The sequence below is a fragment of the Solanum stenotomum genome, chromosome 7 (genome assembly GCF_019186545.1).
Source record: "Solanum stenotomum isolate F172 chromosome 7, ASM1918654v1, whole genome shotgun sequence".
NCBI classification, from domain to species: Eukaryota; Viridiplantae; Streptophyta; class Magnoliopsida; order Solanales; family Solanaceae; genus Solanum; species Solanum stenotomum.
The window spans coordinates 54,101,584-54,238,144 of NC_064288.1; the positions used below are offsets into that span (position 1 = coordinate 54,101,584).

Here is a 136,561-nt window from a genome sequence, read left to right on the forward strand (position 1 = left end):
TGTCTCTCTATACAACTTTACGAACATAATTTTTGTATATATATATATATATATATATATATATATATATTTCTATAGGTGGAGTAGAGAGAGGAGGGTAAGGTGGGGTGGTTAGTAATGGAAAAGGTAAAAGTGAAAGTTATGTCCATTATCCCCACACTGGAGCGGACGTAGTCTTCAAATTTAATATTATTATTATTATTATTATTATTATTTGTTTAATAATTTAATAGTTTTGATTCAAATTATATACGTTTTATTATTTGTTAAAAAAGTTATTTAGCATGCATAAAAATTAAATTTGGAATTCAATTACTGACTAAAGCATATGAGATGATGATGAAATGGTTAAAATCTTTCCAATTTTTATTGAGCGCCTTATTTGATTAGTTGGGAGTGGAATTTTTTCATAAGATAATTTTATCTCACTCGATAGAGTGGTTGTGATCCTTCTGCTCTTAGTCAAAACTGAAAAACTTCGAATTGCTTGAAAGTAGAGCAACTCTTGTTAGAAAATGTTTTTATTAATGAATATTACATTGTGAATTTATCGGTTTTGAATATCACACAATTAAATTAGAAACCTACTAAATAACTTTAATCAAAATAAATTCAAATTAATCGAGAGTAAATTTTGAACAATAAATAATTTTAAAAGGAAATTGTGGACCAATTACAGTGGAGCTGGCAAGGGATGAGGGGGTGCACTTGTGGACCAATTACACTTTTGCGCGTATTTTTTCTCACTTTCCTTTCATAAACTACAAATAATTCTTGTGATTTTATGATTATAGGGCTCGTTTAGTTTGGGAATAAGGTATTTCAAGACTAATTATTTTAAGATTAGTTACTTTAGAATGTTATTCCATCTTTAATGTGAGATAAAAATAACATGTCAATTCCAGGATAAATTCTTTCGCGACTTTATTCCAACCTAACATGAAATAAACTCATTCTGAAGTTAATTTTTCGAACCAAACAAGCCTATAGTGTTTGAGTACGATTACACATACCTCGATTAATTTCATATAGATATCAAATAATTTTATCCGTCTAGATTTGGATATTAAAAAAGAAATTACCTAGTATATTTTACCTTGATTAAAAATTAAATTTAGAGTTTATGCTCCATATTCTTGGACTTAATTTTTTACGATTTTAAAATTAAAAAAAGTTACACAAAAGCTAAACAAATGTGACATATGGACAGGCCTACAAATTCTTTGGTGCGCCGGTCTTATGCCGGTCTCTTAGATTGGGCTCCTCAATTAACATAGTGTTTTATTTCGTGGAACGTGTAAATAAAGGCTCACATTAATCATCGAACTGAAAAAGAAGTTTCGTGTGATATGTACAGATACTCGTTTTCGAAAAATTCATGCGACCCTAACTCGAAGCAGCCATTATTGATACATATTACATTAACTGACTTTAATAAGAGGTGATTGTGATTTTTGACCCTCGTTTGTTCCATGAGCAAACTTTTAAGATCAAAAGTCAAAACTTGTTAGATTTTAAGTTGTCTATTGAAAAAGTGAAGACAAAAGTTAAGAACCATCTTTCAAAGTCATTCTTGTAGATCAACCAAAATCATAACCATATTAAATTTTATTCTTTTAAAGGTGGAAACAAATTCTAAGGTATTACTCAATAATCTAAATAAAAATATTCACACACACGTCTTTGCTAAAACAGATGGAGGAATCAACGTTGGATCACATATCAAAGGAGGTTAATATAGTAGAGGACCTACTTGCAATATACAGAAGGAAATCTAAGGATCTGAATATCTATAATGTACAACTTTATGTTTTTGATGCATCTCCTTCATTTGTATCTTCCGTACTTGAAAGAGATGCTATGGGAACTACATCATTTAGATTAGTTCCTCTTTTGTATGGATAAACTTATTATTATCATTAAATAAAATCCTTCCATTATTGTGCAAAAAAAATCATAATTTACTTCAAACCAACATATGAACTTATTTTTGTTTCTTTTCTATTGATTGTAACACTATTTTCTATGCATGGTGTGGTAACACGGTTGAGAGACTTTATATTCAAATTTCAAGACTTAAAAGTTAAATGAATGAATTGACACTCATGACAAAGAGTGCTTTCATGTTTCAAAGGATGTGAACCCTAATTAGTTGAATTAGTGAATTTCTAACATCAAATGGTTTAAACAAAAAAATAACACAATTTTCTATATAAGAGTACGTGTGGTGAATAGTTGAAAATCACTTATCCTGATTAAAAATCTCAACTTCAATATAAACTCATGGTATAAAGTGATTTCACCTTTAAAAGTTTTAAACAATACAAATCTGAATCAGTCGAATCAGTAAATTTTAAACGTGAAATAATCAAAACCAAAACATAACACTATCCATCCTTCATTTCACTAGAGGCATCTAGTTCCATTGCTTAGTCATTCATTATAAAATTGTGTACCAAAAAAGATGTGAACAAAACAATTTTGTCAGTGAACCATAATATATGGCTATTATGATTGCACAAATCACTTATTATACCAATTTAACTAGGCTTATAATTATGATTATGATATATACCTGCATTTTCACAGCTTGTTAATGTAGATGTTACATGATGATTAGCAATTATTTGAGTTGGCAATGAAGGTACAAGAAAATTTGAATACAAATCACAAATATCCATTTTTGAATTTTTGTAATTGAAGAATAGTTACTATTATGAAGGTTCGAATTTCTTAAGGAGAGCATTATTTTTATAGGTATGGCTAAAATTTACAAATAACCACTTTTTAGTCCTTGTAATGAAAAAAAATAGTTGCGGCCTCAAATTTTATATCTAAACCTCTAGGATATTGTTATGGAGTTTCACTTGTGAGATTTAAATTCCATGACAATGATTATTTTTCAAAGATAGTCTCAAAGTGATTGTAACGACTCAACCCGCTAGTAATCTGCTCTGGGCCTATGCCCGCACGGCTTTAAAATATGTCACTAGTTGATAAGGACTGCTTACTTATATACCTAACATATATCCTGTGTTTTGTCAATGTGAAACTTCTAATCTTAAGATGGGGTATAAAAATGATATATAACCAAATAGGTAAGATACGTTTACCTCTAATAAGAAAACACATTTTAATTTCAACACCAATAATATACCTAGAGATAATTCCACAAATGAGTCTGAAAGGGTGTGATAGGTAAACAGTCTTATCTCTACCTTGTAAAGATAAAAATGTTATTTTTGATGAACCTAGAAATAACGAAACTCCTAATATATATAAAAAGTGTTTTTCCATTTAATAAGTTTTACCTAACTAGCGGATCTTGATTAATCGAACCTATCAATACATTTTGAATAGATAAATATAAAAGAAAAAGTAGCATAACCATTAGTTTAGCTACTCATGTGTTGTACAAAAAGGAGCTCAATTACCATTATAAACAAGTTGTTAACCTCAAGTTGTGATTATAGGTGTACTATATCTCAATGATTGAAGTGGTTAGTTGTTCAATTAATTTCATAAAATCTCATATGATTAATTCATTAAATGTAACCGTTTTGGCAGCTCACAAGTTCTCATGAGGCTCAGGGGTAAATTTATCGATAAAGCTATCGATTCAGTTGAATTTAGTAAGTTTGACTCATATTTTATTTTTTTAATTAAGAAATTAAGTGTAAATAATCTATTTAAAATTACAATAGCAAAAAAGAAAGAAGAAGAGAAGAAGTTAATGTCTAATATTCATAAATTTAAAATTCAGAATTTGAAATAAATATAATTTGCAGTCGTTAAATCGACAAAGTTTTAGAATAGTTTTTTAAATTAATATCATATGATTTAAAATTTGATAAAAAAATTTTCCAAATTTCTTTAAATTTCATAGTATTCAGAGGGACAATTGATTTTTTTTCTGCAAAAATAGCTTTAGTACTATATATTCTATGATTTGGTAGGAAAAAAAATACGCACAAAAAGTTTATTATTTTATTTTCATTCTTTTATGAATAATTTATTGAAACATTAGGGAAATGAAATCTTCTTGATTTGATTTGGAAAAAAGAGGAAGATACCTGTCCCACCATTCCTATGTACAAAATTTGAAATTCAAGTTTTTTTTTCCTTTGTAAATTTGAAAATGTTTACTTTATTTTTTAAAAAACTATAATAATCATACTCATAACAAAAATAATTTATTTTTAAAAAATACTAACATTGTCATATAAACAAGACAAAGGAAGTGGAGTATTTGGTAAATGTTAATAACCCCACTAATTTGAAAATCAACATTACTTTTAATTAAATATCTTTTAGACATGCAAATATTTCCCTTTTTAAAATCTTAGAAAAATTGACAATCACTATTTTTTTTTTTTATATAAGTTGCGTAAATTTACTTATGTGTAGTAACTTGTAAACCACATAAGAAATGTAAATTACACTGAATAAATACAATGCATCGAGATTGATTGAGAAGAGTTGACATGAAAAATTAATGACGGATCTTTTTTATGAAATATTATTTATTTCACCAACTCAAACATCTTTACACATGTTAACTTGTAAATACTATTAACTATTAATTCAAACAATTTGACTTTTTTCGTTATTCTTTCAAATCTTTTAAATTTGGGAATGTTTGTGAAAAGAAAAAAGGACAGCCTACTTTCTACATATTTTGAATTGACACATTGCTTTTTATATTCTAAAGGGGTAGATATATGAAATGGGAACCTAAATAAGCCACAAAAATATAAAAGTGACCAAAATAAGCCACTACTTTAGGAAGTAACTAAAATAGGCTTAGTGGAAGAAAAAATTCCACTTTATCTAATATTCTAAACGTTTTCCGTTAGTCTCATAACGTGTATATTTTAATATATAACGAAATTATTTTCTACACTTTATAAAGTAGAACTTTTTCTTACACTTTATAAAGTGGAACTTTTTCTTACACTTTATAAAGTGGAACTTTTTATTACACTTTTTATAAAGTGGATGGACATTGACCGATAAAGGAGAACGTTGTTGACTAGTCTTAGGCTTCTTCCTAACATAGATTTCAAGTATTGTTAACTTGATTTGATCTATGTAGTCATTTGGAACCCTCAAAAAGTCGGTCAACGATTCATCATTATAGATAATTCACTCTCCAAAATTTACTTGTCCTTGTGATAAAAATGAAGTAGGATATTTTACGACTATAATCAAATTATAAACAGTACTGTTTATACCCTTTCTTTTATAANTATTCTTTCAAATCTTTTAAATTTGGGAATGTTTGTGAAAAGAAAAAAGGACAGTCTACTCTCTACATATTTTGAATTGACACATTGCTTTTTATATTCTAAAGGGATAGATATATTTCAAGAATGAAAAAAAAAAGTACTAATTAATTTGCAGATATAAAAAAAATCTAAGAATATTCTTTCTATTTTTTCACTAAGGTGGAAATATTTTATCTTTTAGTCCCTGTATTTTAGTGGCATGCTTATATATTTTCTGGATTTCAGCTTACATCTTTGTCAGATTTAAGCTTTAACTTTTACAAGATATAGTCAATAATAATAATAATAATTTATATTTATGTTTACAGGTACAACAAAATCTAATAATTTAATTTGAATATTGTATTGTATTAAGAAAATTTTCTGTATATGTATAAATCATTTATATTGTACCAACTTGTTGTTCTGTCTGAAAATTCAGAATTTATTAAGTATGTAAATTTAGAAAAAATCGTCTTTTTCCTTCTTTAACTTTTATGTTTTCATTTTAAAAAATTAGACCTATTTATATGTTGTTATTTAATCCATGAAATTAGGATTAGAAATATCCACTATTTTTAATTTATTTATTTATTGAAAAATTGTCTGTATCACATATTAATTTATCTATTTTAAAAAATAAATTGTACATTTAGAGTCTATATAAGAAAGTTGGAAAATAATAAATAAAATTTAACAATTGGCTCTCAACAAATAAATTCCTTGATAACCTAAATTATAACTAGTCAAATAAACGTAGAAGCGGAGTTATAAAATATTGATCATGCTTTATCAGAAAAATATATTGTGTAAATAATTTTATATGTGTTATATATTTTTATTTTACTTTTTGGCTTCGTCATCAAATAATATGCATATAGCGCACGATATCCTAAAATAAGCTAATTTTTTTTTATTTCAAGTCGAATAAACCATTTCTTTTTTATGTAATTAAGAATATTTATAGTACAAAAAAATAATATAAAAAGACACTACTTTTAACATTAAAAGTTACTCAAAATTTTAAGTAGTTGTGCATGCTTAATTTAATTTAAAGAATCGATAAAATCTTTTTCGTATTTGTTCTTTTTATGCCAACAAATTATTGCCTCTTTGCTGTTGAATATGTACTTTTTTCCAATATAAAAGAAACAGAAGTGTATAGTATTTTGAATCTGTGTCATCCTCACAAGGACTACAAATTTGGAATTATTCAATAAATATATATATATATATATATATATTTATTTATTTTTATTTTTTTTTCTTTATTTTTTAATTTTGTGCCATCCATATCAATTGAGTATTTACGATTATATTATGCATGAGTCTTCAAAAATACATGTAAAAATAGCAAATCAACATGTAGACATGTAAAAGGTATTAAGTTGCGCAGTGGTATGGTTTTGGAGACCCTTCATCGAAAAAAATATCGTATATACAAATAAAATGATACACAAAATGATTAAATAACATATTTTGGACATCCTTAACACAACAAGCTGTTGTAACCCAGTGGTTTCACCTCCTTGGAATGAGGTAGCGCTCGTGTGTTCTACTTTTTAAAAAGAGCTTTTATTGTGTTATTTTTGGACACCTTTGTGAAATTCCTGGCTTCGCCAGTGAAGTTGCGACTTACACCATCACTCCACACTGTATTGGTAAACCATTTACTTTGATATCAATAATTTAAAAACAATTTAAAAAATTCTTAACATAAAGTAATATTATTAGTTTGAGCCAAAAATACAATTTTCCACAAAATATTCAACCCTTTATAAATAACTTTTTTTTTTCTTTTCAATTACCTCTTCAAGACTTAGCTAGTACTCCCAAAACTTACAATGAAACAATTCCTTTACCATAAATCAACTTTTTTTTTTCTCTTTTCACTATATTTTTGGTTTATCTATTTTTGTAAAAGGACTCAATTACTTAATTTGGTCAACTTTATGGAGAAGTTTTGGAAAAAGGAAAAAAATAACAGAAGACAGAAAATTAAGACAATTGTCATGTCATATAAAAAAGGTAGATGAGATGGCTTAAAGTACAACACACAAAACCAAACATGTAAGAGGTATCCTATGCTGTTTTTTTAAAAAAATAATAATAATGTATTTTATAGTCAAAAAAAAAAAAAAAAAACACAAGTTTGCAAGAAGATAAAAGAATATTACTAGAACTTTTTATGTGTATTAAATGACTAGCACTAGTTATATTTATTCAATCAAGAGATTTCGATTTCGAGTTTCATCAAGAAATCTCTTAATAATGAAGCGGGACAAATTCGGATTAAAAGCACTATATATAAAGAAATTAGATAATAAATGCCTAAAATAAAAAAAATCTCACTGCAAAAAAAGGAAACTTTTTTTTTTCTGTTAATTCATTGCTAAATAATCTGTAAGTAATAAGTTTTAAATACTTCATTTTACTAAATAGAAGTATTAATAATTAGAAAAAGATGGATTTTTGGGAACTCAGTAATTTTTGCTATTATTTTATATATGTATTAAAAATTCCATTAAAGTTTTTATAAATATTTAATCATAAATCTAATTATCATTGTAAATTGAAATAAGATTATAGTAGAAACTCATAAACTTTACATTTTTTTATTCTTCTGATTAAATAAAAGTAAGTATTAAAATAGATATTAGTATAATGCAACAATTATTCACATGTCGATGACTTTAAACTGTGCTAATTAGCTTTTGTCCCTAATCTATTTTCCCTATGTTGCTCTTTTTTGTCATTTTCCTCATTAATTAAATGTTCATTAGCTTTTATTATTGGGCTTAGGTCAAATTAAGGGAATCCCTTAATTATACTGTGCATGCACATAATCGTGACAAAAATTATACTTAATTTAATCAATTTTGTCTAGAATTTTACCTTAGATCCTAATATTTTAATGTCTAGCAGACATAATTTGTGTTTACAACATTATTCTTATTGTAACAATTTGGGATCTTAGGCCAAGTGGATTAAGCTTTTTTGTCACTACTATTACAATTACTAGTATCACTATCTATTTTTTAATTAATTCAATTAGGTTGTAATAATGGAACTTAAGGTACTCATGTGATGTTTATGATGGAGAGCAGATCGATTAATGATAAGACTTATAAATTGACAATTTTTTAAAGAAAATTAGATGTATATTATATCTTAGACGAATCTGATAACATTGAATTAAGTTGATAAGCTTTTGAAGAAGGTTGAATGCATATAACATCTTAGACAAATCTGATATCATCGAAATAAGAGAAAAAAATGAAAGTTTAATTTACAAGGCATAACACAAGAATTTTATATGGTAGACATGATTTTTCTAACTCTTTTATTTTGTTTATTTAATTTTTTTGTCATGGGTCTGTGAATAAATCCTTAATTCCACGTATATTTTTGTATATTAATATTTGTCATGTGTATTTCCTATTTGGACCCAACTGTTATAAATAAAAATGATTTATAAGTTTCAAAATGAAAGTAATGTGGATTTACTTATATTATTATATACGTGTCACTTTATCAAAAGCTTGTCAGTTTATAAATCTATGGATCATGCAACAAATTCGTACGATAACAATGTCACCAAATGCTATACAAAATTTAATGAGTCATGGTAATTAATGATCAATTGAGGTGTAACTTTGAGCATCGTATATTTTACTGAAGTTAACTGATTGGACTATTTCAACTTCATGATGGATAAATCTATTCATCGAAGAGTATATGTTAAATCTATTTTGAAAAATTCTTTATTCCCAAAATACAAATTTGAAACCTCAAGTCAAAAATAAGTTAACAAATTTTATCTGTCTCTCTTAGCTAACAAAATTATTATTTTATGTTGCTTAATATGATTAATAATAAATACAGAATTTTTCATTCATTAATTAGTTTTAGTGTATAGTGTATACAATAATACAACACTTTCGAAAGAGAGACATGTAAACACAAATTTGTTCCTTAGCTTTTCCCATTCAATTTCATTTCTCAAAAAACACTTTTCAACAACAAAATTAAAGTTGCACAAAGTCACACGTATATTTAAAAGAAAATCTACTTTAATATTGTTTTTTTTTTCCATTCATATGGGTTAGAGGGAATATGAAATTTCTAGAAACGGGATGCACCATTAAAAAGAAGAAGAAAAAATGTGCTAAATGGGAATCGACCCCTTCTTATTTTACTAGTTGCTTTGGTAGGCGGTTACAGGAGCTTACACATGAATAATAATTCTGCAGGAGACTAACCTACATATTCATAATCCTTTAAGTAACTGATTCAATATTCAATCAAGTACTATTTAATCATCTTATAGCATGAATACCAACAAATAAACTATATATAACTCTATCATTATTTAATCCCAACTACCTCCTTGGTATAAAAATTTACCTTTAGGTAGCTAACAAAAAATTTAATTGTATAAATATCTTTTATATCGTTCAAACGTAAATTTATATTCCAAATGCACTTTATTATGAAAGGACTGTGGAAAGGTCGAAAAAAAAAATAGTCACAAAATGATTGTGTGTGTATATAAAGAAGATATACTTTGTCTCTCTTTTAATTTATTTGTGTGAACAAATATATATATATATATAAAAGACAAATTAAAAGCTTATTACTCCATATATATGTAGTGTTCATATACCACTTTAGCCCTCCAGTCACGGCATAAATAAGAGGTTGTTTGATTAATAGGATAAAAGATAATAATTTTGAAATAAAATGATAAATTATTTTATCCCCTATTTTGTTAGGGATATAAGTTATAATTTCATTTTTGCTTAACGTGGATCTTCTCACATACTTTCTCAAGCAACAGAAGACTCAATGACCAAGAATATTAATTAGTTTTTGGATTAGTTTAATCATAGAATAGGTGACCCCGTAAAATAATATCTCAATGCATGATTATTTTTATTTATCTCATTTCGTATATCAAACGATCCTCTATATTAAACTCTTGCTATGATATGTCACATACACACAACAAGAGAAGAAATAGTGAGTTTATTCGCTTTTGTTAGTGGTTGATCATATATTTAGTTGAAACTTGAAGAAAAAAAAGAGTTTTTGAAGTTTTTTAAAATAGTTTTTGAAATTTGAAGCTGAGTTTTAGACATGCATTTTCACTCACAGTACATTTTTTTTTTTCCAAATAAAATGCATGTACGTTGAAACACAATATCACGACTTTAAAATTTTAAATTTCAACTTTAAAATCTATAACTAAACGGACGGTTGATTTATGAAAAGAAAAGAGCAGCTTTTTGATAAAATTGGAAAGATATGAGCATGCTACAAACTGAATTTGCAGATAAAGAAAAGGTGTAAATGTCCCTTTCTATTTTTCATTCATCACCATTATGAAAACATCTATTTATCTTTTAGTTTATGTATTTTAGTGGCATATATATATAAAAATATATATATATTTCTGAATTTCATGTATATAAACTTTATCAGCTTTGTGTTCTAACTTTTGTATCTTGTCAATTGTCATGATAGATTTGTTTGCCCCCCTTGTGATATCATTTGGTTAACTAGAGTCATTTTAAAAAAAAGTATCAGTGTCCGATACTTGTATTATGTATGATCTTATTAATTTGAATTCATGTCACGTAAAATTTATTAAAAGAGAAAACATTTTCTATAAAAAATAATAATTTCATATGCAGAATTTGAACATGATTTTATTGATACCACTCCTGAATGGACCCTGTAGTGTGCGATCCAATTGGGGCTACGATATCGACTTTGAACACCAGATGAACAACTAAAAAAATAATAATGAGGTCATAATCATCTCACGATAACCCTTATTGGTAACTAAAGTGAGTCATGACTATTTTGAAAGATTGGAATTGCGTGGGAGTTTGAAAAAAAATTACTTTTTCTTGAAATACTTATTTCTCTCTATGTTTTCAATTTTTTGAGTTTTCAACCTATTTATAGTTTGATATTCATCCATGATACTTACCGGCAAAAGGAAAAGTTGACAGGATGTGATTCCTTCATTTTTAATTAGAGCTGTAAGACCGATTTGTACATGAACAATTTTTTTTTCTCATAGGATACACTTCTCCTTTAATAGATTGTGCGCAATGCACATTTTCATTCATTCGATTAGTGAGTTTCAAATATTTTAAAAAAAGTATATATATATATATTTGTGTTATGTCCTATAAAGCAACACTCCCCTTTTCTCGATATAGATGGTATAAGGTATGATATGCACCTTCTAATTTTTTTCAAAATCCTCCAGAAATAAAATTCTACCCGGCCTTGTTTTTGACCCATCTATCATTCCATCTAATCATCATCATCATTAATACACTCTCTTTAGAGATTCAACATAATAACAATAACAATAATAATAATTAAACATATTCAATATAGTCCTACGTATCGTTATAATACCCTCAAATGTGATTCTTCAATTTCTTTTAAGATTAAATCACACACTAAAGTGGTATCCTACATTATTTTTAACCACCCATATTAAAATGTTTTCTCAGTTATAACTTGACAAAAACAGAGATTTAATTGTATTTATAATTTGGTCAAAATTGTCCAAATATGTTACTACAAGTAGCTATAGCCATATGGTTAATAAAAACTAGATTCTCATTGTACTTGAAAAAAAAAAAGAATCCAATGTTGTCCTCTCCTTCATAGAAAGTACATAATCAAATTTTCCTATAATGAGAAAAAAATTATGCTAATTTTCTTGGTCAAAGATAAGATTCCAAAATTATTTTCTACAACATGTCATTATAACATTCAAATTTTCATTCGAATTGATTTCAATGTGATATTATATTATATGTTCTTTATAATAGCTAAAACATATTTGAAGAAATGATGCAGTTATAAAGAGGTTTGATTGTACTTTGTTCCAATTTATTTTTCACTTTGTATCCAATATCTATTTTGATCCCTGGATTAATATGAATTTGTGTCGCGTAAGGCCCGTTCAAGATGGAAATTCTCAATCATTTTTTTTTTCATTTTGTATGCTCAAATTCAAGATGTTCAATTAAGAATAAGAGAATTCTATTCATCCCGACATAACTTTGATAGTGATAAACTATTATATTGTTCTCATCCAAGTGAGACAAAATTATCAAAATAAACAAAGAAGAATCTGTCAAATTTATTGGAGTTTTCATCAAACCTAAGAAGGTAACAAAATGCCTGCATGTCTATGACTTGGACTGTGCTTATATCTCTTTGCCCTAAACTATTTTCCCCATGTTGCTCTTCTTTGTCTTTTACTTTATTAATTTAATCTTAATTGGCTTCTACTTGTTGGACTTTGGTCATATTAATTATACTATACATGAGTATAATTGTGATAAAGTTTGGATTAGTTGTATCTACTTAATTAGTCTATGAGGGGAGATAGAGGTAAGTCAACGAAATATTGAGGATGAGATAAAATTAGATAAGAGATGATATATTTGTAGCTTATCGAGGATATGACTCTAGATAAAATGATATAGAGGTCAAGGATTAGTATAGTAAATTTAGTAGTTAGTCGAGTGTTGTCCAGTTTTCCTTGTCAATATTGTTTTTAATTATTTCTCACATACTATCTTCTTCTTCGATTTCATTTTTACATGTTATTTTCTTTACTTCGGTTATTGTATTATGTATGATTGCTATCTTTTTCTTCATTATGTTCAAACTGCTTCACTACTGTAATTTCCTTTCCTTATTTGATTTCATTATGCTTAACTTAAGTCAAAGGTACTATATTGAAAACAACATCTTTACCTTCACAAGGTAGGGATAATACTGCGTATACATCACCCTCTCGGGATCCTACTTGTGATAATATTATACTCGATATGTTCTTGTTGTTATTGTTGTTGTTATACTTAATTAGTCTATGGTTTTCCTCTATATATAGTTTAGTTAATTTAATCTTCTAGTAGATACAATAATTGCATTATGACAGAAATAATTAATTGTACTAAGATCATACTTTATATATAGCTTCTATATTTTGATATGATATAGTAACAACTAATTAGATCTTGGCTAGGCCAAGTGGAGTAAGCTTTGACATTAATCAGTCAAAAGTCAAAAAAATGAAATTAAATTAAATTAACATGTTTGGAAAGTTTCACACTGTATCATTTTATCTCATATAAAGTATATATATTGTATATTTTTTGTGTAAGAAATTTTTTTTTTTACATTGACTATCTATATTGTTAGTTCTCTTATTCAAAATATTTTATGAATTTGTTTCTTGAGCTATCGCGCATCAAGTTGTGGATTACATGCGTACCATATAAATTTCTACTCGATTTTATCTATCGCTACATTTTTTCCTTCTCCAATGTGAATCTGCCTAAAGTATCACACGTATACGATATACCTAGGACCCGTCATCTATCATGGAGACGTTATGTAGAAACACAATGTTTTTGTTGAAATTTTTTCTACCATGCATGTAGAGACTGATTCATAATTTAAAGTTTACGGCTCTTTCAAATTCATAGTACGTATTTTCCACATTGACTCAATAAGCTTAAATATTATATTTTGAGTAGCGTCATATCGACCCCATCACATGTTTTATGTAAATTTATAGTTCGATCATATATATCACATTAATTACCCATAATTTTTTCCTTCCTTTATATTCAAGATATAAGACAAATATCACTAAAACGACATATAATTTGTTTTATTAGTAAAATACGTCTTGTTATATATTGTGTATTGATTGAACACGTACTATACTAATGTACACACAATTCATCACATAAAAAAACAAGACAAATAAATGACAATGTGATAGATAGGGGGGAAAAATGAGGAAAAAAACAAATAAAATAAGGCATTTAATTAATTCGTTTGTGTTCATATATGAAAAACAAAACGGAACTAAATGAAGGTGAAGCATGTATAATTATTATTGGGAAATTAATGGAGAAAAAAACAAGTATTTTTTGGAAGCCTAAATCACAAACGAGACAACATTAAAGATAAAATTGAGAAAAATAAAAGAATTGTATTTGGACTTTACTAGTTTAATTAATTTTAATTCGCGACGAATAATATTGAAAATCTCCCCTACCAAGGTCTAAGCCTATTAGATTTGACTATAAGACTTGCCTTTTTAATATTGCTTTCTTTCATAATAAAGTCATTATTATGAAACTAGATTTATTTTAATAAATGATTTAAATATCCAATGTTGGGCATGCATCTTAAATTCTACGTACATAGGAATTTTGTGTCTCTTTTAATGATCTTGGATTATACTCAACATACGAATTATTTTTTAGATTGAGTTATATTCACAATTCATTCTCTTATAATCAGTCTCAAATCTTATATATGCATTAAAAAATGCATTAAAATATGTACAAATGTTAAAATGTGAACACAGTAACTCAAACAGTCAAATGAATTTATTGACATCTACTGATAAAGTTCAAATTCGATCTTGAACCGTTATTTTACTCTATACCATTTCTTTTTTCTTAAGTCTCAAACCCATAAAAACCTCTAATAAATCCAACACATCCGTGCTCGTATACCTTTATTCTAATACTTATATGTCTCATTCCTTGAACACTTTTTGATACCAAAAGGTGCAAAGAAAATTACACACTTAAGAAAATCATACACGTCTCTTGCACACATGCAAATAATAATATGCCACATTTGTTTTGTCTCAATATATTTGTTTTGTTTTTCTCTTTGTCATGTGGGGCTAACCAGAACTTAGAAGTTATGTACATGTGGACTCATACATAACTTATATATATATTTCTTCCGTCTTATATTAATCGTTTATTTTTTTCTTTATATATCTTTTAAAAAATCATAATATATATATATAGTTTCTTGAAGAAATGCAAATAACACTACATACAATTAATCATTATGATCAGTACTTTCCCAAATCTGTATTTAATGAGAGTTTTAGTGCATCAGATTACATTTTTTTTTCCTTTTGAATCATAAAGACAGTAATAACCTTTTGTTGCTAGTACAAATTTTGTAATAAACATGAAAAAGACAAGGCCAATTCATGCATGCTCAAAAAGTAAATAGTTTGGTCAACTTCAAAATTTTAGTGGACTTGCTTTAATTTAAATCAACCAAAAGGTACTTTGTACCATATTTATTAATTAGGAACTTATTATAAAAGTACTACAAATCATATTTGATTAGAAGTACTACTATAAAGTTTGTGGTAAAGTGTTAGACTCACTTCGTATTTGAGTCTTGAGTATAAAATATATCGTCTTAGTTATAGAGTATTTAGCCCCTAATAATACCAATCTCAACAATTCTCAATAGATTGATTCAACCAAAACCTTCTAATAAAATGTACTTTTTACTAGGATTTTTTCTATACGTAAAACTTAAATTTGGATATCTAATTAAAAACAATAAAATTTTATCTATCTCACCATAATTCGTGACGGTATAAATTGAGGATAGAAAGGAAATTTTCTTGAAGAGACACAGTGTGACCACGTATTTAATTGCAGAACCAAATGCTGCATCTTGAACTTTTTAAGGGGACCATCACATAATTTTGTTTTATAGCAAACAAGAAACTTTATTTTGTGCAATATTTTTTTCTATTCTTTTTAATTATTAGAATATATATATATATATATATATAGTAAATCCAAAACGTGTCTGGTGGAGTTCTACGTTAGAGACAAACATTTGTGACAAATGTAATGTTATTCATTGAATAGAGTTATAAAAGTATATTTGATGTTTTTTATAAAAAAAAAAAGTAAAGATCGACAGATACAAATATATCTAATTAGTAATTTGTGAGTTCATTAGAATAAAAAATATCTCACTCGAACCCTATATATAAACACAGATGCATGTTGAACCAAGTGATTTTATTTGACAATGCTTGGTTGGAAATTTTTATTAGATATGTGATGAGATATAACATTGATCGACAAAGGATAGTGGTGTGTGATCAGTAGCGAAGCACAAAATTTTAAGTAAACGAGTTTCGAACAAACGATTTATATTTGTAAAAAAAAATATTTTTTTACCTATATGAATAGAGAAATTACCACATTTCTAATGAAGAGCTAATCTTTTCTATTAATAAAGTAACAAGGAAGCAATTATGATCACTGGGCCTTGTAACGTGGGCCTGTAACCCAAGTGGGAGCAATAAGGTGATGGAACATTAAGCCCATTTAGATGATTTGTGGGCTTTGCTTAATGCTAGCCTTGCCCCTATCCAAACATTGCGTTGGGCCTTGTTGTTGTGTCTGTGTGGTGGCACGGGTGCCGTGCCCTCTTCGCAAAGGAGGGCACGGTGTCAGGCTGGTTTCATGGAGCAGCGATATTGTCCTTCTTTGTGTAGTGGAAGGAGCGGGCTGGCGCTTTCAAGCCCACTAACTTATCGGGATGGGTAATTGGACCATCACCTTTTTTGTTCCTCTATCATACATTGTTCGTGATAATTTATGAATATATTTTTATTATATTCTAAGCATTCATTATGAACAATTTAAAAATCTTCTGAGAAAATTTTATGTTACGATCTTAATCTTNTTTAATATTTGACTTTGTAATTAGGGGTTAAACTAATAAATCCTAAATTCCCAATTAGTGTTTTAATTTTTTGGAACTAAACATCGTTTTCTGATTGCATTATTATTTTTAAAAAAAAATTAAAACGTCTAAAATATAAGCTGATAAAAAAATGCCTTTGCCCGGATTCGAACACGCGACCTCGCGTGCAATAGAGCAAATTCCTGAACCCCCAACGCCACTGAGCTACGCCTTTGGTATATGTTCAGGGGGTTCAATAGTATATATATACACGTAAATTAATATTTTAATCTTTATATATATATAGTGTAATTTTTCGACGAAGGGGGTTCGGATGAACCCCCATGGCTCAACGTAAATCCGCCCCTGATCATACATTGTTCGTGATAATTTATGAATATATTTTTATTATATTCTAAGCATTCATTATGAACAATTTAAAAATCTTCTGAGAAAATTTTATGTTATGATCTTAATCTTTCTATTCGTTGAAGAATTTTTGAAAAATAAAAAGAAAATTTAATAATGACCTAAAAAGGGTTATTTGCGTTAATATGCCATAATCCAACAACTAGAACTATGAGTTAAGAACTTATTTTGAATAGTCAAGGGCAAAATTGACTCATTTCTTTTTATTTAGGAAAAACAGTTAGTAGGGAAGGATATTTTTGGAGCTATTTAGCTAGTTGAGGGGTATTTTGAGTAAAAAATATAATGACGAAGGCATTTCTAAACCAAAAACATAATAACAAAGGTATTGTTGAACCAAAATTATAAGTTGTAACGTAACGTAAATTTGACCAATGTTGAATAGTTCAAGAGTATTTTATAACCTTGTTCCCTTAAATTTAAAACTTCTCCACTAACTACAATAGTCATATATAAAATAACATAATATAATGACTGGAGCTTATTTGTGCTATCCTTGTTCATCTCAGGTCAAATATAACATCAGACAAACAGTTATGACAAGAAAGTCATATTGTTTAGTACAAGATCGCTTCACACTTTGGAATGCTTCCATCTTTCACCTGTTGAAGTTTTGTTCAAAAACTTCATTCAAAAATTTGTCCATGCAATTCCAACTAAGAAGAAAAAAACAACAAATTACAAGCTCATATAACCAAAGCCACAAAGATTTCAAATGATTTGTAAGTCCCAATCAAGAAAGAGGGTGAACATAACTCAAAATGGAATAAAGTGTTTGTAGAATGGCCAATACCAATAACACAAGAGCAGCCAATGCTGAAATAAAAGACCATGGTGAACTAAAATAAGTGTACTTAAAACTTGCCCAATAAACATGCCAACTACTCTTATAATAATCATTCACCTTAATAAACAATTCCAACAAGTAACACTCATCAATGTCAAACATGACATCTTTCCCAAGATTGTTGATGAAATTAGCAATTTCAAAATCTGTCCCAAAATAATTCTCAATTATATTGCAATCACACAAATACTCAACATCATGTTGTGTGTTCACCAAACAATCAAGAAATGTTGCATATGTTGTCATGTGCTTTGTACAATCTACATGACATTGCTCATATGCCACACAATTTATCAAAAATGAGCTCATGAAATCATCTATTGTAATTGTTGGCATCTCAATGAATCCATTGTTGAATTTTATAGCCAAGAATGTATCTTCTTTCCTAGGCATAAGCTTAATCCCCGCGCGACGAAGCTTTGAGATGCATTGTATGACATTTGTAGGTGAATCCTTTCTATTTTTAGGCTCTTCATGATCAAGAAAAATGTAACTTGATCTAAGAAAATCAAGTAAATGTTTCCCTTCAAGATTACCAAACTTTTCAAGAACTTCATTAGGCCTTTGTAATGTGTAGTTAAAGAAAGTCAAAGCTAATTTGGCTAAAGAAGGAGTACTACTTGATTGGCTAATATTGGTAAAGTCAAACAAGAATTGAAGTATGAAAAATGGGATTTGATTTTCAAGTCTAATTAAATCCCTCAAGAAAAAAGGATATATCCAAGACATTGAGATAAGTGGATCATCTTTTTCAATTGGAATTACCCCTCCAATTTTTCTAAAAAGTTCAATTATAAAACAACCATCAAGAACCAACATTTCAACAAACTCATCTCTATTAAGAACTATTGCCTCAGAGTAACATTCTCTAGCTCGCATTTCAAATGGTTGAATTGCCTTCAAATAGTCCTCTAAATAAAGCCCTTTTTCCTTTGTTCTCTTAACCAAATTGCCCAAAAATCGCCATTTATGCTCTTCGATCATCTTAACGTTGTCTTTTCCACGATGGTATGGACCAATTGACACTATTTGAGGCTCGTAGGATCGACCATTGACATTAATAAAACTTTGAGGTACTCGAAAAATGCAACAAGAACTCCGCCCCGCGGATTCACTTAGGAGTTGAGGTGATTGGGAGATTTTTTGTTGCATCAATTCTAGTTGAGTCTTGTTTATTTCCCAATTGATTGTTACAACATGTTGATCTTCGATTGAAATTTCACTCATTTTGACTTTTTGATAGAGAGATCTTCAATTGATTGCTAAATAAAGAGGAGCAATATAATATGTGCATGTTAGCTACATTTTGTGGGGGATATAGTATATATATACAATGAGTTGGAGAGTGTAATTATTATGAACCAAAATGATTGAGAGGATAATATTTGTTTAAAGGCAATAAGTTGAGCACCTTCAATTATTTTATTGTTAAAATTAGTTGGAACTAATTAGAAAGCAATTAATCATCACATGCAAGTTTTGTCAATTGATTGATAGGGAAGAGGACCAATAGGTGCATTGTGGTGGTCAATTAGAGTTTAATATTCGTTTATATATTAATCAAAATCTTACGGATAAAATATTAAATTGTCGTCTAATATTTGCATAACTTACACAAAATTTTAGATCGTAATCTATAACATTTTTTCATATGATTTTCGACTTTTAAAAGAAATATTTAGACCATAATCTACAGTTCTACACAATTCAAGTTGGAAGACAAATAAAAAGGACCATTTGTTAAAAGTTTCATTATTGGTTAATTTTTTTTAGAAAGAAATAACAAAAAAATTAACAATTTTTGGGCTTTATGAATCACTTGAGCTTCTTGGGCTTCGTAAAAGCCATTCCATATGTTTGGACTTAGCCCAATAGTGCTCCATCAAGTATGTGTATCTGAAATAGCTCGAAACTCATCTATTTATCAAAATATACCAATATAAACGCAATCGTTAGAATGAATATTTTATAAGACGATGAAAATATTAAAATGTGAGGCAAATAACAGTTACATGTATGTATTTGTGGCCAAACATCACTTATCATGCTTTGTTCGATAGAACGATTAATAGTATTGTAATTTTTCCAATGGTACTACTCTAACACGTGGCAGCTGATTGTAGATTAATATGTTAACGTGAGGTGGACTCAGAATTTGAAGACAAAGAATGGAACCACTAATTTTTTTTTAAAGTATTGCTAATTAAAGTTAGAAATCAAACCCAAGTAATCTAAATAGCATAAGAACTCAAGTAAGAAAAATCCGATATTATCTAGTCAGATAATCTTCTTTGATAAAATGAAATGATTTATAAACATACAAATGTCTGTGTTATAACCTTGTTTTAGCACACAAATTATATATTTTTTTCTTTCTTTCATATACTATATCTCCAGACAAATACTGCCACATAAATTAGAATAGAGAGTATAATATTATCGATGTTATCCAATAGAAAAATGAAAAAGAGAGCATAGAAAAGGGGCAGAATAGTAAATTACTTAGAAGGTTAGTTGTACAAAACCCTAGCTAGCTAAAATCTAAACTTCAATGATCCTAATTGAGAAAACTTTCTAAAATTGGTTGCTCCAACTACCAAACACACAAATTTTAATGTCTCTCTATAAATATCTTTGCTTCAAGTTCAAGCTTCCAAACTTTAGAACTCACTATGTGTAATTAAAAATTTTTGATCAACACGGAAAATTATACTGTGTCGATAGATCAAGCTTTTTCTTTATCACATATATGTACTATTATTGTGAATCCTTTTGACACCATGTACATCTATACACTTTTTTTATATTTTGATATATTTCCCTTCATAAAAATCTTGATTAAACATATAGAAGTGTTCTTTATCAAACAAGAACATATAGAAGACTAATAAAAAGAATAAAATTAAGTTTAAGTAAATAGGGTTTATCCTTGTGCGCACCCAAAAAGTAGCAACTACAGACTTCCCTCGTCAACAAAGAAAAAGATAATCAAGAAAGTAAAACACAAGTAGTTGCTTCCTTTGAACCAAACCCTTTACAAGCAATAAAATAACATCATGCAAATTAACACACACATCGTTATAATTTACATATATATCTAACTTATTTAAGTTCAACATTATGTTAAACTCATGTTGCTTGTAGAAATGGCAAATTATTAGGTATAATTCCACAAGTTTTGGTAGGCCATAGTAGTGTGATCATCATCATCATGCATATTATAAAACCTTGGTGGACTAAGTAACATCCCTTCAGCCATATTAACAAGAACATTTGGCATATCAAATATCAAATCCTCATCCATAAACTCGAAATTCTGAATTTCCATATCCTCCATTTTACCCTTTTCATTAATTACTACCTCCCTATGCCCCGCAGCCACGGCTAACAACGCGTCCCCGGCTGCCCCAACAGCTGCAGCTGCCCCGGCTGCAGCTATCTGGATGTCACGAGCAGAGCTCGTGGCAGGAACAGGAAAAGAGGCAGCCAAGTTCGGAAAGTTGAGGTCCGCCTCGGGACCTTTTAGGGCTATAGCCGCCACATCATACGCGATGGCAGCCATTTCGGGGGTGGGAAACGTCCCGAGCCAAATCCTATTAGGGGATTTTGGCTCGCGAATTTCGGACACCCATTTTCCACTACTTTTTCTTCTCCTTATTCCTCGGTAAATGGGGTGACGCCCCGAATAAGATTTATTATCGGGGGCAGTACTAGAGTTATTACTGCCCCCGATAATGATGTTCTTTCCACCATAAGTAGTCGTTGCCATTTATAATTATATGTTTTTTTGTTTGAGTATAATTAGGGGAAAGTTTTTGGAAATTAGGGTTAAGATTATTGAAATGGATTAAGGAAGCCATTTATGGAAAGGGAAAATTTTGTGGATTAGAGATGAAAATTGAAACCAGTTATTGATGAACTTGCAAGTAAGTGTGTTTTGTGTGAAGGATTTTGGGTGTAAGGCAAAAATGGTGTTGGATTTGTGAGTTGGATACTTAAGTGTTGGAGAATAGTTACCTTTTTATACATTTAGGATTAGGTTTAACAGTACTATTATCTTTTTGTTGTTTTGATAAGATAGTTATATTTGTGAACCAACGTCTAGACATCTCAATTTGGTCTCAATTACTTTAAAATTCATTTATATTGTGTTTCGTGGACATCTGACGTTGACGTGTCACAAAACTTTTGATGGTATCTGGATGATCGTAAGTTGGAGTACTATCCAATTGATGTGCATACTCAAAATTGAAATGTTTTTATTATCAGTTGAGACCAGGTCAAATCTATATATTATACATGTCTATATTTATATTATGTGTAAATATATATTATAGTAAGTTTAAATATCATGCAAAATAGTATGCAAGAAGCCATCTTTTTCTGTAAATCTTCCTATCCAAAAGATAATCTCTATAATGAAATTACAAGTAAAACTTATAATGATTGTTTCTTGTGAATTTATTTTAGTGCTTAAGCTAAAATGCTCTAGACACTTGCTGTAAAACGCAAAACCACTCTTTTTCCTTCTAACTCTATAGATGTCAAGTATCTTTCGATAGTGACTGCACCTTGGTCTATTTTGATAGATAGTTCGATAAACAAAGCATTTCGTATTTGTATATAAAGCTCGGGAAATGGTTGTATGCAAGGGGTGTATGCGATGTAGTCATGTAGACAAACTATTGTATGAGAAGCATTAATGACGGTTTTCATAATCCGAACTCATGACTTATATTGTCACACGTAAAATTATTTTATCGTTGTTTTAAAATTCCCATTTTCTCTATGTAGTTAAGTAATTCCTACAAATAGTAAATCAAATAAATTCAATTATTATTTTCTATGTTTCAATTTGTGTGATTTCTGTTTCCTTTTTAGTTTGTTTCAAGAATGACCAGTTTTTACATTTGCAAATAATGTGACTTTAAAATCTCATTTAATTCTTAGTGACAAGGTTTTATATTAACACAAGTATTTTGGATATTTAACATCATAAATTTTTTAAAAAATTTAGTTGTATAAATATATATTTTATGATATATTTAAGCTGGGGCCGAGCCATAATGTCTATGACGAGTTTCATAGAATCCATTAATTTTGATGCAGATTATATAATTGTATGAAAAAAATAATTTATTATAACTTAAATATACAAAAATAATTATGGTTCAGACCCATAATTGGAATTCTAGTATTGTTTTAAAATAAAAAATTATGTGTCTAATTAAATAAATTCATATAAATTAAATCAAGGAAGTAATATATAGTTTGTGTATTTTCCACCTGCATGTTCACTTTTTGGTCGAATAATACAAAAGTATAATAACAAAAAGGAAAAAAGAAAAGAAAAAGAAGGATTACACAGAAATAATAGGAACATCATCAAATACAATAAAAAGATTACATGTAAAATAAAATAGAAAACTACAAGAATATAAACGTTGGAATAGTTTGTAACAAATTACTTTCTTGCTACCCTCTTTTGTTAGGAAAATAATTATCGGTATCGACGGTTTAATTCAAACTACATCAATTTATGTGTTTAATAAACTAAAAGTATTTACTAATTATTCATGAAAAGTAAGCTGTAAGAGACCCTTTTTATACAACCATGTGTTATAAATATATCAATTTTAATATAAATATCCGATACAGATAAGTTTTTACTTAAAGAGGAAAAGCCTTCCCACTAACCCTAATTTTCAGCTTTGTGACACACCTTGAAGGGAACACCCAAAATAAATAGATTTGTTAAATGTATGGAAAGTAAAAAGCGTCACACAAGTTCATAATAAAATCTTTATTCTCTATTTCACTTAATCTCATGTAATGGTTCTTGGATATTTGATTTTCTCGCTCGATTTTGATACTTATTTTTAAAGCAATGATTAATTTGAATTTACGTCGTATACAACTCAGTAATGATTCTCAGCTTATGTGTATATAAGGAGCCATGTATTGTATGACTACAAAAATGGGCCTCATGTTATGTATATTCGCCCATACTAGATGGACATAAGACACAAAGATAATAAAGCCCAATAACAATGGGCTCATCATGGTTCCTTTCTCTCATTTCCCCGTTAATGTTGGATTTTGTTAGGGGGCATTTTACTCACAAATCACAATGCGAGATTTTTCGATATATTTTTGAATTTAGTCGGACTATTGTATGAAAATCAAACACTCGGTGGAAATTCATGCTTAATTATTTCTAAATTTTGTTTAATCATACATACATTTTCAACTAGTTGTTGGGATATGGAGTACTTCCTCTATTTTATTTTATGTGAACATGATATTGTTTGGAAGTTAAATATTATTTTTTTAATGATCGTCTTTTATAAAAAATAAAATATTGAATTTTGTGCTATACTAACGATGTGTAGTACTTTTTGTATGATTTCAAATATATAAATTTTATTTTAAATATTTAAAGAATCTATATACAAATGCATCCTCAAAATAAGTGTTTAGATACTCATATTCTGAATAGCTTCACATAATTAGAGATAGAGAAAATATTATTCAGTAGATATAAGAATAAATAATTTAATTTTGAAAGTTACTCCCAAATTAAAATGTGAATATATATCATTTACTTACTTGGACGAGGTCAATCAGCAATAAAGGTCCATGGCTTGGTTAATAGATGACCTCCACGCACTTGTGGGGTGCTCGACTAAAGTTGGCTAAAGTGGTCGAGCATATATCATAATTTCTATGGAGACAGAAGCTTATGTCACGGGCCCTTTAAAAAAAAGTATATATATATATATCTATGAGCAACTTTCACATATAGCAAACACAAAATTCATATTAGTATGCTATAGCAAACTTTGCATAATTGCGCTCCATAGCAAACATAAATATGTATATTTCGCTATACATATACAAAAGAAAGCAGTTGTATAATCTGATTTGGTATACATATACAAAAAGATCAATTGTATAAAGTGAGAGAGGCGAGTGAGCGAGCAAGATCTGAGAGAGTGGCGAGTGAGATCTGGGAGAGGGGAGAGAGGAGAACGAAAATATATGTATATATACAATTTTCACGCATTTTATACATTTGCGTTTTTGTATAAAGTGAGAGAGGGAAGTGAGAGAGCGAGATCTGGGAGAGTGGTGAGTGAGATCTAGGAGAGGGGAGAGAGGGGAACGAAAATATATGTATATATACAATTTTCTCTCGCTTTATACAAACACAAACGCACTTTATACACTTGCGTTTGTATAAAAAACGAGAGAGGCGAGGGAGAGAACGAGAGTGGCAAGCGAGATTCACTAGGAGAGAGGTTAAATAACAATAGTTTGCTATGGGGTACAATTAAATCAAACTATATTTATAGCATTTAATTTGAATTAATAGTTTGCTATTATATACAATTTTCCCTATATCTATCTCTTGTATTTGTATAAATGATAAATGTGTTTCATTTATTGTTTTGGTGAAAATATCAGATTCGAGGAAATGTTTAGCTAGCGTTTGATCATAAATTTTAAAAGATTATCTTCAAATATTTGCTTAGCCATAGATTCTAGATCATCTATTAAAAATGTGTCGTTAAAAAATTTTAAGTTCCAAAAATTGGTCGAGAAAATAAAACACAAATACTTAGCCATATTCTTAACCATCGTTTGATTGACACGTGTCATGTTAGCCCGCGTTTTATTTATTCAAATCTCAGAATTTTCAACTAAAAGGTGCTTTTACTTATTCATAACTTAAAAAAAAGTTAGTAATAGGTTTCTTAAGTATAATGATTATACTTTTTTTTTCTTTTTCTTAGGGTTAACAACTCACTCTCCCATATAATGATAAGACAACTTTTTAAAATATAACCACTAATAATTCATCAAGAAATTTTGATAGATATAGGATTGGTTGGCAGCCTCTAATAAAAAAAGACTTGGCTATAAAATTTATCGTTGATCTGTCGCTAAATGATCTGTAATTAATAGACTTTTTTGATAACTTATTGGTTATTTATCTCTTAAATAGGACTAGTCGTTGTTTTGTGACAGGAGTTATTCATTGCTAATTTTTACTTTTGATCACTAAAGCTAACATGACGTTTTTTTAATAATTCTTCACTAGTCTATTGTTAATATAAAATTGATTGATGAAATTTGTTGTTTAGCAATGGAACTTATTGGAGTAGTTTTCTAGCCAATAATCATTCTTTCAACTAAACTATGCAAACATTCTTCTCACACTCTTTAGTGCAACAAATGATTTTTCTACAAAGAAAAATTTCCACATCACAAAAGGGCACTTCTCATTAAATTAATAATGACTATTTAATGATAATGACCTCTATGTTATTTTGGCAATAATTTTCTAGCCTTTTTGAAGAAATAAATGAGAAAAATACTCCCTCCGTCCACAATTGTTTGGCAGGTATACTAAAATAGATGTCCAAGATTAATTGTCAATTTAAACAATCAAGAAATAATTAGTCACTTTTTTCCAATTCTGCTCTTAATGATAATGTAGTTCAATTGAAAAGTTATGTGGACTTTTGGTATTGTAGGGTTATATTAGTCAAATTACACCTTGTATTAAATTTTCCTTGAGAGATGTGCATGACCTTACCCTGACAAACAATTATGGACGGAGGGAGTAATAAGCATCATTTTCAATACATGGGGCCTTCAATCGATCATGCTAATTATATATTCCATGTGGGGTCCTAAAAAATATCTTGATAAACTCAAAATTATTCATAGGTTGATCNGAAAAGTTATGTGGACTTTTGGTATTCTTGTTATTGTAGGGTTATATTAGTCAAATTACACCTTGCATTAAATTTTCCTTGAGGGATGTGCATGACCTTACCCTAACAAACAATTGTGAACGGAGGGAGTAATAAGCATCATTTTCAATACATGGGGCCTTTAATCGATCATGCTAATTATATATTCCATGTGGGGTCCTAAAAAATATCTTGATAAACTCAAAATTATTCATAGGTTGATCTATCCTTATCAATTTTAATTGGATAGATGTAATTTCTTCGAATTTTGATGTAACTAGTAAAATTATTGTCATGTAATCAGGAGGTCACAATTTTTTACATGTACAAAAATATAAGATAAAATTATACATAATAAACTGTTATAATCTAATTATTTTGAATCTCACATACAATAAAAGCTTAATGTATTCAAAATCTCGATACTCAAAACACTACATACTAAAAGAAAATTAATGATTCAGATGAATTTAGACATGATCAGTTGTTGGACAATATCTTGACATGAAAAGCACTAGGTGACTTGTTTTTTTCTTATTATAATATTAATTTTTCTGTGTAAAATAATTGGTTAAAGTAAAACTATTGGCAATGGAGTATTAATTAATATTTGCTGTTTGTTCCAATATTCCCCATCATTATTTTTATATTCAAATAGGAAAAAGGGGTCTTGGACCATTACCAATGTTTTATTACTCTTTATTTCTAAATGAAACATTATTATGGTCTAATATTATTTATTTGTATAATCATTGGTGAAATATCGTTGATTAATTTTATTTTAACCCTATTAATTATAAAATATTTAGTGACAAATTAACAACGAATGACATAACTTATTCATATATTATAATTTGTGTAGTGAATATTAAATATCGAGCTTTTAAATATATGAATATGTCAATTTTTATTGAGCAAACAAATGAAAGCATGTTCAATTATAATCCTAAATGAATGGAGAACTTAGTACTCCCTCCGTCCCTTTTTAGTTGTCCACTTTAGAAATGGCACACAGATTAAGGCAACAATGATTAGCACAGTGAAGTTACAATTTTACCCTTATGACAACTTTTCACTTTAAAATTACAACCACTTATTTGAATTCAAGTGAAATAAATTGGAGGGAAACAACATACACTTTTACAATTTTCAAGAAGTGTAAATAAGGGTATAATAGGAAAAAATTTGTTGTCCTTTCTTGATTTGTCAAAATGGACAACTAAATAGGGACAACTAAAAAATGAAATATGGACAAGTAAATAGGGATGGAGGGAGTATGTACTAGATGTACATAAAATTAGATTAATCGGATTTCAGCGCGGAGATCTTCCCAAATTATGTTAATTGAAAGGTCTAGGAGAAGTCAAGTGGTACTATCAACTGCAAGTTGTCTTTTTATGTATAACAAGGAACAGCCTCTCAGAAGAGAGTCACAAATCAAATCCATCCATCCATCAAATTAGAAACATTGTTTTTTGGTCCCACCCGATGTAGGTATTTATTTTATGACACCAACGATTAATTCAGATTCTCGTTGGTAAAATCCATTAAAGAAAAAAAATTGATCGAACCATTGAATAATTCGGAATAATTGATTTCTAATCATAAAGTTTTGTATCGAGTACTAAGTTAATAAGTAGAAGATAAGCAGACTCAAACCACGTGGTAATTAAACTACCGTCTTTCAAATCCTCAGATTAATTTTATCATAGGAGTCAATGAACTGATAATAGAATTATCTCTCTATCTCTATGATTCGCTAATTATTTGACTGTAATTGATAGATTTCTCACTATAAAAATTATTTTTCATTCAATTTTATGATTTAAATTCGAAACCTCCAATTGATTCGAGACCTCAGTTTAATTAGAAAACTGCCTAAGGAATGTGGGAGCCATATTCCTATTAAGCAAAACAAGGACTCTTAAAACCTTGCCCTTTTATATATATGAAATATGAATTAAGTATTGGTAGGTCCCACAATTATGCAACTCAATGTAATTATTGTACCAAAATTGTACCCCCTTTTTTTTCAAAATTATTTCATCTTTGAGAAGAGGAAATTAAATTATTTTGCATCATTCTTTGGTTGTTCTTTCCTAGGAGAAAACCATAGGGAGTAACTGTTAAAAGTTTATCACGATTGTAGTGTCATTCCTTCGTGGCAAAGTTAAAAATTTTGTTAAAAAAATTAAGTAATATATAAATAAGTAAAGCGATATTCTTTTTAATTAAATAGACTAAAATTTTTTACATAAGTTAAACAAATTAAAATTGAAAATATATTAATAACACATTAAAGACTTCTAACTGCTACTAGTATTGTATATGGTAATCCTTAGATATAGTATTTATGGTAACTATTATTTAAAATGTTATTTTCTTTAATAATATGTATTAATTTCAATAAATCATAAATTTTCACGCTTGTGCAAATTGAGATTGTGATATATATAATTAAAGAACGCGTAATATTATTTTTATATGAGATTTATCTACATAATAGAAATACACGCAAAAAAATTCTTCAAAATTTCAGCACCAAGTGTATAACAAAAACATTTTATCATGCACATTCAATCAAAATGCATTATAATTCAAGTATCTAAATATAATTTCCTAACAAATGAAAAAATTGTCAATGTATCAAAGCCATTTTTTTTAAAACTATATGTAAATAAAAAAAGGTCCACCCTTCACAAAGTAGCCACTATGCATCATAAACATAAATAGTCTATATTGTCTTGTTAGGGACTAAAAAAAAGAAAAAAAGGTAGTTCGATACATAAATTTTAGTATTATTATTTATTAGTAGTGTTCGAAAAAGAAGGTTATTTCAAAATACATGATATAAATAATATATCTTAATATAAATATTAGTCATTTCTTTTAAGATCGAATTCATGACTTATAAATTACAGGGAGAAGGAACATTGTATAAGTTCAAAAACATGGAAACTCAGTAAAAGTTGAATAAATACAGAGAGGTCAGGGCAAGTCAAAATTGTACAAGTAGCAAATAAATAGGAGATTATGATCAGAGCCATGCATGCCATGCAGAAGAAGAAGACACAAGAGTGTGCATAACCTGGTTAAATCAGAAATTTTGTTAAAAATATTTAAATTTAATTTATAGATATAAAAAAATTAACTTATTAACTTATATATATAATATAATACGATTTTTTGTCTAAAGGTATTCACTATCACTCACTATATGTGGGCTCATTCAGGACGGATCTAGAGATGTCGTTAAAACTTATAAATATATGTGAACATAATAGCTTTTTTTTAGATTTTGTATATATCAAGAAATCTATTGAATGTTTATAAATATAAATAATTTTAAATTTAATGGTATTAAATTTGAAATCGTTATGAAAATTAATAAAATTTAAATTTTGAATTTGTTTTTCAACCGCATATATAGGAGACAAGCTAGAGGGAGTAGGAGGGACAGATGGCACCTGAGATCTAGCAATATGTATTATATATGGGCCACTCAAACTCAGTGCTACTCCTACTACTCTTTGTAGCTCTATAGCTAAGACTTATTTTTATTTTTTTTGTTTCTTTCGCTATTTGTTTTGAGGTTCGATTAATTTAACTTTGCATTAAAATTTTTTATTTTGAAGCGTAAATTGCTTTTTAGAATAGTTTCATATTTATGTCTCGAACTTAAATATCTGATTAAGAAGGAGAGAATATTTATCATTTTATCATATGCACAAACTTTGGTAGTAACTAATACTACTAAAAAATAGGTCAAAACCGAAAGACAAGGTCGGTTTTGTAAGAAAAAAGCAATATCATATCAAATTTTGGTGCCTCGATTTCAAAGAAACGATTGACAGTCAATCGATCATGTCCATTGATTTTTTGAAGAAGGAAAAAAATCGATGGATTGAATTAGTTTTTCCTCGATTTTTTGAACTGATCCTATCCGTTGATTTTTTTTTCTCCATAAGTTTTTGCATTATTTTTAGTAGTGTAATAGTCTCTATGACTATGTACATACTTCCTCTGTCCAATTTTATATGACATATTTTTCTTTTTAGTCCGTTAAAAAAAATGACATGTTTCAATATATAGTGACATACAATATAACTATAAACCCAATTTAACCTTGATGAAATGGATTCTAGTCACACAACGTCTATAACAAATGTCTTTCTTTCTTAAACTCTGTACTAAATTAAACTTAAATTAAAACGGAGGAAGTATCACTCTGCAAAACTGACTGACTATCAAAGCTAGCTAGATGTGTCATGTTTGTGTATTATTACAACATTTACTATTACTACTAGTAGTATTATTATTATTATATATATTTGCATGGATGTAACACTTTGTCTTCAATTACAAGCCATCAGTATTATTTCACTATTCAGTGTGTGTGTATGTGCTGTGTAATCTTCTCATCTCTGAGCAAACACACACTCAGATGTAGTTTTTTGTTTTTGTTTCTCCATAGGAGGCATTAGGCCACTACTCACCTGCATCCCTATAATAGGCATCAATTTTTTATTTTATTTTTTTGGTTTTCCGTCCCGTGTCCGGTATCTACATTGGAGCCCGATTAAATTTAGATTCGCACAGAGAAGTCCCACATTGAAGGTAAAGCGCTCCTTAACAAAGGCGACTCCGTACTTAAGGGGGCTCGAACCCGAGACCTCTTGATTAAAGATGAAGGAGAATTTCTTATTTTTATATCAACTTAGGATAATGGCTTGGCTAGCTCTAGAAATGGATAAAGGGTAAAATGGAGAATGTAAAGTTATTTTTTCGAAATTAAAATGTGTGTGATTCTTATTTAAACGATCTAAAAAGAACTAGAATATATGGATCGTAAAATTTCTTTTGTAAGACTCAAATATGATAAGGCCAATTATTTATATATATATAGTTAGTTAGTTAGATAGGTTGCGATGGTTGGAATGACTATGTTAGCTTTACCTTCTCTCTTTTCGAAGGAAAAAGATTGTATCCTTGTGTTATATTCAATTCTATATATATTATTTTTCTTCTAATTTATGTGATACTTTTTGAATTTCAAAATTCAAATAATTTTTTTTTTATAATAAACTGTTTGACTTTCAAAATTCAAACTACGTCATATAAAATGGGATAGTCCTTTTAACTATTTTTGTTCTACTGTACAACTGAAAAAAGATGCAGAGGTAGCTGGAATTTTAATAAGAGTAGTAATTAATCCATTGATATGGAAAAATGGGGGCAGTTTAATTTGGGTTTTTCCTTTATGTGTTGACATTTTGTAGGGCCAATTTTTACTGTTTTTACTATAGTTTATCTCTTACTTTTTAGTTTTGTTTGGATGTGAAGTGGTCCATGGACCTATAACGCTTACTATTTTCGAAGTCGGAGATAAAGTATAACTAACGAGTTAATCCGGAAAAAATAATAACATTAGCTCACATTGTTGTATGAGCTATTTAACGATGAATTATCAAAAATCATATTAGTTATGAGCTATTCGGTAACAGATTAGCACCAAATAGCAAAGAGGAGGTTGCCCTACTAAGCCATTTATGTCGCGCTCGATGAATTTAACCTTTGTCTAGCCATCAAAAGAAGATACAAGATCTAGAAAATTTTAGTATAACATAAAAGAAATAGATATTCCAAACTCAGATATCTCGAGCTTTGAAACTATTCAAATCTCTTCTCTTTTATAGTGTTAAAAATTCAAAATTTCTAAATTTAAATTTTGTCTTCACTTCTAATAATTTTTGGGGAAAATAACACTATTTATGTGAGTTGTAACCTTTATATGCATACCTAAAATGCCGGGTCCCGACCAAAATGGGTCCTTTTTAGCCCATCAATAATTGGTTATATATGTTGACGACCTACCAATTTGGACGTTCATGACAGAAGGTACTGATCATCTAATTAGGTTGGTCAAAGAAAAAAATTGACAGACTTTTAAATTGACAAGTCGTTAAAGAAATAGTGTATATGATATCTTAAGCAATTTCAAGAAGCAAAAAAGGGTGAAAAGAGCTACATGCTACGTATATTGCATAGCACAAATTCTTGAGATTAGTAGAGCTAGAACGAACAATATATGTCATGAGCTTTGATTTTAACTACACTAATAAGCAATGATGGTTGATTTAAGAGGATGTTAACTTTTAAACTCTTGCCGTCATAAGTTTGGGTGGGTTATTGACCCGTTCATTTATTAGTTTAGCCCATTTCAATTCGTTAAAAATTAGGTTGATATGTAACCAGGATTGACTCGTGAGAAATCTTGATAAAATATTTTTTAAAAAACTTTTTTATTTCAATTTGATATGTTATATATAGCCATTTTATAAAGAATAAAATAATTTTATTAGGTACTAAAATAGTTTAAAAGAACAAATAAAAACAAGCTTAGTAAAAATTGGGTTGGATTGAATCTCGATCCGTTATATAATCCATTACCTAATCCATTTTGACCCGACCAAATTTCTGTTGATCCAATTATTATTTTAATCCATTATGACCCGCCTAAATTTGACACAATCCGCCCAGTTACCACCCTTAGAATCAACTAACAAATATTATTCGTGAATATACACAATTTTTTAATATTTCATTTATAACTTGTCACTAAATAGAATTTGTGACGGATTTTATTGTTCGACTAAAAATAGAAAAAAAAAATCAGAAAAAATAACAAAAATAAGAGGAACAGAAAGTAGTAACAGTCCCTTTGTTGCAAAGGTTTTAAGAGCTAGTAGATCAATTGACGTACAATTCATACATAAAAAAGGAGTAGCAGAAAAAGTACTTTTATTTATCTTTTTGTATCACGTGGACTGATAATTATGCGATGGTGTTTATAATATAAAAAAAATATAAAATATTATGTACAATAATTGATTGCCACCCACCCCTTCATTCCCCAATCCACCCAGGACGAAGTCGAGTGGGAGCAAGGGAGTTTATTCGAATTTTTCTTATGATATATTACTGTATATTGTTAAAATTATTTGTATATATATAACGAAATATTAAAATTTTCTAAATATTTTGTATTTAGCTTTTGGTATTTTTAATTTTTATAGTGAAAATTTTAGTTCTGTTACTGTAATTCACAAATCTTTTAATATTTTTTTTTTGATAAGTGCGGCCTATAACCACTCTTGTATATAATTTGGTGATAATTCTCTTCAGCATAGTATAAATGCATGTACCTCTTTTTGTGGGATTGAAAGGATAATATATAATATTTTATCGTTTTAATTTATGTAAAAATATTTAATTCAATACAAAAATTTAACATTAAAAATTGGTTTTGAAATTTATTGTCTAATCTAATAAGTCAGAGAAATTATGTTGGATATTATAAATTATTTAATTAATGATGGTGAAATAAAATTTAAGGTTAAATTTTTATTACTACTAAATAGTAAATATAAAGAAATATTACTCTTTCTTTCAATATGACTAAAAAAAATAATGTCCTATAAATAGGGACTAATAATGAATTAAATATATATGTATGTCCTCTTTTTGCGGGTTAATAGTAGGATAATATATTCTATCTTTGTGCTCTACTTTACTCTAATGATAAGTACATATTCAAAGATCTGAAATATATATGTTTCTAGAATTTTTCACTAGCAACTTTATGTGTGAATAATTGAGTTCGAAATTTATTTTTTATATATATTTTACGAATTTTTAATACATAACAAATTTAAATCAAAGCTATTAAATTAGATTGAACCTATATATTACCTTCTAAATTCACCCCGATATTTAATTATTCAACTGAGCAGTATATTATCTCTATAATTGAGAAAATAAGAACATTAATCTTAATCAAATGATTTACTTCAGAATGAAATAAAACTAAATGAATTGTGATGAATGTTTGAGATCTTTTATCGATTTTAGATATAAATTTTTAAAATAAAATAAAATATCTTTTCGAAATCGGCGCTCCAAAAAATTGATCCAACTATGTCTTAACTCAACTTTAATTTAGCCTCAATATATCTATCAAAAATATCGAGTGGAAAACTAAAAAACAAGTCCACCATATCTTTTAGGTCATTTTTAATTGTTCTAGCTAGTACTAGTATATATATATTTTTTCCTTTTATATAATATCCAATGATGTTGAAAGACAAATTTAACTGTTTCTTGTTTTAATTCATACAAATAATAATTGGTTATGGTGAGCACCTGCAATTGGCAAAAAAGAAAGTGTTAACAAAATAATTTTAAAAGGCAAAGGGGTTCATAACCTATAGTTATGAAAGGAGGCACAAGTTTTCAAGACATTTTAAAAAATTAATTAATTTAAAAATATTTCCTTTGACCACTACAGTCTACAACTAACATGTGAAAGCCATGAAAATATTAAATTAAAATAAATTTGGAAACTATTTTCCCAACATTTCTTTTTAAGGAAACTTTCTCAAAATTTGTAAAGTTTGCTAAACTAATTTATAAGATTTTCAAGGGGACCATAGTGATCAATGTTGAGACTTGAGAGACATATGTAAATAAATCTCATTTTTGGTATTTTAAAATCTTCAGACTCTAAAATGAATTACGAACACAAGATGGAAAATCAAGAAAAAAGAGTTAAATTTTAACATAATTACTTTCGAATAATTTAACTTTAAAGTGAGATAATCATATAAAACGACATAATGTCAAAGGACGTAAAAAGTTATGAGTTTAAATCTATTAATGTCGTTGAAGAGAAAACAAGCTGGTATTAGTATTATTATGCCTTTTAATCTTAAACACATGGGCGTTGACATATTTTACATAAATATCTTTATGATTTGTCTGTGTCGATTTGCGATCGATAATGTAAGCAAGCTCATACAATAAATGTTGCCATCCAAGAGAAACACTATTTTTATTCCAAAATATTTAATAAATTTAAACGTTTAAATGAAATAATGCACATAAAATAGTTAGAAAATATAAAAGAAGTTTTAACTAACATATAAGGAGATGATACAAATTAGTAATTATAATGCAAAAGTTAATGCTCTTTGCCTCATATAATCATTGAAGCATATGGCTAATAATGATGAGCAAACCAAATATGGAAATTCTTTTGATGATTTTTGCCATAATGAATGAAATTCTTTTGATGAATTTTAAAGTGTTTTCTTAAAAAAACTTTATTTGATAATAATTACTTAATTAATAAATATGAATAAATTTAAACGATTAAGATGTAATATATATTCAAAAAATTCTATTGAGATAACTATAGATCATTTTTCGGTCCATTATTATCACTTATTATCACTATCACTCTATACCAAAAAATAATCTTTAGTGGTAACTAATTAATGATAATAGTTTAAGTTATTAAATATACAATTTTAGCTGTAATTATCACTTTTTGTAAATGTCTCTAAAGACTATATCGAAATGAGATTTAATGACGATTAACTAATGTCGGTAAAAACTTACCATTCTTCATTAATGTAATTATTTATTATCGCTAAACGTTGCTTTTACTATAGTGTCACTTCAACTAGCACCATCATCGATGTCATCGTTTATCACTTTCAATTATCACCATTCACAATCACAATCACTATCATCTTCAATCACCATTATCAGTCGTCACCATTACTAGGTATTGTATACAATTATTACCATCGACCACAACTACCACAATAGCTATATCAATCAAATAATCACACTATCAATCATTACTATCACTAATTATCACTATCATCGACCAACGTCAATTACTCTACTATTAATTATCATCACCGTTAATCAGTATATACTTTTTATAAAAAATATTTAATATAGTATTAACTCGATTATTATTATAAATATTTAACTACTAACATGCATCAATATGAACCATGTGAATAAATTTTTTTTTACATGAATTCAACAAAGGCAAAAAGACAGACTGCAGTATGCCTGCATTAGATGTGCTTCATCATTTCATTGACCATTCTAATCATTTTCCTTTTCCATAATATATTGTTTTTTCTTTACTTCTTGAGAAGAAAGTCATGTGCAGGAAATACCTCTCTTCTCTCATATAATATTTAATAAATATATATATAATTTTATTTTTTTTAAAAAAAAAAACAGTTTTACCAAATGTAGAATAGGCTAATTAAATAAGCCACATTTTTTTTGAAATTGGACATAATACTTTGTTAACAACGGCATCCAGATTGTTATCATCACAATTCAAACACACCTCCTACGCTCTTGCACTTTTCTTGATATGATATAGCTAATATGCGATACAATTCTAATACAAATCGGTCGATAGACTTGAATCCTATTCTTAACTAATATAATAAATTCAATCAGACACTCGCCATCTATTAATATTATATATGCAAATCTTTATTCAATCAAAATTCCTTTTTTTTTCTTTGGTCAATACCTAAATTCCATTATATATTTGTTAGTGGACAAAGCTAAGCTAAGGGAACAAAAAGGAATTAATGTGTGGCTGGTAGAAATGCAACATCAATTTATTTTTAGCCATATATACATCTTTATCTATTACACCTAATGTTAATGTACTATATAATATAGAAAACATAAATTAATTCAATATATTATCTTGATACCTAGCAACTAGACCAAATATCCTAATGAATGTTAATTTTTTAAACTTTAATTGGTGTTTTTTTTCTCATGTAATTAATTTATCTATATAACAAGATATATATATATATATATCATTGACTAACGAGTAATTTTTGAACAAAAAATCTTAATGATACCAATACAATATATATATATACTGATTTAATATCAATTAAGCGAAATTATCAGCATTAATATCTCAAAAGAAACATAAAAGAAACAAAAAAAAGATAAATAACATTGGTCAAATCTCAAAGGTGAAACATCCTTTTCATTATTAAGCTAACAGTACTTGTTGCGAACGAAAAATCTTAGTGATACCAATACAATATATATATATATATATATATATATATATATATATATATATACTGATTTAATATCAATTAAGCGAAACTATCAGCATTAATATCTCAAAAGAAACATAAAAGAAACAAAAAAAGATATATAACATTGGTCAAATCTCAAAGGTGAAACATCCTTTTCATTATTAAGCTAACAGTACTTGTTGCCCTCTTTTTTGTCTTAAAAGTTGTCAAGCTAACTAATCAACACTATTCTGTTATTCAAATCATCTTTTTAGAAATAAAAATCATTTGGTATCAAATATATATCTTGAGGTCTTAAATATGAAATCACGTTGTGTAGGGTAAATTATATATAAAAAAAAAGCGCTCTATCAAGATTCTCTAAATACTTGAAGATGAACCCCATTGTGTCCAACAGATAACCCCTCACTGGAATATTGCACTGTGTAGAACTCTATATGTTGAATTTTCTTGATAGATTTTTTCTAATTTTTTTTAATATATATTTTATTTCTTAGTGAAAATTCTGACTCTACGACTATTGGGTGAATCTTGTTATTATTATACTATTAACTAAGGTTAGTGTAGGAATTCATAAATTTTAATTTTGAATCCGCAGTTGATAAAAACTACATATGGAAAGGGCATATTATCACACTCTTTAGGGTTTGATCCTTCTCTGGACTTGCGTGAACACGAAATACTTTACGCACCAAATGATTTTTTTTTGGTCTTTGCATAATTAATTAACCCCACAACTCACTGAAAAAGTACTGTTAATTAGGAAAACAAAAAGAATGTAAGTAAGTAGAAGCTTGGAATAAAATTTAAAAGCCAATAAATAAACAGTACTACTAATTAATGATTTTATTATTTTTAAAGAATTTATATTTATATGCATGCTGGTCCTGTGCATACACTGTAGTGTCATTACGTATATATATATAAATATAAAAATTTATATACTTTTTATTACTATAAGTGAGAGTCAGTATATTAATTCCACTGTTGTAAGTTTGAGTAGCAAAAGGTCAAAAAAGCAGAATCCAAAGCACTGTTCTAACCCAATCTAAACCCTACTGTTATAAAGCAAACTAACCCTACTTTTGAATAAGACGCGAGCTCGTTTGGTACAATGTATAAAAATAGTATTGAATATAATGTATACATTAATTAGCTAGTATTAGTATTGTTCTAATACACAATATTGAAATCAGAATTTTTGCTAAGGAGATTCAAAATATGAATAGGTGAACATACAAATTAGTCGAAGGGGATTCCGTATTTACTATATATGTATAAAAAATATTTTTAATCATATATAAATAATAAATTTTTCTATTGAAGGAGGTTTAAATGAACATTCCTTTAAAACTAACCTAGCTCCTCCCCTATTTATACACCTTGTTAAACAACCATTAGAAAAGTGTTCACTATCTAGATGAATAAGATGTTGAACTCTTAATTAGCGATTTTGGGTTTAAGTTTGACAATGAAGAAAATTTTGTTATGGAGCAAATGTGGAACGAATTTATATTAGTGGGCCCACCGAAATGGTCCAGATATCGGATGAGAAACAAAAAAAAAAAATCTTATATATGCATTCGCTACCGATAGTTGCCCCTTTAACGAGCCTTGTGAATTTGTATTAATCGAAGTTCAAAAACAGACATTGAATACTGGGTGAAAAATAAAAAATATCTTACATATGTATCCATAGTATATACATATTGTTATTTTTTCAAATTACGAATCCCACTCTCATAAATTACGTCCATTCAAATTTTAACAGAGATAAAATATTAGGTGATTTTTTCTCAATTGTGTAATCTTAACAGACAGAGTTACCCATTACTTCTTGCTTATAGGAGAGATAAGTATATCGTAAAACACCAACATGGGTTGTGGTGCACTAGTGAGAGTGCTTCACCCTTAACCAAAGGTCTCAAATTCAAGTCCTGGGTATGGAGAAAATCTTGTTGGGAGCGTCACCCCAAAAAAAAAGTATATCGTAAAACTAGTCAAGATACGCGCAAACTGACTCAAACACCGCGATTATAAAAAAAGAAAGGTTAAACTATAGTAGTGATTTTGTATTCTCGTGACCTTTCCACTCTTATCTGTCCTTTCTTCACTTTGATCAAATTTGTCCCAAAAACACCCTTCACCTTACACTATTTTTTCCTGTATATCAAACAAAATATCTTTATAATCTTTTCATAATATTACTCCAATATTTTTATAAAGAAAAAAGTTTCTAAAAAAAAATGGGTCCATTTTTTCCAGTACTGCTCCTTTTTCATACTCAAATGCAAAGCTTTTTTCTCTAAAGAACACGATTCAAATCGAACTCCTCCGCTCCCCCCTCGAAATTTCTGAATATATATAGAGTTTGAACCAAAATTACTGGATTTCAAATGAGTGACGACTCATAAGATTTGATTTGTTGAAATGGAAGATCAATATGGAATGGCAGATCTAAGACAATACATGAACGGTGGGCGTTCGATTTTCGGTTCGATCCAACAAGTACCACCAGAGCTGTTACCTGCTACTTCTCACCAGCAACAACAACACAGGAATCTCGGGCCGGGCCATCACCAGTATGAGATGGTGATGGGATTGGCCCAAGTTCCTTTGTCTTCATCTGGTCACGGGCTTACTACTCCACATCACCACCACCACCAACATGAGTTCCTTACGGACTCGAGTACTCCTGTAGCTGCTACAGCTACAGCTACAGGAACTACTACTACGAGTGCTGGATTTAGCGGAATGGATCAGATGGAGACTGGTGGTGGTGGTGGTGGTGGTGGAGACGGAAGCGGACGGTGGCCGAGACAAGAGACACTTACACTACTTGAAATCAGATCAAGATTGGATTCAAAGTTCAAAGAAGCTAATCAAAAAGGACCCTTATGGGATGAAGTTTCAAGGTACCATAAAATAAAAATATAAACACAAAACCTAATATTATTATTATTATTATTATTATTATTATTATTGTGTGTGTTTTTTATTCACTTGTTATTGTAAAATAATTTCCAAAAAATTGTTATTTTGAGTTATTACCTTTTTTTTTTCTTTTGATGAGGAGAATTTTGGGCTATGTTGTTCCTACTCTTCAAAAACATATATCAACAGTTACATGTTGGATCCTCCAAAAATAGTACATTTTCTGGAAGATCCAACACGGGTGGTGCGACAATATTTTTGAAGAGTTGGAGCAACATAGATTTTTGGAAAATCTATACATAATTTTGTGTACACTGTTGAAAAGAAAAAGGAAACAATCAGTTTTCTGGAGAAAAAACAGCACTTTTAAGCAAAAACTCCCACAGTGAATAAGTTGCCAATTTTGTGTTAGAAAATGACACTATACATTGAAGTTCAGTTAGAGAATTAGGTGTTATTTTCATCTTTATTAATACATCACATACCCTTTTTTTTTGCTTCTTTTTTACCTAGATCAAAATTCCTTTTTGCTTGTTTTTCTTTTGCAAAAATAAAAAATAAAAATTTGTAATTAACTATATATATTCCAAATAGGGGTTTTGTATAGTCTCTATCTCTAGGAAATATCAATATATCATCACGTGACACATTGAATCATTTGGGGATTCAAAATTAGGGTTATGTCATGAAGTATGAAAAAATCTTTCTGTCGATCCATAATTTGTTGAATTATTGTTATTACCTTCCTTCCAAAGTAATCGTAAATTTGTGCACTATATACAATTCGAGATGATAATTTTCAAAAAATTAAACTTATTTTCTTCCGAGAAATAGTTTCAGAATTAAGTTAAGGATCCCCTTAACATGATTTTGTTACAACGACTCAATTCCAAATAAGTTGTAATTGTAGTTTATAGATTAAACCATTCCTTATTCTTTGATGTCAGAAGTCATTTTGATATAAGATTTTATTTTCTTTCGTCTTAAAATCCCTATATATCTTACTTAGATCATGTCGCTCCAATATTTAAACTTTTGATCAACCTTAGCTTTCTTTAATTTACATCTTTTTACTACTAAAAAATTTCACATTAACTAATTATTATAGGATTATGTCTGAGGAACATGGATACCAAAGGACTGGAAAGAAATGTAGAGAGAAATTTGAGAACTTGTACAAGTACTACAAGAAAACTAAAGAGGGTAGAGCTGGAAGACAAGATGGAAAACACTATCGATTTTTTCGACAACTTGAAGCTTTATATGGTGAAACAAGCAATAATATTTCAACGGAAGTTCTTCATCAGGGAAGTCATTTTCCTTATAATTCCGTTAATAACAACATGAATCAAGATGCTCATAATTATCATGACCACGTCCATCAAGCTACTAAGATATCCGATAGCATGAGTCTATCTAATTCATCTGAATTCAATACGACTTCTTCAGATGATAGTGATCAAGAGAAGAAGAAGAAGAGGAGGGGGAAGAGGAGTTTAAAGGCGAAGATAAAAGATTTCATTGATGGACAAATGAGGAAGTTGATGGAGAAACAAGAAGAATGGTTGGAGAAAATGATGAAAATGATTGAACATAAAGAACAAGAAAGGATATTGAGAGAAGAAGAATGGAGGAATCAAGAAACGATTCGTATGGAAAGGGAACATAAATTTTGGGCTAATGAGAGGGCATGGATAGAAACACGTGATGCTGCTTTGATGGAGGCTGTGAACAAGCTAAGTGGTAAAGATTTGAAGAGTAATCTTGATGAAGAAATGGTTGACCAACACTGGCCTGATGGTGAAATAACTAGGTTAATACAACTTAGGACTAGCATGGAATCAAGATTTCAACAATTGGGAATTTCATCATCAATAGATGATCATGTATTATGGGAAGAGATTAGTGAAAAAATGGCAATTTTGGGATATGAAAAAAGTGCTATAATGTGCAAGAAAAGATGGGGTAGCATCAATAGTTACCTAATGAAGTGCAACAAGAAAAGAAAAGAACAAAATTCAACAAGTTTGTTATGTTACAATAGTAATGTACAAATCAACAATCAATATTATGAAGCTGATGGATCATCATGTTTTAGGTACTTAATGGGAGATCATCATCAAAACTTATGGGAAAATTATGAATTGAAATTAAGCAAAGGTGGTGATGGTGGTGGAAATAATTGAAGATGTGTCGTCACAACAAGACAATTTGTAAGTTTTTTTTTTTTTTTTTTACTTAAAAAAAAAATAAAGATTGATTGACATGAAGTTATTTGTCTTGGGTTGCTAACTGTTTTTGTGGAACATATTATTGATTTGAAGTTAACTTGTCCTAGCTAGGAGGTTGATCAATTTGTCTACCTAATTTTACTATTTTTATGAGATGTTCTATTTATACTTTTGTATTCAAATTAAGTAATCCAATTGTGGTACTTGTTCTCTTCAATTTGCTAATATTTTTGGTGTTTGATTATTTTTGCAATACAATGTTTATCCTTTCTTAATTTGGAGGTGTTTTCATTTGTGGAATTTGAAATTTTAGAAGTTGAGTAATCGCCAATGGATTATTGATCCATTATTCGATAGGGTGTCAGAGATGAGAAATAGTTAGAGTGTTGGATGGTAACAAAGTTTTTATTTAAAAAATGTTTTGATATAAAATATTTTTCGTCATATCGAGCATGTCCTAAGTAAGCCTTTTTCAGAATAACGCTTGCTTTTTATAACTAGGGAGATATGTCAAAACCAGTATGAACCATTAGCTCTTGGTTGGGCCACACATAATCTTTCTTTTCAATTATGATCGTTTTTAATATTTAAAAGTCGATATAATATTAAATTCGAAAGACATGATTTTCGATATGCATTAAAAAAGGGTTAAGTTTGTCTCATAAAACCGTGTGAATTTGGGCTGTTTTCAACTAAGATTTCACATCAAATATTTAAAACACATTTTAGGATATTGTAGCAAATGATTTTGTTTTTGTCAAAAAAAAAAAAAAAACTATTTTAGCAATTAAAAAGATATTCTTTAATTAACTTTTCATTCATGATAAAGATGATGTGATTATATTCCACTCAAGTGATTTTACTGTACTTTTCTTGTTTTGTCTAACACTAATTGACGCGAATAGTAAAATAACAGCTCTATGAATAAAAATATTAAATTAGTTTTATAACATTTTATATTCCTCAAATAAGCACTATGTGAGTAATCTATTATAAATTTTGTACTTGAGAATTTTAGAGATTAATAATAATGTAGATACATAGAATATGGACACCTTCCTACAAATTAAATGTTACATTGTGGTTCTTGAAATATATCACAGCCTTAAACACTATGTGTAGGAATAATTTCAAATTATATCTTAAACATGAAGGACCTTAATTTCTTTTAAGTAAATTGAAATCATCATTGTTGAATGACAATATTTCATTAGTAAAATGAAAATTTTGGCAAACTATTCATCCACACTCATAATGTGGACTACTGTTTAACTCAGTGGGTTTGTCATACTTGTCTTATCTTGTCTGCCACTAATTAGTAAAACGTGATATTATAAGGTTAAGTTAAGCATCTTTATCTTAAAATAAGCTTTTCCCCCCCTCAAAATTGCATCTTAGGATTTACATACACTTTTTATGATAACCCTCCACCAACCCCCACGCCCACCCCAACAGCTTCTTAGGTCTATTACACTATTTATACTAGTAAATTTAGCACAATGTATATATGATGTTAAATTAGCACTATATATTATAAACATATCTAAGATTTTATCTCTCAAATAATGCAATAATATATGCAATAACAAGAATCATTAAAAGTTTAATTCTCAAAATATGCAGAAAAATTGAGACTTTCATGCATTTTTAATTAATAAGTTCTCTGAACTTGTCTTGATTATATAGCTGCAACCACTGGCAAAAAACCATAAATTGGGAATAAATAAGACTTGATTTTTATTTTTTTCTATCAATATGCTAAATCCCAGAGCCAATTGTTATATATTTGGATCAACCAAAGGGAAGAAAAAATTGTTATGTAGGAGGAAGATTAGTTATGTTACTTCATTTGAAGTAGCTTTTGTAATTTATTTCTTGTTTTTATGTCCAATTCGAAGCAAATCATTTAAACTCCGCTTGCATGAGCTTGATCAGATTATCAATTTCGAGTCTAGACTTTTTTTAAAAAAGACCTAATAGTTTGTGGGTGTAGTGACAAATTCTGAGAGATCAATTGTCAAAATCCTTAAACTTTAAATTTTAAATCCGCCTATATTTTAAGTTGTGAATTAAATTTATTATGGATGTTAAATACATATGCTTATTTATAGGTGATCTAATAGGGGGGAAAAATTCTTACAATCGTCAATAAATAAAAGTTAAACTCACTAGATAAATGACACGATATTTATTATATTTATGTATATATAATAAACGTTGAATTTACTTGTTTGAAGTGTTTATTTCTTTTTATTTTGAATCCCTTTAGTGATAATTTTAATTTTTCGTTATTGTCTGATAGTGAAAAGTTATTTTACACTATGGTATGTTATGTGTTCTATTATAATGTTAAGAGTAATGAAACACTTGAAATAGCAAAGGTGATATATTGATTTTTTCAGAAGTATTTTCTAAATATTTCCTGTTTCATGTATTGTGTCATTATCTTTCAGTCCTCTCCAGTTTTGTTATTTCCAAAACTTAGATAATTTACTCATTCTCTACTTTTTTTTCTTATTTCGTATTTGATATTTAATTAAATTCTAATTAAACTACAATTCATGAGGGAAAATCTCATAAAGTTTTTTATTAATTTTTTTGATAAAGACGACTTTATACTCGAGACTTCTTAGATAATGTATTCATACTCCCAAGGCTGCCTAAATAATCTCTTAGCTAGATAATCTACGTACTCAACTTATTTTTTTGTTTTTTGGTTTTCCATTTCAACATCAATATACTCAGTGATTTTTACCTCTAGCTTATGTAGATATAGATGTTATTTTCGATAAATAATCGATTTAAGTAAAACATATCAAAACAAACAAGAAAAAGAAGTACAGTAATATAAAAGTCATGATACAACTCTTGGAACTCAAATTATAACGATTTGATTAAATTTGATTCACTCTAAAAAGTCTTTTATTGAGGTTAAAGAAAACTCTCTAACAAAGATAATGTCATACATTAGATACACACCTAAAATCTTTAATTAAAAATGAAAAATAACTAACTATTCTATTGTAACCTTTTTTTTCAGATTTTTTGATAAAAGAAAAAAAATCTTAATTTTTTTTTTTTTTAAATCTTGTGATGTATGATGAGGCAATTTGATATGACTAGTAACTGAGATCACAAAGCTATGCACTTGTCTAGTTTTCACTTCAAATATCCTAATTTAGTAAATCTGACCATGTATTTTGCTTAAAGTATGTTCTCTTTATAACTATGAATGGTAAATACAATTTTTTCAGACTTTATTATATGACTTTTCAGAGATTGTTGGAAAAATAAATATTAATATTATTAGCATAATATATATGCTTCAATAAATGTACCGTTCAACAACAAGTAACACAGGTTGATGACGTTTTATGACATAAAAGCTTTTTAGGTAATTTCAGAAATTATCAAATGACAACTTAATAATTAGTTGACCAACCCTTCCAACAACTACAACGTATCAATGTAATTTCACAAGTAAAATATTGAGAGGAATAGAGTGTACGTAAATTTTATTTTTACGTGAAGATAGATAGATTCTCAGTTTAAGTTCAATAGTTAGGAACGAATGAATATAATAATAAAGAAAATATGACAATTATTATAGAAAAAGATCAATAATATCAACGTCACTTGGTATAAATATCAAAAGATAAGAAATTACATGAATAAAGCTAATACCACGATGTATAGTAGAAAATTAGTATGTAATTGAGTATTGTTTCACTTTTCAATAGGATGAGCTTGATGGTTATCTAGAGCGCTAAGATCATGTTCTCAGTAAAAAAACAAAAACTTACCAACTCTTGAGAATTTATATTATGCAGCATGGTTGGTACAATGGAAGTTAATAATTTTCATTTATATACATTATATATTAATATTAGTTATACTAGCAAATCAAAAAATGCTTTGATGGAATTTAGAGTAAGAAAGATTAATATTATTGATAAGTATTAGTTGGAGAAAGTATATATTATGATTAAAAGTTAAGATTATTCTAAGGAAATTGAATTTCGCTCGCAAAATAATTTTATTAATAATACACTTAAATATGTTTTTTATCATCGTCTTGAATCTTGATATAAGAAAAGTTGTAACTAAAGTATTTAATGTGTACTTTTGAATCTCGTGTAAGAGTTTCGGAAGGCCGAAAGAAAACAAAAAGTGATTGAGAGAATAAAGCGTGGCATCCATTATTTTCGTTTATAAGATGTCATGCCAGCCGAAAATTTTGATAGATATCGATAGGATGCTCTACTGTAATGAAGACTCTATTATGAGAATTAATCTCTTACTCGAATCTATGGAAGAGAAACGCTTTACTCTCTTAATCTTTAGGTTATAGTGAATATTATATAAATATAGAATAATTAGTCTATTATGATGCCTTAGACAAGACAAGATGAATAGGAATATTGAAAGGACACAAAGCTCAGTTAAAATATAAAGGAAGATCTTGATGACCTAGGTCATCAATCTTCTTTTTTAATCATATATGTTTTAGTTACAAAAAATTATTTTTTCAAACTTTAGCTCTGAAAATAGACACATTTGATTATAAATTAGTGAAACAACAAATTTGAAACAGATTAAGTAATTAAAAACTCAATTTCTCTATAGATATTGCGGGTCTTAAATCATTCGATCATCTAATTTGCAAAATATATATAAAGTGTATAGATAATATATAAGTTATACTAATTATATATTTCTATACATATATTAATAAGTGTAAATACTATGTATATTTCAAACATGTTGATAAACTAATGACCAAACAATATATATTGCTGAAGTTATTGTAAATTAGAACTTCACATGGCTTTGGGCTTTACTCATTCTTCCTCCCGAAAAGGCTTTTGGGCCTTTGTTAATGAATAGCATTGAGAAATACCAACATAATAGGAAAATAATCTTAATTTTTATTTCCAAAAATAGGTATTAACAGGAAAAAAAAAGTTTCACACACATATTGGCTTGACGAATGTCCGACCACCTTTTATGTTAAAGAATGTTAAAGAATGTTAGGACTCTAGTATAATGAATCGATATGAATGAGTAAACTTTATTGCTCGAACATGATTAGTGTAGAAGGATAGCATTAGGGAGGGTGAGGGCATGAACAAGACAACAAAGTGAGATATAGTTAGTTGATTTAAACACTTCCAAATAACCAGTGTTTTTATTTTTCATAAAAGTCGCTAAACTCTATCTAGTAGAATAAATTTACCCCCCAAAAAAGAGAGAAGGATCGGCCACACCAAGCCCATTCTAGCATCCCAGCCCATTTAAACAAATGAATTTACTACATATGGGCCTTGTATAAATAGCTGCCCAATCAAACTCTCAACAATTAAGAAGAAGAGGGTCGATCTCTTCTCCGTACCAATCCTTATTTACTATATATCTTCTTTGGGATGTATAGCTCACTTGGTAGAGTATTGAGGTTTTAATCTAATGGGAACATGTTCAAGTTCTTCTACAGGCAAACCTACGTTGCACTTTAATATGAATGTTGAATATTGATTGACGGGATTTGTTTGTTTTGAAATTTGGTGGGTTTATAAACGATTTGGTAATCAATACTCACTATGTTTGTTACGACTAATGTGATTATTTTGACATTTCGAGATCATGAAACTCAGATTCATGAACTTGACCTTTTATGTCTGTATTAACAAATGCTAATTTTTCTTAATTTAAAATTCAACTAACCCTCATAATTCCTTGCCTCGTTAAAGTTTAAACCTGAAAACTCACAATTTCCGCGATCTTGAATTGAGCTATGACAATTGACAAACCAAGAACACCAACCCAAAAGAGAAAAAAAACATTACTTAGAAAAGGGATTTAAACTTTACACCTAACCCCACAAGTATCACATGATAGATAAGTTGAAAAAAAACAGTCAATGTAAACAAACAAATAAGGGACCACAATTAAGAAAATAGATTAGATAGCAAACAACCCCACATGTAGAAAACTACACATTTCACGTACCAAAAAAAAGAAAAAAATTTGGGACCAATTCACATATTCCTATACCAAAAAACTAACCGTTGGAATTTATTTATTTATTTATAAGAATCATTTTCCCCTTAATGTCATTTTTAAAAACAGTCAATGTAAACAAACAAATAAGGGACCACAATTAAGAAAATAGATTAGATAGCAAACAACCCCACATGTAGAAAACTACATTTCACGTACCAAAACAAAGAAAAAAAATTGGGACCAATTCACATATTCCTATACCAAAAACTAACCGTTGGAATTTATTTATTTATTTATAAGAATCATTTTCCCCTTAATGTCATTTTTAAACCAAGAATTAGTTTTAACCAAAGAGAGTGATAGGCACTCCAAAATCCGTCTAACGCTATCGAGGTTGGTCCTTCATTGAATCAAGTATGAATAACGAGGCCACCTTCACAATTTCTATCCCTATATTAGAATAAGGTCGGTCAGTCCTCCATTCATCTAAGGTACGAAAAACTAAACCACCTTCACAACTTTTATCTACACCGCTCTCACAACCATCTCCCTTTTGTTCCTATGGTATAAGGTCAATCGAGTTGATCCAACAGAGATCGGTAGGTCAATACTCTATACATCTAGGTATATTAAAGGAGGAACAGAATGAAAGTATGGATAACGAGACCACCTTCACAACCTTCACAAACCGACATGAAACATTCGAAACAATAAAGTAGAAACTAGAAAGAAGGCAATGCATCAAGAATCATTGAACCACACACAATTAGTAAGTTTTAAACCAAAAGATAATATTTTAATAAACCCAATCCCAAAAACTGTTACATGAAGATATCACAAAGCCAATATTGTTACTCAAAAGTTTTTTATTAAACGAAAAATTAAAAAAAAAGCCTTACACATTATGTCCACAGATAAAGACATTTTTGTAAAACCATATTGTCATCTCATTTTCAAAACATAAATCAAGAAATAACATGAAAACTAAACTTTGATCTAGTACTTGTAGTCCTTGACATGGAGGCTCTCGGAAGCGCCCTCGCTTAAGTTGGAAGCTCCGGCATACTTTCCGAGTGTAGCATCGGAGTTGGCCTTGCACCTTGTAAGGAATGCAGCTTGTGCTTTCTGCACATTCTCTTCTTTTCCGCACCATGCCTTGAGGGTACTCTGCTGAAGAGCACGTCCGAAGGAGAAGGAAAGCGACCATGGCTTCTTGGTCTGGAGCTTGTTCATGGCGTTGAGGTTGACGGTGGCCTCCTCTTCACTCTGTCCACCAGACAAGAACACCACAGCGGGAACAGCAGGTGGCATTGTGCGCTGCAAAGCACGGACGGTGTACTCAGCAATCACTTCTGGTGCAACCTTGGGGGATTCAGAACCTGGAGTGACCATGTTAGGCTTCAACAAGGTACCTTCAAGGAGGACATGGTGGTCATTGAGAGCCTTGTAGCAAGCAGCAAGAACACGCTCGGTAACATCAGCACACTTCTGAATGTCATGGGCTCCATCAACAAGGATCTCGGGCTCAACAATGGGTACAAGACCATTCTGCTGGCAAATAATGGCGTATCTGGCAAGGCCATTGGCGTTATCATTGATGGCGAGCTGAGATGGCTCATTGGCACCAATCTTCAACACGGCACGCCATTTGGCGAACCTAGCACCAGCCTCGTAGTACTTTTGGCATCGTTCTGCAAGACCATCAAGACCTTGGGTGGTGGTCTCACCATCGGTCCCGGGGAGCTCAACGGTACCCTTGTCAACCTTAATACCGGGAAGGACTCCAGCTTCCTTCATGACTTCAACAAAAGGCTTGCCTGCCACCAATATCAGATCATCAATGTAATGCTACTACTACTACTAATCCTACACCTCAGTCCTAAACAAATTAGGATCGAGCACTACTATGCCTCAGTCGTAAACATAAACGAGCACGAATTTACACTAAATTCAACAATCAAATAAAACGATTTATCAGTGGTAACAAATCAAGTTCTTCTAAACATACCAGCAGCAGTTTTCTGGTAGAGTGTTTCCTCGAACAAGATAACACCGCTAAGATACTGAAGACAACCAGGGGTGCAAAAGAGAAGCTCACGGAGAGCCCTCCTGTTTGATTCTACATTCTCGACATTGATGCTCGAGAGACGCTTTCCAATTGTTCCAGTGGATTCATCAGCAGCAAGGATACCCTTTCCAGGGGTGCCAATATATGCAGCATTCTTGATAAGCTCATCTGCAGATAATCAACCATTAATTACCTCTTAACAATCACTAATCACTCATTTTTGGTCGGATTCTCCAAAAATACACTATTTTTATGGATCTAAATCTATCAAGCTTATAGCAACATAGACTAAAACATAAACCAAAAGCACCCAAATTAACAGATTTAATCATATAGCCATACTAATCAAGAACACTGTAGGCAATCAGATCCTAATCATAATTTTCAAGGGCAATTAGTACCATTTGTTAAAAAGATATCAACTTTAACCAACTATGAGATTCAAAAACTATAAACAAATCAAATCTGGGCATGTTACAGAAAAAAATTGAACTACCGCAGGAATTAACATGCTACAACTGATTAGAACAAGATAAATCAGATCCATATTAAACATGCAACAGAGATTATAAAAAAAAACCTCAACACTATATGCTTAATAATTAAGCAACAAATGAAGCAAATAACAATCACAAAGATAAAAACAAACATAAAGATCTACTAGTGGGACCATGAAAGGTATCCTTCAAACACAAAGATCAAAACTTTTTTTCTTCAAGAAAGTTGTAGTCTTTACATCAAAACAAAAAATAAAAAATACCCAACAACCAAGATCCAAAAACAACACAACCCCAGATGACAAAACAACAAGATCTATCAAAAAAATCAAATCTTGGATCAAAAAATCAAGATTTGAGCAAGTAAAGAGTACTTACCAGCATACTTTCCCTTGTAGCAAGACATGATTAATAAGCTTAAAAAAGTAGATTTGAAGAAAGTGAGAGAAGTTTATAGAGAGAATGAGAAAATTGGGAGAGAAAGTTAGGCTTTTATAGTACGGCATATAAGGAGTTGGTGAGGGGCTGCAATATCATCGATGTTATCGACCCCTTGTGCACGCAACAAGCGGTTTTTGTCATTTGACCATTTTGCCCTCGCACATTTTTTTTTCGATTATTCATTTGGTGTTCGATCACGTTACACCGAATATGTTTTTGGGATGGATTGGACATTTTTTTTCGATTATTCATTCGGTGTTCGATCATGTTACATTGAATACGTTTTTGGGATGGATTGGATTAGATATGTACCGAGAAAGCTTCATTTTAGAGTGAAATGTTTTCTACTAAAGTCGACTCTATTTCCAAAGCCTCGAGATCGTTTCTTCATATTAAAGATAAAGGAACATTTATTACTTGATAAATATGTTTATCCTCGTACATTTTAATTTCATTCTTCATTCATCGTTCGATATATGATTTAGAAATGGATCGATTCAAATATGCACTGCAAAAGCTTCAAAGGTAAAATATTTTCAATTAAAATCGACTTTATTTTTAAAGATATCGAGTCTGTTTCTTTTGATTAAGGATTAAGGGACACTTATTACCTATAAATACATTTATCTGCATTGTGTTTTGACACCAACTTAATAAGTAAAAATGAAATACTTGACAGCCCTTAAAGCTAGTTAGCAAAATTTATTTAGATACTAGAATTAAAAAATATTTTGATTGAATACTGATTAAAAGTAATTGTATTAACTATTTTCAACTCAAATTTTGAAGAAAAAATTTCATAAAGTTGATTAGTTATTTGAATTTTCAATTTAGATGATATTTTTTAATTGAGAGTTTCATTCTTTAACTTATAATTTCTTCATCTTATAATTTTCTTAGCCATTATGTCATTAAAAAAATGGTTTCCCACTTGATGTCTAGTACCCATATTGGAGCCCGACTAAATTCAAAATCACACTAGAAAGTTTCACAATGGGGTAAAACGCTCCTTAACAAAGACAATTTTGTATTCAACACGAACTCAAGACCTCTTAATTAACGATAAAAGAATACTTACTGCTCCGTCAAGATAAGGTAAAGTGAGTAATTAATGACAAAATTAAGGGATAGTATTCTGTAGAATTTTATTTTATTTTTTTCCAAATATTTAAACAATTAAGAGGGGGGGAAGGAAATCAAAACAATGGGTAGGAGACAAATGGGGGTATTTTTGAGTGAAAACAACAACTTAAAAGCCCACAAAAATCATGTGAGGAGAAGAGCAAATTTTGCCATAAAAATTAGTCTACTTTTGGAGTTTTGTGGTAAAACAAGAAAAAGAGGATTTAATGGTAAGTAGAAACCAAGTGCTTAGGTCCCTTGTTTTCTCTTAACTTTATGGTCTAGTGTCAAAATCTTCACTCATCTCACTAGGAAATAAATAAAAAGATTTTTTAAAAAAAAACTTATTTTCTGATATTTGATAAATGATAAGTAATAAAAAATATTATTCTAAAAATAATTATGTCTATGTAATTTTAACAAAATGCTATGAGATAAAATGGCATGGCGAGTAAAAGATTGAGGGTGGAATGGTCAAGGAATGGAAATTAAGTGCGCGGAGGAGATACAATGAATTAGGAGTGCTATTAATGGATTTTTTTTACTTCCTTTCTTATTTTAATGAACTTGTTTTCAGGAGAAAATGTTTTTCACAATATTTTGACCAACCAGAAATTAGAAAATTAAACACACCCTCCTTTCATGTGATTTTAGGTCTTTTGAGACAACTCCTTTCATGTAATTTTAGGTCAATTTTGTCCTCTTTTAACACATTCGCCATTTTACATATACATATCAATAAATTTGTAGATCAACCCAAGATATGACTTGACCCATGGGCGGCTCTGCCTTGTAAAAATTAAGGCATATGCCTTAGGCCCCCAATTTTGGAAGGCCTCAAATATTTATCAAAAACAAATTATGTGTTTATTTTTTATTAAAAATAATAATTATTTATAATAAAAAGTATATATATGTATATATATATATATTACATTTCTTTGCTAACATTCACACTATTTATTTTTTAAAACTCATTTTTGCTTAAAGTTTGTCAACTTATTACTTATAGAATTGTATTAACAATTCATATAATGATTGCTTCATTAGAATAATATTTTTCCACGTTGAATTGATAAAATCTTACATAAAACTAATAATTTTAAATAAGAAGAAGTACTCGAAAAATTCATCTATAAAAAAAATTAAGTAATAATTTGCATCTAAATAGTTAGAAAAATAAATTTTAAAATAAATATGTATGAAATTTGTTAGGTTCGCATTCAAAATTCCTAAACATAGTAATATAGTTGATATTATAATTATTTTTTCGAACTTATCTTTCACTATCATTATGTCATATAACACTCCATTAATATTTTTCCACTTCAACTAAATTAACCAACTAGTTAATAGTCATATATATTAATAACTCTATTTTGTATACTTTTTCATTAGCATCATTAATCATACAATCATGCTTAGCATTAAAAAAACTAAATTATCATTAGAAAAAAAAGAGGAAATGTATCTTATGTTTTAAATTTTAAATTACATAGCTCATCTTTGTGAATTAGGTATAAAGTTAACAAGTCTAAATCAAGATGATGACATGATGTGCACCAACAAGAATAAAGTGAAACAATAATACTAAACCTGTAATTTTCTTTATGCAATAACATATTCAATTAAGAAAAAAAAATATTTATTAATTAACAGACTTTAAAGGGCAAGAATAAAAGTCCTTCATGCCTTAGTTCTCACCAACCAAGACAAATATATGAATAAATAAATAAATTTTAAAACAAAACAAAAAGGAAAAGACCGTTAGAGGAGGGGACCAAAGTACAAAGAAAAAAAAAGAAGATTCCATTTCAAAATAGCATATTCCATGTAATTTCATAAATAGTATCTGAAGAGATTAATATATACGCAAATTATACTTTTGTGGTACTTGGTATAGAAAGGTTATTTCCTATAAACTTTCGACTCGAAAGAGCTCGTAAAATGAAAATAAGTGGAAATATATATATATATATATATATGAATATAAACCATGATTGCTTATCTTCTTAAGTTAGATTTTAAACGATATCCAATCATTTTGACTTCAATTAATAAGTCATTATAGGAGATTATTATCTTTTTAATAACCATTCATTATTTGCTATTTGTTTTTTAATTATATTTTTTAAAAAAAGAATAAACTATACTATTCTTATTATTATAATAAAGGCCAAAAATTGACTCTTTTTCTTAAATTTATTTATAATAATGAAAAGGCACAGAGCATGTTTGGATCTTGAAACTTGATGCTTTGTCATTCTCCATGTTTCTACATATGGAGCTACTACTCACTTTAATTTATTTTTGAAAATAATAATAATTGAAGTTAGTAACAAAGTCAGAAGATACACCAAATAATAATAATACTTTATGATAAGTCCAATTGATGATTGATAAGTGAGTTTTAATATTTTATTTAAAATGAACAAACAAGCATGAATAGTGACAACACCTACACGTCTTCCTAATTAACATTTCATAAGTTTTAAGGGACAACATTCACTACTATGATTAATAATATTTACTATAAAGTTTATAATTTTAATTATTTTGGATTCGTCTTCCATTGTTGAGAATATGGAATGGACCTCTTCACCTTTAATTAGATGTCTCTGTTCGAGCATTTTCACATTTACTAGGTTATAGTTGACAAATTAATCGAGACCCCAAAACTGGTGGCAAACAAAGGAAATACTACAAAGAGCGGTGGACGTGGACAAAGACGTATTCACACATTTGACTATAGGTTCGACATTTAAAGTTTTTAGTCCTAAATTCATTGGACTTTTAAATTTATGGATCCATATCTACTTTAGTATTTATTGTAAGTTTTAGCGAGTATTCACACATATATTATGCTACGCCACGAAAACATAGGTTTCGAAAAAACCCACAACTACAACTTTAGGTCCTAAAACTTTGGTTTTGCCTCTATTAATCTTAGAGGTCTCGAGTTCAAGCCGTTGAAAATAAATCACGTTTTTGATAGAGAGAACTTAAGATCTTGTTTAAGTGTCCCAAACGTTGATCTCAACACGTGAAAGCATAGGTTTTGTTAATTAATCCTTCAAGTTGGCATTAATTTGTATTTGGGATGATATCTCCAAGGCAATATTCAAATGCCAAGGACCTCGATAGATAGGTATCGTGTGAGTCAATGATTCACGTATCAAACATTAAATTGATAAGAATCGATACTACTGCTACACGTTGATCTTAACCAATACACCGAGAAAGGTATATTATCGGTTAAGAGTTCTCTTTCATAGCTTGTTGCAAGCAATCCTCTATCGACCCTTTTTCGTCTCCAGAAATGTTCTATATCAACTTCAAACATTAAATACTTTGTAATTTTCGACTCTTGATTGAAAATGTTTTCGAAACAAGTGAATCAAATAATTCAAAAGTTTTTCAACTGAAAACTCAACAGGGAGAGTTTTCTTAGGGAAAGTATGATCATTATCAAACGATAGCGCACCCAAACCAAAAATGTTGCCACCCATGGAGGATCCTCTAAAAGATACATAGCTTCAATAGACATCAGTTGGTATTTTTGAAGAGCCTGAGCGTGATTCCAACTGTCCCACTCCACGTCACAGTCAGAAACTCACTGACATCAATTCCAAGACCTGTCTCCTTTGTGAATCTCCAGAGTCAGTTATTCCTTTTTAACTGCAAGATTAATCAAATCCGAGTAAATTTTCTTTACTGGGACTTCAGGACATGTGTTTATTTCCGAAAACTATCTTATCTACAATTGAAAATTGGAAAGAATAGTCCAAGTTTATATAAGAAAATCTCAAATCATTACCCAACCAAAGTGGGACTCTACCCCGCTCAAATACCCCCGCACGCCCAGACCGCCAACTAGAGCGTGGGAATATAACATGGATCCTCAAATAGGGACTATTCATAATCCTAGTGTCAACTCAACCCTAAAAACTAGCTCAAGGGAGGAGGATTGTCAAAGTTCATATAAGGAGACTATTAGCTCATTTTCACACCAATGCGGGACTCTAACACACTCTAATACCTCCGGCACGCCCAGACCGCCAACTGAAGCATGACAATATAAAAACAGGACGAACTAGACTCCGATACACTCAACTCCAAAAGTTATCTTAAGAAAAGAAATTGCCCAAGTCCACGTTACGAGACCACCAACCCAACCAATTCAGGACTAACCCACTCAAGGATAAATAAAGAACCACTACCCATTCTCAAATCCAACTTAATTCAAATTTCCATCTAATTCTCTCCTTTTGTATTTAGTTGTGTTGAACACTATGAGAGGAAGAAGAGACTGTTTATATTTTGAAATGAGGGGAAACAACTTGCAGATGTTCACAAAATGCTTGGGATTTCTTTATTTATTTGTTTGGGTCTAGGAGGGATCAATGAGGTCTAAGGTACTAATCCCAGCAAAGCAAAGGCAAAAACACTAGGTGATTTGTCTGAGCTTTGGGCAAAGTTATCAGAATCTATATTCTGTGAAAATAGTCGAGGTGCGTGGAAAATGACCTAGACACTACAGTATCAAGAAAAACAACACTTGCGGATTTCTTTCTCTGGGTAGAATTTTGTCTTTTATATTTAGGAGCCTTTGTGTAAATAAAAATTTTTGAGGTCTTAAATGAGGTCAAACCTTTTTAACCACTAGTCCAAAAAAGATCCCTTTTTATCTATGATTTAAAACTTGAGTCCCTTTCTTTTAAAAAAAGACTCAACAATCCCTTTTAATTGAAGGACCTAACAAGAGTGTTTGATGCTTTACCTTTTGTTAAGTATCAAAATCTCTGCAGGTTATCATATTCTTCCTTCCTCCTAATTAATATGACGTTCTTTTCATTTCAAGTCATCCCAAATATACTTTATTAAATAAGGTTCCAAAATATTCTGCACCATCCTACTAATAATATAATTGTATACAACCTCCACAACTTTCAGGAATTTAAAATTCCTTAATCAGAAAAAGGTAACAAAAAGAAATTTTAAGGTTTCAAATTCACAATATTAAACAACTTTGAACCTTAATGTGATGGTTCTTTTTTTTGCTAATTAACTATCAGACATTAGTATTTTCTTCCTTTCCCATTGATGTATTATTTTTTTTTTGATGACAAGGGAAACCCGCAGCCGCTACCCTTTGGGTGCGCACAGGGTAAACCCATTGATGTATTATAAATCAAACTAATATATTGACCTCGGGCCAAATAAACCACTATCACCATGGGAGAACCAGTGTTATCAAACTAGGAAAGTGCAAAAAAATCTCTAAGGTCCACCTGGCTTTAAGAGCGAATATACTGTGAACTTCAATGAAGAAACACGCAAATGAAGAACATATACAAATATGTATGGGTAGTCCAAGACAAATAAGAATAACCATGAAAGAAATTGGAAATTTTTTTGGTGATAAAGTGAAATAACGGTTTTTGACCTCTCTTGGACACTACGTTTGACTATAAAGGATGGAGTTGAAAGCACGATTCTTGGAGAATCAGCAAAGCCATAAAGAACATCTCGAAAATGATCCCTAGCTGTATTTTCCAGCGTGTTTGGATAGAAAGGAATAGAAGATGTTTTGACGGGATTTCAACAGAGTTTTGGTTTAACCACCACTGTTGAGATTCCTGGTAATTCCGTAATAGATTCACATAATAAGAAAACACCAAATAAATATAAGCATGTGACAATACACGTCACAAAATAGGCTCATAGTGTGAAAACAATCAATAAACATGAAAATACATGTGATAAATAGACTCATAACATGAAAGCATTAAATACCAGTAACAATTTAATTTTCGTTTATCTTTAGATACAATCCAACATTATTACTTAGCAATTGTAGTGGAAAAAATAAGAAGGCAATTTTTGTTGGATTCATTGTAATCGCATCATAGATTCACATAATATTAGAACACTAAATAAACGTGACAATACACATTGCAAATAAACCCGTAATGTGAAAACAATAAATAAACATGACAATACACGTGACAAATAGATTCATAATATGGAAACATTAAATAAACATGACAATACATGTGACAAATAGACTTGAGCACCTACTATAAATTACACAAGCATTCCTTCTCAAAATTGCTCAGGTTTATTCAGCCAAAACATCTTATTTTCTTCTTTGATTATTTTGTTTTTTTGCAATGGATAAGAGGATCAGGAAGGGTAGGCAAAAGATTGATATGAAATTGTTTGAGTCTAAGGAAGCACGCATTGTTACTTTCTCGAAAAGGAAAAAAGGCTTGTTGAAGAAAGCAACTCTGACCAGAGCAGATGTTGGTGTTTTACTCTTTTCACCAAGTGGAAAAACATATTCTTGTGGCTCCACAAGTATAGAAAAAATAATAGATAAATTTCTTGAATTGAAACTAGACGATCTCCAACATGATCATGCTGCTGTAGGCAAATCAAATGTTTTTGAGGCATTTGAAGATCTTCGTAAAGAAGTACAAGCATTGGAAGAGAACGAAAAAGAGAGCCCTCACTCAAAATATACTGTCAGTCAAACTTATGTTGGAGCAGTTCATGGCAATCAAGTTGTGGTTGGACAAAGATAAAAAGGAAAGAAAAGGTAAATGTATCCCCAAACCAGAAGAGGAGGAGAGTTCTTGACTAATAATTGTCATGGAGGTGGTATTTGGAGTTGTGTTGGAAGAAACTTACCAGTTATCAACTATCGAGTCTTTTAATATGGTCAAGTCTTGTATTTGTTAATAAGTCAATTGTTGTTAGTTTTCAATCCTCCATTTATCTGAGCCTGGCTTAATAGCCCTCTTTTGTTTTTGATTAGCTCCCTATGCTTTAAGGTCTGTTGTTGTAAGAGCTAACATATCTTTTGTAACTTTGCATCTTCTTGATGCTAGCTATACAAATCTATCTTCATAAAAAAAAATAAGATAAGGCTCATTGGCAAGGAAAGTTACGTCTTAGAGCCTTGATGATGATATTAAAGTGCACACTAAGCGAGGCGAAACACTCAACATGTTTTGCACCTCGATTTAGGGCTTAAGCACACCTTTGACAACACTAGGAGTAACCCACCCACCCTCCCCTAAAATTGGATAATAAGGCAGAAAGTATAGTTTAGGTCAAGCAACAGTCTCGAGTATTTTCTTCAGATGAATGACTAGAAATAAACTACTTAACATACATTTTTGTCCCTTGATACTTGAACAAAGTCAATGTGAATTAATGATTTTCTCTTCACTCTCACTTTAAAATGTATATGTCTAGTTCATACTGTGGAATAAACATCACAAGAACACAATTCTATAAGGAGTTGCTTAGTATTTCCCACTCTAGCTGAACTTTATGGCACAAATGTGTAGCAGATTCGGTAAAATTCCAAAGATGTATATCTAATTCAACTAATAGAAATTATTCACATAAATGGCATCTTATGTGACTTCAAGCTCTAATACATTCAAAAAGTTGTAGTCCCAAATAGTTTTTGTCAATTCAGAGAGAAAAATGGCTTACAGAACTCCTCAACTGAAATGCCTTTGAATCATAATTAGACAAACTAGTATGGGAAAATGCAAGTGAATTAGGAAAAGATTGTGTTCACAATAACTGTATCTTCCGAATGGACCAATTATAAAGCTATCCCCTCTATAAACCTTCAAGTTCACTTTTTTTTTATCAAATCAAGCAATTAAGCTTCACTTAATGAAGTTTCATGCCAATGTGACAACGAATGAACATACCTCCAAACAGCTTTAGTAAGAAGGATGCGTTTTGGAGCTTTTTTTTACTTTTGGTAACCGAGAAATCCCCGAGAGCCAGTTAGGGCACGGTTCAAAACTCGGTCATGGGTCAGTTTTGGATCTTCTGATGATAAATTTATAAGTGGTGAGCAAATGAAGCATGGAAAGTACAATAAGTTATGTAGTATACAAAGATATGATAACTTACAAAGGACTCATTGGTACAAATATCCATGGCAAAAACCATCTTAGACAGAAGTATAAATTTAGTACTTGTTACAATTCATTTCTTTGAATATAATGACATAAGCTAATCATTGGTCCCAATGCCAATTAGACTTGCAAAGACTCGAAAAGAAATTAAAATATTGGGGATACCAATTATCAAGGAAAATCTCTTAAATCACACTATAGTTTTGCTATCTAACTGATACAATCATTGAAGAAAATACAAAACTTATGCCAAAATTTCTTTGTGCAGAAATAAAGCATTGACATATTAATCACAAGTAACCTACCTCGGAAAAAAAACTAACCTCTTCTGTCCATAGTGCACACATAATCCAAGTAAAATTCAACATCTATGACAATGCATATTGAGACAGCCTAGAAGCCATATGAGAAACTTGAGCCTGCATCTGAGCAGCCTTAACCTTCGAAGCCGTGGCACGATGAATGAATTGTTCACGCGACAACAACCTTACATTCCTCAAGTACTGATCAAAAGGAATTGCCCCATCCTGTATAGCTTTATCCATCGAATAAATCACATCCTCCATAGCCAAATCCGAGGCAGTACAATCCGACATCTGTTTTGAAAGTCTATCACAAAGCTCAAACGCCTCGTCCACATCCACATTCCCTATTTTCTTCACTTTCGTTTCGTTATCTCTAACCCACCCTTCCAACACATCAGTATTCATCAAAACCATCTGTAATTGCTGCTCTAACCCCTCCTTTTCATCCAGCATTTCCTTAACCCCTTTCCTCAACTCCTCCTCTCGACGCCTCAACACTCCTTGTGCATTAAACAACCCTTCCATATCCGCCTCCCTCGCCTTCCCCAACCCTTCAATATCACTATGCAGTTTCACCATAAGCTCATCTATTGCATTCTTCTTATCCACCTCCGACCGATCATCCATTTTCCTCCCCACTACCCCACCACTCCCACTCCCATAAGGTGATGGTGGATACACCCGAGGTGGTATCGCGGGTCGAGTCGACCCACTATTCGAAAAACTAGTACCCGGAGGAGGATGCGGATTCGGGTTCGGGTTCCGTTTGGTGTACAAAGGGGGATCACGGCTAAAAAAATTACTCAAATTACGAACTAATTCAACAAGATTCGAACTTGGGTATACCCAATTTGTCAAATAAGGGATCGAAACAATACCAGAAGAGTTCACAAATGGATGTGAGTCTTTGACGACCATATGACGCGTGGGGTTCACGAATACCAACGGTGATTGACGAGGGTAAGATTCCAGTAACCAAATAATGACCGGAATATTGTAGGTTGCATCTAGATAGACCATCGGAACGGTGCCGTTCGCCTGAAGGAGATTCACAGTCCTGCTGTCGTTGTAAGTGAAAGTAGCGGTTCTGGGTTGAAGAGAAGGACACATGTCGATTAACGAAACGAGGTGTTGACGGATCAGCCATTTGACGTCTTCGGAGTAAGGGAGAGAAGAAGGACCTCGTTGGGAGAGAACGTTGCTTAAGAATTGTTGAGTGTATTGGGGAGATGAAGGAGAGTGAACCGCCGCCTCCGGAGGTGGTGGTGCCATTGTGATCGGAGGAGAAAACGACGTCGGATTTGGTAAACTCCGGCGATCGGAAAGAAAAAGGAGAACGACGGGGAATATTTTTTAGCTCAGAGCTGACTTTTTTTGTAAGCTACCTTTGACTTTATGTTATTGTTAGGTTTTATTTTTATCTTAACAAAACCCTTGTATGTAATTGAGAGGAATAGTGAATCTCGAACTTGTCCATGCTCATTCAAATCGTCTCAAAATGCATTTGAAAAACAAAGTCCTTTTTCCTCTTTTAGACTTACGATTGAAGTTGATTTTAGGAATTTGATGTTTTAAATAAGGTCTAAAGTTATTTAGGTTAAAAGCTAACTCTATATCGTTATGTCTGGAGTTACATCAGACAGAATTAACTTCATATTTGGAAGTCTAAAGTAGGGGTAAATATTTAAACTTTGCATTATTAATCGCTTTATATGAACTTTGTACATAGAAGATTTAATAATTTCATATAAAACATTAGTAATAACATGTTTAAAAGTGCTTAGAGTAGAGTTAATATCAGATTTTGCTATTTACATTTCACTAAGAAGACACCGTCTCAATTTGTTCGAGCTGAATTTACATTCATCATGTTATGATAAAGAAGAAGCAGGTGAGGTCTGAAGTTTTTCAACACTCACTAAACTTTAAATTTAGGGTTCGTTTAGTAGTTATTTTGGAGGTTAGTTATGCAGGCATTACATATATGACTAAGTAATATCATGTTTGATAGTTAGTTATGGAAGTTAGTCAGTCTTGAAGAACATAACTAATATTACATGTATAAAAAAATCTATGTATCATTTATGCACAACTAATTCCTGCCATAAAATAATACTATATGAATTTCCTTATAGCTAATCCATATATTACTAATATTTGCATAATTCTAATCAACTATCTAACGACTCGTTAGATTTTAAATCGGATAGAACTTAAATAGAGGTGCCCAAAGTGGCTATCCGGTGTAATTCATACCTAGAAAATGCAACTCATATACTTGGGCTGTTAAGTTGAATTATTAGCCCACGTAAAGCCCAATTAAAATGACCCAATCATACATGAGTTTCACTTATTTTTGGGTTATTTTTACAAAATATTGTAATGACATAATACATAAACATGACCCTTAACTTGACTTCAACGGACAACTATGCCTTCAACTTTGAGTGTGCACAAGTAGACATTTAAACTTGTATAAAATTGAACAAGTAGACACACTTGTCCTACATGGCATAATACACATAGGATGTCACGTAGGACACAAAATTTCATGTAGGTGCCATGTAGGACGAATGTGTCCAATTGCTCAATTTTATACTCCCTCCGTCCACAATTGTTTGGCAGGTATACTAAAAATAGATGTCCAAGATTAATTGTCAATTTAAACAATCAAGAAATAATTAGTCATTTTTTTTTTCAATTCTGCCCTTAATGATAGTGTAGTTCAATTGAAAAGTTATGTGGACTTTTGGTATTCTTGATATAGTAGGGTTATATTAGTCAAATTACACCTTGTATTAAATTTTCCTTGAGGGGTGTGCATGACTTTACCCTGACAAACAATTGTGGACGGAGGGAGTACAAGTTTAAGTGCCTACTTGTGCACATCCAAAGTTAAAGGTCATAGTTGTCAGTTGATGCCAAATTAAGGGTCACGTTTATACATTATACCTATTGTAATAAGTGATAATGAAAGAAATATAAAAGTGAGATTACAAATAATTTATAATGAAAAATATCACATTAACGTCTCTACACCTGCTTGATTTAAATTTAGGATTGAAAAAGAAAACATGAGTAACTGATTTAGCTTTTCCCCTTAACTTCAAACAGAAGTTGCCAATTACTTGTCAATTCCTTTTCTTTAACGTATTAATTTGAACTCAAAAGTAACAAGAAAAAAATAATAATATATTTTTGGAACAGTGCTAAGTAAAAAAATATATTTTTGAAAAGAAGTATTATTGGCAATGTTTTTACTTATGGAAATCCCAATTATATTTACTAAAGGAAAACAAATTTCCTTTTCCTGATAGTATTTGGCCTCGTTAATCATTATTTAATATAAAATTGATTCTTTTAAACACACACGTACTCAAAAGCTTGCAAAACCAAACATAATTAATTTTCTCATTTTTTTCGTTTTTTCAGAGATGGAGTTGGAAGAAAACAACAAGGAAAAGTATGGTCAACCTCCTTATTCTGCCCAACACCCATGGCTTCTTATTTGTCATGGTGATGTTATGCAGAAGCAAACTTTTTTCAGTGTATCGGAGAATCGATATTATATGAAAAGTATACCTGAACTTAAAGAAAAAACATTATCTGCTTATGCGGATGAGTGGCTTGTGTTACAAAGCATTAATTCTAATGATTGTTACCTTTGGAATCTTATTTCAAACGAAAAAATTCAGCTCCCACCACTTCCTGCTAAGTGCGACATATTAAACTGCCTCTTCTCTGCACCACCTCATGATCCCGAATGTCAAGTTATCTTCCAAATTAAAGAGACTGAGACTACTCTGGATGATGATGACACTAATGAGGATGAGCATGAGCATGAGAATGACAACTCTGATGAGGATGGGGATGCAGACTCTATTAATGAGGATGAAAACGATGAGGATGAGGATGAGGATGAGAACTCTGATGGGGATGAGAATTTGCTTACTTTTTACTTCTGCAAACCAGGTTATAATGAAGAATTTCATAAACAAGATGTCCAATCAATTATCGGATATTCACGTCTTGGGGTCTGGACAGTGTTCAAGAAAAAAATTTATATATTAATAATCGGGATGCAAAAAATTCTAACTTGTTTGGATATAGATAATGATTCAGGAAGAATAACAGCTACACCAATGGCTAACGAATCTCCAGATCTGTCGAAATCATGTCATCCTTTTTATAAGGATTACCTCATTCAATCCTCTTCTAACGATATGTTGTTATATGTTCACTTGATTGGTAACGGAAGAGAGTTTGAAATGCCATACCATTTTCAAGTATTTCAATTTGATTTTATAAGGGAAAGATGGATAAAAGCGGAAAGCATTGGAGAAATAGCAATTTTTATAAGTTTTCCTCTGAAGACGGGCACAACTTGTTCGACAAAAGACACAAATCTTAACAAAGAGTGCATCTACTTCACCTACGGTCGTTATCTCTATGTCTACAACTGGATAACACATAGGATATCATTATCCCTCCCTTGCCCACAAGTTAGCAAGACAAAGGATCACCACATGCACTGGTTAACATTAAATTAGTAAATGTTTAATTAGCCTTTTGTTTGTATACAACAAATGTTTAGTGCTATTTGATATAGTTTTCGTTGATTTGCATCATGTTAACTTCTTATAATTATTTTCTCTATTTTTATTCATGATTTCTGGTTTTTGTCTTTGTAAATCTTCTTACTGAAAAGTTTAATGACGAGAATTACTCTTTACATACACTGGTCACTATTTATTTCACAAACTAACTATGTAATTAATATAATTATGAAAATTGCCGCAGCAATTCGAAATTATATAGTAAGTATTAAGTACTAACGTACAAGTAGTTTATGTTAGTTTTAATTGTATCAATTTATCAAACTAGAAATTAATTTTATTGTAACAGTGTTTAATGACAAATTAAAATATTATCTGGATCCAAACACATTAGAATACATATATGCATGTTTACCTTGTTAATACATATAATTTTCTCTTCAAAACACATCCTCATCGTTTGTTTCATCATCAGGAGTAGTTTTAGTCTCTTTACTTAGAAAGAGAATGTGACACGTATGATTGTTACCTTTGAAATTTTATTTCAAAGATAACAATCGCACGTATTACTTTATTTTTAAGTTCAGATATACGTCTCATATAATACCAATTATAAGGGTGGTGTTGTGCAGAAAAAGAATGTCAGGGAATTTTACTTTTTCGATTATGAAAACAATAATATAATGTGTGGTTAAATTAAAAGAATCAACTTTAAATTAAATATTATTATAATAATATGATTAAATGAGTTCAAATACTACAAGGAAAAGGGGTTAATTAGAATAGGCGTAGAACAAGGAAAATTGTTTCCTTTACTTCCTAGAAAATATAATTAGGATTTCCATAACCAAAAACATTGCCAATTATAGTTGTATTTAATTTACTCTTTCCGTTGACTTTTCCAAAAATAAATTCACTTCTGACATAAAAATAAATAAAATAATAATGAGTTCAAATACGTTAAGGAAAAGGAGTTGGCAATTCTTATTCTAGTTTATAAATAGGGTAGATCTCATAACACGTAGTGTTCATAATTTTTCTCAACGACAATTTTTTTATAATGGAGGATGCATTGTGGTCGGATTGTATACCATCAGACATACTCGGATTAATATCATCACGTCTTGTTGCCGCAGAATATTTTATTTTTCGTGCCGTTTGTAAAAAATGGCGTTACACATCCGTGACCCCTCCACATTGTCCTGCTCAACCAGAAAAATCGCCTTGTTTGATCACATTGCGTGGAGATACCGGAATTGTTGATTTCTTTCATCCCGTGTACAATGTCATGACGACTACGTCTATCCCAATTCCGAAATTAATGGATTCCCGAATTCGAAGTTCAAAAGGTAATTGGTTACTCATAAGTCATGGCAGTCACAACATGTTTTTTTTCAATCCTATTAGCAATGACATAATTGAACTTCCTGATCTACAAGAGGAGTATGAAAATATTTGCGTTTGGACATTCTCATGTCCTCCAGACTCGTCGTCATCTGCTTGCTTTGTTGTTGGTTTTGATTACCTTGGTAATCCCCCAGACGTATGCATCATCAAAGTTGGAGAGACTAATTGGACGTTTCATAACTTAAACAATCCAGCAGATAGATATAAAAGTTTTTTTTTAACGGGATGCAAGAGTCCAATATTTTTCAAAAATAATATTGTTTATGTACTGGGAGATAAAGGAAATTTGGGAATACTGACCATCAATGAAAACTCAATTCCTAGTTGGAAATTTTATGGGAAATCCTTTCTACGTAGAAGACTAAATTCAATCCAATATGTTTACATGGCAGAAGATGTCGACAACGAAGGAATGTTAGCTGTATTTCTATCTCACCACGAAGGGAAAGTAGAGGTTTGGAGGTACAAAATGAATGGAGAAGTGTTGGAGAGGGAAAAAATAACAAGTTTAGACAATAAAACATTGTTTGTGAGCTTGGAAGGATCGTGCTTGAAAACATGTGTTGCGCAGGGGCTAGGAAACAAGATATATTTTTCAATGTTTCATAACAACAAGGGAGTTTTCTATTGTTTGGCCAATCACAAATATTACTCTTTTGATTACTTGGGCATCAAAGCTTATTCAAGTCCAAATATTTTTAACTTGGTTCGTCCAACATCATGTATTTGGATCGAATCAGAGAATGATTAATTGTATTGTTCCCTTTTTGTTGGTGTTTATTTTTTCCATTAGTTAGCAATTTTGTCTTAATAAAAGCGGAATTGTTTTGCCATTTTATGTTTTATTTTTATCTTGTGCAGATTTTTATGAGTATACTTTTTGAATTTGCTAACTTAAATTACTTCGAACTAAAATTTAGTAAAATTACACTGTTGAAATTGTTTAATTTTGGCATAACAAGAGGGGGGAGTTCAAGAAAGCTTTAAACTTTATAATTATCATATGCTCACATGCATATATGTATATGTTAAATTGAAACAAGGAGATAACAAAATAGCGATAAAACTTAAGGAGACAACAAAATAGCGAGAAAAGGTATACATTAAAGGGAGAAAACTATAAGATATTCGATGATAAGAAGTAAGAACAAATCATTGTAACCTAAAAAAAAGACCTATATTTTGAAATAATATACCTCAAAAGATTGACCAACACTTGAACCAACTTTTCAATCTTTAAAATACTCGTAATATCTAGTGTAAGTGCTCGGGGAAAAAATTTCTCAGGAAAAAAAATCTCGTCCATGTATGCAAAGCAATAATGTTGTCAGAGAGATCCCAAGAAGGGACGATTGTTTTATTTTGGACTCCTTATAAGGCTTGGACAATCTTCCTCCCTTCAAGCTAGCTTTTGGGGTGTGAGTTAGGCCTAAGACATATTTTAATAGTTATGTTGATATTCCATTGATAAATATTGATTTCATTTGCTGAGTAATACACTCTTCAATATCATTCTGGTTCTTACATTTTTTCTTGATTGATGCATAGTTAACAACATTATGTGTCTGAAGTTTGACTTTGCTAGGGCCACATCTTTAACAACGAAATATTTGAATTCGTTTTTGCCAAGATCATAACTTTAGTAAAACAAAAAATGTCTCACATTGACCTCGACAAGCAATTGGCAGCTTCATATATTTACAACAAAGTAGCCAGTTTACACACAATCTTCTTTACATAAAAAGTAGCCGGAAAAAAAAAACGTTAGGTCTAGCTAGGGGTGTGCATTCAGTATTTGGTTCGGCATTCTCAAATTTTGGTTTCAATCATTTGATAATTGGTAGTTAAAAATAGATATCAAATACTAATATTTTAAATTTCGATTCGATGATTTGATAATCAGTAATTAAACTTCGGCTTGGTACGATATCCGATTACACGCCATATTGAACTTTTAGCCAATTGTATTACAAAGTTAATACTATTTCTCCATTATACTTTTTTATGTGGAGGCACAATATAATAGAATATTAACAAATAAGAAGACATCAAGAAAAACAAATCGATACAAACTAAAAGACATGAATTTGAGTTGTTTATATTTACTTTTTAACTTTGTCTTTGAACTTGTACTAATGAGTAATTGAGATGTTCATATACGAGCTGCATTAAGTTAATAATTCGGTATTCGAAAAATAGCGAATACCAAATGATACTAATGTCTAATACCAAAACAAAATTCGAATAATATAATTCTAAAATTTTACTCTCGAATATTGAATTCCAAATACCAAATTATCAAAAAAAATTGGTTCGATTCGATATTTTATGTCCAGTCCTAAGTTTAGCCACACAAGAACCGTGGTAATATGGGAGAAAATGTGGGTAAGGGCCACATTTTTTTTATCTCAAGGTATTTCTCACATTAAAAATGAAAAGAACGTGATGAAGTAAATTTCTAACTCTTCCATACATGTGACAAAAATAATTTCAACAAAAATAATTATTGTGCATGTAATGTATCGATATTGTATAAAATAGTAATGCAATGTATCAGTATTGTATACATAATGTATAATCATGCATATGTGTTGTATGTAGATGTATAAAAAATATATACATATATCCATATACATTATTTATACAATACATTTATAAAGGGCTTTCAAATATATACGATAAAGTTATTAGCTTATACTTCCTCCATCCCATTTTATGTGGCAATATTTGACCGGGCACGGAGTTTAAGAAATATATGAAGACTTTGAAATGTTTACCAAATTGCCCTTTAAAAAGTAGACTCACTTTTCTCTCTTCTCATAAATGTATTGGAGTACTATCTTTAAGATTAAGTGGGATCAACAAGGGTAAAAGAGGAATTGTACCTTTAAATACTTACCATATAAGGAAATGTGACATTCTTTTTGGGACAGACCAAAAAGGAAATGGTGCCACATAAAATGGGACGGAGGGAGTAATAAATATAGTCATCTTTTATTTTCATTAAAAATAGTCAAAAGTCATAGGAAGTATATACACATACTATACAATCTATCTTGTCAAAAGTCATAGAAAGTATCCATTGATTATACTATATAGTTATCCAAAAGTCATAGAAAGTATACACTGATTATACAATATAGCATACTTATACATGCACTAAGTATACACTCTATACATTATGATATACTAAGAAGTTGAATAGAGATTAACTATACATGAGTATACATGACTATCTACTGACTATATAGTCTCGATTAACTCAAACCACTTTTAAATAGTCCCAAATTTTAGATATGAAATCCTCTCGATGTTTCAAATATTTGATATGTAATTGTTTTCATGAATATTATTGTTTTAGTGTTAATTCATTCCTCTCCTAATTTTCTCTTATATATTATTGTTTCTTTTTGGATTATGTTATTCTCCATGCTGTGTCTTTGTGCATATTTTATTGTGCACTCAAAATAATATTTCGTAACAAAAATATCATGTATGATCCTATTTCTTAATTTTTTTATTTAGTAGATTAGCATTTTGTATTTTATATAAATTTTAGGCGACAACGTAGTTTGTGAAATTTTAATTATATAATTTCTAACAATTTTTATTTAGAATAAACCATTTTTTGTTTAGTATTTCTTATAGGGATAAGGAAAAGATCAAACAATGCATATATAAAAAGAAGACTAGAAAATCACTACGGAAAGATTGGAAGAGAAGCACAAATGTTTGAAATAATATGTATATTTATCACATAATTGTATATATGTAACTGGTATATATATGTATTTGTATATCTGACGAGCGACATTGGGAGAGGGTGGAGAGAGAGGTGAGCGAGATTGGGAGAGGGGGAGAGAGGAGAGTGAGAGGGGGCAAAGAATGGAGAGATGTGAATTGCATATGTATATCTATCAAATAATTGTATATATGTAACCGGTATACATATGTATATGTATATCTAACGAGCGAGATTGAGAGAGGCGAGCGAGACTGGGAGAGGTAGGAAAGAGGCTAATTGTATTTGTATATTTGTCATATAATTGTATATGTATATGTATAATTTGTATTCGTATATGTATAAAAAGGAGAGAGATGAGAGAGGCGACATAATTATAGCTAAAATTAAGCCATGAGTGGTAATAAATGGAAACTAAAGCTATCTTAGCTAATTAACTAGTATATGTTTACTTATCCGCATAATTTCCCCTAAAAAGAAATAAGAGACTTTTGCCTGATGATATGGCATAAAAGGTCAAAAATACCCTTAAACTATTCGAAATAGCTCATATTTACCCTTAAACTATTAATAATAATGAGTTCAAATACGTTAAGGAAAAGGAGTTGGCAATTCTTATTCTAGTTTATAAATAAAAATAGGGTAATAACACAGGAAATCTCTCATAACACGTACTGTTCATAATTTTTCTCACAATTTTTTTATAATGGAGGATGTATTGTAGTCAGATGGTATTCCAGCAGACATACTTGGATAAATAGTATCACGTCTTGTTAGTGCAGAATACTTTATTTTTCGTGCCGTTTGTAAAAGATGGTGTTACGCATCCATGACACCTCCACATCGTCCTGCTCAACCAGAAAAATCCCCTTGTTTGATCACATTGTGTGGAGATATCGGATGTGTTGATTTCTTTCATCCCATGTACAATTTCATGACGACTACGTCTATACCAATCCCGAAATTAATGGATTCCCAAATTTGAAGTTCAAAAGGTAATTGGTTACTCATAAGTAATGGCAGCTGCAATATGTTTTTTCTCAATTCTATTAGCAATGACATAATTGAACTTCCTGATCTACAAGAGGAGTATGAAAATATTTATGCTTCTTGGACATTTCATGTCCTCCAGACTCATCGTCATCTGCTTGCTTTGTTGTTGGTTTTGATTACCTTTGTAATCCCCCAGACGTATGCATCATCAAAGTTGCAAAGACTAATTGGACGTTTCATAACTTAAACAATCCAGCAAATAGATATAAATGTTTTCATTTAACGGGATGCAATAGTCCAATATTTTTCAAATATAATAATCTATGTACTGGGAGATAGAGGAAATTTGGAAATACTAACCATCAATGAAAACTCAATTCCTAATTGAAAATTTTATGGGAAACCCTTTCCACTTAGAAGACTAAATTCAATCCAATATGTTTACACGGCAGAAGATGTCGACAACGAAGAAATGTTAGCTGTATTTCTATCTCACCACAAAGGGAAGGTAGAGGTTTGGAGGTACAAAATAAATGGAGAAGTGTTGGAGAGGGAAAAAATAACAAGTTTAGACAATAATAAAACACTGTTTGTGAGCTCGGAAGGATCGTGCTTGAAAATGTGTGTTGCACAGGGGCTAGGAAACAAGATATATTTTTCAATGTTTCATAACAACAAGGGTGTTTTCTATTGTTTGGTCAATCACAAATATTACTCTTTTGATTATTTGGGCATCAAAGCTTATTCAAGTCCAAATATTTTCAACTTGGTTCGACCAACATCCTGCATTTGAATCGAATCAGAGGATGATTAATAGTATTGTTCCCTTTTTGTTAGCAATGTTGTCTTAATAAGAGCGGAATTATTTTCCCTTTTTGTGTGTCAATTATATTTTAAGGAAAATATATAAAGTTGAGTGATAGTCCTAAAACAAACATAAGCGATATTACTAGGTAATTTCTCAAGCATGGATGATTATCTAGGGAAATCACTCAATCAAATTTGAATTTACAAGATTAAAGTTGATGTTAGGTGTTTGACGTTTCAAACAAAGTTTAAATTTTATTTTGTTAAAAGCTAACGTTGTATTCTTATGTTTGGAGTTAAGGTTGATAGAATTAACTTCATATTTTAAAGTCTGAAGTAGGCGTAAATATTTAAACTTTGCATTACTAACCGCTTATATGAATTTTGTACATAAAAGTTTTAATAATTTCATATTAAACATTAGTAATAACATGTTTAAAAGTGTTTAGAGTAGAGTTAATCTCATATTTTGCTATTTACCGTTCACCAAGAAGACACCATCTCAATTCGTTCGAGATGAATTACATTCATCATGTTCTGATAAAAGAGAAGCAGGTAAGGAGGTCTGAAATTTTCCAATACTCGCTAAACTTTAAATTTAGGGGTCGTTTATTAATTGTTTTGGAGGTTAGTTATGCAGACATTAAATATATGACTAAGTAATATCACGTTAGATAGTTGGTTAAGAGGTAAATTATTCATTTAGAAAATTGATATAGTTTGTCTTGATTTTTTTTTAAAAAAAAAATCCGCATAACTAATACTACATGTATAAGTCATAAGGGACTTTATGTATCATTTTTATGCAAAATAAAAGATGGAATAACTAATCATGCATCACTAATTCTTACCATAAAATAATACATGGATTTCCTCATAACTAACTCATATATTACTAATAGCTTTGAGACATTTATAGCAAACGAAACCTTCATTCCTTATTGCCATGCCAGCAAGTTAGTTTCATGTCGACTTGCGGATAGCGTATCACATATGGAAAGCAAGGAACTGGAAGCATTTCAAAGGAGTACAANACATTTAATAAATTGTAACTGGAAAGACTTATTATTGTTTTCACCAAATAGTAGTAATATGGATAGTCATTCAAGTTATAGAAATGATTAGTTAAAATTAATTTTATTCATTTTGTATACATGAAAAATACTAGAAAATGACATTAATAATTCCTTAAGTTTGTGAGTAGGTTTAAAATTATCCTATAAATACACCTTTGTGCATATTAGAACCTTAAATTTATCAAAACCAAGCATTTCTAATAAGATCTGAATCTTTCATCTCATCGAGGATATGACCTGATAAGAGAGCAACGAAAATTAGGATAGATAATTAGTAAGAAATAGAACGATTTTCCTCTTCCCAATGGTAAAGCACGGTTCTAGCCAGGGGCGGAGCCACCTTGAGTTCAAGGGTTCATCCGAGTCTCCTTCGGCGAAGAATTATACTATTTATACATTGTTAAAATATTTTGTTTATGTATATAGTAGACGTCGAACCTCTTTCGGCTAGTTTGTGTGTCCACTCTTCAGATTTTGAACCCCTTTAATACAAATCCTCGCTCCGTCACTGATTCTAGCCATAAGCATTTGCCTGCTCCCTTACTAGTACTATTACTGTTGATACATTTCCGTCTTCAAATTTTCATCATAGAGTTTTCGTTGTCACTATCTTTTTCCTTTTTGTATTTTTCATCAAACTAGTCTCGAAAACCATTTTCTTGAGCTGAGGGTCTAATCGAAACAACTACCTCACATATAGAGATAAGATTTACGTACATCCATCTTTCTCCAAATTTCATTTATGAAATGTTATTATTTTCGTATATATTCATAAGATGTAGTTAGAGGAAATTTTACACAAGACAAATGAAGCCCATGCCACTTTTAGGGGTCGTTTGGTGTGATGGATTAGGGGAGTTAATCCCAGGATAAATTTTAAGTACCCTTTATTTCCTTGTTTAGTTGCAAAGCTTGGGATAACTTATCCCATGATTATGAATTAGTACTGGGATAAGTTATCCCTCACATTGGGTGGTATAGCAATCCCGGGATACAATAGGTAAATGACAAATATATCCCTTTAAATTCTTTTTATACATTATTTTTCACATTTATGTATATTTATATTATTTTTAATACCATGTATAATAATATTTACTACTCCTTATTTTTATGATAATTATACATATTTTTCTATTAAAAAATTACACTACATAAAATAATTTTTATTTATGAATTAATTTGACTAATTCTTATGTTTATTTTATTTTGATTTCTCATAAATTTTCTTCTCTTTAACAAACTTAAGAGGGAAGTTCTATTTTTAAGCTAAATAAGAAAAAAGTTATATTTTTAAATACACGTGATACTTATCATGGGAATGCATAAATAAAAATATTTAAGTTAAATAAAATAAAAATTTTATTTAAAAAAATGAATAACTTGTCATAACTAAAGTGGAGGGTAATTTTGTAAACAAATAACTTGTTCTTAAAATTTATCAATATATATTATTTTGAATATAACAAATCAAACACTCAATAAGAAATAATCTCAGCATAAGTTATCCGTTATAACTAATCCAAATATAAATTATCCTATCATAACTTATTTCATCATAACTCATATTCAAACCAAACGACCCGTATAAGGTTCACAATAAAGAATCTTTTTAGCCCATCCTATGCCATATGCTGTTAAATTTTGTACCTTTCTATTTTTTTATATTAGGAAAGTCTACCTCATATCTTTCTGCAATAAATTCTCTTTAAACCCTTTCTGACACAAGAATTTTCCAAGAAACTACTCAAACTAAAAGAAAAAAGAAAAAAGAAAAAAACAAGGAAGTTACGTGTGCTAAATTTTAGTTATGCGTGGAGTTTCAGAAGAGTCGGACCATAAGAGTTTATTATACACAAGGTTATTCCCCATTTTTTTAATAAAAAAATATTTCCATCCTAAAACTCGTGACCTCCTGATCAATAGGAGCACCTTTAACAAAAAGCAAGAAGAAGAAGATAAATAAGAAACAAAGAACTAAAATGAAAACTAAAAGATTGAGCCTTTTACTTCTTCTGAATTAATCAGTATTCTTACTAACAGAAATCAACAAAGAACTCACAAAGTTGAAGTCTTGCAAAAGTAAAATTTTCATTTACAATTCCATAATCAAACACCTTATAAATCATAATAGCCATAACCATTTCCTATATTGCTCGAACTCATCAAAAATACTGTTAGATCTCTGTCGAATCCTTCAAAAACATGACTACTCTTCGGAAAAAATCAACAGACACCCAACGATATTTTTGAAAAGTCTCGACAAATGAGCAACATAAACCATTCTTATCTTCTTCAACAAAAAAAGAAGAAGGTCAAGAAGATAAACAAACAAAGAACTCAAAAAGTTAGAAGTCTTGAAAAGTAAAATTTTCATTTACAATTTCATAATCAAACAACTTATAAATCATAATAGCCATGAACATTTCCTATATTGCTCGAACTCATCAAAAATATTGTCACACCTCTGTCGAATCCTTCAAATTTATCACTACTCCAACGATATTTTTGAAAAGTCTGAGCAAGTGAGCAACATAAACCATTCCTATCTTCTTCAACAAAAAGGAAGAAGAAGATCAAGAAGATAAACAAACAAAGAACTAAAAAATGAAACTTAATAATTAAAGATTAGTTTTTTCCCCTTCTTTTTGTGAATTAATCAGGACTCTTAGTAGCACAAATCATCAAAGAAAATCCATCTTTTTCTTCTTCTTCTTCTTCATTTTGCTCCAAATTCTTCTCTTGATCAAACCACAACCTACTATCCAATCCACTTCTTGTCCTAAACATAAACATTGCACATCCAGATTTTGGATTACACAACCAATCATGAACATCCCACATAAAATCCACAACCAATCCATCTAAAAATATCGTTTGATTTCCGCGAAAATTCCATTGTAATCTCTTCACTTGTATCACACTCTTCTTATCAATCGATACAAACAACATTGAAGATGAATTCTTGATCAAAATGTCATGACATTTTCCATTTTCACTAAACTTACCCTTAGTAACCAAAACAGAACTACTTGAAAAATGTTCATTTCTTGATACCAATCCAAATCTTGAAAATTTATCATCAAGATTCAATTTTTTTAACTCAAACTCATGCCCCATGTCACCAAGAATCAACCCCACCTCACAATTTACTAATATCTTCACAAAGAACCCGTTGATCGGTTCAGGACCTCCTTCATACTTCGCGTTAGAAAGATCCCAATAAATGTCGAATCTTGAAGAATACAATTCAATTGTTTGTGAACCTTTTGACTTGTCTAATATTGTAACTACTTTCTTGAAATTTTTTGTGTATTTTTCACTTATACTGATTGAAAATACATGTTGTAATAAGCAACACCATGTAATTTTAATCAAGAATTGCTTCTCTATTGATGAAATTTTCACTTTGTAAATACATGTAACAACATTTTGTAGTGAAGGAATGTTATATACTACTTGATTTGATGGATTTGAACAATATGAATTTGTTACTTTTATAGCATGCTCATTGTAACAACTTGCTATATTTCTCATTCTTGATCAAAAAAGAAAAAAATCCCCCAAAAAAAAGGAAGAAAAGGGGTGTTTCTTTAAGTGTTTGATTTTTTTGGGACTATACTTTGCTTTTGTAGAAAGGAAATAATGGAAGATGAAGAGTGATTTTTGATAGGTTCTTTTCTTGTATAAACAGTTTAGTTTATAACTTGAAGGAGTTGTTTTAATATGTAACAATAAGAGAGAAAATTGAGGTTTTGGCCAGGTCATAGGCCAATTAATAAGGGATTCTCTGACCTGAACAATTCTAATACTTATATACTAATACACCTGGTATTTCGATATTTATATTAAGATTCGATTAAAACTGAAGAAAGTTTCACGTTTGATCAGGGTAAAGCGTTATGTTGATTTTTTTTTGGTTTTTCATGTGGTGTTTGATATCTATATAGAGGTTCGACTGAATACGGAGTCGCACTTGAAAAGTCTCACATAGAGATGGTAGCGCAAATGGGCGGGTAAGATGGACTGGATTAATAAATGAGTAGGTTATTGATCCGTCCAAAAGTTATCTGGATTAAAATGCGAATCAAAATTCTAAGTTTGATAGGTTGAACTAATAAATGAGCGGGTCAATAATCAGCTCAAACGTCATGCTTGAGCGGTTGGGTGGTTATGATTTCATGAACTAATTTTATCACCTCTAATCCAAATTGAGAGTAAGCTCCTTGACAAAGAAAACTCCATGCCCAAAAATTTGAACTTGTAACATTTGGTTAAGGATAACAGAATACTTACTATTTATCATTTCACTGCAATCCTCGATAATTATATACATTTAAGTTATATGTAGTAACAATTTTTTTTACACGACTAATGTAATTTACCTTGTTATATAACATATAACTTGTCATTATAAAAAATCAAAATTAAGTAAGTTATTTACACCATCAATGTGAAGAATTTTTATATCATCATATTTTTAAGATTATAAATCTCACATTTAAGAAAGATTTGATGTTTATTTAAGTAATTTGATAGTGTAAAATTTATTAATATTAACGATATATATAATTGTAATTACTTGTAATGACTTAATTTCATTAATGTTGTTTGCATTGTCTCTACACAAACTCTAATTTTTTTAATTAAAAGTCAGAAGAATAGAAGGACCTTATTAGTTTCAAAGGATTTCTTTAATTAAAGAGTACTACTAAAAATTTCAGTGACAGTTCATCTGTTTTTTCCTAAAAATATATTTAGAAAAAATTGTTAAGTTGACTTGATCTGATTCTACAGAAATAAAAAATAAAATGCTAGGTGTTGTACTTTATTCTTTATATTAATTATTATTGTGCTTAATTTGTCCTTTTCTGTGTGCTAATGTCAACTTCTGAAAAAAACAAAACATTTATATTTATAGTTTATTTATTATATTTCTATTGGAAACCTTTACTGGTTACAGGTGATCATCCTTTTTTTTTCATCAATAAACATGTCCATTGAGATAATTCAGTTGCTTTAGAGGGTGATCATCTGGAGTTAATTTTTCCTCAACGTTTTCTAAGTCAAGTCTGTTGCAGGACTATTATACAGAGGGGATGTGATTTACCCAATGTACATAAAGTGTTCACCATAGACGGCTCATCAGAAAGACATACTATAACATAAATTGTAATGACTACGGATTATCTTGAAGTTCGAAAAATAATACTCCCTTTGTCCCTAATTACGTGTCCACTTTTCCTTTTATAGTTGTCCCTAATTACTTGTCTATTTTGACAAATCAAGAAAGAACAATTTCTTTTTACCTATTATACCATCAATTAAATGATTAATTACTTTGAAAAATGTAGAACTTTTCATCCACTTCATAATTAATAGGGATAAAATAGTAAACTCACTATGTCATTAATTATTTTCATAATAGATGTGTCAATTCAAAAGTGGACAAGTAATTAGAGAAAGAGGGAGTACAAGGTAATTTTGTTCCCCATATTGTACAACTGTTGATGATAAAAACAAAAAAATTGTGATGTTGAGAGATGGGCCCTGTAATTAATTTAGTCAGAAGGAACCACCAATTACAAATCATATTTATATACTTGTGCCGATTATTTTAATATAATTTTTATGAATCGATCGAATTAAAAGAATTTACATTATGAGATCGTTTATTAATGATTGCAAGTAAATTTTATGATTAGTACTAATTGATAATTTGATAAGAATAACGATAGTGACTAATATGCAGTACAAGTTAAACTAAATTGATATGTTATTCTAAAAAAAAAAGTTACTATTGTAGTTCGTATAATTTATATCGAATTGCCTTCACATCCTAATATTCCTAACAATATTTTCCTTCATACTAAACACACAGTAAATTGCAACTTCAATCCTCCCTTACATCCTAACATTACTAACAATATTTTCCTTCATACTAAACGCACAATAAATTACAACTTCAATTATAAAATCTATAAATTTTAAATTTTGAATTTACCTTTAATCGCTATTTAAAAGGATAAGGGATTTCTTTATCACTAAATCAATCTCAACACTCAATTACTAATTAATTAAGATGGTCCATTCAAAGCAAAATTATATATATATATATTATGAAATGAAACTTTGAAATTTATCCAATAAAAAAAGTGCAGTTGAGAACATTGAATTTTGTGAAAATGAAAGAGCATTGAAGAGTAGACTAAAGAATGGTTCCCTTGAGCTTGTGTCTTTTTCCAAACAAACACTCAACAGACATAAAAACAGCTATAATAATATTAATAATTATTATTATTCTTTTTTCTACTATATTAAAAAAGCACAAAACCTATTAAATACAAAATATCAAAGTATGAAATATTGGTGTATGGGCTTACGTTTTTTTCAATAATAAGAACATCATTATTTATTTTATATGTTTTGATTTGATTGAATACAAGTGTTAAAAGAGAAAAATAAAGATTTTTGAAATTTGAGATTTTAAATATGTCATGAGATTTTTTGTGAACGATTATAAAGTAAAGTTTATTACTTAAATGGTCATTGAATTATTGGAAATAAATGAACATAGTAACTTTTTTCTTTTGTATAAAAAAAATCACTTATCTTATGATATTATGCTTAAAAGATCAATCAAAACAGAATTCAACCACTTTCAATGACGTATGTTAGGATCAAATGTTTACCATCATGCCAAAAACTATAACTGATCGCAAAGACATAATTTTATTTCTTAACTAAATCCACCAAACAAGCGTTATATTCGATCAAACTCCGTTCTGGATTACCTTATCCTTTATTGGTGAGGGACTGCAGTAATGATATGTCTCATTGCATAGAAGTAGAATGTTTCATTGTAACATTAAGAAGGGACAAGTTTAGAGGGCCACTAACGTGATATCCATTATTACAATTTACAACATTTTAGCATATAGGTTGCATCGAGTATGAATCTTCACTATTTGTTATATTTGTGGCCATAATATTTCAGTCGGAGAATTTGATAGCTTTGATTTAGATAATGTAAAGAAGTTTAGTTAACACATATAAATAATACATTCCTAATCGAGTATGACAATATATATTCATTATGGGATGCCAATTTTAACGTTGACTGTCAACCTATCGTAATCGTCTTCCTTATAGGATTTGTAACCAATAATGTAAGCAAACACATATAGAGAGTTGTTATTCATGTTGGGCCAAAAACAACCCAAAAATAATTTATCAATCATCACCTAAGTAAACTTGAAGAAGGAGAACATTTAAGGCCTTAGTTAGACTTTTCAAAAATGTTATCATACTCGTATTGGATCCTTCATAAAAACACTATTTTTGAAGAATCTGACACACACCCGCGAGCAACACAGATTAGGACAACAAGAGAAATCATATAAATATATTATCAAATTTCAATGTAGTCAAAGGTCTAATTATTCTTTGCTTGTTTCATGTCCAAAAGAATTCCACTTGCCCAAATATTTAAATTACATTTTTTTATTATCATTAAGAAAATTTATTTAAATGGCTTTGATTAATGAGATAGAGTATTTATTAGGGTTAGAGTAGAAAACAGACAGCCCTATCCTGCCAACTCACCAATTTCTCTTAAAATAAATCAATTTGAAACAAAAAATAATAATTCCAAAAATGGAATTAAAGACTGAAATTCTTTAGAAATATAATACAAAAAGTGAGACTTCAAAAATATCCACAATTCTATCCACTAGTACTGCAGTGAAACTATCTCTATAACAATATCGTTCGTTTTGAAAACTTTTTATTGATATAAAAATCGTTTGATATACAATTATAATAATATTCGGCTATTATAGGTTAAAAAAACCATAGAATTAAAATTTTCATTTTTTTTAATATTATGCATGTAAGAATTTTAATGTAGCTTAATTAATCACATTTCTTAATGATAAAAATTTATATTCATATAATATTCTTTGTCATATAATAATAAAGTATCAAAATATTTGATCGGTATTTCTAAAGCTATTATCGGTGATCTTACATAGAGATAAAATATAACATAAAAAATCAGTTTCGTGAAAAATTTAATTGTTATAATAAAGTGTTGTTATATAAAAATGTTATAGAAAGACCTGTTCCGACAGACTCTTCGTTGGAAATTTATGTGTTTCAAATAGTGATTCCATTAAAGAGAATATTTTCCCTTATAAAAAAAAAAAGCTAATAAAATAGAAGTGTAGGGTAGCTGACTCGAACATCATTATTTGCGAGAAGAATTGTTTCTAATCAAAATATATTGATATTTTATTTAATAATAAATTTGAAACAGTCATCAAGGTACCTATAAGAAAATAAAAATTATTGACAACTACTATTACCAAAACAATAAAATTAATAGTGTGAATTTCAGATTGCTACACAACCAACTAGTCCTGCAAGATAATTAAGATCCATGTGTTTAGTAAACATCATTAATTAGATTAGTACCTATTTGTTGCATATATTATTGTTGGCCATAAAATATTCATCATTCCATTTATTACAAGTATATAACTAATAATTATTATATTCATAAATTGACTAATCAATGTAAAAAGATTCTTTTTTTTCTCAATTAATATCTGGTATTCATATTGGGTCGACTGAATTTGAATTCACATATTGTAAGATTTATTTTTGGGAACGGTGCTTCCAATGGAGTTCTTTTTCCATTCCAAAATGGATCAAACCCGATACCACTAATCAAAATGAAGAAATTTTAACCACCCGCCACAACTCAGATTAGTCGTTAAACTTCTTTTTCATCAACCTACAAGTAGGTTGTCTGTAGTTAAATATTTTTACTAAGGTATATTGATTAACGGCAGCGATATCTATGCCATAAGCAACAAAGTCTATACAATTAAATTTGTAAATAATATACTACTTGGTGATAAAGAAATTAGGAAATTGTACTACCAGTGGAAAATTTTCAGCTAGAACAAAATTCAGATTTTTTATTTTAAAAATGTCTATATTATGAATATTCATCATAAAATTGACTAATTTATGATGATTTTAAGCCGATAGTAAGGTTTATTGCAACCATTCTTTCTTTATTCAGGCTTAAGACCAATGATGTGTAAGCTATGCAAATTAGCTCAAACACAAACCTCACTGATGCCAACATTTCACCCCATCGTGTTTCTGAAGGACTCTCGATTCAAAAGGGAACCATCCAACATAGAAAAGAAACAACAAAATAGCAAGAAACAAAACCATCTTTGTAAACTATATATTAAGAAGTATATAAGCTAAGTAATAACAACAATTAATAACATATCAAGTGTAATCTCACAAGTATGGTTTGAGCAGGGTAGAATGTATACAATCTTTGTCCCAACCTTTTTGAGGTAGAAAGTGTTTCCGATGGACCCTCAACACAAAAAAGAAAATATTCAACGCAGTATTATAAGAAAAATGATAACAAAAATAGCAAGATATAAAACAATCTCTATATCAATATTGGTTATTAAATTTGGCATGGTAAAGTTGTTAAATGTATGTGTATTTATGTGAGAATAAATTAATAAAATGGTGAAATATATGCAATAAAGTAAAGTTCTTGTATAATAATGGAGAATATAGGCTACTTTGTAAATTCAACTAATGCCATTAAGAGGAAAAACAAGGAAATGCAGCGAAAATCATTAACTAAGCATAAAACGCATTCACTAAATGCGAGTAATGCATAAAATTTGAAATTTTCAAAGATGTACGGTCCAACATAAATATTACGTTATGTTTATCAATATATAATATCTGGTAATGCTAAATGGCCAAAAATTTAAAAATTTTATAATATCTTTTTTATTTTAAAATAAACTGATCTTTTTACCATTTTTAAAATTAAAATGTATTAAAGTTAAAAGGGTAAAAATGTTCAAAAAGGTAAAATAAAAATATGTTATTTTACCATTCTGGCCAAATTTTCTGGCCAAAAGGATTTTTCCATATAATATTATACAATATTATATCTTGGGAAATTCATATTATTTTACTAGATAATATATAAATTCTCTTGACATAATTATTTTTTTGGCTTCATACCAAGCACAGTAGCACACCCTTTATGTATAATATTATATGTATAACCATGTATAACAAGTATATAATATCTATATATCAGTTAAAATAAATAAATAAAATTCCTTTTATACTACACAACAACGCACAAATCCCTTTTATAACCATATATAACAAGTAGATATAATATAAATACCATTACCCTTTGTTTGGAATTGAAGGAAATTAAGAAAACGAAGGAAAATGAATGAGAAAGTTAAAGAAAAAAAAAGGTTTTATTTCCTCTATTCCGATTTATAACATTTTCTGATGCATGGTGAAATTTTAATTCAATCTGATGCATTGAGTAGAAAATATATTAAAAATATATTTTAGTACCTTTTATTTAATTTTTGTATAGTATTGACATGAGATGAGTTTATAAATCGTGTAATATATGGTCCCCAAATCAAGAAAGAAGGGAGCAAAACTTTGCTTTCAAAAGAATTTTCATTCAATAATAATAATTCATCAGTATGAGGAATTTGGTCCATTTGTAATACTATTTGTCTTACATTTTTTTCAAAATAAAAAATAAAAAAGTGCATTGAAGCCTTTATTTATAAAAAAAAAGAATTCTTGATTATGACTTTGTGTACAATATATTTATAGCATGCATCTGACAGAAAAAAATAATCATGCTAACAAAGCATAATGAACTAATTGGAGTAACTACCAAGATATCAAAATTATTTTTTCTCAACATACCTGACTCAAAAAATCCATTCCATCTTCATGTTATGTTGCTTATATAAAAAATCTTGTCGCACCTATATAAATTCGATAAAATTTAGGTGTGGATATGAGATACGATAGTAAGTTTGATCAATTTAACTTGGATGTGATTTGACTATACATCTATGATCAAGAAGTATAATTTAATTTAATTTAGGTTTATATCATATATATTAACGTAAAGTACTAGAATATTTTACTATCATATGAGAAAATAACTTATAATTGAAAAATATATTAAGTGTTTACATAAAAATTTCATTATGTTATCTTTAATTTAATTTAACTTCAATTGATTTTCAAAAATATACCTATATATATATCGTAAAATATGCATTTCAAACAATTCAAAATTTCTAGACTTTTCTTAAACAAGCCCAATCAAAATACATTTTGGTTTCGAAGGGGACGAATTGACCTTTCATAACGCTTATTTAGTCGTACTAACATGACCCCATTGATTAATTAAAAAAAAAAAAGTTTTTCGGGTTTTCTATTGTTTTGTATACATGGGCCATGACAGCCCAAATGGATGAAGCCCATTACAGAAGCCTAAATTAATCTTATCTGAACAGCCCATTTCAGAAGCCTCTTACCTGTTCGATGAAATGCCTCAAAGAGAGTAAATTATCCAAGTTCTTGATCAATCAACATTCTTGGTTAATGGGAATCTTCAATTTGGTGTTATAGTTCAGTATAAAGATTGAAAATGGAGAAAATAATGGTGTTGCAGTGTAATTCATCTTCTCCATTTACGCAGCTATGGCCAACTACAGTTACAGCTACGGCTTATACCTGCAGTTTTAGCTGCTCTAATGTTGTTTCTTTCAGATTTCCAAGAAGAATTAACATGGGTTTTCGTTCTTTTCAACAAATTTCTAGAAGGAATAGTTTAGTTAACTTAAGTAAAGCTAATTTTTGGGAAGATCCTGATGATGGTAGTGATAGTGAAGAAGAAGAGGAGAGTGAAATGGAAGAAGAAGAAGAAGAAGAGGAGGAGGAAGATATCGATGTTGAGAGTAGCTTTGAATATGGAGAAAATAAAGCTATGGCCAATTTTACAAATGGTTTTTCTAACAGGGAAGATGAGTTTGTGAAAGGTACTTCCTTTTCCTGTTTTCAACTTGAAAAGTGAGAGTTTATTCAATAACAACATAAGCAGGGTAATTACACAAGTCGGGTATGGGGAGGATAGAGTGTACGTAACCATTAGATTAGAAAACATGGAAACTAAATCGTAGAGATTTTATATATATTGAGAAGCTAGTTATAGTAGAGATTGGAGAATAGATGGTTCGAGCAAATAATGTTAATAAGTTGTGTAGCAATGTTTCTTTCTTGATTTAGTTTTGTACCCAAGACCACTTGTCAGTGTCGAAGCTGGGATTTTTACAAAGGATTTCAAAATATGAAGAAGTCAATAGGATTCAACATCTAGTAATATTAACCTTCCGTCAAAGGGGCACGTGCTCCGCCCCTGCCTCTAGTGATTGTCATTCTAGGAAAGTGTCTGATATATTTTGAATCTCTAGTATCTGTTCTAGTTGTTCGGAAAGCAGGGCGGATGTAGTGTATATGTTATGGGTTCGTCCAATACCAGTAGTTTTGATTCAGACTTCAGACGTTGTATATGTGTTAAAAGATGCACTAAAAGTACAGATGATTAATTTTGAACCAAGTAAATTAGATGAGCTGTGTTAGAATTCCAAACTCTCACCCATAAAGTTCAAATCCCGAATCCATCTCTTATTCTGCAGGTTCAATTAGCTGCCCCCGCTTTTAGTTTTTATTTCAATAGTTGAACAGCTTTTGAGCCCAGAGATATTCTATTATTACAAAACCTAGAGATATTCTGTTTGGGAAACTAGAGTAGAAATTGAAGAATAGATGGTTCCAGTGAATGATGCTAATAAGTTGTGTTGCATAATTTCGTCGGCACTTTGTTTTGTAACAAGCTTCAGTTGGCAGGAGCTCTAGTGCATCAATTCAGCTTATCTTTTGAAAACCTGATTTATTTTCTTTTTCCTTGTGATGCAGTATCTCGTCTCTTTTGGATCTCTAGAATCAGTTCTAGTAGTCTTGATTGTTTCACGTACAGTTATCTGTTACCTTTCAAATCTCAAATATCTGAAACTAGCATGTTCTTTTGTTTTTCAGAGGTTGAACAGCTTTTGAGCCCAGAGGAAAGGGAAATTTTGTATCGCAATCAAACTCTAGAGCTGGATAAGATATCAACTGTAAGTTCCAAGGAGATTCAATTGCTTCTTTCATGTTAACATTCTTCTCTGATAAATAGATTAGTATGCAAGCTACGGACTTGCTATTCGTACCGTCTTAGATACTACCTACAGTCTTTAGAGACCAAAATCCACATTATTCAAAAGAATCTATGGATATGCTGGTATTATCACGTATTCTTTTGCTGGTTTCTGGAGCAAGTCCTGATACTCTCGAACGTGCTTCTACTCCAGGAAAAATGGAACCCTCTTCACACTTTTGCACTAGCAGGGCAGATACGGTTTATGGATAGACTTCTAGAGGAGGGTCTTGATATTGATGCCGTTGACAAGGTATTTACTATATCCATAATATAGATGGTGTTGATTAACGTTCAATGCTTGTTTGTTCATTGTGTTTGAAGTAGTTATTAAGTTAATTGGTGACAGGAAGGGCAAACAGCTCTTCACCACGCCGTTTTTGGTAAAAAAGAAGCTGTGATCAGTCATCTTCTAAGAAAAGGTGCAAATCCTCAAGTTAGGGATATGGTGAGACAACTTGTTTTTGCTTTTCAACTCCATCAACAACTTGCTTAAAGTTTCATTGCGTTGGGTCGTATTTAGATCTTTTTAATCATGTTAACAGGATGGTGCCACCCCTCTACATTATGCAGTTCAAGTAGGAGCCTTGCAAACGGTTAAAATGTTAATCAAATACAAGGTTGACGTGAATGTTGCTGATAATGTAAGTGGATGTTTTATTTCTTTTTCTGACATTTTTGTCGTCTTGTTAGCTTAGCGACGAGTTATTCTTTCTTACAGGTTGGTTGGACGCCACTGCACGTGGCCATGCAAAGCAGAAACAGAGACATAGCAAAAGTTCTTCTTGTCAATGGAGCAGATAAGTACAGAAAGAATAAGGTAAATTTGTGTATAATTGTAACTTGAGCGCAGGACTAGAGTTATTGCTGGTGCAATCTTTAAGGCTTAAAATGGTGGAAAACTATGAAAATGGTAGATGGACTATATTTTGAATCTCCTTAGTGGAAATCCCAACTTCACCAATAGATGTGCCATTCCAACTCAAATGGTAGATGAACTATAAAGATTTATTATCCACTATAATCAAAGTGAAAATGTGTATACCATAAAACAAATTACATGAAAGTCGAAACCTATATTAGGCCGAACCGAACTACAGTAGTAGTTCGAAAAAATAAATTAGTGCTTCAACAACGATTTCTTCTTCTTCTTTTTTCTCAAACGTCGTCACTGAACCCCATTTATGGGGAGATTCTTGAATTTCAACTATGATTTACACAGCAATAGACACATTCTATCTAGCAGAGGAGCAGCTTATAAACTCGCCTTCTAGGAAAGATGGAATTGATGAAGTTACTGAAACGGCACTTCGAATCTATGGTTGTGATCTCATCCAAGAAAGTGGGATTTTGCTCAGATTACCTCAAGCTGTAATGGCTACTGGTCAAGTATTACTTCATCACTTTTACTGCAAGAAATCATTTGCCCGTTTTAATGTGAATAGTGTTGCAGCTAGTTGTGTTTGGCTTGCATCAAAACTCAAAGAAGCCCGAGAAAAGCAAGGCAGGTGCTTGTTGTTTTCCACAGAATGGAATGTAGGAGAGAAAACTTACCTATAGAACATCTGGATACATCTTCAAAGAACTATATTGATTTGTAAGCAGACCTAATCAGAACAGAGACGCATCTTTTAAAAGAGATGGGTTTCATCTGCCATGTCGAGCATCCTCATAAATTTATATCAAACTACCTTGCAACTCTTGAAACACCTGCAGAATTGAGACAAGAAGCTTCGAATTTTGCAAATGACAGTTTGCGCACAACACTCTGTGTAAGATTCAAGAGTGAGATTGTGGCATGTGGAGTTGTATATGCTGCAGCCCGTAGATTTCAAGTGACCCTCCCAGAGAATCCTCCTTGGTGGAAGGTATTTGATGCAGACAAGGCTGATATTGATGAAGTTTGCAGAGTTCTCGCTCATCTTTACAGCCTTCCAAAGGCACAATGCATTCCTGTGTGCAAGGAAGGAGGCTCCTTTGCTATATCAAACAGATCAAGGGACTCGCCATCGCTTCCTGTAGCTAAGGAAGGTTTGTTGGATGTTCCACCAGTGAATGAAGATACTAAGGAAGTTGCTAAGGATGCAGTAACAAAAGCTGCCCTTAATAAGTTAAAAGGACTCAAAGAAGAGCGATGATGACTCTAAAAGCGTGCCTTCAAAAGGGGAGTCAAAAGAAGACCCTGGAAGAGCTGACAATTGAACATATGCTGGTGGAGAAAAGAACAAGGCGAGAGAGAGAGAGAGGGACAGGGGAAGAGACAGGGAGAGAGAGAGGGACAAGGAAAGACTAAAGTCTCGTGAACGTGATTGGGGAAGGGAATCTGATAGGGAAAGGGAGTGAGACGACTTTGAAAGGGACAGACAAAAATCCAAGGAAAGGAATCATCATTCAAGAGACAAAGGTCACTCAGAGAAACCAAAACATCACTCTTCTTGAGATCGTGATTACCACTCTTATTCATCACAGGAGAAGGATCTTCGTAGACACCATTAGCTTGGAGCGGCCTCGCAAAGTGTTACCATGCCAAATATGTTTGTGGTTTTTCTGGAGCATAGCTGCAGCTCTTTGCATATAGCTGAGAGTGCCTTCTTCGTGAAACATTGGTTTTACCTCACATATATATATCATCTAAGGTCTCCTATAATCGAGACATTGGTTTTACCTATTTGGTTTGAGTTCCCCTGAACAATTGACTTACCTTTGCTGTCCAAATTGCTTGTAGGCTAAAGCAGGATTGTTAACTTTCTGCACTACAGTTATATACTTACGTAACTGGAAAAAAAATGCGTATGCCATAGTTTACTAATACACATTTTCACTTTAGTTTATGACTTAACCATGGTATAGTAGTATGATTTGGTGTAAACACGGGTTGCAGTTAAGATTTTTCTGATTATTTAGGTAGGATGAAAGCGGATTTTCATAGCGGGGGACTTCTCTTTGCACTACTTATACCCTACCTATGTTTCTTTTTTCTTAAAGATTATGTATGCACATGAAAATTTCATAACTTCTGAACATTTACATTTCACAGGATGGCAAGACACCCCTTGATATTAGCCTTTGTTATGGCAAAGATTTCAAGTCCTATGATCTGGCTAAGTTACTGAAGCTTGTTCCTGCTAATAGAGAGCTGTGATTGGCTTCTACAATTTACGTGCAGTTCTTCCGAAATCTCAAGAAGATTAGAACCATGATGTTGACATTGACATCTATTCTTCTGCATTTTTACTCCCAGCAAAGAAGAAAACAATCAATTATAGTCGAAGAGGACGTGTTGAGACGGATACATAGAAGGACAATTCAGATCAACTTTCGGGCATGGAATCACTAGAATTGTAAAATATTTGGGCAATTGTGCAGCCAGTCTTGTAACAGATTTGTAAAAATAAAACAGAACCTGTTTTCTTATGATATATATGTCCCAGTGCACACTATATTGAGCAAGTATAAGGTGATTAGGCAAGTCATGGATTTACTTCTTCGACAACGACAGTGTACGTTGACTTTACCCTACCTCATGGAGAAGAAGAACCTTGGCTCAACTAAAGCGAATCATGGTAATGAAAAGGTAAAACAGCAGTGAAACCCATTACTTCTATGAAAGTGTCAAATAGCTTTTTTAAACATGGATCCTGATATGGCTGTAACATATGATTTACTTGCAAACAAGCATATCCAAAATATTTCAACACAAGTTAAGTAGTTTGAGATAAATAGGTTACACAGTTTACAGTAGGTACTGCAATCATAATTGTTATCTCATCAAACACTGCCTCTAGCATATTACTGACCATGATGTGCTAGACATCGTTTGATCAGTGCTTTGAATAGACGGAGGTTTACTACAAGTACAATAACATCTAAAACAATGTACTTGCTGATTCTAAGGAACAGGTCAATCTCCGCTTGCACAACCTTTACAGCCGCAATGGACACATTCTATAACCTTCTCCTCCCTTAGATGCTGTGGAACACGGCAGACACAGGTTGTTTGAAAGTTGTGATCCCGCGGTTGCATGCACCTCAAACAGCAGAGACGTTCATAACCAGGCTGTAAATCAAAGGCAAAACCATCAAAATTGTGACAAAGTATACACAACTATGGAACCCCCACCCACACACAGAGGAGAAATGTACTAAACAAAACGCAAACCGGAAATACATTCAGAAACAAGAGATACACATTGACATATGTTCATGCCAGTGCACTAAAAAAAAGTAAAAGGTGACACAAAACTGAAGCAGAGAGGATGAACATACCTTTTTCCATTTCGCAATCAAATTTCGATCAGCATATCCTTGATCCATGCAAAACTCATATAATTCCTTGGAGATCTCTTTCCTCCTGTGAAAGAGATCAAAAATATACCGGCTCTTCTGATGAGCAATTTTGAAAATAGGCCACAAAGCCTCGCATTTTCTTTTGCCATCATGAGGATCATTCTCAGCTGTACCAGCAGTCAAACAACAATAAAATTCATATTGACGTTAGGAGGTGACATCATTTTGACTACATAGAAACAACAAACACAAAAATAGATTTTATGACAATACCTTCCCTCATTTTTGCTTGTAGTTCACTAAGAGTAGGTTCAATCAACTCCCATCCCTCTGGATATTTGACACGGTTTGTTTTTACTTTAGGCATGACCTTAGCTGCACCAAACACACATAAATGCAAGACTTACTTATCAGTGACCTTAACAGAAGAAAATGCATGTAATTGTAAAACATAACTGACAAATTTATCTCAACTTTCGACTTAATCCAGAGAAACGCCACAAAAAATTTTGGTAAATTATAGAAGATGATAGCACAATTGGGCTCCAAAGTACCATTTGACCAACAAAAGCCAAACTGATTTTCTTATGTGATCATGAAACACTACTCAATACATAATCTAGATAAATTACATGAGCAGGCTTTTATGCTCGATGCTTCATGCTTAAATTTCACGCCAATCATGCTGAATTATGTGTTTCAAATTCAAGAAAATTACAATTGAAGGGGAACTTGTTCCCGATGGGAAAGAAGAAACAAGTGCTCATGATTGCAGGTGACATGATAGAAGAAATATATGCTGGCTGATATCTCTTTCAGTTTTTCTTTTGTTTCTTTCCCTTGTTGCCAAATACACAGAGAAAAGACGTTTAACAACTTAGTAAAGAGGCTACAGGGGAGTACAAAGAAAAAATTCTGTGAACTGCAAGCCATTAGTACTCGTAATTAACATGACAATAAGAGAGATTAAAGATAATAAGTTTTGTTTGTAATGATATCCCCTAGGCAAATATGATGACAATATTAAATAAAAACTTTACCAATTAAAAGAATAAAATAAAACAAAATTCTTCACAAAAATATAATGATGACACTTTTATCTTTTGGATTTCTCCACATATTGGCACTATTACACAGTAATAGGTCATAATAAGAAGTTTAGCAGTAGTGCCAACAACAACATACCCAATTAATCCCTGTGGGGTCCAGGGATGATAGGATGCACCCTACACTTGTGGGGTAAAGAGGTTGTTTCCGACGGACTCTTGGCTCAAAAGAAAAGTATCCGACGCACGATGATCGTGAGAAAATAAAACAGTAAAATTGCAAAGATACAATACAAGTACATCAACATGTAGTAATACACATTGAAGTATAAGAAACTACGAGATAATTAAATAGTACTACTAAAAAGGAGAGGAAGAGGCTAGCCCGCTACCTCTCCCACAAATTAGCAGCAGTGCCATTAACACAAACTAGCATGTCATGTTAACAAAGTTGGGTGTAGAACAACCTAGCAACCCAACTGGTATCAGAGCAGCTGCAGCGCAGCAGCAACACTAAACTGAAGGGCCTCAGTAAGTGTAGTTTACTTTAGGCTTTGGTCACCCAAGCTTGAGCGTCAGATGTGTGAGGATAGGGAATTCGGTTGGGCAGATAGAATCTTGAAAAAAAAGAAGAGATTAGCCTTAAGGAGCCCAGCAGAAGCTCTTTATAAACTTTGGTTAAAAACCAACAAAAAAACCGAGTGCTTGACAGTGACAACTAAACTGAAATACGAAAAAGGAAAAAAATTACAAACAAAATTGACCATGTATCTCTAATCTTCCAATCTCTTCACATATCTCATCCATCACTTGCAATTGTCCCCATCCCTTATAACCCAATCTTGTTCCACCTCTCTAACTTGTTTATTTATTTAGGCTCATTTCTGGTTCCTACTGCCTCAATTGTTGAGGTTAAACGTCATTGTGGCAGCACAAATATGACATCAAAATAATGAAATATAAAGACACTGATGATAAATATATTGTCTCAACTTTTGCTTCATTTCCTTTGGGAATAGCTATTCTATATTTAGAATACATGTCGTTTAGATTTAGTTCTTTTAAATGGTTTTCTTCTTTAGATCACCAAATATGTAGCACCATGGCTTTGGTTTTGTTTTTTCATCAGAAACTTGTATGATATATAGGATTACTCTTTACTTGCACTACGGAAGACCGAGACTACAGTTTTGCACCCAACGGTGTGACTTAGTGTCGCCCCTTCATAAGAGGTTCATTGGCAAGGAAAAGTATGCCTTAGAATCTTGATGACGCTCAACACATTTTGAGCCTCGCACCAGGGCTTGTGCCTTTTTCACATTGGCTACACAACCGTAATTGTTTGTGCATTTTTCACTCCAATACTAAATGATCTGTCTCTTAAGAAAAATTAGGGCTTCTCGGTCTTGCAACAGTAACATAATCATGTCCAAAAACTCATAAACCAAATTATACATTAAAATTGCAATTTAGGGTTTCTCTCGGTCTTGCAACAGTAACATAATCACGCCCAAAATATCATAAACCAAATTATACACCAACTTGACAGTAATTGCAATTTAATTTTTTTCACTATAATTTAAATGCAGCAAATAAAACATTACTTCCGAATTTCAGAAAATTTAAACTAAATTCCTACAACACTATTCTCAAATTCAGTAAACATTGTGTGAGATAATCGAATACAAAGAACTTATTAAAAGCTTACAAATTTAACCAAATATAATCCACTAGAAAGGAAAAGGACACTTTAATTGTTCAAATAACACAAAAGCAACTTACCGGTGTCGAATATTAACTTCCGATCAAACTTAACGACGGTGGCGGTGAAGACGACGGCGTCAGAGGCGGAGGAAGCTCCGGTGAGGTCTGAATCTGGAAACTTCGATTTCTTAAAGTTGATTTTGTTCTTTTGCCAATTCAAGTCGGATCTTGGAGCGGAATACGTGGGTAAACCGAATCCGGATATGATTTGACCCTTTTTAAATAAAGAATAATGTGAATACTATAACTTTTGATAAGTTACTTTTTGTGAATAATATTAGACTCGATTTCTTATATTTGCTAATATATAACTCAATCTTATAAATAAATTATTAAATTATGGTCTAATTTCTATAATAACTTATAAAATCTATATGTTGCTTAACGTTTTATCGAACTCCCTTCGTCTCATTTTATGTGATATTGTTTGACTTGGCACGGTATTTAGGTAAAAAAGGGAAGATTTTTGAAACTTATGATTTAAAACAAGTAAATCATTTCATCAAGAGTAAATGAGAATTAAAAGTTAAAATATTTCTAATTATAGTAAGGTGATATTTTTTTGGGACAGACTAAAAAGGAAAAGATGTCACATAAAATGAGACAAAGGGAGAAATATTTTCTGTTTGCAAACCAAAAAAAAAAAAANCAATAATATACTAGAATAGATTATTGAAAACAATAGTAAACAATACAACAAGAACCTAACAAAACAATCAATAATCTTATTTGAATTATTCATTACAAAAAAAATATGATTTAACATTAATTTTTAATTTTCAAATAAAATGATTTTTTTAATTATTATTTTCATGGTCAAACATCCAAAAAAAAACACTAAAAACTATTTCATTCCATTTTACTCACACAAAGTTAAACAACTCCAATTAATATTTATGATCAAGTATAATCAAATTAATATCATTTTCAGTTTAAAAATAAAGGAGACAATTTTCCAAAAGAGTATTACAAATTTCATGGCCGTTTACTTCTTTATATAATAAAGAGCAACTTTCAATATAGTAAACAAAAAAATCATATTTGTATGTTATAGCAAAAGTTGCATAATTGCGCTCCATAGCAAATATATATATGTATAATTCGCTATACATATAGAATTGAAAGCTATCTATTTCGCTATACATATATACAAAAAGAAGCAATTGTATAATTCGTTGGCTCCTCTTCAGAATTGTATAATTTCGCTGGCAGGCCATTTGTATATATTGTTGTTAGCCTCTCGTTTGTATCAATCGTTGACAAAAATATTTGTATATCAAAAATCGATGTCTCTTTCGCTTTATACAAACATAAATTATACATTATACAAACATAAATCTGGGCAGAAATATTTTTATTGTATAATTATAAGTGTATAGGACGAATATATATGTATTTGCATGTGTATATACAATTTTCTCACGCTTTATACAAACAGAAACACAATTTATACAATTTTGTTGTATAAAACGAGAAAGAGAGAAAGGCAAAAGAGAATTGGGCAGGGGAATATTTTTATTGTATAATTATAAGTGTATAGAACGAATATATATGTATTTGCATGTGTATTAAATCAAAGTGTGATTATACCATTTAATTTGAATTAATAGTTTGTCATTATGTACAATTTTCCTAATAAACATTACCACTTCTTTGATTACTAGATACAGGACCCCGTGCAAACACAGGGCTCAATATATATTATTTTTTTATTTTAATTTATGTCATATTATTTTATTTGAGAAGTTAATAAATTTTTTATATGATTTTGAAAATATTTTAAATTATTAGTTATTGTGATTTATAATACTTTTTTTTACATAATTTTGAAAATAATATTTATTACTCTCTTTGTTCCAATTTATGGGGAGATTCTTGAAGTTCAAATATGATTTACACGGCAATAGACACATTCTATCTAGCAGAGGAGTAGCTTATAAACTCGCTTTCTTGGAAAGATGGAATTGATGAAGTTACTGAAACAGCACTTCGAATCGATGGTTGTGATCTCATCCAAGAAAGTGGGATTTTGCTCAGATTACCTCAAGCTGTAATGGCCACTGGTCAAGCATTACTTCATCGCTTTTACTGCAAGAAATCATTTGCCCGTTTTAATGTGAATAGTGTTGCAGATAGTTGTGTTTGGCTTTCATCAAAACTCGAAGCAGACCGAGAAAAGCAAGTCAGGTGCTTGTTGTTTTCCACAGAATGGAATGTAGGAGAGAAAACTTACCTATAGAACATCTGGATACATCTTTGAAGAAATATATTGATTTGTAAGCAGACCTAATCATAACAGAGAGGCATCTTTTAAAAGAGATGGATTTAATCTGCCATGTCGAGCATCCTCATAAATTTATATCAAACTACCTAGCAACTCTTGAAACACCTGCAGAATTGAGACAAGAAGCTTAGAATCTTGCAAATGACAGTTTGCGCACAACACTCTGTGTAAGATTCAAGAGTGAGATTGTGGCTTGTGGGGTTGTATATGCTGCAGCCCGTAGATTTCAAGTGCCCCTCCCAGAGAATCCTCCTTGGTGGAAGGCATTTGATGCAGACAAGGCTGATAGTGATGAAGTTTGCAGAGTTCTCGCTCATCTTTACAGCCTTCTAAAGGCACAATGCATTCCTGTGTGCAAGGAAGGAGGCTCCTTTGCTAGATCAAGGGACTCGCCATCGCTTCCTGTATCTAAGGAAGGCTTGTTGTGGATGTTCCACCAGTAGATGAAGATACTGAGGAAGTTGCTAAGGATGCAGTAACAAAAGCTGCCCTTGATAAGTTAAAAGAGCGATGATGACTCCAAAAGCATGCCTTCAAAAGGGGAGTCAAAAGAAGACCCTAGAAGAGCTGACAATAGAACAGATGCTGGTGGAGAAAAGAACAAGGAGAGAGAGAGAGAGAGAGATAGAGGGACAAGGAAAGACTAAAGTCTCTTGTGGACGTGATTGGGGAAGGAATCTGATAGGGAAAAGGAGTGAGACAACTTTGAAGGGGACAGAGAAAAATTCAAGGAAATGAATCATCATTCAAGAGTCAGAGGTCACTCAGAGAAACTAAAACATCACTCTTCTCGAGATCGTGATTACCAGTCTTATTCATCACAGGAGAAGGATCTTCGTAGACACCATTAGCTTGGAGCGGCCTGGCAAAATGTTACCATGCCAAATATGTTTGTGGTTTTTCTGGAGCATAGCTGCAGCTCTTTGCATACAGCTGAGAGTGCCTTCTTCGTGAAACATTGGTTTTACCTCACCTATATATAGTATCATCTAAGGTCTCCTGTAATCGAGACATTGGCTTTACCTATTTGCTTTTAGTTACCCTGAACAATTGACTTACCTTTGCTGTCCAAATTGCTTGTAGACTAAAGCAGGATTGTTAACTTTCTGCACTACAGTTCTATACTTACGTAACTGGAAAAAAAATGTGTACGCCATAGTTTACTAATACACATTTTCACTTTAGTTTATGACTTAACCATGGTATAGTAGTATGATTTGGTGTAAACATGGGTTGCAGGTAAGATTTTTCTGATTATTTAGGTGGGATGAAAGTGGACTTTTCATAGCGGGGGACTTCTCTTTGCACTACTTATACCCTACCTATGTTTCTTTTTTCTTAAAGATTATGTATGCACACGAAAATTTCATAACTTCTGAACATTTACATTTCACAGGATGGCAAGACACCCCTTGATATTAGCCTTTGTTATGGCAAAGATTTCAAGTCCTATGATCTGGCTAAGTTACTGAAGCTTGTTCCTGCTAATAGAGAGCTGTGATTGGCTTCTACAATCAATTATAGTCGAAGAGGAAGTCAGTTCTTAAACGTGTTGAGACGGATACATAGAAGCACAATTCAGATCAACTTTTGGACCTGGAATCACTAAAATTGTAAAATATTTGGGCAGTTGTGTAGTCAGTCTTGCAACTGATTTGTAAAAATAAAACAGAACCTGTTTACTTATGATATATATAAAATTAAATAAATCTGAAATTTTATTTGATACAATTAAAAATGAAATGCCCATTTATTCTTTTTGTTTATATATGCATTGTTTGATAATTTCTTTATCCATATAAGAAATAATAAATAAAAAATGATTTATTCTGAATAAAAATTGTAAGAAATTATATAAGTAAAATTTCACAAACTACGTTCTCGCCTAAAATATATATAAAATACAAAACACTAATCTACTAAATAAAAAATTTAAGAAATAGGATCATACATGATATTTTTGTTACAAAATATTTTTTTGAGTGCACAATAAAATATGCACAAAGACGCAGCATGGAGAATAACATAATTCAAAAAGAAACAATAATATATAGAGGGAAAATTAGGAGAGGAATGAATTGACACTATAACAATAATATTCATGAAAACAATTACGTACCTTATATAGGGCCAATAAGCGAATTACATATCAAATATTTGAAATATTGAGATGATTTCATATCTAAAATTTGGGACTATTTAAAAGTGCTTTGAGTTAATCGAGATTAAATTATCAGTGTATAGTCATGTATACTCATGTATAGTTAATCTCTATTCAACTTCTTGAGTGTATCACAATGTATAATCAGTGTATAGTGCACGTATAAGTATGCTATATAGTATAATTAGTGTATATTTTCTATGACTTTGGGATAACTATATAATATAATCAATGTATACTTTCTATGACTTTTGACAAGAAAGATTGTATAGTCGGTGTATATACTTCCTATGACTTTTGACTATTTTTAATGTAAATAAAAGATGACTATATTTACTGTAAGCTAATATCTTTATCGTATATATGTGAAAGCCCTCCTAAAAGTATTGTATAAATAATGTATATGAATATATGTATATATTTTTTATACATATACATACATCACATATGCATGATCATACACTATGTATACAATATTGATACATTGCATTACTATTTTATATAATATTGATACATTATATTACTATTTTATATAATATCAATACATTACATGTACAATACTTATTTTTGTCACATGTATGGAAGAGTTAAAAATTTACTGCATCACGTTCTTTTCATTTTTAATGTGAGAAATACCATGAGATACAAAAAATGTACCCCTTACCCACATTTTTCTCCCATATTACCACAATTCTCGTGTGGCTAAACCTAGACTGGACATAAAATATCAAAAAATAAATTACCGAATCGAATCAAAGTTTTTGATAATTTAGTATTTGGTAATTCAATATTCGAGAGTAAAATTTAAGAATTATATTATTCAGATTTTGTTTTGGTATGAGACATTATTATCATTTGATATTCGCTATTTTTCGAATACCGAATTATTTACTTAATGTCCAGTCATGGGCCTACTAAGGCTTGAGTTGACCTGCAACATATGAGCCGCAGGTCCAAACCACGGACTCAAATCACGCTCAGTAGACCTTTTCATGATCCGTGGAATGCTACCAGATTTTGGTAATTCAGTTTTAAGTGAGGAGTTGAGTGTTAGTTTAGTAATTAGTTTAGGTGTTTGGAGGGACGATTAGTTAGTTAATTAACCTCCTATATAGTTAATAGACCCTAAACTAATCACTTTAACTCATTCATCTAAGAACTCTCAAATTACTCTCAAGAAATTCTCTCTCTAGGAGCAAAGAAGAAGAAGAAGAAGAGGGGCAGCATCTCTCCATTGATTTCAAGCTTTGTTTAGGACTTTGATTTAAGGTACGTGAAGCTTAATCATCCATGGATCTTCCACCCATGGAGCCCCAATAGTTTCCCCCTAATTGTGCACTCAAAAACCCAATGTGTCTTCTGTGCCTTCAATTCTAGGGTTGATATTGAATCACTTTTCAACTTCGGAAATTGTAATGGCTCCAATGCTCGAATAATTCAATTCTATTTTTTTGAATTCATGCTTTCCCGATCTCAGTATCTTAAATTCAATTTTAGCTTTCATTTTTTTTTTTAATTTGATACATATACAGTGATTTCAATACTCAAATAGCTTCCATTTTTTTTTAAATTTGATACATTTACAGTGAATTCAGTACATGTAACTCAGTGACTAAACAATGTTTGTAACTCGGTATCTGAAAAAATGCTTTTGACAGATCTCAATGAGAGACTTATGTGCCTGTAATACTTCAATTCTAGGGCTGAATTTGAACAAAATACTTTTCAGCTTCAGAAATTGTAATGGCTCCAATGCGTTGAATTATTCCATTCTATGTTTTTGAATTCATGCTTTAGCAATCTCATTAACTTAAATTCGATTTTAGCTTTCATTTTCTTTTAATCTGATACATGCCATCAGTGAATTCAATAAATTGCTTTTGAGATCTCAATGAGAGACATCTGTGACTGTAATACTTCAATTCTAGGGTTGAAATTGAACTAATGACTTTCCAAATTCAGTAATTGTAATTGCTACAATGCTTTGAATTATTCCATTCTATTTTTTTGAACTCATGCCTTTGCGATCTCAGTAACTTAAATTCGATTTTAGCTTTCATTTTTTTTTTGTATGTGATACATGCACCATCAGTGAATTCAATACATGTAACACAGTGACTAAACAATACTTGTAACCTGGTATCTGAATAATTGCTTTTGATTCGTTTTAGTATTCAATTCTATTTAGCTAGTTATAGGCAGATAAAGTTATAATCATGATTTCTAACTACTTTCTAGTCTTGTGATTTTTGTTTAATGTTTTAGATGACTCAAACTAAGAAAAACAAAAAAAATGCAACTACTAGAGCCAGCTCAAACTCCAGCTCCACCAGCTCCAGCTCCAGCTCCAAACCAGTAGCATGGAGGTGCAATTACTGCAAAGCATTATTCTATACAGATGATGAAATTAATGCACATCGGGAGAAATGCAACACCTATCCGGTAATTATGTTCGAATTTAATTGGATCCAAGATAATAATCAATCATTTATGGTTTACTATTTACCTCTTACAGGTAAAGAAGACACATCAAGAAAAGGGGAAAGGAAATAAACTTGTCAACTAACTATGGTTAACACTGGCTTTTATGACTGTTAGTGGAATGACTAAGACTTCTACCTGTTATGACTAAGACTTTTAGCAATTAAGATCTACAGTTCCATACATGTTAAGCTCTTACTTGTTATGTTAAGACAATGTGTTTTGTACCTCTTAAATTTGTACTTGTTCCAGTTAAGACCTTCCTTCTGTTTTGTACATGTGCTGCAAAACTTATGTTTTGTGACTGTAAATCTAGTAATTGTGCTATAAAGAAGTTCTGTGATGTGCATGTGTCAAGGGTGGTACTTGTGCTATAAAGACCTAAAGTTCTATCCCTGTGTCAAGGGTTGGAACTGATAAGGATTTTGACTTCTAAGGCTTGACAATTGCTTGAGTTAAGGGTTAAGAGGATTGTGCATGCTAAGAGGCTTAAAGATTATTCGTTTCTTAAGGATTCTTCCATTCTAAGGGTACTAGCGATGCTAAGACAATTCTGTTATGGATTTTGACTTCTAAGGCTAGTCACTTACTTGTGTTATGGGTCGTCTCTGCTAAGAGGCTTGTCACTTGCCTATCCTGGTAAAGATTTTGACTTCAAAGGCTTATTTAATTCTGCTAGGAGGTTTGTTTTCTTCCATTCTAAAGGTAGTTGTGCTGTTAAAACAAAAGCCTCTACTAAGGCTAGTCACTTGCCTGTGTTTATGGTTGTTAATGCTAATAGGCATGTGAGAGACTTGTGACATGTATCCCTCTCTTAAACTTCTTCCTTTCTAAAGATTCATTCTTCATTTCTAAGGATACTTGTACTGCTAAGACTGCCAAGGATTCTTGTGCTGCTTAGACTGACAACAGCACTGCAACTAAGACTGCTTAAACTAGTATGTTGTATTCAAGATTATATTAAACATATTATCATGTTGATAGATTCAAAATTCACACAGAATATAAAATGAAAAAGACTAATTCAAGGTAAACATCTGGAAAAAATTCAATACGAAAAATAATTAAAACAAAGTTAATGATCCGCTATGAACCAAATAGAGTCGCGCTATTTGGATTGATAGAAAACAGAAGATCTTTAACGTCTAATTCAAGGGTTGGGACTGTCTGCTTTGATGAGGCTTGTAACTTGCCTGGGACTACTAAGGATTTTGACTTCTAAGGCTTGTCACTTGCCTGAGTTAAAGGTTAAGAGAATTGTGCGTGCTAAGAGGCTTAATGATTATTCCTTTCTAAGGATTCTTCGTTTCTTCCATTCTAAGGGTACTAGCGATGCTAAGACAAGCCTGCTAAGGATTTTGACTTCGACTTCTAAGGCTTGTCACTCGCCTGTGTTATGGGTCGTTTCTGCTAAGAGGCTTGTCACTTGCCTATCCTGGTAAGGATTTTGACTTCAAAGACTTATTTGTTTCTGCTAGGAGGCTTGTTTTCTTCCATTCTAAAAGTAGTTGTGCTGCTAAGACAAGCCTCTAAGGCTCGTCAATTGATTGGCATGTGTGAGACTTGTGACATCTATCCCTTTCATAAGCTTCTTACTTTCTAAAGATTCATTCTTTATTTCTAAGGGCACAAGTGCTGCTAAGACTACCAAGGATTATTGTGCTGCTTAAACTGCTAACAGCACTGCAACTAAGACTGCTTAAACTATCATGTTATATTCACGATTATATTAAACATAATATCATGTTGATAGATTCAAATTCACACAGAATATAAGATTTAAAAAACTAATTCAAGGTAAACATCTGAAAAAAATTCAATATGAAAAATAATTAAAACGAACAAAGTTAATGATTCACTATGAACCGAATAGTGTCACCCTATTTGGCTTGAAAGAAACAAAAAATATTTGAACGAAAAAGAGCAGATATCACTTCGAGAAGAGGTTTTACCTGTGTTGTACTAGAGGGCCTCCTCCAAACAGTGTGTAAGTCTTGCAACTGGATGAGGAGATAATTGAGTTTTTAACAAACAGTGTGTAAAATCAATCTAACATATTAAAATCTAATTCAACATAAACAATTTGGATCTTGAAATAATAAAAACTTGATCTTTTTAACATCTAATTCAGATAAACAAATTGAATCTTGAAAGATAAAAACAAATTGAATCTTTAAAGATAAAAAATAATCAATCTTTGACATCTTATAACTAATTCATCTAGATCTTGAAAGATTAAGAAATCAATCTTTTAACATGTTAAAAAACTAATTCAAGCAAGGATAAACAAATTAGATCTTGAAATACTAAAAAATTTAACATCTTAAAAACAAATAAATTCAACCTGGGATAACAAATTAGAACATCAAAAAAATTAATCTTTTAACATCTTAAAAAGCTAATTCAACCGAGGCTAAACAAATTGAATCTTGAAAGAATAAAAAAATCAATCTTCAACATCTTAAAAACTAATTCAACCGAGGATAAACAAATTGGACCTTGAAAGATTAAAAAATCAATCTTTAACATCTTAAAAACGTTTTAATTCAAGAGTAAACAAATAGGATCTTGAAAGATTGAAATTTCAATCTATAAGATGAAAAACTAAATCAAGGATTAACAAAGTTGAAAGTTGAAAGTTGAAAATTTCAATAAAAACTAAATCAAGGGTAACCAAATTGAATCTAGAAAGATTAAAATTTCAATCTATAAGATGAAAAACCAAATCAAGGATTAACAAAGATGAAAGTTGAAAGTGAAAAATTCAATAAAAACTAAATCAAGGATAAGCAAATTGGATACTGAAAGATGAAAATATAGATCGTTAAGAAAGAGAAGATCAACAAATTGAATCTATTGAGTCTCTTCTTTGTTATAGATCTAGATCAATTTTTATAAAAAATAAAAAAATTGGGTGAGAGAAAAGTTAGGTAGAGAGATTTATGGTCTGTGGACTATGGCTATGGATTATGTACTTTCTTCTGAAATTAAATAACCTAAACACTTGTGGTCTATAAATTATTTTTCTTCCAGTCCTTCCCACTATCTAAATATAAACTTCAGTCCACCTTAATACAAGGGACTCAAATAAATATTGACGCTTCGATAGAAAAAAAAAAAAACAAACAAACAAATCCCACCGCCACCCTTCACTTAACCGTAAAGTTATTTATTATGTCGTATACGGTTTAAGTTTTATCTAAAATTTGCCCATTAAATTTTTTAAATTATTTGAAATAAAATTTAAATATTTTTAAATTAAGTAAAAAATATAATAATTCACAAGTCGAAATATTTAAAAGATATATAAATAATTTATAATTAAAAAAGTAACTTATTTTAATATTTGAAATTTAAAAAATATTAAATAAATTAAAATGAAAGAAGTATTAAGGTGATGTATTTTTACACCACATTCACCGAATGGTAAAAAACGCTTTGAAAAATTAAGTTATTCTTTTTTGGGACCGCAAATGTCTCTTTTCACACGCATCTTTTTTTTTCGAGAAGGCAAAAAGAGTGGGAATCCAAGAGATGGATATAGGGAATAGGTAGGGTTGATTTGTCATTTAATGCTTTTTTTTCTTTATGGACAAAAGTGGCTCCAAAAAAATTTACTACTCCATTTTTTTTGTATTTTTTTAATTAATTATATATTTACAAATTACGTAAATCTATATCTATCTATCTATACCTATAAATCGTTGATATGACATACCTCATTCATCAGAAAATGAATTTATTTATTTTCTCAAAATTTTGGATTTTCTTTGCATTTTTTAGTTTTACAAAAATTTATTTAATATGACAGACTAATATTAGTGTCGTTTTATTAGTGTTGTTTAAAAACGTCTTTCATAAACGTTGTCATATTCCAATTAAATTTCTTATCATTTATTTACACATTTAATATTATTCCAAATTCATAAAAACTACCTCATTTGCTGAATGCTTATTTTTACTTTAATTTTGCATTACTGTCATCTTCTCCCTTTTTCAAGTTTCATTTTACTTATTAATATATATTTTTTCCTCCTGCAATTTCCTTCTTATGTCTTTTTTATCCTTTATTTGTTCACTTTTATGTTATTATTTGTATTGATTTAAAAAAACATACACTAACATATATTTTATTAGAAAATAGCTATTTTATAAAATAAGTAGAAAAAATTATAACTGCGCAAAATGCAAACAAATTCATTAATTATACGGAAAAGGATCAAAAATACTCATAAACTATCGGAAATAGCTCATATTTACCCTTAAACTAGATTTTGGCTCAAATATATCCTTCCCGTCAAAAATACCCTTCTTATTAACGGAAGTTGTTAAATACCACGTGGATGCCACATAAGTGCCAATAGGGTTCCACTGCCACGTAGACTAATAATTTTCCCCTAATATCTAATTTTCCCCTCAATACGATTTCACCAATTTCCCCTAATTTTCCCGTCATTTCTCCATTTCCCTTATAAACGATTTCTCCTCACCCCTTTCCCCTCATTTGGCGGCTATGGTAAAAAATGATTTCACAGATATCTTTGTTTTGCGGCTGGGTTTCGAAGTTGGCATAGATTTTGAAACAATGTCGGAATCTTCACTTAAAAAATCGTATGCAAGATTTTTCAAGTGAAGATTCCGACATTGTTTTGATTTTTATAAGTGAAGATTCCGACAAGATTCATCATCACTAGACTTATCATTATCACAATGACATCTTCTTGCATACGATTTTTCTAGTGAAGATTCCAACATTGTTTCAAAATCTATGTCAACTTCGAAACCCGGCCGTGAAATGAAGAAATCTGTGAAATAGTTTCTTACCCTAGCCGCAAAATGAAGGGAAAGGGGTGAGGTGAAATCGTTTCTAAGGGAAATGGAGAAATGAAGGGAAAATTAGATATTAGGGGAAAATTATTAGTCTATGTGGCAGTGGAACCATATTGGTGCTTATGTGGCATCCACATAGCGTTTAACAATTTTCGTTAATAAGAAGGGTACTCTTGACCCAATAATTTGACGGAAAAGATAGATTTGAGCCAAAATATAATTTAAGGATAAATATAAGCTATTTCGAATAGTTTAAAAGTATTTTTTACCCTTTTCCATTAAATAAGTTTGAAATAAAAAATAAAAAGAAACTCATAAAAAAAGTAACTGAACGTGGCTTCGAAATGGCTCTTTCAAAAAAGTGAAGTCTAAATTAATAGGGGCATAACACAATATTTCTCAGAGAAAGAAGTCACAGAGTATCCAATGGAACTAGATTTGAGGAATAGGGATATAATACAATATTTTTTATTATTATTTTATTTTTATATTTTGAAAAAAACTCAACCGTTCAAAAGAATTATATATGATAACTATATGTTGCATACAGCTCAATGGGATTAAAATATATATATTTGAAAGTTTGTAATAACATAGGATTATAAATATTTATTTCTTAAAAAATTGATTTAATATGTGATTTTAGTGCAATGTTTTATCATATTTTAATATTTTATTTATGAACTATTATTTCAAAAAAAAAAAAAAGACCTAAATAACGGGAGTTAATTTTGCATATCATGGGAGTATGGGTGTTAGATAATTTATTGTTACGGAGGTTTCAAAAATTTCCACTATTCCATTGAGTCCTAAAGTTAGTCAATCCATTGTCGTGATTAATTATTAATATGATTACAAGGAATTTCTACGGTTTTCACTACAATTTACTAGCCAAAGTCATTTCAAATAACTTGCAAAAATATAAATTTATGCATGTGAAAAAATTATTTATCATGAAGAACGTAAAATTAAAAATCGACACGAGATAGAAATAAAAGTGCAAATGACCCGTTAAGATGTCAACCAAATTAAATGGTTTTGTTCCTCGTCGACATGGGTCTTTCTAGATAGTAGTTTATATTCTAACTTAATTTCGTATTTCGTAAATGATTACCTTTAACATTTTGCAGTAATTAGTATTATTCAATGTTAATAAAACTAATATTAAATTGCCACATACTATATTATTTTGCTCAATATTTGTTATACTTGAGAAAGCAAGGATATTTTCATTTTCTTTCATTACACATGAATCTGTGAATTATACCAAAGATCAAGTAGCAAGGCCCATTCTCATTTCTATTGGACTAAACTAGTTCTAATTTTTTTTTAACTAATGTCGAGATTTTATTCGCAGTACTTAATAATTTTCTCTTTGAATTAAGTTTCTCATGGCTTATTACCATGATTCATGAGCTAAAAATTCAATGTGGTTGTGTGTCTTCCACATCATCAAAATATTTATAGTCATAAGACGATCAATGAAAATTTTTCTAAGTAAGGATCACATTTTTTGAAGATGTAAATGAAATTATCAAAAGAAGGATTCTATTCGATGAAGAGTTCCCTAGCTGGAGGGCTTTGCACCGAAAATGAATGAAATAGTAAAGTCTTAATAACAATAAGGATCAAGCACTTACTAAAGAATAGTCCAATTGATTTTTTACGCTCTCTATATTCCATATTAACTGAATTTGTGAGATAATGCATACTTATTAAAAAAATAAATTTTAGGACATAATTTAAACCATACTTTCCACTATTACCTTTTGTAAAATCATAAATATAATTTTGCAGGTAGTGCAATTTATCTCTTAAAAAATATCAAACTCCATTAAAGAAAAGAGCAAATATGAAAAAATTTCAAACATCTATACTCACAACATGTTTTCAAGTACGATCCTCTCAAGCTCACAGACAATATTTTATTATTGCCTAAACTTGTTATTTTTTCCCGCTCCAACACTTGTCCATTCAATTTGTACCTTCAAACCTCTAGTTCCCCTTCATCGTGAGATAGAAATACCGCTAGCATTCTTTCGTTGTCGACATCTTCTATGTGTAAACATGTTGGATTAACTTGTTTTCGACGTTGAAAGTAGCTCCCACGAAAATCCCAACTAGGAATTGAGTTTTCGTTGATGGTCAGTATTCTCAAATTTTCTTTATCTCCCTGTACGTACATAATATTATTTTTTTTAAATATCGAATTATTACCTCCCATTAAATTAAAATACGTATATCTATTTGAATCGTGTTAGTCATGATACGTCCAATTAGCGTCTCCAAACTTTGATGATATAAACGTCTGGGGGAGTACCACTAAACTCAAAACCAACAACTTTGATAAGTGTACAGATTTTGATTGCATTAGTTTTCATTATAATTCAATATTTGGTTACTCTGTACGATTTTTGTTTTGCTTAGTATTTTTCCCGTGGGATTGAAAGATTTGTTATTTTTATTTTGGATAAATGTGTCCGTCCATTCTGTTATGTAGTTCAATCTTATAAATAAAGTATTAAATTTTGGTCTAAGGATTAATGTTTTATTATAAGATTTCCAATTTGCTCAGAGAGTTTTTAATCTAATAATTCAAAAGATTCATAAGTTGCAAAAATTATTATAATTACCACTCGCACTAATATTAACCATTAATTACGTAGGTTGACTTCGAATTTGAATAATTAGCCACATTTGTATAATTCACCACATCTGTATAATTCACAACTAACAATTTTTCGTTTGATTTGTATTTGTATGTGATTGTTTGTATTTGTATATGACGATGACTTCCTTTGATTTTTTAGTTTTATCACTGATCTTAGGCATATTTATATGCCTAATTTGTCAATATTTGTCCATGAATTGATTAGATTGAAGAATGATCTTTAGTTATTAGCTTGATTTTTGGTGTAACTTGTGACGATTGTGCACTTACACACGTGATTAGTTGTTTCAGGAATATCTCGAAGGAATTGGAGTTGGAACGAAGAAAAAAGAAGCAAAGACGTGCAAGAAAGTGGCTAAGGCAAAAACCAACAGTGGCTCCAGCCACCGAGAGGCGCGCCACGCCAAAGCTGAAAGATCATAGTACCTTTGTTGGCGTACTGTTGGGTGCGCCGCGCCAAGGCCTGAAGATCAGAGTCCTGTTTGTGGCGTACTGCTAGGCGCAACGTGCCAAGGCTCAAAGTTCTGAAGCCCTTTTCAGCAGGCACGCTGCGCCACAATGAAGTGTTCTGAGGCGAGTTGGAGGCGCGAAGCCCCCTTTTGCTGATTTTTCCAGCTTAAAAATCATTAAATAGGATTCCTAATTGTAGTAGGATTTGTCTCCAACTTTTCCAACTCTTATAAATACACCTTTAAGGCTCTATAGTTAGGGTTCGACTTTTATTGGGTGTGCAAGAGCAAGTATCAACGTTTGTAATAGGTTTTGATCTTCTAACTCTTCTATTTTCTAGAAATCGCATGAACAATTATATTTTGTGGTTTTCTAATAGTATGAGTGGCTAAATGCCTTAGTTCTGGGTTGTAGCTATGAATGGATTGTTGATTGTTAAAGGCTTTTTGAATTAATTCTTGGTTGTCATTATAAGTTACTTATTTATTCTTGTTTTAGTATTTCTTGACTGGCCATCTAGAGATAAATCTCATGTCTAATCTTAATACTGGTTAGATAGACTAAAGAATATAGAGAGCTCGATCGACCTATTTGATTAAGGTCATTTGTGTTTAGGAGTGACACTCGGACGAACAACTTGTTTGGTTACGAAACATGATGAAATATAAATGATCGCCAATTAGTCTGTTTATCCCCGCTCAACGATGTAGTTAGACAACTAACTGGAGTAGGTGACTAGAGGTGTATAACCCGTCTCATACAATTAACCTTGTAAACCAGTAACTTGACAATTGAATTAGTTCTAAGTCGATAATATGATACATGAGATTCAATACATGCTGCAGCCCTGTAATTTTCTTTTACTTGCTTGAAACATCATATTAAAGTCGTTCACAATTGGTTACTTTTATTTAGTGCATAATTAATAGTAGTTAACAATCATCACAATCTTTTAAACGGTTACTTTTACTTTTATTTGTAGAATTAAGTGTTAGATATAAATTGATCATAAGTCCCTTGGGAACGATAACTCGTTTCTTTAAGAATCTATATTACTTGCGCGACCACGTACACTTGCATGTATATCGGGGAACAACAATCATCATATACATTCAATCTTTTTTTGTATAACTTTTTAAAGTTTGTATAAACGTGTAGTTTTCGGATTTTGTATAATATAATATAATATATAATGTAATTTGTATATCTGCATAATGTTCATGTGTTTATGTTTGTATGAATTCGTTATTTCAAGTTTTATCATATTTGTATAATTCCAGATTTTGTATTACTCAATTATACAAAAAACCCACGAATTATACAAACGTACCCGCAAATTATACAAACGAAATGTGAATTACACAAATTTGCCTCTCTCGCTCGCCTCTCTCCTCCCCCTATCTCTATCTCGCTCGCTTCTCTCCTCTCTCTCCGAATCTCGCTTGCCTCTCTCCTCCCTCTCCCAATCTCACTCGCCAGATATACAAATACATATGTATACCAGTTACACATATACAATTATCTAACCGATATACACATACAATTCACTTCTCTCCCACTCTCTGCCCTCTCTCGCTCATCTCTCTCCTCCCTCTTTCCATCTCGCTCGTCACTCTCTTCCCTATAACATGTAGCTATGAATCATAATTAGCAAAGTATAGCTATGGAGCGTAATTAAACTATTTTTGAGTGGTTATATGTGAAAGTTTCCGATAAATAATTTACCCATACAAAGTGTTAATATTAGTTCTACCACAACAAATTACTTTGTAAATTGTTTTCTAAAAATCATCTAATAGTATCTTCTTTTGTGTCACAAATCCAAAGTTTTGATCTAATTTTGTCTTCTCTTATAAGACCCATATAGCTAATTAAAAACCACCCAAATAACTTGGCCAGCACCCAAATCATAACCCATCTAGCTAATTAGGGATTTGGATGGCTGGATTGTTATTTAACAGTTCAACGATCCAAATTCCTAATAGTTAGAAAATTTTTATTATGGATGAGGCACAACTAGTACTAGTTGTAAGAGAAGATTATTTTATTGATTTATATTGTGACTAATGGAATCCACATTATATTTTTTCTTCTTGCCTTTTATTTCTCTTTCCTACTCTTCTCTTTCCTGTCTTTTCTCAGTTTATGTTTTTTCTATATCTTTTTTAAATCAATATTATTACTCCCTTAGTTTGTATATATGAAAATAATTTATTTTTTAAAAAATATTATTTTTATCTAAATAATTAAATCTTAAGAGTATAAAAAAGCTCAAGTTAATTCTTTGAATTGTCAATTATGTCATGAGAATTGACCACTAAAATTATTATTTTTTCTCTCATTTTTCATTTATCATACTTTAAAAAATTTATCTTCATATTTCATATTTTTTTAACTTCTACTTTTAGGACTCATTCAAAGATAAGAATTATTTCTTTAAAAAAATAAATTCACTTAATCTGAAAATTGATGTTTGATAATGAAAATCTGAATATAACTTTTTCAACTCGAACATATATTTCAAATCTGGAAAACATGTTAGCATAATCGATTTTTTAACTCACTTTTCATTTTTAAAAGTGTATTTAAGTACATTCAAACATGAATATCATTTCGAATATTTTGTTTTGTAAAAATAAAACATGACTCTATGTTCACTTATAATTCCGTTTATTTCAAATACAATAAAAAATATATGTTTGGATTCTAGAGCCAAATCCCAAATAAAAATTACCATAACCATGTTTTCTATGTCCATAACCCCTTAATTTTGAATGTTCAATTTTAATAACAACTGTTTCACTATTTTTTTTTATAAGTTTATATAGAGCTTTAATTGTATTTGTATTAAAGATTCATTTTGCTAAACTAGTCTTATTAATTATATTTTAAATTTTAAAATTTGACTATTAATATCTATGTAGTTATTTGATAAAATGATAATTTTTAAAAATATTTTTTGTTAAAATAAATAAGTAAAAAAATAAATTATTTTCTTATACACCAATAATTAAATTAATTTCAAAATAGATTTAGGGGAAAAAAAAATAGAAAATAAGAAAAAAAGGAAAGAGAAGGGTATGAAAGAGAAATCAAAGGCAAATAAGAAAAATAGAACACGAGTTCCTAGGTTAGAATATAAACTAATAAAATAATTCACTCATACAACTTGTACTAGTTGTACATTATTTCATGTGTATATAACTTGTTCTTCAATCGATATACATTATCCCCAAATTAATTATTGAAGGAATGTAGTATTATTTTTATTCCACATTAAAAATGGAATAAGAATCATGAAATAATTAATCCATAAATTACTTTTTCTTAAATCAAACGAACCATTAGTATTTACTAAAACTTGAATCTGCAATTCGTATTTGATAGTCAATTGGGTTGTTAATATAACTAGGCTTAATCATGTATGCACAGTTAAAATTAATCATCTTACCATTAATAATAATATTAATTTTGTCAACATTCTTTCAATTTGTTAAAGGAAGACATGTTACAGGAACCTGTATCTGCAATTCATATTTTGATAGTACAAAAACACTTGGATTTTATGAAGTAGACTAACTGCGTTAATTTTGTCAAAATTCTTTCTTTTTGTTGGATAAAAGACTTGTTACTGTTATGTCGTAATTTTACTATCTTTAGAAAAATAATTTTTTGAAATATTCTAAGTATAAAATGTTTTTAAAAAAATACTAAGAAAAAGAGTTGTCACTTAATTTTTTAAAAAAATTAAGAAAACTTAATTTAAAAGACTTTAACATATTAAATTTTTATAAATTTAGAGAAAAGGGGTAAAAAGTACTCATTTACACTTCAAGAAGGTTTTTAAAGCATTTGAAGTGTCCGCTAATATGCGGTTATCTTACAGCTTGACTGAATGATCTTTTTGACTAACTTAAAAATTAATTACTTAAAGGAAATATTACGTTCCAAATTATTTGAAAACATATTAACTGAAACACTTGAAATAATTTTGAAAAGAAAGTAAAATTTTGTCATCATTTAAATTTTAAAAATGATCATAAACAAAATGGTTCCTCTACTAAGGGATATAATTAAGTTAACCAAAATTAGAGTCAATTTAAAACAAACAAAGATACATGACAAAATTAGAAGCTATTGGGCCTTGCTTAAATTTCATTTCTCTGGCCCAAATCCAGATACTTTTTGCCTGGACTGGAATTTGGCACAAGTTGTTGCTGTAATTTTGGACTTCGGCCCATTTCATCCATGTATCACAATGTATACATCAGTGTATATCATCTCATTTTTCGGATGTATACAACCCATTTTTCTGCTTTCCGAGACCTGTTTCAGCTTCCGTTTCTTTGAACAAAAATGAGGCTAACTCAAAGACGGATGTTGTTGGATTTGATCCAACGAAATAATGTAAGGAAAACAGTTCCTCATTGGACTCATCCCGAAATAGATCTGTTCATGCAAAGCGAAAGGACAACAAGGATTAGGAAAAGAATTCATTCATTAAATGGACAATTAAACAGTAGGCATGACTAACAAAACAATCGGAACTGCATCTCCCTCTTGTATTACATATGAACAAAGCACTTACTAAATCGAGGCTGGGTGTGTTTGGTATGAAGGAAAATGTTTTCCATGGAAAATGTTTTCCCAGAAAATGTTTTCTTGGAAAACAAGTTGATTTTTGATTTATTTTCTTATGTTTGGTTGGTGAGTAGAAAATATTTTCCGAAAAAGATTTTTAGTGTTTGATTTATGAATGAAAAAATATTTTTGAGAAATATCTTTTATTTTTACTAGAGTAGAAAATAATTTTTGAAATTGAAAATATTTTTCAAAAACAAACCTAAATTTTTTTTGGGGCGTGGGGTGTGGGTGAGGGGGGGGGGGGGGGGGGGNTTTTAAAAAGAAACTTTTAATTTTTTTTTTGGGGGGAGGGGGGGAGTGTGGGGCTGGTGGTTGGGGGTGGTCGAGGGTGGGGTGGGTGAAAATAAAATTTTGAAATTGGAAATATTTTCTAAAAACAAACTTTAATTTTATTTGTTTTGGGGTGGGGGTGGGGGTGGTAGGGGGCTGGAGGGAGGGGGGTGGGTCGGGGTGAGGGTGGGATAAAAAAATTGAAGTTGAAAAATATTTTTAAAAAATAAGCTTTAAATTTACTTTTTCATCAAATTGTTTTTTGATTTTTTCAACAAAAAAGTTGTAATTTGAAATTAGTGGAAAGTTTTGAAAAATGTTTTCCTTGATTTTTGAAGGGGAGTCATTTTCCTTGAATTTGAGGAAAATGAATTGATTTGGAAAACATTTTCCAAAACATTTAACCCAACCAAACATGAGAAACTTGGAAAACATTTTCCGGAAAATGTTTTCCTTCATACCAAACACACCCTTAATCATATACTAAATGAAATTTAAACCTCCATGAGATTTCTGCTCGCGTGAAGAAGTCGGTTACTGCTGATTGTTGTTGTATCGTTGGATCTTGAGAATTGTATTGTTGGGTTGCTGCTGAATTTTTTGGTGGGCTGCTGATGTGATAAACGAATGGGCTGCTTGAGCTGAAGAAAATAGGCCCAAAATTTTGTCTCTTGTGGGTTTAAGGTGAGGTAAGAAAAGAGCTTAAATTGCAATTTTTTGCATATCAATATGGTAAAAAAATATATTATAAAATGTTAGTCAAAATTCTTATAGTTTGACTCTAATAAAGGAAATCATGACAATTAAAAGTGGACGGAGAGAGTATTATCTTATATAACAACTTAATATATTTAATAGTTTTGGTTAATTCTCGAAATTTTATTAATGACACATAAGTTGGACATGGAGAGTAACACATTATTTGATATTGCATAAAAAGTATAATAAATCACAATAATTACTAATAATTTAAAATGTTTTAAAACCATATCAAAATTTGATTGACTCTTCAAAAAATTTCAAAATTTTCTGTATCACATAAATTAAGACAAAATAGATAACATTATTCGACATGTGCTATGCACGGAATATCATATCTAGTATATTAACACAAGTACTAGAATATTTTGCTATTATACAAGATGACTTCTTATGATTAAAATATTAAGTGTTATATAAAAGTTTTATTATGCATATTTATAATTTAATTTAATTTAACTTCAATTAATTGTCGAAAGTATACTTATATATGACTTTTTTTTCCCATCAAATACTTATATATGTTTGTTAGAGAAAAAGCATAGATTTTCTCTTGAATTTGTCCCGAAAAGTCAGTTACACGCTTAAACTATCACAGTGACTTATTACACTCTTACTATTCAAAAGTGAATTTATTCCCACCCTGAGACGTATAACACCACCATCACACTATGTGGTGCATTTACACTCGTTGCCACATCAGCGTCATGTCATAGATTATAATTTTTTGTTTTGTTTTCTTTATTTATAAACTTTTCTTTTGTTGATTATATTTTACTCTAACGAATCCCTAATTAATTATTTTAATTCTCTAATAATTATATCTTCTTCATCGCTAAATCCCACCCATTTCAATTCTCATTTCATCGATAAAATCATAGCCGACACCTTCACTATTGATTTTGTTCTTCACCACTACTATATCACCTTCAATTCTTCTTCTTCTTCTCTGTCACCTAACACCAAATATCACCACCACTATTATTAATATCGATTTTTTCTTCTTCACCGTCTTCAATTTTCTCTTTTAAGTTTTGTCACCCACTACTCATCACCACCAAACCCATAAAGTTGCTATCACCACCAAACCCAAAAATTGATTAACAACCAAAATTTCTTGTACAAAGTCAAGAAAATAAAAAAGATAGAAATAATCAACCGAAACTTTTCTAGATAAAGTACAATTATTCACTAATAAATCTATGAGAATTAACTTAATTGCGAATCAAAAAAAATTTGTACTTTAAGATTGTGATTAAAAAATAAAGAAGTGTGATGAAAATAAAGAATGAAGAAGAAGAAGAGGACAATGGGTGAGGTGTGAAGAAGAAGAGGTGTGGGGGGTGGGGGTGAAAAAAGAGAATTCTAACTTTTTTTTACTTTAATTTCAAACTGACGCGCCTATTTTTTTTTTTTGTTTTTTGTTTTTGCCACGTTAGTTTTAGGAGGTAAGCAGATTCATTTTTGAGTAGTATAGGTGTGTAATAGGTCACTATGATAGTTTAAGCGAGTAACTGACTTTTTGAGACAAATTCAAAGAAAAATTTATGTCTTTTCCCATGTTTGTAATATATACATCTAGCCATATTTCGGCTTGAAATTACCTATTCGATATTGAAGTTTCGAAATTTTCTGGCTAAATTTGGCAAACTCCAAACATCTTTTGCTCGAAGTCAAACTTCAGACACATAATGTAGCCTTTATATATGGATAATTCAAATTAGTTAGATTTCAATGCGGGTACTAGCCACTATAAAAATTCTTTTTTTTTTTAATCTAAAAACAACAATCTATCTATGAGTTCCAACAATCAAACATACAATTTCAACACCCAAATGATAGCAACCAAGTACGGTGCCTCGCGAAATTTTTATCATCAAATTGTCAACAAACAAAACAAATACATAATGTCTTAGATTTTTCTAAAACAAATCCAAGTGAAATAACAATCGTTCGAAGCGCTTCTTTTTAAGCTACTTCGAAAACCCAACCATTCAAAGTGTAGGCATTTGAAAGAGGGGATAATTACCTAAAAAGACCATTCGGTAAATTTAATTATCAAAAAACGGATCAATTTCTTCGGCGTCCATCATTTTTAACCTCATTCTTCATTGATTTTTCTTCTCTCTTTTTTTTTTTTTTTTTTAAATTTGCCGTATCACAAACATGACTGAATATATCGAAAGGATTTCATATTTAAGATTTTGGGACTCATAGAGGTGATTTTGAGTTTATTAAGATTCAATAGTCAATGTATACTCCATGTATAGTCAATTTATACCGTATGTTAAGTTATATTCAACTTTCTGAGTGCATCATAATGTATATTCAGTGTATAACTCATGCATATGTAAGCTATATTTTATAGTCAATGTATACTTTCTATGAATTTTGGAAAACTATAGTGTATAGTCAATGCAGACTTTCTATAATTTTTGACTATTTTATGTAAATAAAACATGATTCTATTTATCGTAACAATATATACATGAAGTATACATTAACTATATATACATGAAGTATACACTTACTATTCAATCTCAATCAACTCAATATCACCTCTAAATAATTTCAAATTATAAATCTAAAATCCTTTTGATGGTTCAAGTCTTTTGATATATAATTTGCTCAAAATGATTCATGTTTGCGATACGTCGAATTCTAAAGAAAAGAAAAGCAAAGAAGAAGAAGAAGAATACCAAGTTAAATACATTATTGTATATATACAAACCCTCAACCCCTTCCAACAATAGAAAATCCAAAATTTTCCTAGAAATATCAAAACTTCAATAAAACCCAGAAACCATTTTGCTCGAAAATTTCAGATACATCTTTGATTCGTTCTGAATCGTTCTCACCCATACGAACAACTTGAATAAGAAATAAAAAAAAATGGCTATTTTATTGGGGGGAAAAGTACGCCGAATGAAAATTATTTGGATGAGTACCTTTTAATAAATAATTACGGATTGTAGTGATACTTTTTATTTATTACCATTTATAGCAATACATAACAATACTATGTTGAATCCGCAATATGTATTAAAAGTAAATTATGTATGCAATATATATGTACTATAACTGTTTTTTAAAATATATTATGCTTGTTTGGTAAGAAATTGACACATTGTATTAAAAATGTATTAAAATGTGTGATAAATGTATTATCTATCAATAAAACTTGTATTATATGTGAATAATAAATTGTTCTTTGTAATATATATTTAAAATGTATTATAAATATATTAAAAGTGATCACGTGAAAAAAAATGTTATTACTATAAATGGTAAATATTTTTTTAATATAATAGGCCAAACACATATGCAGACCCTTAAACTTGTCCCTAAATTTCATTTTGACACTCCAACTCAACTTTGTTCCATTTTAACCCTTCAACTCCAATTTTTATGTTCCATTTTGGCACTTCTTTCCAAAGAATCAACAAAGTGGGATGTGTGTACTTCACATGCCATTATTGTGATAAAAAATAATGGATGAACATCGTTTTTTTAAATTTTTTTTTTTTTTAGAGTTTCTGTACATTATTGTGTGAAAAAATAATCGGCGAAAGTGTGTTGGTTTTTTTTAAAAAACAATTAGTTAATTTAAATAACATCACATATATTGTTTTTCATATCTAGTCTATTTGGACTAACTCAAATATCAGCTTTCTAATTTTTCATTCAACTAAATACGAGTAAAAAAAAACTCATGTTCATTGCTAATTAATAACACTAAAAAAAATGTTGAAACTTGATAGACTTCGTTGGGTTGTCATTGATATTTTTAAGAAAGAAAATCGACGCACTTTCGTCGGTTATTTTTCACGCAAAAATATAGGAAAACTTTTAAAAATAAATTGTTACTTTTTTTATATAAAAAACCAATGGTAATCCGCCAGTTTTAATTTTTTACAATAATTAATGGATGATCATCGATTTTTAAAATGCAAATTGCAGTTGAATAACATAAATAGAAATAAAGAAATCATAAAATTAGTATTTTGTGTTAAATGGTACATAAAAGAAATAGAGTTGAAGGGTAATCTATTATTTTTTTGTCTTTCACTCTCTTAGAGAATGTGTGATGCACACTCTTTGTCACATCACTTAGAAGTGTCAAAATGGAGCATAAAAATTGGAGTTGAAGGGTTAAAATGGAACAATGTTGAGTTGGAGTGTCAAAATGAAATTTAGGGACAAGTTTAAGGGTCTGCATATGTGTTTGGCCAATATAATATATTTATGTAAATAGAATTTGTAGGCTGACATTTTGCATAATTTATTCAAGAGAAAAATGCATGGGCCATTCACAGCCCAAATGGATGTTAATACATGCTTCTTTTGTTATTAAGGAAAATTATGCAATTTCAGCCCATATGATTTACTAATCATCTTCTTAGCCCATTTATGTCGTCTTCTCCTTTAAAATCAATAAGAATTAGCTGAAGATCAATAAAATTATATCTTCTTCTCCTTCCTTCCTTCTTCTTTAATTTCGTGATCAACTAACCATTAAAGGTTTAAAGTTTACTTGATTTAAAAATTTGACGCATCGTAAATATGAATCATTTCAAGCGAATAATAAATCAAATACTCAAAACATTGGAAGGATTTAATATATAAAAATTGGGACTATTTAGAGGTAATTTGAGTTCATCGAGATTAACTAGTCAGTGTATACTCCATGTATAGTTATGCTCTATTCAACTTTTTTGAGAGTATCGTAATGTATAATCAGTGTCTAGTTCATTTATAAGTCTGCTGTATTGTATAATCAGTGTATACTTTCTATGACTTTTGGCAAGCTATATTGTATAATTAGTGTATACTTTCTATAACTTTTTCCAAGATAGATTGTGTAGTCAGTGTATAGTTCCTATGACTTTTGACTATTTTTAATTTAAATAAAATATGACTATATTTCTTATAACCTAATAACTTAGTAACTTTTTATATATTTGAAATTTGTCCTTTATTTAATATATTTTATAAACAATGCATATATATATATATATATATATATACACACACTAAGTATACAATATCAATACATTACATGTACAATAAAGGGAAAAAAGACCAAGCTTGTTAACTTACTTCTTTTCACATATAGTTAAGCTATATTAGGCTTTCTGAGAGTATCACAATGTATAACACATGTATATGTAGGTTATATTGCGTTGTCAATGTATACTTTCTATGACTTTTGGCAAGCTACAGTATATACTATATAGTCATTGCATACTTTCTATAAATTTTTAAAACTATTTTTTATGTAAATAAAACATAACTATATTTATTGTAAATTAATTAATATTGAGAAAATTACGTAATTAGACAAACATGTAATATGTATTTACAATACACCACTATAGTTTGAAATAATTACAATTTGTAGTTATAGTTTGGATTTTATTGCTATTTTCTCTCTCCTCTCTTCCTCTGTCCCCTCTCTCTAGAATCTCGCTCGCCTCTCTCCTTTTTGTCAGTCATTTCTCCCTCGCATCTCTCCTCTGCTTGCCCAGTATCTCTCTCGCTTCTTTCTACCTCCTCCTCTCTCAACACAAATACGAATAGTAACAATCACTTATACAAATACAAATACAAATACAAATACAAATACAAATGTTAACAATAGTTTATACAAACGCAAATGATAACAATCAAGTACACAAATACAAATTATAAGTGTCAACTATAGAGATCTCTTTAGTGATACAAATGCAAATACACATGTATGCGTTGCTACAAATAATGACAATCAATTATATATGTACAAATACAAATGTTGAACCCGATATAATTGTATTCAGATACAAATTGTATTTGTTAATACAAGTGATACAATTGATAATAATCAATTATACAAATACAAATGTTGAACTTGAAACAACATGTATTCATTGATAAATTGTATTCGTCAATATTATTGTATTCATTGATACAAATAAAATAATTGATACATATACATACTAGTTACATATATATAATTATCTATGATCTCTCTCACCAGATATACATATACATATGTATACCAGTTACATATATATAATTATTTGACAGATATACATATACAATTCATATCTCTCCATTCTCTGCCCCCTCTCGCTCTCCTCTCTCCCTCTCTCCCAATCTCGCTCACCTCTCTCTCCTCCCTCTCCCAATCTCGTTCGACAGGTATATAAATACATATGTATACCAGTTACATATATACAATTATGTGACAGAGATACATATACATTTCACCTCTCTCCACTTTATGCTCTCTCTTGTTTGCCTCTCTCCTCCCTCTAACATTTGTCCTTCTCATCAAATCTTTCTGTAGTGATTTTCTAGTCTTCTTTTTATATATGCATTGTTTGATAATTTCTTTATCCCTATAAGAAATAATAAATAAAAAATGATTTATTCTGAATAAAAATTACTATAAGAAATTATATAAGTAAAATTTCACAAACTACGTTCTCGCCAAAAATTTATATAAAATACAAAATACTAATCTACTAAGTAAAAAATTTAAGAAATAGGATCATACATGATATTTTTGTTACAAAATATTTTTTTGAGTGCACAATAAAATATGCACAAAGACACAGCATGTAGAATAACATAATCCAAAAAGAAACAATAATATATAGAGAGAAAATTAGGAGAGGAATGAATTGACACTACAACAATAATATTGATGAAAACAATATTATTTGAATATTTGAAATAATTCGCTTATAGGGCCAATAAGCAAATTACATATCAAATATTTGAAACATTGAGATGATTTCATATCTAAAATTTGGGACTATGTAAAAGTGCTTTGAGTTAATCGAGATTAAATAATCAATGTATAGTCATATATACTCATGTATAGTTAATCTCTATTCAACTTCTTGAGTGTATACAATGTACATAGTCAGTGTATAATACATGTATAAGTATGCTATATAGTACAATTAGTGTATACTTTCTATGACTTTTGGATAACTATATAATATAATCAATGTATACTTTCTATGACTTTTGACAAGATAGATTGTATAGTCAGTGTATATACTTCCTATGACTATTGACTATTTTTAATGTAAATTAAAGATGACTATATTTATTGTAAGCTAATATCTTTATCGTATATATTTGAAAGCCCTTCATATAAGTATTGTATAAATAATGTATATGAATATATGTATATATTTTTGATACATATACATATGTCACATGTGCATGATCATACACTATGTATATATGCAATACTGATACATTACATTACTATTTTATATAATATCGATACATTATATGTACAATAATTATTTTTGTTGAAATTATTTTTGTCACATGTATGGAAGAGTTAGAAATTTACTTCATCACATTCTTTTCATTTTTAATGTGAGAAATACCTTTGAGATATAAAAAATGTATCCCTTACCCATATTTTTCTCCCATATTACCGCGATTCTCGCGTGGCTAAACCTAGACTGGACATAAAATATCAAAAAGTAAATTATCGAATCAAATCAAAATTTTTGATGATTTAGTATTTGGTAATTCAATATTCGAGAGTAAAATTTTAGAATTATATTATTCGGATTTTGTTTTGGTATGCTACATTAGTACCATTTGGTATTCGCTATTTTTCGAATACCGAATTATTTACTTAATGAAGCTCGTATATTAACATCTCAATTACTCATTAGTACAAATCCAAAGACAAAGTTAAAAAGTAAANNTTTATCGTATATATTTGAAAGCCCTTCATATAAGTATTGTATAAATAATGTATATGAATATATGTATATATTTTTGATACATATACATATGTCACATGTGCATGATCATACACTATGTATATATACAATACTGATACATTACATTACTATTTTATATAATATCGATACATTACATGTACAATAATTATTTTTATTGAAATTATTTTTGTCACATGTATGGAAGAGTTAGAAATTTACTTCATCACGTTCTTTTCATTTTTAATGTGAGAAATACTTTGAGATATAAAAAATGTATCCCTTACCCACATTTTTCTCCCATATTACCGCGATTCTCGCGTGGCTAAACCTAGACTGGACATAAAATATCAAAAAGTAAATTATCGAATCAAATCAATTTTTTTTGATAATTTAGTATTTGGTAATTCAATATTTGAGAATAAAATTTTAGAATTATATTATTTAGATTTTGTTTTGGTATGAGACATTAGTACCATTTGGTATTCGCTATTTTTCGAATACCGAATTATTTACTTAATAAAAGCTCGTATATTAACATCTCAATTACTCATTAGTACAAGTCCAAAGACAAAGTTAAAAAGTAAATATAAACAACTCAAATACGTATATCTTTTAGTTTGTATCAATTTGCTTTTCTTGATGTCTTCTTATTTGTTAATATTCTATTATATTGTGCCTCCACGTAAAAAAAAGTATAATGGAGAAATAGTATTAACTTTGTAATACAATTGGCTACAAGTTCAATATGGTGTAATCAAATATCGTACCAAGCCGAAGTTTAATTACTGATTAGCGAAATTGGGACATGGAGAGTAACACTATTTGAAATTACGTAAAAAGTATATTAAATCACAGTAATTACTAAAAATTTACAATATTTAAAAACCATATCAAAATTTGATTGACTCTTCAAAATTTATCTGTATCACATAAATTAAGATAAAATGAATAGTATTATCCGAAATATGCTATGCACGGAATCCCATATCTAGTATATTAACACAAAGTACCTTATCTAGTATATTAACACAAAGTACTAGAATATTTTGCTATTATACGAGATAACTTCTAATGACTAAAATATTAAGTGTTTATATAAAAGTTTTATTATGCCAATTTTAATTTAATTTAACTACCTATACGAGACTGAAGTTTCGAAAAATTGTGGCTAAATTTGGCAAACTCCAAACGTCTTTTGCTTGAAGTTTGGCCTGTTTGTCAAGGCCAACTTCAGTTTTTTTTTTTATTGAAGTTATGGACGCTTGTCGAGGTTAACGCGAGACATTTTTATTTTTACTTAAAGTTATGATCTTGGCAAATGGCAAAGACGAATTCTAATATTTCGTTGTTAAAGATGTGGTCCTAGCAAAGTCAAACTTCAGACACATACAGACACACAAGTCTTAACTGCTACACTGAATCTTCAACTTATGTCAAGATGTGTTAACTTGTATATATATTCATTAAATTAAATTTTGATCTATATATACAATGTAGTTTTTCTGACGAAGGGTGTCAGCTCGCCTCTAGGGTAGCTCCGCCCCTGTTTGAATCAACCATTCAACCCGCCCTGACCTTATCAATGAGTTTAATGGCTTCCTCGGTACGCCGAATGGCAAATTCAATGAAATATGCAGGTTAAAGATCTTGAACCTAACTCACTACCAAAAGCTAGCTCAAGAGGAGTGGATTGTCCAAACCATATTATCAGACCACCTATCCCAGAATTGACCAATGAGACTTCTTCAACACGCTTCATACAAGAGGTATACTCACAATGGAAGAAAATTGACAAAAGTATGATTCTCTACAAACGATACCCAATCTTCTATACAACAAGGAACTACACAGGTGAACCAAAAGAAAAGGGATCGGAGATTACTCCTCATTTGTGTAAAACTCATATTCAGCCCCTTGATTGCAAATATCAGACCACCTACCCCATCGCTGGTCTGAGCCAAGCGTTAGATCACATAGCCTNTATTTTACCCTTTCTCAGATATTGTAAAGAATCAAAGTTTGTTATGGAGTTAGCAAATAGGAGCAAGACACCTGTACAGTCTGTTAGGAATAAAATGTTCTTTGTTTTTCCTTATAGGTGTATATATACATGTTTAGAGGAAGAGATGAATATACAGAAAATTCCCAAAGGTTCTCTTTACTGTTTCTTGTAAATCCTACATGGTATCAGAGCAGTAATTAATCACATTAATCAAATACAATCATGACTAACGAAGCTGTCAATGATTCTGAATCAACGCATGCAACTCTGGTAGCAGGATCATCCTCAGGAACTAAGATTGATATCAATCATGCCTTCTATCTGCACTTTTCAGACTCTCCTGGAATGGGGTTGGTAGGCAGCACTTTTGATGGAAGAGGTTATCAGGGATGGAAGAGATCAGTGCTCATAGCACTCTCTGCAAAGAACAAACTGGGCTTCATCACTGGAACACATCCTTCACCAGCCCCAACATCACCAGATCTGCAGCCTTGGAGCAGGTGTAATGACATGGTAACATCCTGGCTTCTTAATTCCCTTTCAAAAGAAATAGCAGACAGTGTTATATACTCTAGAACTGCTAAAGAACTCTGGATGAGTCTAGAGCACAGATTTGGTCAATCAAATGGTGCTAAACTTTTCCACCTGAAAAAGGAACTTAACAGGTTGGTATAGGGAACTAACAATATTGCAGGATACTTTACTAAACTCAAGAGGCTTTGGGATGAATTAGCTTCTCTGGATTCACAAGATAAGTGTACTTGTGTGTGCATATGTGAGGGAAAACAGTAATTGGAGAAATCTGTGGAGGATGAGATGTTTATACAATTTCTTATGGGTCTTAATGACACATATGCTCAAGCTAGGGGTAATATTCTTATGATGAATCCACTACCTAACATAAATGTTGCTTATTCCTTGATCTTACAGGATGAAAACCAAAAGGAAACATACATGAGTCCTATCATTCCTACTGATTCTTCATCTTTCATGGTTAATAGCAATGTAAATCAAAACAAAAATGGTAAGCAGGTTCAGAAATTCAGCCCAGGTGCATCAGGATCTGGACCTAAGCCAAACATGGGCTATCCTAGGATGACCAACTACCAACAGGCTCAGCAGGCTCCTAGATATCCAAGACAGAATGCAAGGTTCAAAGGAAAGAAGAAATACAACCCTAATGTTTCTTGTGCTCATTGTGGTAAAACAGGTCATGTAATAGATGATTGCTACAGATTGATAGGTTTTCCTGAGGATTTCAATTTCACAAATGACAAGACCTACTCAACACCAGTGAGAGGAAATGGAGCTATCATGGAGGAAGAAGATCCTAATTACTACATGGATCAAGTCAGTCAGCACATGAGCAAGGAACAGTTTGGACAGTTCATTCAAGTAATGAAGCAGATGAAACTGCCAGAATCAGCAACAAAAAATGTAGGACCTGAGATCAATGCCAATGCAGTGGCTGGTACTATTTTAAAGTATTTTGGGACTTGTTTTTCTGTTTTTAATTCTGGAATTTGGATCATAGATTCAGGGGCTTCTGAGCATATGTGTTTCAATTCTGAGTCATTTATCTCTCTATCTACTCTTAGAATTCCAATCAACATAAATCTTCATAATTCTTATTTCATAACTGTTACTCACATAGGGAGTGTTCAAATATTCTCTGACTTGACAATACATAATGTCTTGTATGTGCCAAGTTTCAAATATAATCTCTTATCTGTTCATAAATTCAGTAGTCAATTCAATTATACAGTTCTTTTCAATTCTAACAACTGTATGTTGCAGGGCCATTCAATGAAGAGGCCTCAAGCTTTTGGTGAAGCAAGAGAATGTCTCTATTTGTTGCAACCCTTTCCTAAGAAGCCTAGTGCAAGTCAAAATACTTCTTTAGAGTCTAAAATCTGTAGTAGAGTCAGTAGTTCTGTTTGTTTTCCTGATTCAGTTTCAGTTCCTTTTCCAGTTTGTTCAAATGTTTCTTCCAATGTAAGGTTATGGCATGTAAGATTAGGGCATTTACCCTATGCATCAATGAAGAATATCAGTTTCTTATCTGTTCCTCAACATTCTGATTGTTATTGTGATGTTTGCCCTAAAGCTAGACAGTCTAGATTACCTTTCTCTACTAGCAAAATCACTACTAAGAGTTGTTTTGAACTTAGTCACATTGACACTTGGGGACCATACAAGGTGGCTACTTATAACAATTATAGGTATTTTTTGACTATAGTGGATGATTACAGCAGAGCTACATGGACTTATTTGTTAAGTACTAAATGCAATGCCTTCTCTGTGATCCAGAGTTTCTTATACATGGTTGAAAGACAATTTAATATCAAAGTAAAGGTGATTAGATCTAATAATGCCATGGAGTTAGGGAAAAGTGAAGCAACCTCAAAGTTTTTGAGTTCATAGGGAATTATTCATCAGACCTCATGTGTGGGTACCCCACAACAGAATGGGGTAGCTGAAAGAAAACACAGACATCTACTGAAAATTGCAAGGGCCTTACTGTTTCATTCAAAAGTACCCCTACTCTATTGGGATGAATGTATTTTGACAGCTACTTTTTTGATCAACAGGTTACCATCTAGAGCTATTCAGGGAAAAACACCTTATGAAGTCTTGTTTGGAAAACCACCCTCTTATCAATTTCTCAGATGCTTTGGTTGTTTGTGTTATGCAAATACTCTAGTCCATGGAAGAAATAAGTTTGATCCAAGAGCTCACGAATGTGTATTTCTAGGTTATCTTAGTAACCAAAAGGGGTACAAATTACTTGATTTAGACTCTAAGAAGGTTTTTGTTTCTAGAGATGTTCATTTTGTTGAAAATTATTTTCCTTTTTCACACCCATCACCTGATAATTCTATTTTTCTCACTCATGAACCTATTGACTACTCTTCTATTCTACCACAGGATCATTCAGAATCTGTGGACTCTCCTGACAGTTCTCATTCTAATCCCTCATCAAGTATTCCTATTCATTCACCTAGTCTGCCCATTCAACCAGAACAGTCAGCTCTTCCTTCTGAACCTATTGTATCACAATCACCAGTTCCTGTTAGAAGGTCTAGCAGAACTAATATTGGGACTTTGCCATCACATCTCCAGGATTATATCTGTAACACTATCTATCTTAGTAATGTTACAGATTCATGTTTTGCTCCTCCTAGTAGTCCTCCTAGTTTTTCTTTTGCCAATCTCTCAAAATCCAGTCAAATTATCCTACAATCCACTTCCACTATTTCAGAACCTACCAATTTTCATGAAGCTTATAGACATGCAGGTTGGCCAAAGGCTATGCAAGATGAAATTGATGCTTTGCAATCTAATCATACTTGGGATGTTGTAGTTCTGCCCAAAGGAAGAAAGGCTTTACCTTGTAAATGGGTTTACAAGGTTAAGCAACATGCAAATGGGACAATTGAAAGATTAAAGGCAAGGCTGGTTGTAAGAGGGGACATACAAAAAGAGGGGATTGATTATAATGAAACTTTTTCTCCGGTAGTAAAAATGACAACAATTAGGTGCCTACTTGCCATTGCCACTAAAAAGGTTTGGGATGTCTATCAATTTGATGTCAACAATGCTTTCTTGCAAGGAGATTTGCAAGAAGAAGTATATATGAAATTTCCTAATGGTTTAGATCCTCCTCAACCTAATATGATATGTAAGTTGAGAAAATCACTTTATGGCCTTAAGCAAGCTTCCAGACAGTGGTATGCAAGATTAGCAGGAGCTTTGAGTTTCAAAGGATATGTGGCTTCCCTAAATGATTATTCACTATTTTTTAAACAATCTGGTGAATTCATTTCCATTGTTGCTGTCTATGTTGATGACATTTTAATCACAGGAAATGCTACTGATGAAATCCTCCTCTTAAAAGATTTTTTGCATCAAGAGTTCAAAATCAAAGATCTAGGGCTTCTACATTATTTTTTGGGTATGGAAGTGCTAAGGGAGGAACAAGGCATGATTATCAGTCAGAGGAAGTATACCTTCGAGCTTTTGGAGGAGTTTGATGTTTCTCATATCTCTGCAGTCTCTTCTCCGCTGGATCCTTCCATCAAGCTCTCTGCAGATTCAGGCACACCCCTGTCAGATCCCACAATTTTTCGACATCTTATTGGCAAGATCAATTACTTAACTCACACTAGACCTGACCTCTCTTTTGCTGTTTTAACACTCAGTCAGTTTATGCATAGTCCTAATACTGATCACTACAATGCTGGTTTAAGAGTGATTCGCTACCTGAAGAAGTTTCCAAGCTACGGACTTTTCTTTACTGTTTCACCTTGTTGATCCTTGACAACTTTCTGTGATGCTGATTGGGCGTCTTGTCGTGACCTCGCCAGTCAGTCAGTGGATTCTTCATCAGCTTAGGTGGATCTCCTATCTCCTGGAAATCAAAGAAACAAAGTTCAATATCTTTATCATCTGCAGAGGCAGAATATCGTTCAATGAGAAGGTTAGTTGCAGAACTGACCTGGCTTACCCGTTTGCTTACCGATCTATCGATTCCTCCTCCTTTGCCGGTGCCTATTCACTCTGATAGCCAAGCTGCCATCCACATCGCTCGTAACCCTGTGTTTCACGAGCGAACAAAACACGTCGAGCTTGACTGCCACTTTGTTCGTCAGCAGTACCTTGCCGGTCTGATTTCTTTAACTTTCGTTCCCTCCAGAGAACAGATAACTGACATATTTACTAAGCCCCTCGCCGGACCTTCCCATCTTCACAATATGCGCAAGTTGGGGCTCACCTTGTTCCCCTCCAACTTGAGAGGGGATGTTGAACTTTCAGAGATACCTTCAATAGAGAAATGCAGAAATGAAGACGAAGGTAAAGAGAACCCTAGGAATCATCGAAGTGCTTCGAAGCACACGAGTGGTTCCAAGAAAATTGGGCCTAAGTGCATTGGGTCTCAGCACTCTTTGACAACAGAAATAAATATAGGCCCAAAGAAATGAAGTCAATGAATCTTCTCAACCCATGTATATACCTAGAATTATATTACTTAGATTACCTATTTTACCCTTTCTCAGATACTGTAAAGAATCAAAGTTTGTTATGGAGTTAGCAAATAGGAGCAGGACACCTGTACAGTCTGTTAGGAATAGAATGTTCTTTGTTTTTCCTTATAGGTGTATATATACATGTTTAGAGGAAGAGATGAATACACAGAAAATTCCCAAACATTCTCTATACTGTTTCTTGCTATTCTTACAAAATATTGTATCCATTTAAACAATATAATATTAGGGTGCGAAACTTGCGCAATGAAGGCCACTTATTCAGGCTAAAAATGTGCACCCACACCGTTTGTACCTAAATCTTAATCAATTGTCTCCCTGGGACAGCTAAAATTAACCAAACTATATGTATAATAAAATTAATTTGAGTGATTATAATGATTAATTAATTACTTAAAAATAAGCAACTAGCCAAGTTTCTAACTCCTTATTTAGCTTGATGGAATCATTTTTCATAAAATAATTAATTGAACGCAGAAGGCGCAAAAAAAAGTAAACTAAACTATATAGTAAGACTTGTACCTCACAAAAGAATTACTAATAAAGTTGACTTGTAAACCTTAAATAGCAACTTGATTAAAGNCAAGCGTCGTCTTAGAGTCCAAAATAAAACAATCGTCCCTTCTTGGGATCTCTCTTTTCTTCATGGACAACATCATTGCTTTGCATACATGAACGGGATTTTTTTTTCCTGAGAAAATTTTTCCCCGAGCACTTACACTGGATATTACAAGTATTTTAAAGATTGAACATTGGTTCAAGTGTTGGTCAATCTTTTGAGGTATACTAGTTTCTAGGCACACGTCTTGCGCGTGTAACCCAATTTTATTGACCACAAAATTTTAAAAAATTTCATAAATATGCGTATTAAGAAACATGTTTGAGTCATAAATTTTATACTAAAGAAGAAGTGCAAATTCTTAAAGTGATATCTTAATCCTACTTGGTGAACTCTCTAAAAGGAAGAAATACTTCTCCAAAGGAATTCTTGTTTTCTTTTTCTTTGATTTCTAATTTTGCCTTTAATTAGCAAAGTTACTGGACCTTGTTTCTTTTGGTATAATGTACAATCTCTTCTTTACCTATTGATTTGACAAAAACAACATTTTAAAATACCAACACTCAAGCAGAAAACAGTAGAGAAATAGAAACATATGTTTATATTACCTCCCAAACAACTTAAAATACCTTTGCTGTAATTATGTTTAGTGTCATATGTGTGTATATATATATATATAATGTGCATCAATTGAATAAGGTATATATAATTTGATAAAGAATATTTATGTTTAAATGGTTGGAAGCTGAAAGTGAAGAAAATAAATACATGACACATATTAAATTTGTAAATAAAAAGTTAATAGAATATGTACAGGTCTAAAGGTAGATGAAAAGTCTTTCCAACTAAATTTAATAGACAATTAATATTTATAAAAAAATAAAATGATAAATATACTTTTAAAAAATATTTTAATTATTCAACTTTTGACTTAGACTCTTTCCACTTTTAATAGAATGATCTTGTTGACTTGTATTACTAAAATCTAAACAAAATGAAGCTTAATTACTCCATTCTCATAATATTTTTGACATGATTTTAATTTGAGGAACAGTTTGTAGTAGTAACAATTAAGGGTAGAAGGAATTCATAAAGAAACAACCAAAATGTCCAAAAGCAAAATTGTCATCATACCAACCATTTGAATTTTAACACTACGGAAAGCTACTGTAAATATAGAATGTTTATGTTTAAGAAACCTATTAGGTTTAGTGCCGCATAAATGTAAATTGTTAAATCTCATATTGTATAAATTGTAGAAAAATAAAAAATGAAACAAAAGGGGTGAAAATGAACAATATATGTATGTGTTTGCAACACTATGTTAGATAGACGACAAAGTAACACAATCAAAATCTTTCATTCAAAGTAATTGTCACTCCCCCAGCCTACACCCTGGGCGGGACTGACACTCGAAGACCATATTGCTGGCTCCAAGCGAACCCTTGACCTGACTTACTAACTCAGCGGAAGACTTAACTCATCACATAAACATTTATGAAGAAACTAGAATGTTAAAAAGGAACATTCAACTGGCAATTTAGACAAACCCAAGTCTTTAACATAAGAAATAAAAAGTAAAGACAACTGAAATAACCAACTGACTGTCTGTCTATGAAGCTTCTAAAACAACTGAGATGGATGTTGGGACAAACCCACAACATCCTAATGAACTAAACTAGAAAGCAGTGAAAATAGATCATCCAGAATGCAAAGAGGCTCACCGACTGACTCTGAACTGCTCACTGGATCAACGGTGTACTGAAATGCCGATCCTAGTTACTTGTGTCTGCATCATAAGACGATGCAGACACATTGAATGTACGAGTATGCGAGTTGGAATGCTAAAACAACATAGGCTTGAAAAGGAATCTGAAAGAAACTGGAGAACTTACCTGACTCAACTCAACTCAGCATAACTGAACTCATTTCAATATAAAACAATTTAAAACAAGTGCAATATAAAGAAAAGTTGTTTTAAAACATGATGTCAACTCTGTGTGTATGCAAAGATACATATAACTTTGAGATGTATGTAAAAAATACAATAAACTGATGTATATAAAAATACAATAACTTCTGTAGGAGTTTTTCTAACCAAGAACCATCACATAAGAGCTACAGTGATGATACAACGATCTACCTCACGCTGCTAGCGCATCCTATACCCGACCAAAGGTATAGGACCTGAACTGTCTAATGGATCCACTAGTCTATTTCGAAAAGGATTCATCTAAAAAGTATGACCCTTTTCTACCCATGGTGGCTACATGGTTTTATGGTGACATAAGTTATCTGAACTCATAATCGTCCCCAATTTAGTGCTCAATACTACTCCCAAAATATACTAGCTCTTATGTTTTTTAAAAAATATACTTCTTCTGTGATTTGAGATTTGTGCTAAAAAACTTAGCTCAAAGGCTATCTTGGGAAATCTCAGTTTTCTTGCTTGCTTCATTTAGAAAGCTATTACTCTTTTCTGAAAACTAGCCCAAAGGCCCTTGGAAATATCTGTTTCCTCTCTTATTTAAATGAGTAAAACATTTTAAATCTAGTTGGGAAATACTTAGTCCCCATATGTTTCTTTGAAGAAAAGAACTTCAACATTACTCTTTACTGAACTCAAAACTTAAGTCTTAAAATAAAGTTAAAACGTTTGTAAAAGACTTATGAAAACTTGAAATGAACTTCTCTTACTTGACTCTTGACTTCTCTTGACTTTAATCTTAACTGCTCTTGACTTGACTCTTAACTGATCCTTGAATTGAATTATGGATTTAAAGATTAAGATTTGTGATTAGAAATATCTCATGGTGTTTAGGAATGATTTTAGATAGCTAAACATGAGAAAAGACCGAAACTCAAGACTTGAAGGTGGGTCTGCGACGCGGAGGCTTAATTAAATTTTGGTCCGAAAACGTCTTTTGAGGTAGAACACCTTGTGTCAGCTCCGCGACGTGAAGCTGAAATGTTCAAATTTGGGCACTAGGCGCGCGACGCGCGGCCACCTATTTATTTCGTCTGACAAAATTTCTTCTTCGTTTTCCAACCCCAAATCACCGAAACTCGGTTTTTTTTTTCAAATTACTTTTAGATACAAATACTCAGTAAATGTACCTAAGAACCTAACTCGAAACGACCATATAATGCGACGTAACAAACTCAGAAACTTTCCAACTCAGTCAAATTAAAGAACAATATATGAATTCAAGAATAGGTATCAAGATCATCAATATTCATATGCTTTTAGGACGAATCCAAACTGAAATAAATATGCTTGGCACGTGGGAGAACGATCCCAACGTTATGAGAGCCTCACATACTTGATAGAAGCAAATCCTTGGCGAAACACCAACTTATTTGATCGATCTTGATGAATTTGCCCTTTTCTCCTTCCTCTTTTCTCTTCTCCTTTCTCCTTAGCCCTAGCATGAAATTCCAAATTCTAAAACAGACTAAAATCTAATTTGACCCATATTAAACTCCTAAAAACGGATTAAAATAATAGGGCAATGAAAAGACTAAAATACCCCTTAAAATTCCGGATTGGACATTTCCTTAATCCAACAACCCAACTTCCAAAGGGAATAACTCACTCATACGAACTCGGAATCGCGCAAACTTGGCGGCGTTAGAAAGATCGTTCGAAGAGATTTCCAACCATATCTAGAACTACACCTAACTCATCCTGATCTAGGAGTTATGACCGATTGAAGTTGACCACAAACTAAATTTTAACTTACTTGCAATTTTCCAGATTTCCTTATACTTTCCAAAAATAACTATTTCCAGATTTTGTACTTCCTTCTAGTTCTTTCTAGTTGCGAGATGTTACAGTAATAATCTTTTAGCAATCTTTATTTAAATGGAAAAGGGTCAAGAATACCGTTGACCTTTTGGAAAAGGTTCAAAAATACCCTCCATCCACCTTTTGGTCTAAAAATACCTTCCATTGGCACTTTAGGTTAAAAAATACTCCTCCTTCCACCGTTTGATCTAAAAATACTCTCAACCCAAATGCAATTGAATTAAATTCTTTTACTAATTAGTTGTTTTGAAAGATAAATTTTTTATTTATTCAAATTCTTAAAATTAGCTCATCTTAAAATATTAAAAACTTATTAAGTCTAATTATATTTAAAATTAAAAAAAAAAGATTCTTAAGAAGAAGAAGATCTAAAATCCTAAATATTAACTTCGTATATAATTAGTCAAATTTTGTCTTTTTCCTTTATTCCCTGTTACTAAAAATATTGACAATATAACAAATTTATTTTTTTAATTTTTAATATTTTGGGGCGAACTAATATTAAGAATTTGAATAAATAAAATATTATCATTAAAAGAATTAGCTAACTAGTAAAAAAAAATTCCATTCAATTTGGGTTGAGGGTGATTTTGGACCAAAAGGTGGATGAATGAGTATTTTTGAACCAAAAGCAAATGTGGAGGGTATTTTTAGACTAAAAGGTGGATGAAGATTATTTTTGAATCTTTTCCAATAGGTCAGGGATATTCTTGACCCTTTTCTGTTATTTAAATTACTTGTATTTAAACAAAAGCATATTGCATAAACTATTCAAGTATTACCAAACTCATCATGTATTAATAATAAAAGTTTTGTCAATTAAGTAGCACTTAAAAGAATAATAACACAAAAACAAAGAAATAAATTTCATAACAATGCATAATGATACAAAATTACATAAAATATGGGTTGCGTACCAAATTTATTTTGGATAATCATACCTTAACTCCAAAATGAAAAACTTAAAATCATAAGCTAACATAAAAAAGATCTAAAGGAATATATAGGGCATATCTTATACTTCTAAGCTTAACACTTGAGCTATATTGTAAGAAAGCTTCTCTTTTTAATTTCATAATGAAGCTATATGTTCTTTTCCTCAGTTAGCTTCTTGATGACATGTATCTATATCATTATCTAGGAAGAAGAAAAACGAACAATAGATGATAGAAAAGCAAAAGAAAAAAATATGATAATCTATGAAGCAATTTACTGGTATTTATAGTAATATTTAGTTGTCTTTTCACCTACCAAATTAATGTGGCACATTGAATCATGATACATAAAATTTATTTTGATTTTAAAATTCAAAGAGTCACTAAATTGGAAGAGTAATTCATTATTTAAGTGTAGTTGTTGGACTTCATATTCCCATTATGTAATTAAAATATTAGTATTTAATAAATTAATTAATTTTAGTTTGATTTAGTGGAGAGGCAAAATGGTAATCCAATTTTGAATGTTGGAGTTTCCCACTTATAATATATATATATATATATATATATATATATATATACATATATATATGATTATTTCAAAATATTGTTTTTTTTTAGGTTACAATGATTCGTTCTTATCATCAGATATTTTATAGTTTTCTCTCTTTAATAGATACTCTTTCTCGCTATTTTGTTGTCGCCTTATTTCAATTTAACATACACATATATGCATGTGAGCATATGATAATTATAAAGTTTAAAGCTTTCTTGAACGCCCCCACTTGTTATGCCAAAATTAAACAATTTCAACCGTGTAATTTTAATAAATTTTAGTTTGAAGTAGATTTAAGTTAGCAAATTCAAAAAGTATACTCATAAAAAACTGCACAAGATAGAAATAAAACATAAAATGACAAACCAATTTCGCTTTTATTCAGACAAAATTGCTAATTAACGGAAAAAATAAACACCAACAAAAAGGGAACAATACAATTAATCATTCTCTGATTCGATCCAAATGCAGGATGTTGGTCGAACCAAGTTGAAAATATTTGAACTTGAATAAGCTTTGATGCCAAGTAATCAAAAGAGTAATATTTGCGATTGACCAAACAATAGAAAACACCCTTCTTGTTGCGAAACATTGAAAAATATATCTTGTTTTCTAGCCCCTGTGCAACACATGTTTTCAAGCATGATCCTGCCGAGCTCACAAATAGTGTTTTATTATTATCTAAACTTGTTATTTTTTCCCTCTCCAGCACTTCTCCATTCATTTTGTATCTCCAAACCTCTGCTTTCCCTTCATGGTGAGATAGAAATACAACTAACATTCCTTCGTTGTCGACATCTTCTACCGTGTAAGCATATTGGATTGAATATTGTTTTCTACGTGGAAAGGGTTTCCCATAAAATTTCCAACTAGGGATTGAGTTTTCATTGATGGTCAGTATTCCTAAATTTCCTTTATCTCCCAATACATAGACAATATTATTTTTGAAAAATATTGGACTATTGCATCCCGTTAAATGAAAACATTTATATCTATCTAATGTATCGTTTAAGTTATGATACGTCCAATTAGTCTCTCCAACTTTGATGATGTATACGTCTGGGGGATTACCAAGGTAATCAAAACCAACAACAAAACAAGCAGATGACGAGTCTGGAGGACACGAAAATGTCCAAGAAGGGCAAATATTTTCATACTCTT

At 30.6% G+C, this 136,561-nt stretch overlaps 10 protein-coding genes, 1 non-coding gene and 2 pseudogenes across 13 annotated transcripts; 6 read left to right on the forward strand and 7 right to left on the reverse strand.

Moving 5' to 3' along the window:
- Window positions 1–18,015: 18,015 nt before the first annotated feature.
- On the reverse strand, window positions 18,016–19,356 carry LOC125871370 (UPF0481 protein At3g47200). Its single transcript, XM_049551956.1, has one exon. The coding sequence runs from the start codon at window positions 19,354–19,356 to the stop codon at window positions 18,016–18,018; it is 1,341 nt and encodes a 446-aa protein (XP_049407913.1).
- Window positions 19,357–21,286: 1,930 nt separating this feature from the next.
- On the reverse strand, window positions 21,287–21,898 carry LOC125871371 (ethylene-responsive transcription factor ERF024-like). Its single transcript, XM_049551957.1, has one exon. The coding sequence runs from the start codon at window positions 21,896–21,898 to the stop codon at window positions 21,287–21,289; it is 612 nt and encodes a 203-aa protein (XP_049407914.1).
- Window positions 21,899–40,064: 18,166 nt separating this feature from the next.
- LOC125870953 (trihelix transcription factor PTL-like) lies at window positions 40,065–43,211 on the forward strand. The gene is made up of 2 exons (XM_049551503.1): window positions 40,065–40,752; window positions 41,880–43,211. Exons 1-2 carry the CDS (start codon window positions 40,268–40,270, stop codon window positions 42,955–42,957), a joined length of 1,563 nt encoding a protein of 520 aa, XP_049407460.1. The 5' UTR covers window positions 40,065–40,267; the 3' UTR covers window positions 42,958–43,211.
- A 6,639-nt stretch (window positions 43,212–49,850) lies between these two features.
- LOC125870261 (fructose-bisphosphate aldolase 6, cytosolic-like) lies at window positions 49,851–52,123 on the reverse strand. Its single transcript, XM_049550649.1, has 3 exons — window positions 51,946–52,123; window positions 51,011–51,238; window positions 49,851–50,819 (listed from the first exon to the last, which is right to left on the reverse strand). Exons 1-3 carry the CDS (start codon window positions 51,971–51,973, stop codon window positions 49,999–50,001), a joined length of 1,077 nt encoding a protein of 358 aa, XP_049406606.1. The 5' UTR covers window positions 51,974–52,123; the 3' UTR covers window positions 49,851–49,998.
- A 4,058-nt stretch (window positions 52,124–56,181) lies between these two features.
- On the reverse strand, window positions 56,182–56,377 carry LOC125871988 (U2 spliceosomal RNA). The gene has a single exon (XR_007447101.1). It is a non-coding gene; the product is annotated as a U2 spliceosomal RNA (small nuclear RNA).
- An 83-nt stretch (window positions 56,378–56,460) lies between these two features.
- On the reverse strand, window positions 56,461–62,778 carry LOC125871575 (protein ELC-like). Of its 2 annotated transcripts, none has more exons than XM_049552201.1 (2): window positions 61,403–62,778; window positions 56,461–56,808 (listed from the first exon to the last, which is right to left on the reverse strand). In XM_049552201.1, the coding sequence occupies exon 1, from the start codon at window positions 62,654–62,656 to the stop codon at window positions 61,448–61,450; it is 1,209 nt and encodes a 402-aa protein (XP_049408158.1). In that variant the 5' UTR covers window positions 62,657–62,778; the 3' UTR covers window positions 56,461–56,808; window positions 61,403–61,447. The 2 variants fall into 2 exon arrangements, 1 of the variants encoding a protein (XP_049408158.1); XR_007447024.1 differs by having other exon boundaries at window positions 56,626–56,808; window positions 61,385–62,778.
- On the forward strand, window positions 59,304–59,717 carry LOC125870047 (agamous-like MADS-box protein AGL61). Its single transcript, XM_049550413.1, has one exon. It carries the CDS (start codon window positions 59,304–59,306, stop codon window positions 59,715–59,717), a length of 414 nt encoding a protein of 137 aa, XP_049406370.1.
- A 4,222-nt stretch (window positions 62,779–67,000) lies between the features above and the next one.
- On the forward strand, window positions 67,001–68,231 carry LOC125870049 (F-box protein At4g12382-like). The gene is made up of 2 exons (XM_049550414.1): window positions 67,001–67,469; window positions 68,209–68,231. The coding sequence occupies exons 1-2, from the start codon at window positions 67,001–67,003 to the stop codon at window positions 68,229–68,231; spliced, it is 492 nt and encodes a 163-aa protein (XP_049406371.1).
- Window positions 68,232–76,466: 8,235 nt separating this feature from the next.
- LOC125871138 (uncharacterized) lies at window positions 76,467–77,648 on the reverse strand. The gene has a single exon (XM_049551730.1). It carries the CDS (start codon window positions 77,500–77,502, stop codon window positions 76,621–76,623), a length of 882 nt encoding a protein of 293 aa, XP_049407687.1. The 5' UTR covers window positions 77,503–77,648; the 3' UTR covers window positions 76,467–76,620.
- A 7,667-nt stretch (window positions 77,649–85,315) lies between these two features.
- On the forward strand, window positions 85,316–98,177 carry LOC125870851 (ankyrin repeat domain-containing protein EMB506, chloroplastic). Of its 2 annotated transcripts, none has more exons than XM_049551394.1 (7): window positions 85,316–85,892; window positions 86,950–87,029; window positions 87,264–87,362; window positions 87,459–87,557; window positions 87,655–87,753; window positions 87,831–87,929; window positions 97,887–98,177. In XM_049551394.1, the coding sequence occupies exons 1-7, from the start codon at window positions 85,502–85,504 to the stop codon at window positions 97,989–97,991; spliced, it is 972 nt and encodes a 323-aa protein (XP_049407351.1). In that variant the 5' UTR covers window positions 85,316–85,501; the 3' UTR covers window positions 97,992–98,177. The 2 variants fall into 2 exon arrangements, with proteins under 2 accessions (XP_049407351.1, XP_049407350.1); XM_049551393.1 differs by lacking the exon at window positions 97,887–98,177 and adding an exon at window positions 90,147–90,386 and having other exon boundaries at window positions 85,336–85,892.
- LOC125870850 (cyclin-L1-1-like) lies at window positions 87,959–97,873 on the forward strand (annotated as a pseudogene).
- LOC125870852 (protein BUD31 homolog 2) lies at window positions 90,799–94,342 on the reverse strand. Its single transcript, XM_049551395.1, has 4 exons — window positions 94,225–94,342; window positions 91,670–91,771; window positions 91,376–91,563; window positions 90,799–91,166 (listed from the first exon to the last, which is right to left on the reverse strand). Exons 2-4 carry the CDS (start codon window positions 91,761–91,763, stop codon window positions 91,011–91,013), a joined length of 438 nt encoding a protein of 145 aa, XP_049407352.1. The 5' UTR covers window positions 91,764–91,771; window positions 94,225–94,342; the 3' UTR covers window positions 90,799–91,010.
- LOC125870849 (cyclin-L1-1-like) lies at window positions 96,095–97,493 on the forward strand (annotated as a pseudogene).
- Window positions 98,178–136,561: the final 38,384 nt, after the last annotated feature.

Excerpts from the sequence above, each read along its gene's own strand:
- LOC125870953 (XM_049551503.1), top strand. The coding sequence starts at position 40,268 with ATGGAAGATCAATATGGAATGGCAGATCTAAGACAATACATGAACGGT. Across the intron at positions 40,753-41,879 it reads TTATGGGATGAAGTTTCAAG|GATTATGTCTGAGGAACATG; the intron begins GTACCATAAAAT and ends TAATTATTATAG.
- LOC125871371 (XM_049551957.1), bottom strand. The coding sequence starts at position 21,898 with ATGGCAACGACTACTTATGGTGGAAAGAACATCATTATCGGGGGCAGT.
- LOC125870852 (XM_049551395.1), bottom strand. The coding sequence starts at position 91,763 with ATGCCTAAAGTAAAAACAAACCGTGTCAAATATCCAGAGGGATGGGAG. Across the intron at positions 91,564-91,669 it reads ACAAGCAAAAATGAGGGAAG|CTGAGAATGATCCTCATGAT; the intron begins GTATTGTCATAA and ends CTGCTGGTACAG. Across the intron at positions 91,167-91,375 it reads TGATTGCGAAATGGAAAAAG|CCTGGTTATGAACGTCTCTG; the intron begins GTATGTTCATCC and ends TTTGATTTACAG.
- LOC125871370 (XM_049551956.1), bottom strand. The coding sequence starts at position 19,356 with ATGAGTGAAATTTCAATCGAAGATCAACATGTTGTAACAATCAATTGG.
- LOC125871138 (XM_049551730.1), bottom strand. The coding sequence starts at position 77,502 with ATGAGAAATATAGCAAGTTGTTACAATGAGCATGCTATAAAAGTAACA.
- LOC125871575 (XM_049552201.1), bottom strand. The coding sequence starts at position 62,656 with ATGGCACCACCACCTCCGGAGGCGGCGGTTCACTCTCCTTCATCTCCC.
- LOC125870851 (XM_049551394.1), top strand. The coding sequence starts at position 85,502 with ATGGAGAAAATAATGGTGTTGCAGTGTAATTCATCTTCTCCATTTACG. Across the intron at positions 87,363-87,458 it reads ATATTGATGCCGTTGACAAG|GAAGGGCAAACAGCTCTTCA; the intron begins GTATTTACTATA and ends AATTGGTGACAG. Across the intron at positions 87,558-87,654 it reads ATCCTCAAGTTAGGGATATG|GATGGTGCCACCCCTCTACA; the intron begins GTGAGACAACTT and ends TCATGTTAACAG.
- LOC125870047 (XM_049550413.1), top strand. The coding sequence starts at position 59,304 with ATGGATAAGAGGATCAGGAAGGGTAGGCAAAAGATTGATATGAAATTG.
- LOC125870261 (XM_049550649.1), bottom strand. The coding sequence starts at position 51,973 with ATGTCTTGCTACAAGGGAAAGTATGCTG. Across the intron at positions 51,239-51,945 it reads CTACAAGGGAAAGTATGCTG|ATGAGCTTATCAAGAATGCT; the intron begins GTAAGTACTCTT and ends GATTATCTGCAG. Across the intron at positions 50,820-51,010 it reads CTACCAGAAAACTGCTGCTG|GCAAGCCTTTTGTTGAAGTC; the intron begins GTATGTTTAGAA and ends TATTGGTGGCAG.
- LOC125870049 (XM_049550414.1), top strand. The coding sequence starts at position 67,001 with ATGGAGGATGCATTGTGGTCGGATTGTATACCATCAGACATACTCGGA. Across the intron at positions 67,470-68,208 it reads TGTTGGTTTTGATTACCTTG|ATTTTTATGAGTATACTTTT; the intron begins GTAATCCCCCAG and ends TATCTTGTGCAG.